The 141,567-nt window shown below is 40.6% G+C and overlaps 2 protein-coding genes across 3 annotated transcripts; one reads left to right on the top strand and one right to left on the bottom strand.

Moving 5' to 3' along the window:
• The first annotated feature begins 44,301 nt into the window (after positions 1–44,301).
• On the top strand, positions 44,302–60,405 carry IDNK (IDNK gluconokinase). Its single transcript, XM_070375419.1, is given in 6 exon segments — positions 44,302–44,419; positions 47,041–47,071; positions 47,452–47,538; positions 56,773–56,816; positions 59,694–59,800; positions 59,803–60,405. Coding segments are annotated over 6 exon segments (555 nt in total). The 5' UTR covers positions 44,302–44,369; the 3' UTR covers positions 60,039–60,405.
• Positions 60,406–78,084: 17,679 nt separating this feature from the next.
• On the bottom strand, positions 78,085–135,248 carry UBQLN1 (ubiquilin 1). Of its 2 annotated transcripts, XM_005903056.2 has the most exons (11): positions 134,776–135,247; positions 101,408–101,559; positions 99,882–99,997; positions 94,089–94,351; positions 93,316–93,474; positions 92,912–93,146; positions 86,239–86,381; positions 83,249–83,332; positions 81,921–82,036; positions 81,503–81,671; positions 78,085–80,083 (listed from the first exon to the last, which is right to left on the bottom strand). In XM_005903056.2, the coding sequence occupies exons 1-11, from the start codon at positions 134,953–134,955 to the stop codon at positions 79,931–79,933; spliced, it is 1,770 nt and encodes a 589-aa protein (XP_005903118.2). In that variant the 5' UTR covers positions 134,956–135,247; the 3' UTR covers positions 78,085–79,930. The 2 variants fall into 2 exon arrangements, with proteins under 2 accessions (XP_005903118.2, XP_005903119.2); XM_005903057.2 differs by lacking the exon at positions 83,249–83,332 and having other exon boundaries at positions 134,776–135,248.
• Between the last annotated feature and the right edge of the window lie 6,319 nt (positions 135,249–141,567).

The raw sequence follows: 141,567 nt of genomic DNA, 5'->3' as shown, positions 1-141,567 counted from the left end.
GATACCCATGTTTCTCATTAAAAAATTGAACATATTGTATTTAGAAGTTTAATACTCATTTAATATTTACTATCTTCCCTAATGTTTTTATATTTTATCTATCTTGTTATAAGTATATACTGAATTTTTCCACCAAGTCCCACATAGATGGCCTCTAATTCCTTCCAGTTCATCCCGGTGTACTATACAAATTCTATGACTACCAAAAAATGAAAAAGGTATGGCAGAGATTGCTGTATTTCAACCAAAATATACTCTTCTCCCCTTAACTCATTGGGTGTAGGTTGAATTATTGTTCTCAATTATTCATATACTCCCTGTATTAGAATTACACATCTATACCTTTGCTATTTGAGCTGGCAGCATCTCCCAACAGAGTAGGTGGAATATTTTCCCTACACTATTGATGTTGAGTTTGGTCATGTGACTTGCTTCAATAAATGGAATGTGAGTAAAAGTGACCATGTGGCATTTTGCACTGAGTCTTCAGAGGCATCAAGCATTCCTATGCACTCATGTGCCCTTCTCTTATGAGAAGAATATGTCCCAAAGAGACACTGCACTTTCTGACTGGGTATCAGAACAAACATATGTGAAACAGGCCTGAACCCAACCCACAGCCTGAAACCATGCCCAGCCAACCTGTAGCCTTAATCAAAGCCTTCCCACCCAGCTCAGCTTAGGTCAGCTGAACAGTAACCAATGAGCAAATTTGTGAGAATGAGAATAAATACTTGTGGTTTAAAGCCACCAGGTTTCGGAAGGGTTTGTTACACAGCATTATTGCTATGAATGTTATCTAACATATGTACTAATAGTTCTGTTGCTGGACACGTGGCTGCCTCATTATGTTACATGTACCTTGCAGTTAAGTACAGGCATGTGACAAACTTCTTACCAAAAAAATTGTAAGCAGAAGTGTTAGATATCACTTTCAGATCTGGGCAAGACCATGAATGTGCTTCCTCTTCTCTTTTCCCAATGGCAAGGACTCAGATATGGAAGCCACTCAGCTTTGAGAATCCATATGATGAAAATTCCCTAAGCAATAATGGGACAATGACCTGGAAATATTCTGGGTCCCTAGATGACCACCAACCTAGACTGCTCCCCATGGAACTATTAGATGGAAGAAGAGTAAGTTCCACAGTCTTTAAACCACAGTTTATTAAGCATTTTTGTTACAGCCACTGTTTTACCCTTATTAATGAAGTTGGGAGACACTGCCTTCTCTGGGAAGTTCTGAGGTGTTACTCCTAAAAGATTTAGCCCCAATTCTGTTTCTCTATCCCACATCTCCCACCCCAATGATTTTATGAGCTACCCTAATAAAAGAATATAATAATAATATGCAAACGCTGCCGTGCTGTGCTCAGTTGCTCAATAATCATGTCCAACTCTCTGCAGCCCCATGGACTATAGCCCACCAGGCTTTTCTGCCCATGGAATTTTCCAGGCAAGAATACTGGAGTGGGGTGCCATTTCCTACTACAGGAGATCTTCCTGGCTCAGGGATCAAACCTGTGTCTCTTGTGTCTTCTGCACTAGCAGGTGGATTCTTTACCACTAGCAGTAGCTGAGCAGCCCATATATTTTAGAAATAATATTATATTAAAGGATAATAGTTTCCTTTTATGATCACTTATGGGGCTTTCCTGGTGGCTCAGATGGTAAACAATCTGCCTGCAATGTGGGAGACCTGGGTTTGATCCCTGGGTTGGGAAGATACCTTGGAGGAGGGAATGGCTATGCACTCTACTATTCTGGCCTGGAGAATTCCATGGACAGAGGAGCCTGGCAGACTACAGTCCATGGGATCACAAAGAGTCAAACACAACTGAGTGACTAAGCACACACATTATGACTTATTTTCTGAATAATCAGTGAGCTTCCAAATCTTGCTTGTGGCATAGCAATCTAACAGAAGACTTTAAGAGACAATAGTGTTGTGAGCCTTTCCTGTCCAGTTCATCACGAAGTTTATGGCACTCATCATGGCCAAGCCCCAGTGGAATTTCTTTACATAAGGCCTTCCAGATCACACTGAACCTCCCTTAGTTACTCTCTCCTTCAAGCCTATCTGATCCTTTCAACTCTTCATTCATTCAAAAAACTTTTATGGAGTAGTTAGTATGCACCAGACACCAGGGTACAAAGACAAATAAAAGTTTATCAGTGAGAATTTACTAGGTTATGCTGCAGTAACAAACGACCCTAAAATCTCAATGACTTTAGCCAATTTATTTCTTGCTTACTCTGTAACCATCACATGTCAGCTCCACTCCAGGACCCAGGCTGATAGAACAATCTGGAATATTAGCTAGTTATCATGGCAAAGAGTACAATGAAAGTATATGACAGCTCACATGCTGGATGTTACAGCTTGTGACTCAAAATGATACCTGTATCATTCAATCAGCCAAATAAGTTCCATAGCCAAGCCTGACAGTAACAGAGAGAAGTAGAATAACAATAGTATGTTAAGTATTGGGTTGACCAGAAAGTTCATTTGACATTTTCTATAACACCTTATGGAAAAACCCAAACTTTCAGGCCAACCCAATATAACCCTTGCCACAGAGAACAGAGTGTATTTATGCAAAGAAGAACGCAATCTACCACAAAGAAAAACCCAGGCTGCCCTCTTTTCCTCTGTGCTTCCACTGTTGCTCATATACTCCTCTATCTGTACTCACTATGTGGCATCACAAGTAATCGTGTTACATGTCCATTCCATCTCCAGTATCATAAGCTTTGAGAGACAGGATCAGGTCTTACGCATCATCCCAGGCTATCACACTGCTTGTTACCAGGTAACTATTATTTGTTTGGAGAATAAAGGAATAAAGGTGTGGATGGAGTCAAGTGCTCCCAGTCTAGAGAAGGTGTGAGATATGCAAGTGAACACTATGAATATCTGACTAGATATTTATGAAATACCAAAGGAATCACAGCAACTTCTTCAAGTCTTCTTTGCCCAAAAGATATAAAAGTATTTATAAACTGAGATGAGCGTGGGCATGTAATTAGCATTTATGATGAGTACGTTCAGAGATGCGTCATCCTTTACTACTTGAATTGGTTGTCGATCTCTGAAGGAAGCTGGGGGAGAGAGGAGATGAAATCGTACTATCTGTGGCAAAGGCAGAGAGACAGAAGCTGGTGACAAAGCAGGTCACTGCAGTGACCTCATGGACAGAGGCTGCCCACAAGCAGCTGGGAGGTGCTCAGTCCGGCATCAGCAAGTGTGCTCTGGGGAAACAATTTGAAAGCTTAACAAAACCACATCCCTGGACAGACCACCACCGGGCATTCAAAGCGGTGTTCAAGGTGACTCTGACCAGAAATAAATACAAGATCCTAAGACTCCCTTGCCAGGACACCTGGAACTTGGTTCTTTTCTAGGCTTAGCTGCCTTTTCCACTGCAACTGGCTCCACATGACCTTTAGCCATTTCCAGCTATTGAAACCAATCCCTTAGGGCAAGAATTTGCTGTCGCTGAACCACAGACTCTGTGAAAGAAGGATTTTACCCTTTGGGGGAGGGGGAGGCAAGACATCAATGTAAAACTTGCAGTAATAATAGAATTATAGAATGTCAGGTTGGCAGAAGCTTAGAGACCAAAAGCTTATGCCTTCTCATCTTCCAGCTCTGCGATGGAAGCTCCCTGAGGACAGAGTCATGTCTGCGTGTATATCCAGTGCCCAGCAGAGGGTTTCATCTATGAATGGTGCTCAATAAATGTTTGCTGAACAAGTGAGACATGAACAGTAAATAAATATTATTGCTATTGCTAAGTCACTTCAGTTGTGTCCGACTCTGTGCGACCCCATAGACGGCAGCCCACCAGGCTCCCCCGTCCCTGGCATTCTCCAGGCAAGAACACTGGAGTGGGTAGCCATTTCCTTCTCTACTGCATGAAAGTGAAGAGTGAAAGTGAAGTTGCTCAGTCTTGTCTGACTCTTAGCGACCCCATGGATTGCAGCCTAACAGGGTCCTCCATCCATGGGATTTTCCAAGCAAGAGTACGGGAGTGGGGTGCCATTGTCTTCTCCGAAATAAATATTAACTTTTTTAAAACTTTCAAATGAGAGACTGAAGAGATGTACACATACAACATGGAAACTGAGACTCAAAGAAAGGTAGTATTGTGCCCAAGATTACATGGTGACTTAGAAGCAGAGCTGTGATTAAAATCCAGGCCTTAGAAATGTGGACACAGAGGGGAAGGGGAGGGTGGGATGATTTGAGAGGCAGTATTTACATACATGCACTACCATGTGTAAAGTAGATAGCTAGTGGGAAGCTCTGTACAGCAAGGGAGCTCAGCCCGGTGCTCGGTGATGACCTAGAGGGATGGGATGCGGGAAAAGTGTTGGGAGGAAGGCTCAAGAAGGAGGGATATATGTATACATATAGCTGATTCACATTGTTATACAGCAAAGCTGACACAATATTGTAATGCAATTATACTCCAATAGTAAAACAAAATAATAATAATAAATTCACTGTTAAAAAGACCCAGGCCCTCTACCACCCAACCAGGTCCTTTTCTGGCGTAACGAGGTTGGGTTAACCACTGTCCCACCTGAAGGTCTCCCAAGTTGTCCCCCTGCTCAACCTCTCCACTTTCCAGGAGAGTTTGAGGAACTTTCCCTTCATCTCACCCCCACCTGCTGGGTGTCTAAGACTCCATGCACTTCTCTTGGGTCCAACAGGTGCCCTGAGAGAGGGACAGGGGGCTGTCCTCACAGTGTGAGAGTCCTGCTGCCCAGCCTCTGAGTTAAGTGCTGGTGATCGTGAAAGTAACAGTTCCACAGACCCTGATGAAAGCTGAGTTATCCCAGCCCCTGGCTCAGATGGTGAAGGATGTTCACGCAAGGGTGAGCACTGCCTGGGATCCCGGCTGGTTCCTCGGTGCTCAAACCAAGGCCACAGTGCAGCTCCCGGTGGCCCCTGAGGGAAAATGCCTCCCTCCAGCTCCATTGGCCATCTACCCTCTCAGCAGCTCAACCACCCACCCCAGTGAGTCTAGGTAAGGGCCTCTCCATGGCTTCCCAGCATATTAGCTGTGCCCCAGTCCTCTCCAGGTCACAGAGGGCATGGGTTTTCTAAAGGCAAAGCCAGGAAGGAGGCTTCTTTTCTCTGATTTCTGCTAAAGAGGGAAAAAAGAACAAATGAAGAGGCACGGGGCTCGGGAGACGAGTCCACCTCTCAAACATCATCCTGCTCCAAAGTGTGCGAGGGTCTCCCAAGCACTTTCACTGGCAGCATTTTATGGACTAAGAATATCCAGACAAGTACATATTTTCTGTATACATTCTGACACGTGTATTTAAAAGCAGTCACCTGATGGTATTCCTACTTTCTTGTGCCAACTCAGTGAGTCCACCTCTGATGAAACTTCATCACCAGAAACAGTTCCTTAGTCTTTAACAGCTTCAGAGTCATTGTCATGATATTTAAATATTTAAAGGCTGTTGCCAGTTAGAAAGACATGTTCAGGTCTCTGTCCATCTATCCCTTCAGGAGTCTTGAGGCTGAGTCTGACTGAGTCAGTCCATGAATATCTAGAAGTACAGCACTCACATCAACAGTGGAGACCATAAGCAAAGAGTCATTGATTGACCTACTGAGAACACTAGCAATTCATCTATCTAATGTGTTGTATTTTTTTAACTTACTTTAGTTTTGGCTAACCTGGGTCTTTGCTGACGTGTAGTCTTTTCTCTAGTTGTAGCGAGCAAGGGCTACTCTCTACTTGCACTGCATGAGCTTCTCATTGTGGTGACTTCCCTTGTAATGCGAGTACAGACTTCTGTAGTTTCAGCTTGTGGACTCTAGCACGTGAGCTTAATACTTGTGGTGCATGGATTTAGTTGCTCTGCAGCATGTGAGATCTTAGTTTCCAGATCAGGGATCATAACCCATGTTCCCTGCATTGGCAGGCAGATTCTTAACCACTGGATCACCAAGAAAGTCCTTAACTTTTTTTTTTTTTAATAATCTCCACTGCTGTATAAAACTATGTCCACTTTCTGTCTAAATATTCCTCTTCTATTCTACTCCAAATAAGTAGGAAGAAAGGGAAAGAAGGAAGGAGGAATTTTCTAAATCCCTATTAAGTGCCGGGCTCTGGATGGTCTGGGGAAAGCAACCATTGTCAGGGCCAGGTCTCCACCTCTTCTACTTGCACATCTGCATGACTTCAAAGTCCCCCATCACAACCAGACTGTCTAAAACCTGGCAGCTTGGTACAAAAGCCCAACTGAGAGCAGTAGGTGAAAATAAGGGCTGATTTCCAAGACTAAGTACCAGAAATCTGATATTCCAAGAAAAGTACATCCCTGATCTGCTTTCGTTATCCAAAGCTTCCTGTGGATTGTTCTAGGCTGAACTGGCAGGTATGGGACTGTTTGCAGAGAAAGAAATACACCCATTCTTTGTTCTCAAGAGCCAACACTTCAGGGACTTTGCTGGTGGTCCAGTGGCTCTTAGCCCAGGTTCGATCCCTGGTTAGGGAACTAGACCCTACACGCCACAACTAAGACCTGGTACAGCCAAATAAATATTTTTTTTAAAGAGCCATCATTTCTCAGGTGGTTAGATAATCTGCCTGCAATGTGGGAGACCCAGTTTTGATCCTTGGGTCAGGAAGACCCCCTGGAGGAGGGAATGGCAACCCACTCCAGTATTCTTGCCTGGAAAACTTCTTGGACAGAGGAGCCTGATGGGCTACAGTCCATGAGGTTTCACAGAGTTTGACACAACTGAGCAACTGACACACACACACACACACACACACACCACTTCAGTCATCAGATATCTCTGACTGCTGGCAAAAAAAAAAAAAAACCCACATATATTTCTTAAAGAAACTCCACTTAACTCATCAAAGGGAAAACCCAGGATAACAGCAAAGTTGACTATCAGCTTTTTAACATCAAGTTTCAGATTCAGTTCAGTCGCTCAGTCGTGTCCTACTCTTTGCAACCCCATGAACCACAGCATGCCAGGCCTCCCTGTCCATCACCAACTCCCAGAGTTTACCCAAACTCATGTCCATTGAGTCAGTGATGCCATCCAACTGTCTCATCCTCTGTCATCCCCTTCTCCTCCCACCTTCAAGCTTTCCCAGCATCAGGGTCTTTTCAAATGAGTCAGCTCTTCACATCAGGTGACCAAAGGACTGGAGTTTCAGCTTCAACATCAGTCCTTCCAGTGAACACCCAGGACTGATCTCCTTCAGAATGGACTGGTTGGATCTCCTTGCAGTCCAAGGGACTCTCAAGAGTCTTCTCCAACACCACAGTTCAAAAGCATCAATTCTTCTGTGCTCAGCTTTCTTCACAGTCCAACTCTCACATCCATACATGACCACTGGAAAAACCATAGCCTTGACTAGATGGACCTTTGTTGGCAAAGTAATGTCTCTGCTTTTTAATATGCTGTCTAGGTTGGTCATAACTTTCCTTCCAAGGAGTAAGCATCTTTTAATTTCATGGCTGCAGTCACCATCTGCAGTGATTTTGGAGCCCCCCAAAATATTCAGCCACTGTTTCCACTGTTTCCCCATCTATTTCACATAAAGTGATGGGACCAGATGCTATGATCTTAGTTATCTGAATGTTGAGCTTTAAGCCAATTTTTACACTCTCCTCTTTCACTTTCATTAAGAGGCTCTTTAGTTCTTCTTCACTTTCTGCCATAAGGGTGGTGTCATCAGCATATCTGAGGTTATTGATATTTCTCCCAGAAATCTTGATTCCAGCTTGTGTTTCAACTAGCCCAGAGTTTCTCATGATGTACTCTGCATCTAAGTTAAATAAGCAGGGTGACAATATACAGCCTTGATGTACTCCTTTTCCTATTTGGAACCAGTCTGTTGATCCATGTCCAGTTCTAACTGTTGCTTCCTAACCTGCATACAGAATTCTCAAGAGGCAGGTCAGGTGGTCTGGTATTCCCATCTCTTTCAGAATTTTCCACAGTTTATTGTGGTCCACACAGTCAAAGGCTTTGGCATAGTCAATAAAGCAGAAATAGATGTTTTTCTGGAACTCTCTTGCTTTTTCCATGATCCAGAGGATGTTGGCAATTTGATCTCTGGTTTCTCTGCCTTTTCTAAAACCAGCTTGAGCATCTAGAAGTTCACAGTTCAGATATTGCTTAAGCCTGGCTTGGAGAATTCAAGAGGTACAGCTTTAACATCAAAGTGGAGCAGGCTGGCCAACTTGGGGGCACTGAGCAAAGTTGATAAATAATCCCCTCAAAAACAGAGGCATAAGATGTTGGAAACATGTTCTACGTTAGGCTGAAGGCCTTTGCCCAGTTGGAGCTGGCTGGTCATCAGGTTGTTGATGCTGCAGATATTTAATTTAATTTTCCCCATGTAACCACAGTGTGAATTTGTTCATTGAGACCCCATCTCCCAAGAAGTAGAAGAAGGAGATTTTATCATGTACACAACCATTCCAGGGGCCTTACTTTCTCCCTTATTCTGCTGAAATATTCTGGAGATGGCTGATGCTATTTCTGAAATAGAAGTGAAGAGACCACTGCCCATCACAGTGGCAGCATGCCCAATCCTTTAGGGTTCACTGGGCCTCGCTGTGCCCAGTCATCATGAGCAGATACAAAAGTGCCTAGTGTTAAAGACTTCTATTGATGTCAACATCACTTTGGACTATTGGGAGTACATGCTACAGTTTCACAATAGGACCATGAGGAAGAATGAGAGCTGGAGGAACATGTGACCTAGAGGTGAAGTGTAAGAAAGCTGATTTCAGCATGGGGACGTCCACCCCCAGAACAGGACTCTTCTTCCTCCTCTCCAGCCACAGGGTTCCTGGGTCTAAGACACTGAGTCCCTGCACAGATACTGTCCAGACTCTAGACAAAACTCCAGTTGTCCCCAGTCCATTCCTTTCACATCTGGCTGGTGAATGTCAGGTCAATCTAATACATTAGTGAGTGATATGGATGTGATGGGTGATGACATGTTTGTCATCCTGACAAGTGAAACTAACACACACTTAAACTGAAGTATAAGCCTTGACCTGACTTTCACTAATGATGGGGATTCTAGGCAATATAGCAGGCTAATAGAGAAATCTGGGATCTGGTCTCATTTCACACCAAAGAAACTACCAGTTATTCAGCTGATGCATACAGCCAGTTCTGCATACTCCATTTGAGAGAGGAATAGAGGCTCCTAAGTAGGAGTGCTAAAGCATTATTTATGATAAACAGTCCAACTATTCAAAAAAACGGAAATGGCCATGTATTAATTCTGGAGAATCTAGTACAGCTACTGACATAACAATTATAAGGATTATGCAGAAATACACCTGAGTGTAAACTATGCTATATGAAAAAATCAAAATAGCATATGTGACACAGTACTAGAAAATATAAACAGTCAAGACAATATGCAGTAGGATTATACAACCAGTTTTGTTTTCTTGAAGTTGTCCTATTATCTTTGCACACAAAAAAGGCTAAGAAAAGGGAGGACTTGGTCACAAACATTCTAGCCTGAATGTTCCAGAGACTCTCTGAAGGTAGACTGAGGAGCTGCCAAGTGTTCAGATATGGAACTGTACCAAAAAAACAAGTAGGTAGTTAATGCTATTTTTAAAAAAGACTCATGCCATCTTTTTATCAAGCATGTTTATCTTAGATGGGCTGAGAGACTTCAGTAACACTCAGGGAGCTCTCTCTCCTTTGGTAGGTGATTTTTTGGATAAATAGACTTTCTTCCAAACCACTCTGAAAAGCTTGGACCCCTCCACAGGCATCCACCTGTCCTGGGGGCTGAGGTGAGAGCGTGCTGAGTCATGTCCAGCCCATCTTCAGAAGTCTGCAGCGGTTCCTTCCTCTGTCCGGCCGTGAGACTCAAATCGAAGAAGGAAAACTGCCATTTGATGCTGCTATTTCCATTCCCAATTTTCTCAATTTAGCTCTCAGGTTTTTTGACCTGGTCATCTGAGGGTGAAATCACTTGAGAATTTTCCATGCTAGTTTTTTATTTCAGTTATTTTGTGTTGAGTTGAAAACATTTCAACACAGAAGCTAAAATTCTCTGGAACACTAGTTTCTGAAAACTCCAAAGTTTAAGGGTAAGTACCCACTCCAGTATTCTTACCTGGAGAATTCCATGGACAGAGGAGCTTGGCAGGCTACAGTCCATGGGGTCGCAAAGAGTAGGACATGACTGAGTGACTACACCTTCACTTTCACAGAGTTTCTGGGGTGTTTTTCAAGTTCTCACCAGATTTTTCAGCATGAGTTTCTGTCCAGCAAGTTGGCTAACTCCCTTCTCCTCCACCAACCTCCACTCACTCATGCAGTGTGGGACAAACATTTACTAAATAGCTACTGTTGGTCACTCACTCCTCTAGACGCTGAGACGCTGAGCATACAGCGTAAACAAAACTAGTAAGTGTCTGCTTACCTTATAGTGAAGGGTGGGAAGGATGGTAGGGAATTGCTGAAGCAAAATCCTTGAGTTGGTGAGAGAGGGTAGAATAAGTGCCAACAAAGAGCTGACCTTAAAGAGGAACGTGTTCGCTTCATTCATAATAACAGGAGAAGTAAAGCATATTGGCACATATGGAGACAGCTAAAAGAGATGGTAGTTGCATCTTGTAAGTTCTCTTCTGATTGCCTCTTGTATCTCTATGAAACAGAAAGGTCATCAGCTCACACAGTGGTTGGGGGAGACCATGTTAGAGGTTGAAAATAAAAGAATGAAATAATTTAGGAGAATAGGACTGTGAAAAGATTCAAAAAATATGGAATTATTGCTGTGCAGCCTCAAGGGGTTAAGCGATCAGGAACTGACAGTGAGACTGTCCAGTGAGGTTGTGGGTTTTTTTCCTCCAGTTACATTCAGAAGTGCCGGAGCAGGCATGGCGTAAGAGAAGAGTTGGATTTGAGTGGTATGTGATTTTGCAAGGAAGGACAATACAGCAAGGGAAGAGCAGATTTGCCTTGCTGGCTGTGATAAAAGCCATTTCTGTTTTGCCTTATGAAATATTCAGTATAAATACTTTCTAAATGTATCTTTCCCATTATTGAAGCAATGATAATAGCAACCTGGAAGACTGTGAACATCATGAAAACATGGTTATGACATATTGTTATTGGGGAGAAGAGTAGTACACAAAATTGAGTCTGTTCTGGGATTACACTTAAATTAAAATGATATGGACAAAATCTAAGTCCAGGGAAAAGTAAAATTGTTTGATTCACTTAAAGGCAGGATTTGGAGGGAATTTCTTACTTTTCTTTTATCTGATGTTCTATTCAGGTCATTAAACATTTATTGAGTGTTGGACACTGTGCTAGGCTCCAAGAATACAAAAAAAAAAAAGAAGAAGGATGCGAAAAAGAAGGAAGAAGGGAAGGAGGAATTATAATAGTCTTTTACTTAGGAAGCAGAGAGGCTAAGAATGATACCGATATAATAAAGTCATTATACTAAAACTATGTGGCAAATAGGATGTCAGTCTCTTTAACAGACAACATTAGTTAATATTCTCTTAGTTGTAGAATATTACAAACAAGTACAATACAGTAGTTGTTGCTATCTACTAAAATTGACTAAACCGAAAAGGACGATCTGATTGAAGGACTGGACCAGAGAACCGAAGGACAATAGACAGCAGGACCCTGGGAGTAAGCTGGAGGAAGAGACCTGAACACAGCACAACTCATCCGTCTGTCTGTCATCTATATTCTGCTTTGCCTTCATTCCTCAAGAAATTTTGGCCAAGTTGGGACCATATGGACACCTCTGAATCAATCAAAAGCAGCCAAAGGGTTGTGTTATATTTTCCAAACATCCTGTTGGGAGTCCCACCACTGTAAGCATGTGGATGAAAGGAAGAGACCATTCTCAAAATTAGCAGGGCTGTTATCTCAGTAGATATCAGCCCTTGCCTTTTCTACCTAACACATACACTCTTCTAATGCACATAAAATTCCAAAAATGACCTTACCTAACACACAACTATCATCTCCCCAATGGCAAAGTCACACCCAGCTACTGCACTGAGAGGAGATTTCCCAGAGTCACTGTTCTTCATTCAAGATCTTTAGGTAATATCTATTATTTCTTTAGTAAATTCCCAACCTGGCCCAGATATGTTTCTTCCTGATTTTGCAACTAGTAGAAAAATGATCAATGTAACCAACCCCTACCCAATACATAATGGTGCAGGAAAAATAAGGTAACTACACAGATCTTCAAAAGTATACAATGGCCAATTAGCACATGAAAAAATGCCCAACATCACTAATCATTAGGCAAATGTAAATCAAAATCACAACTGTATATCATTTCACACTCACTAGGATGCTTATCGGAGAAGGCAATGGCACCCCACTGCAGTACGCTTGCCTGGAGAATCCCATGGACAGAGGGGCCTGGTGGGCTGCAGTCCATGGGGTCACTAAGAGTCGGACACGACTGAGCGACTTCACTTTCATTTTTCACTTTCATGCATTGGAGAAGGAAATGGCAACCCGCTCCAGTGTTCTTGCCTGGAGAATCCCAAGGACGGTGGAGCCTAGTGGGCTGCCGTCTATAGGGTCGCACAGAGTCAGACACGACTGAAGCAACTTAGCAGCAGCAGCAGGATGCTTATAATCAGACAGACAGATAACACGAAGTATTGACAAGGATGTAAATGAAACTCCCATACACTGTTAATGGGAATGTAAAATGATACAGCCACTTTGGGAAACAGTTTGGCAGGTTAAACACAGAGTTACCAAATGATGAAAGAGATTAATCAGAAGATTAGAAATATAAAGTAGAGAGTTACAAAATGATTCAGCAATTCCACTTTTAGATGTATATCCAACAGGGACTTCCCTGGTGGTCCAGTGCTTAAGACTCTGTGCTTCCAAAGCAAGGGGGCAAGGGTCTGATCCCTGGTTTGGGAACTAATATCCCACATGCTACACAGCATGGGCAGAAACGTAAAAGAAATTTTTTTAAAGGATGTATATCCAACAGGAATAAAGACATATGTCCACACAAAATCTGCACAAAAAAGTTCATAGAAACATTATTCAAAATGCTTCCCAAAAGTGGGACTAACCCTAAAGTTCATCAACTAATTATTGGATAAATAAAATATCATACAGTGAATGTATTCATACAATGAATACAAATAATTTGCATTTGAAAATAAAAACAAAGTCCTATATGTTATAATATGTAATATAAATCTTGAAAATATTATACTAAATGAAAAAAATGACAAAAGACAACATACTTAATGAATATTTTATATGTAATGCCCAGAATGGGTTAGAGAATGCAGGGGCATTCTCTCCCCAAGAGAAATGGGGAAAACTGCTAATGAGTCCAGGGTTTTAATTGGGGGTGACAAAAAAATGTTCCAATGATGATGCTCATACAACTCTGCAAATACACTGAACTGTATGCTTTTAACTGTATGCTATCTGAATTATATCTCAGTAAGGTCATTATAAAAAGAATTATCTAAATCAAGTCTTTTTATTGAAATGTAGAGATTTGACATTCTGCATACTTTATGAAATGATCACCACAATAAATCCAGTGTTCAAATCTTGAGACAAGACCCATATCAGAAGATGTTGAAACTGGAAGCATTCCAGGTTTAGTGAAAAGACAGCCAGTGGATCTTTAAGAAAACTTCTAAAATGATACAAATGAACTTATTTACAGAACAGAAATAGACTCAGACATAGAAAATGAATTTATGGTTACAAAAGGGGAAAGCAGGGGAGACAGATAAATTAGGAGCTTGGGATTAACATATATACACTACTACATATAAAATAGACAAACAAGGACCTTCTGTATAAACACAGGGAACCATACTCAATATCTTAACCTATAATGGAAAATAATCTGAAAAAGAATATATATAACTGAATACATAACTGAATCACTTTGCTTTACCCTTGAAACTAACACAACATTGTAAATCAACTATAATTCAATAAAAAAAAAATTTTTAAAGAAAACTTCCAATCTTAAATTTAGCTAAAGTGATATCACAGAGTTTATTTTCTCTTAAAATCGCCTAATTAGGGAAATTAGTATTTGGATATTGCTATAAAGAGTAGTATTTTCATTTTAAAATTTTAAGATAGAAAAATGTTACCTCCTTTTACACTGGAACATCCCCAATATCAGCAACTTCCACATATAACAGTGTGCTCTGATTACAATATCGGATTCTACAGTGGACTCCCTTAACCTAAACAAAGGAAACCATAACGAAAGTTACTCACATGTCCTTGATTATAAGCTTAATGTGAATTAAGTAGTAGAATGAAATATTGGTGAGATGCTATATTTTCAATTCCCCAGAATTGGTAGTATTTGGAAATGTTCCGAACATTAACTTCAGTAACAGTGAGTCAGCTCTCAAACTTAAGTTCCTTTTGTGACTTAGAATTAAGATCAAGTGCAATTAGTGACACAACTGAGCGACTTCACTTTCACTTTTCACTTTCATGCATTGGAGAAAGAAATGGCAACCCACTCCAGTGTTCTTGCCTGGAGAATCCCAGGGATGGGGGAGCCTGGTGGGATGCCGTCTATGGGGTTGCACAGAGTCGGACACGACTGAAGCGACTTAGCAGCAGCAGCAGCAATTAGTGAAGGAGCTGAGGAAACTTCTCAAACAGACCCAGAAATCAATCTCTAATAACAGGAGAAACTGCAATTGAGGTAGGTAAGCCCGTAGTCATTTTGCCCACAAAAGTTTTGAATGTGGAATATATCTCACTCATAAGAAAGCAACGTGTTTTTAAAACTGAAATTACTCCAGTAAATATTAAGTCCTTTTCAGGTAATATTAGAATTCTTCCTGACCTTTGACTTATTTCCAGAACCAACAGTAATTAACAGCAATTATTTTCATCTGAAATAATCCTGTGACATTCAAATTTCCTCTATTTTTGAGAATTCATTTCAATGAAATCATTTTATTTTTACTGCCTTTTCTGCACACAGACTTTTACCTGTAAAAATTTACTTTGCTCAGATTATTCTCCTCAAAAAAAAAAAAAAAAAGATGGCTAAAGTCCACTTTGGAAAACTTCAGCCCTAAGAACTTAATCACCCTGCTCACACCTGATTCTCCTAAACACAAAACCAGCTAGGTTCCATCCCTGTCACCAGAGGGAGTAGTAGAGCAATGCTAGCAGCAATCTTAAAATGCAAAAGCTTGTTTTCCCCAATTTTCCCACAGTACTGGACATATTTCTGCTATATTTTGGCCAGAAGGAAAGCACATTTTTATCATTTTTCTCAAGGAATAACTTAAATTGTGTCACTGAATCCACTGGACATGCTGTGGCCACCCTACCAGATTTCCTTTGACCAGAGTTCACAAAGAACTCCAATTTCATTGTTGGTGTGAATGTTAACATTTGTGCAGCCACTATGGACTGCAAGGAGATCCAACCAGTCCATCCTAAAGGAAATCAGTCCTGACTATTCATTGGAAGGACTGATGCTGAAGCTGAAACTCCAATACTTTGGCCACCTGAAGCGAAGAGCTGACTCATTTGAAAAGACCCTGATGCTGGGAAAGATTGAAGGCAGGAGGAAAAGGGGACAACAGAGGATAAGATGGCTGGATGGCATCACTGACTCAATGGACATGAGTTTGAGTAAATTCTGGGAGTTGGAGATGGACAAGGGCACCTGGCGTGCTGCAGTACATGGGGTCGCAAAGAGTCGGACACAACTGAACAACTGAACTGAACTACAGAACACAGCAGGAAGGCTACTCAAAAAAATTAAAAATAGGTCTACCATACAATCCAGCAATTTCACTTCTGGGTATTTATCCAAAGAAATGAAAACATTAATTCAAAAAGACTTATGCACCTCTATGCTTACTGAAGCATTTTTTACATTAGCCAAGATATGGAAGCAACCTGAATGTCCCTCAGTAGATAAAGATACATAAAGATGTGGTGCATACATACAATGGAATATTATTCAGCCTTTTATGACCACATGGGTGACTTTGAAAGCTCCTTGCTAAGTGAAATAAGACAGAGAAAACCTAGTATCATATGATTTAACTTTTATGTGAAATCTGAAAAACAAAACAAATAAATGTAACAAAACAGAATCAAACTCATAGAGAATAAACTGGTGGTTGCCAGAGGGAAGAAAGGCGGGTGAAATAAGCGAAAAGGACCGAGAGGTACAAACTTCCAGTATAAAAACAAGTCGCAGGGATGTAATATTTCAGCCCAAAATATAGTCAACAATATTGCAATTACTCTGCATGGGGACAAATGTTGACTGATTATGGTGACCACTTCGCAATGTATAAAAATACTGAATCACTCTGGTGTACATCTGAGACTAATATGTTTTACTTCAATAAAACAAAAAACAGCTCCAATTTAAACTGTGCCCTGCAGTGTGAAACCTGGAAGGCAGGGAACTCAGAGGGGCTCAGACAGAGGCTGTTTACCGGTGCTTACAGAAGCATTTCAATATCTTAGTAGTAATATTAGTACAGCCCTATAGTCGGAAACCAGCCAGGTGTATGTCCTGAATATGTGCTCAAAGACAGGTCCAAAAGGAAACACCTTATCATTGGATGACTTGGGAAAGAAAAGAGAGACTTCTAGAGACTTTCATTTTATGCTCTACACAAGTCCATACCACTTAAATTTTTTACAGTGAACATATTTCACTTTGGGAAATTTTTTTTAATCAAGCAAAAACAGCAAAGATTTGCTGCTCTCCCTGAGCTTCTAGAAGAGCATTAGGATCCCAGTAAATTACTAACTTGACATTGTTGTATAAGACAGATCCAACACAGCGATTTCTCCACACAGTGGTCCTGTTAACATGTAAACAGAAGGAAGGAAAGTTTGGGGCCAGCTCTTGACTCAGATAGTAAAGAATCTGCCTGCAATGCGGGAGTCCAAGTTCAATCCCCTGGGTTGGGAAGATCCCCTGGAGAAGGGGATGGCTACCCACTCCAGTATTCTTGCCTGGAGAATTCTATGGACAGAGGAACCTGGCAGGCTACAGCCCAGGGGGTCGCAAACAGCTGGACATGACTGAGAGACTAACACGTAAACACACACACACACACACACACACGTACCCAATCCCAGTAACTTCAAATAGCAAAGTCTTTAAAAAGACACTTGAAAATCCGCATCCTGGCACCTCTTCCTCCCTTACCCTCTGACAGAGGGAAGAAGAAAGCTGATGGAGAGAATCCCCAAAGTTAGGTGACGCTTGGACTATTCCTTGGTCACCCTTGAATGCCTGAATGGCTGGAGACAACAGGGCAGCTGATCCCTGGATCAGCAGTATCACCTGAAAACCTGCTATGAATGGAAATTCTCAGACCCCACACCAGCCAAATCAGTAAATCTGGGATGGGGGCCCAACAATCTGCATTTTGACATGCCCTCCAGGGGAATCTGATGCAGAAAAGTCAGAATCTCTGCCTTAGGGTATCTGTTTTCCCCTAAGGGGGGCCATTGCTGGAGGTCACTTGAACAGAGGAGCTGCCTGTGGAAGGCATGGGACTCTTTACAAGAGGAAATGAGCTTCCTCCTTGAAACCTTGGGGGAAAGAGTATATTCAGACTGCTGTTTGTGCGTGTATTCCATAATATGTATAATAGAGGAGACTTTGAAGCTTCTCACATTATTACTATTAGTTCAGTTCAGTCACTCAGTTGTGTCCAATTCTTTGCGACCGCATGGACTGCATCACACCAGGCCTCCCTGTCCATCACCAACTCCCGGAGTTTACTCAAACTCATGTCCATTGAGTTGGTGATGCCATCCAACCATCTCACCTTCTCCTCCCACCTTCAATCTTTCCCAGCATCAGGGTCTTTTCAAATGAGTCAGCTCTTAGCATCAGGTGACCAAAGTATTGGAGTTTCAGCTTCAACATCAGTCCTACCAATGAATAGTCAGGACTGATTTCCTTCAGGAAATCATTACTTACTACAATGGAAAATACAGATTTGTTTTCTAACCAGAGAAAAACATGGACAGAGAAGGGCAAGTTGAGAGGGAAAGTTAGATCCGAGATGACTTAAGACACAACTTTCCTTTCTGAAGAAACACATCCTACCTACACAGGGTTCATCCAGGTCTGTAATTCTCCCACAGCTCCCTGCCTCTTGGGCATGACAGCCTCCATGGTTGTCAGCTGACACTTCAGTGGCAATAAGATCAGCCCCTGAGAGCAAGAGTGAGGGGGTTGAGCTCTTGCAAGGGAAGGTGAGAGATGAGATAACAGAAATACCCTAGTGCTGTTCTTCCTAACACTAACTGGGATGGAGGAAAGAGGCTAGAAAGTTACCATTTCTCGAAACCAGTGTCTTGGTAGATTTCAAGCGAGTTTCACTTTGCTTTCAGAATTATGCCATAACTCTTCCAATTTCTCTCAAAAGGCAACAGAAGGAATGGCCAGTGGTTCTCCCAGAATACAAGCTTAGGACTCTGCCGTTTATTGGCTGTGCAACTTCAGGAAATTACTTAACCTTTCTGTATTTCAGTTTTCTGGTCCTGAAATAATGTGATACAAGTACAAGTAAGATCCCTGGCAGGTAGTGTTAGCTGTTACCATTATATCAGAACTTCTATTATTGAACTGAATTAAATAAATGAAGACTTCACAGTCAGACACTGAAAAACAAGGGCTTCCTGGGAACAAGAATAAAGCATTTGGGATTCTTGTGTTTGTCCCAGGTTTCTTAAACTAGAACAACAATAAAATCCCTGGAAAGGTTTACTTTTTCATTTGGAGGATGGGCAGCACTCTTACCCACAGATAAAGAAGGGATGCGAGTGAATCAGAAATCCACAAGGCAGCCAGGGGTCAGACTCACTCTATACAAAATGGAGACATCACCCAGCCAGGAGGAGCAGGGTGGTTCCTTGAATACAGCAACACAAGCAGCCCAGGAGGAAGGCCTGAGCGCCGAGAGAACCCAACGAGAGACAGAGGTCTTACCGAACCAGGTGTTTCCCCAGCTTGCAGCAAGGCAGATGCTGAGACGCCAAGGTCTGCAGCAGAGAAAGGGTTTATTATTCCAAGGCAGCCAAGCAACAGACAGGAGACCAAATCTCAAATCCACTTCCCAGAAGGCCAGGGGCTCAGGATACTTACCGGATAAAGCTGAGTCCTAGCGAGCATTGGGGAAAGGTGATTGGAAATAAGACAAAGGTGAGATAATCGTGGCAAGAGCCACTAAGCTGCAAGCTTCCTCACCTGACACATGTTTAGAAAACAATGTATTAGCACGTTCTGAGGGTTGAGTTTTGGGCCCTATGACATCACAAGTACACTCAGGCACATGCCCCGTTGGTGCATCGTGGATCCCAACCAGTCTTAACCAGCTCAAGCTCAAATTGAACACAGCTGACTCCAAGTTCGTGACTAACAACTTAGGCAAACACCTTATTATTTAGGCCAGGTGACAGTTGGAGGACATACAAGTTTTTGCAAAACAATTAAAGCGAGCTTAGTCAGGGAAGGCAGATTACAGTCCTTATTTATTAAGCAAGATATAGTTTAATAAATCTAACTTATGACTACCCTTGCTTTCAGACATGGTCTTTAAAAAAATACTAAATAAAACACAGTGAAAGTGAAAGTCGCTCAGTCATATCCAACTCTTCACAACCCTATGGACTATACAGTCCATGGAATTCTCTAGGCCAGAATACTGAAGTGGATAGCCAGTCCCTTCTCCAGGGGATCTTCCCAACCCAGGGATCGAACCCAGGTCTCCTGTATTACAGGCAGATTCTTTACCCACTGAGCCACCAAGGCTCAGTACAACACATATACAGAACACAGTTACAACTGTATATATAACTGGCATCCTTTAAGTTGAGATCCTTTAAAGTTGGGTGTGGCTATGTGTCTAAGTTTTGATGTTTTGATGTAAGCAGAAGCGAGTTTACACTCTTCTCTCTTCTTCCTCTCTGTGGCCTGGAATGTAGACATGATGGTTGGAGCTCTGAGCAGCCATCTTCAGCCATGAGGTGACCATGAGTCTGGAAGCCTGTGCTAACAGAGAGATAGACAAGAGCTTGAGTTCTCTACAATTTTGTGAAACTGCCGTCTAGACTTGAACTGCTTACTTCTAGATTTCTTTTACATGAGAGAAAAATAAATTTTCAATTTAGTTAATCCTCTTTTATTTTTTTTGCTTTTCTGATACATGCAGACAAATATAATCCCAAATGGTACAGAAATTTGACATATAAGTTTTCCCGTAAGATTTTTTAGGCTTGTGAATGTACAACATAATTAGGGAAATTAGGTATTTGATGCTGGTTCATGAAGAAAGGAATAGTGAGTATCCCAAATGGTAACTGAGAGATAAAGAAGGAACCATCATAATAATAGAAGAATAATTTCATTTTTTGAAAAATGCAAATGCCCAGGTATTGTTTTTTTTCTCCAGAGTTCCAGATATATGTCCAATGAGCACTGATGTTTAGAAACAACGGGACTATATGATGATCTTTTACTTCTATCTAGTTTGTTTCACATTTTCTATTTCATATTCAGTGTTTCCATTTCATTTAGTTTATGTTTTCCAATTTCTCTATCTTTTCTTTTTTTTAAATGATGTTTCTCAAGCCTTTATCAAGTGTAGTAGGAAAGTTTTTGTATACATATATATAAATAATATGTATAATATATATGTATTTTAGAAAACATGAATTTTTGCCTAACTAAAAAATTTATGACATTTTAATTCTACTTGTTTGACTTAGTATGAATAACATGCTAGATTTCTAATTAAAAATAGATATGCAACAAGCAATAAAGGTTTATTGTATAGCACAGGGAACTATAGATATTATAATATCTTGTAATAGCCTATAATGGAAAATCATTTCAAAAATAATATATGTGTATATGTATATACAACTGAATCACCTGCTGTGCACCTGAAACACTTTAAGTCAACTATACTTAAATAAAATATATACATTAAAAAATTAAATAAAAATAAAAGAACAATTCAATAAGAAGATTTTTTTTTTAATCTTAAATTTGTATGCAGTTAATACCATAGTTCCAAATTATATAAGCAAAAACTAACAGAACACTGGGAAAGAAAAACAAATTCACAATCAAATTGGGAGATATTAACAATTTTTCTTAGCTGATAGATAGAACAAGCAAAGAAATTAAAAAGTGGTAATAATGCTGAAGGTTTAAACAATGCAACTCTCTCCTGGGTATGTACCGAAGGAATGAGTTCTTGCGTCTACCAAAAGTGTAAGAATATTCACAGCAGCTTTATTTATAATAGCCAAAAAACTGGAAGCAACCTACATGGTTATCAATAGCAGAATGGATGAATAAATTGTGTTATGTTAATCAACAGAATATGGCCCAGCAACAAAAAGAAATGGATGGCCAATACAGTTTGTTCATCAATGACATAGATGTGATTTTGAATAAAAGAAATCATTTACAGAGTCTATATTCTAGTACTGTTCAAATACTGTTCTAGCATACATCCATATACATGGAGCTCAAAGATGGATGAAAGTGATCTACGATGATACAGGTAAGAAGGGCATTTAACCCTTGAAGGTCATGAGCTGGGAGCAGAGCAGAGGGAGCTTCCTGGGATGCTGGAATATTCCATATCTCCATCGGGGATGTGAGTACATGGATATATGTATGTGTAAAATTTTATCACATTTATCTGTATTTATTGTATATAAATTATACTTCAATAAATGAATTGAACAGGCATTATTTTGGAATTTAATGCCAATTACTTATTTCACATCTTCCCAGGTATCTGGCAGGCTTCCCTAGTGGCTCAGTGGTAAAGAATCCGCCTACAATGCAGACGTTTAACTTTCTCTATGCCTTGACATGAAAAGGCTTGGCTATTCTGCTCTAGGTAACAAGAAGCCAGTTAGGCTGTTTGGGTGGAGAGTGAGTGTATTGGGATCAGTGGTGGAGATCTCTGGCACTGGAATGGGTAAGGATTTTGCTGAGGGAGTGTGGTGTCAACTTAACTGGGTCACAAGATGCCCACAGAGCTGCATAAACACATTTCTGGGTGTGTCTGTGAGGGAAAACATGTGAATCAGTGGACTCAGTAAAGCAGATGGCCTTCCTCAAAGTGGGTAGTCATCATTCAACCCACTGAGAATCCAAATAGAACAGAAAGGCAAAATTCTTGAATTCTGAGAATTGAATTATCTCCCTCTCTTTCTCTGACTGAATGGGCTGAGATAACTGTCTTCTCCTGCTACTACCTGATGTGAAGGGATGTGTTAAGAAGGAGGCTTATTAAAACTACTACTAAATTGTTTTTAATGGGGGCTTTGGGCTTCCCCGGTGGCTCAGTGGTGAAGAATCTGTCTGCCAATCAGACAGACTTAGGTTCAATCCCTGGGTCAGGAAGATCTGCCGGAGAAGAAAATGGCAACTCACTCCAGTATTCTTGCCTGGGAAATTCCAGGGACAGAGGAGCCTGGTGGGTCACAGTCCATGGAGTCGCAAAAAACAGTTGGACATGACTTAGTGAATAAACAATACAAAAATAGGGGCTTCCCTGGTGGCTCAGACACTAAAGATTTCACCTGCAATGCGGGAGACCTGGGTTTGATCCCTGGGTTGGGAAGATCCCCTGGAGGACAGCAGGGCAACCCACTCCAGTTATTCTTGTCTGAATAATTCCCGTGGACAGAGGATACTGATGGGCTACAGTTTATGAAGTCCCAAAGAGTCAGGCATGACTGAGCAACTAAGCACAGCACACACTGATGGTTCAGTGGTAAAGAAACCACCTGCCAATGCAGGAGACATGGGTTTGATCCCTGGTCCAGGAAGATTCTACATGCTGTGGAACAATGAAGTCCATGCACCATAACTACGGAGCCTGTGATCTAAAGCCCGGGAGCCAAAACTACTGAAGCCCGCAAGCCCTAGAGTCTGTGCTCTGCAACAAGAGAAACCAAGGCAATGAGAAGCCCGCACAACGCAACTAGAGAGTAACCCCTGCTTGCCGCAACTACAGAAAAATAAAGGCCCTTGCAGCAACAAAGACCCAGCACAGCCAAAAGCAAAAATAAATAATTCTTCAATATATATATGTATATAAAATTGTCTGTAATGCAGGAATAGAGGGTGTCATTTACTTCTATTTCAGTGTTTCTCAGCGTCCCCTGTGTAAGGAAAACCTCTCTCAGGCTGCAGCGACAGGAAGGGCCATAATCTTTTGAGAAACTGGTTTGGTTTCACCATATGATGAATGTCCATTTTCCCCACCTTGTCCTGGCTGCTAAGGAGCTTGCAGTACAACAGCAAGAGAGGTCCTCTGCAATGTACCTGGGCACTCATTCTACTCCTGGCTTCACCTTCTCTTCGTTTTGCTTCCCTTTACTCCACTTTCTCAACTATTTCATTTTGTGTTCTTATACATGTCCTTGGAAGCTGCCACAACTCCTATTTCAGGATATAGGTGGGGCATAAATAAATAAGAGAGGACATGGACAAGTCCACTAAGATGGAGAAAGAGTGCGAGAAAGGCTTGAATAGACATTACCCCAAAGATGATATACAATAGCCAGCAGGAATATAAAAGGATGATTAACTTCACTAACTGTACAGAAAATGCAAATCAAATCTGCAATGATATTTCACCTCATGCTGATTAGGATGGCAGATAGGCAGGCAGGAAGAAGGAAAAAGGAGGGAAAAAAAAGAAAAAGAAATGTCAGCAAAGATGAGAAGAAAAATGAACATATTACACTATTGGTGAGATTGAAAGATGGTGCAATTGCTATGGAAAACATTATGGAGGTTCCTCAGAAAGTTAAAACTAGAACTACCAAGTGACGCAGCAATTTTACTTCTGGGTATATATCCCAAAGAACTGAAAGCTGGGTTCTGAAGAGATATTTGCAGACCCACGTTCACAGCAACACTATTCACTATTGCCAAGAGGTAGAAGCAACCCAAATGTCCATCAACAAATGAATAAACAAAATGCGGTATATACATACAGTAGAACATTCAGCTCAGTTCAGTCGCTCAGTCGTGTCCGACTTTGCAACCCCATGAATCGCAGCACACCAGGCCTCCCTGTCCATCACCAACTCCCGGAGTTCACTCAGACTCACGTCCATCGAGTCAGTGATGCCATCCAGCCATCTCATCCTCTGTCGTCCCCTTCTCCTCCTGCCCCCAATCCCTCCCAGCATCAGAGTCTTTTCCAATGAGTCAACTCTTCGCAAGAGGTGGCCAAAGTACTGGAGTTTCAGCTTTAGCATCATTTCTTCCAAAGAACACCCAGGGCTGATCTCCTCTAGAATGGACTGGTTGGATCTCCTTGCAGTCCAAGGGACTCTCAAGAGTCTTCTCCAACACCACAGTTCAAAAGCATCAATTCTTCAGCGCTCAGCCAGAACATTATGCAATCCTAAAAAATAGAGTTTTGAAAAAAAAAATAGAGTTTTGATGCATGCTACAACATGGAAGAACCTTGAGGACATTATGGTAAGTAAACTACACACGTCACAAAAGTCAAATACAGTATGGCTTCACTTAAATGAGGCATCTGAAGTAGTTAAATTCATAGAGACAGAAAGTTGAATGATGGCTCCTGGGGGAGCAGTGAGAGTGAAGTGCAAGTGTTAGTCACTCAGTGGTGTTCGACTCTTTGCGACCTCCTGGACTGTAGCCAGGCAGGCTCCCCTGTCCATGCAATGAGTGGTGAGTTGTTGTTTAATGGTATAGAGTTTCAGTTTTACAAGATGAAAAGTTCTTGAGATTGGTTGCACAACAATAAAGGGTTATGATGGTAAATTTTATTTTATGTGTATTTTACCACATTTTTAAAATGTAAAGGCAAGAAAGAGAAGCTTTTTCTCCTTTCCCAGTTTTGTTCAGTATGCTTCCCAATCTCAAATAGAAAGAAGCTGATAGTTTCTTTTTTTTTTTTGTCTGTCTTTTATTTTTTATTTTTTTAAATTTTATTTTATTTTTAAACTACAATATTGTATTAGTTTTGCCAAATATCGAAATGAATCCATCACAGGTATACCTGTGTTCCCCATCCTGAACCCTCCTCCCTCCTCCCTCCCCATACCCTCCCTCTGGGTGGTCCCAGTGCACCAGCCCCAAGCATCCAGTATCGTGCATCGAACCTGGACTGGCGACTCGTTTCATACATGATATTATACATGTTTCAATGCCATTCTCCCAAATCTCCCCATCCTCTCCCTCTCCCACAGAGTCCATAAGACTGATCTATACATCAGTGTCTCTTTTGCTGTCTCGTACACAGGGTTATTGTTACCATCTTTCTAAATTCCATATATATGCGTTGGTATACTGTATTGGTGTTTTTCTTTCTGGCTTACTTCACTCTATATAATAGGTTCCAGTTTCATCCATCTCATTAGAACTGATTCAAATGTATTCTTTTTAATGGCTGAGTAATACTCCATTGTGTATATGTACCACAGCTTTCTTATCCATTCATCTGCTGATGGACATCTAGGTTGCTTCCATGTCCTGGCTATTATAAACAGTGCTGTGTAGTTTTATCTGGACTCTGTCAGATTACATCCCTGCCATTTAGGAGAGAGAGGAGGTATTTCCACCCAACCAGTGAGGGTAAGAAGAAATTCAATGCCCTGGCTTGGATATCAGTAAATATTCAGGACCTGAACAAAGAAGCCTTTCACTTTCATGACCATTTTTCTAAGGTTTCCTTTTCCCTGGGTAAGACTGCCAAAAATTTAACTGTTTTCCTTGAATATATAATCAGAACCATGTTTACAATATGAGACATGATTCTTCTCCTTCTTCTCTCTCAACATCTACCCCCTTGTTCTTATATGCTTATGACAATGTACCTCCCACACACCACTAAAGAAGCAAAAAATTTTAAGTCAACTGCTGCACATTGAGGATCCAAGTTATTTAACATACAGTGTAATTAAAGCAGGCTAATGGTGTAAGCAGAATATAGGTTAGTGAGTCAACACTTTTCTAGTTCATCTGAGGCTGAGCAGGCTTTTCAGATGATTCATGGTTCACTTGCTCTGATTCAGTCTTGGTTGCTTTGCTAATCCTTTCACTCCAACCTGAAGGCACGTTCAAGGGAGGTTCCCATTCCACGGTGTGTTAAAGTTTTGGTGAGGTTGAAACATGGTAAGCTTGGTTCAGGTGTCTGGTTTTAACATCATATGATAAAAGTCAAAGATAACTCAAGAAATAAAACCAAGCAACAATATATAAAATAAAGTGAGTTTTCTGTGAATTTAAAGTGAAAAACTGTTCACTCCACCTGATACTTCACCCACACTCAAGTAAGAGCTGAGTTAAATTTAGATGGTAGTCACACCTGCTCTGGGACCTTGAGAAAATCTTCATCTAATTTCTTTCCACCCATAAATGATCATTAATAATATGTACTTCTGACTCAAGACACCCAACACTGTTTCAGTGAAAGATGATGAACTAGAGGCTACAAGAAGCACTGAAAGTGTCGTGTCGTGTTTTGGACCAATGAGCTGGGAAAAGCCTTATTACCCAGGTTTAAGATGATGGCAGTCTTAAGAGGTCTTCCAGTTTATGCCCTTGGAGGGGACAGATTCCATTCCATTAATAGGGGTCTGTGCTCCTTCAAATATTGTCCATATACATAGGTGGTCCCCAAAGTTCTATCAAGTCTTTTTTTGACAGTCTGGCCATTTAAGAGGAATATGTGATCAAATCATTTTGTTTTCACAGATTTCAAAAATTTGAAATGTAATATTAAATCACAATTTTTACACACATCCTATTATATTCTTGATAGCCATTATTTTTTTAAAGTTGTATACATACTTTAAAGATTTTGTTTTTTATTAATAATTAATCTCAGTGTATTTTCACCTCATTAGAATGTTATTCTTTTTTGAGATTTATTTTATTTTACTTTTGGCTGTGCTGGGTCTTCTTTGCTACACATGGGCTTTCTCTGGTTGCAGCAAGGTAGGGCTACTCTTCGCTGTAGCACACAGGCTTCTCATTGCAGTAGCTTCCCTTGTTGCAGAGCACAGGCTCCAGGTGCAAGGGCTTCAGTAGTTGTGGCTCACGGGTTCTAGGGTGCAGACTTGGTAGTTGTGGCCCACGGGTTAGTTGCTCCATGGCATGTGGGAGCTTCCTGGACTGGGGATCAAACCATTGTCCTCTGCATTGCAAGGCAGATTCTTAGCCACTGAGCCACCAGAGAAGCCCAAGCATGTTATTTTTGATACAGTATATTAATATCTAACATAGTAGCTAAGTTCAGCCGTTCAGTAGTGTCCGACTCTTTGCAACCCCATGGACTGCAGCACATCAGGCTTCCCTGTCCATTGCCAACTCCTGGAGTTTACTCAAACTCATGTCTATCACATTGGTGATGCCATCCAACCATCTCATCGTCTATCGTCACCTTCTCTTCCCATCGTCAGCCTTTCCCAGCATCAGGGTCTTTTCAAATGAGTCAGTTCTTTGCATCAGGTGGACAAAGTATTGCAGTTTCAGCTTCAACATCAGTCCTTCCAATGAATATTCAGGATTGATTTCCTTTAGGATGGACTGGTTGGATCTCCTTGCAGTCCAAGGAACTCTCAAGAGTCTTCTCCAACACCACAGTTCAAAAGCATCAATTCTTCGGCGCTCAGCTTGCTTTTATAGTCCAACTCTCACATCCATACCTGACTACTGGAAAAAAAATAGCTTTGACTAGACAGACTTTTGTTAGCAAAGTAATGTCTCTGCTTTTTAATATGTTGTCTAGGTTGGTCATAACTTTTCTTCCAAGGAGCAAGTGTCTTTAAATTTCATGGCTGCAGTCACCATCTTCAGTGATTTTGGAGCCCAATAAAATAAAATCTGTCACTGTTTCCACTGTTTCCCCCTCTATTTGTCATGAAGTGATGGGACTGGATGCAATGATCTTAGTTTTCTGAATGCTGAGTTTTAACTTTTTCACTCTCCTCTTTCGCTTTCATCAAGAGGCTCTTTAGTTATTCTTCACTTTCTGCCATAAGGGTGGTGTCATCTGCATATCTGAGGTTATTGATAATTTCTCCCGGCAATCTTGATTCCAGCTTGTGCTTCATCCAGCCCAGGGTTTCTCATGATGTACTCTGCATAAAAGTTAAATAAGCAGGGTGACAATATACAGCCTTGACATACTCCTTTCTGTATTTGGAACCAGTCTGTTGTTCCATGTCCAGTTCTAACTGTTGCTTCCTGACCTGCATACAGATTTCTCAAGAGGCAGGTCTGGTGGTCTGGTATTCCCATCTCTTTCAGAATTTTCCACAGTTTATTGTGGTCCACACAGTCAAAGACTTTGGTATAGTCAATAAAGCAGAAGTAGATATTTTTCCTGAACTCTCCTGCTTTTTTGATGATCCAACAGATGTTGGCAATTTGATTTCTGGTTCCTTTGCCTTTTCTAAAACCAGCTTGAACATCTGGAAGTTCATGGTTCACATATTGCTGAAGCCTGGCTTGGAGAATTTTGAGCATTACTTTACTAGCGTGTGGGATGAGTGCAATTGTGCGGTAGTCTGAGCATTCTTTGGCATTGCCTTTCTTTGGGATTGGAATGAAAACGGACCTTTTCCAGTCCTGTGGCCACTGCTGAGTTTTCCAAATTTGCTGGTATATTGAGTGCAGCACTTTCACAGCATCATCTTTCAGGATTTGAAAAGCTCAACTGGAATTCCATCACCTACACTAGCTTGTTCGTAGTGACGCTTCCTAAGGCCCACTTGACTTTGCATTCCAGGATGTCTGGCTCGAGGTTGGTGATCACACCATTGTGATTTTCTGGGTCATGAAGATCTTTTTTGTATAGTTCTTCTATAGTAGCTAAGATAGGAGTAAAATTGAACAATTTTATTCTAAATTGCTATCAACTAATAAAGCCACCAATATTTTCATAGAATTTTACGATTTACAAATGCTTTCAGCTTCATTTAAATAACACTGTAAGATGGAACAAGTACACTTCCATTATCTGTAAGCCTACTAATTTAAGTGGTGTGCCCAAAGCTGATCCACTAATGGTAGTTCCATTAATTTTGAAATATAATGCAAGAGAAAGTACCATTCTTTTTACAAAGATGAATTATTTAGAGAATTTGTTTTGTTTTTCTTTCAAATCACACTGTATTGAGGACAAGGGACTAATTTCATTTGAAATGCCTTCAAATTTTTTTTTCATTATACTGTTTATGAACTATGTCAGGCACAGCACTTATCAAAAACAAGGATTATTTTATGACACAAATAACTCAGTGTAAGGATAAGTTTTATTAATTCAACTGGCCTGCTTAATAGTCCTCAAGTAAATTATCTTATCTATTCCTTTAGGGCCAACATTTCTCGAGTTATAATGAAAAAACAAGGGTATCAGGATATCTTAAGAATAATGACAATTGTGCAAACAACTGATGTGGAGTCTGGCTCTCTCCCAATAGTTCATGATCCTTCATTTGCTGAAGAATAAAAACAGAGCATGTTGCTGGACATATTTTTACACCATATGCATATTCTTGTAGCAGAACATGAAGATGACTTTCTAAGGCTGAATGAAGCCAGACTGGGGTAGGAATCCTTCTCTATGGCAACATATGTGTGACATGCTGGTTGGTTTAGCATCTGAATGCACTCACCAAGGAGCCCCGCCATCATTTCTGTACAATCCAGCACCAATGCTGACAGTACTTGCTGTCATCCTGATGACTTATCGTTGTGAATTTGCTTCTCTAAGTTCATAGAAGTCAAGTCTAAGGAAATAAACCAATGAAGTATTTAACTTAACTTGTAACTTAAGCTTTATCAAGTCAGAGAGAGAAGCGTCAGTGAAGGATATCAAACAATGTCAGTCTTCCTATCAACAGGAAAACATTATAGTTTTTATCATTAATTTTTAAAGATTTGGCTTTATTTTAATATTTAAAGATGTATGACAAGTATATTTTTAATGAACTGAAATTTTTTGGTCCATCTATGTCTTGAATACCCATTAGAGTTCCTACAGACAGAAAAAAATCAAAATTATGACACAGGAGTTGGCAAACTATGTTTACGAGGAACACTCACTTTTCTACGAGATGGACCAATTAAAATCATACAGTGACAATTCACATCTTACCAATACGCATAATTAAAGGAAATGTATGGATAGAATGCTCTCAAGATTGTTTTTCTCTCATATGTTTTCTTACATTTTTGATACATGCCAACTTTCTCTATAAATGAGCATCATCAGTAAATGATTAAAACAATAAACTGAGGAGACTTCCTGCTGGTCCAGTGCTTAAGATTCCATGCCTCCAATGCAGGGGTTGACCCCTGGTTGGGGAACTCAGATCCCACCTGCCATGGGGTGACTAAGCCCATGCACTGCAACTAGAGAAACCCCCACACTCTAGAGCCCACAGAACCAAACAACAACAACAAAACCCCAATAAACTGATAACAATAAATCCTGCTGAATCTTTTAACCGTATATTTTTTCTGATAGGCATGAAACCTTTTTTCTGCTGGTAAAATGATTTCTAGTAAACATGACAGAAATAACCATCTACATGTTTCAGGGGATTATATGAAAAGGGCTATGACTTCGAGTTTCACTTTTTAAAAATTCAGAAATTATATTAAATAAACCCTTTAACTACTCCAACTATTGTAAATAAGACAATAAAAGACAACTAGGAAAAAAATTATAAACAAATACAAAAGAGGCTTTACCAACACAAGAAAGATGAACAACCAATAGAAAATGGAGAAGGGTCATGAATAGGCATTGCTCATAAAAGGAGCTACAAATACACAGGTCTCTTCAAGTCTCCAGGAACTCCTGGGACAGGAAACAGTGGCCAGCACAGAGGATTATATATAGCTCACTGGAATCTTCACGGCTTGTGGTAAATCTGCTGAACCCATTTAATAATTTTTCACTCTGAATCCATGCCCACCGAGTAATCTTCTGATTAATAATTTGTTTTCTCAGGTTTTTTGGAACCTGAATGGGATGAGATGAATTGTAAATCACCAACGCATAAATTAGCTCATACATCAGTCTCATATTAAAAAAAAAAAAAAACCTGTAGGAGGACTGGAGAGATGTTGTTTAAGGGTACAAACTTGCAACTGGTAGATATAAATACAGGATATCTAGTGCACCAGTCCATCCTAAAGGAAATCAGTCCTGAATAATCATTGGAAGGACTGATGCTGAAGCTGAAACTCCAATACTTTGGCCACCTGATTCGAAGATCTGACTCATTTGAAAAGACCCTGAGGCTGGGAAAGATTGAGGGCAGGAGGAGAAGGGGACGACAGAGGATAAGATGGCTGGATGGCATCACCGACTCAATGGACATGAGTTTGAGTAAACTCCGGGAGTTGGTGATGGACAGGAAAGCCTGGCATGCTGCAGTTTATGGGGTTGCAAAGAGTCAGACAAGACTGAGTGACTGAACTGGTACAGACCAAGATACTGGATTATAAACTTCAAAGTTGCTAAGAGGCTAGATTTTAATTTTTCCTACAACCACAAAAAAGAAGTAATAAGTATGTGATGTGATAGAGGTGTCAGCTAACACCATGGTCATAATCATATTGTAATATATAAACACATACCTTAAGCTTAAAAAACGTTATATGTCCATTATATCTCAATTCAAAATTTAAAAGGAAATTAACATTTTGAAACAGAAATTTATAGATAACAAAATAAATCTGTTATTTATTGTAAGTCTGCTTCAGAATCACTTCTCCAAGCGCGTAGACGTCAATTTTAGGGAACTGCAAGCGTTAGTTGCTCAGTCATGTCTGACTCTTTGCGATCCCATGGACTATAGTCCACCAGATTCCTCTGTCTATGGGATTCTCCGGGCAAGAATACTGGAGTGGGTTGCCATTTCCTTATCCATTCTGCTAAGTCACTTCAGTCGTGTCCGACTCTGTGTGACCCCAGAGATGGCAGCCCCCAGGCTCCTCCGTCCCTGGGATTCTCCAGGCAAGAACAGTGGAGTGGGTTGCCATTTCCTTCTCCAATGCATGAAAGTGAAAAGTGAAAGTGAAGTCGCTCAGTCATGTCCAACTCTTCGCGACCCCATGGACTGCAGCCTTCCAGGCTCCTCCGTCCATGGGATTTTCCAGGCAAGAGTACTGGAATGGGGTGCCATTGCCTTCTCCATCCTTATCCATTAGAGAATTGCAAAACAGGAATCAAACACTTTATTAGGAACATGTTGATTCCAATGAGGAACAGAAAGAGTATGGGATATGCTCAGAATTTCATACAAGGGCAGAGAAAAATAGGATAAAAGAATGCACTTGAGGGAGGTCAAAGGAGAAATAATAGCATCGCTTTCGGCTTGAAATGTTCTCAGTCCAACTTACCCAATGAACTAGCTCCACTAGGGGTCAGGCTTTACCCTGCCAATGAGGTATCAGAGGTAAGTTTCCTCTTCCCTCTCTCCCATCCCCCTCTTCCTTTCCTCATTCTTCCCTCCTCTCCCAGCTCCTTACTCACCAGGTGTATTTTGACCACTTGCTATTCACCAGGCATAGCAACAGATGTTAAGGATATACACACGACTCCCACAATCCCAGAGAGGGAAGTAGCCTTAAGGCAGACCTTTAACAAAGTAAATACGGAAACAAAATTACAAACCTTGTATTCTTTAACTCAATCCTGGTTAGAAAAGGTAATCATAACAGAAGCTAACTGCCTCAGTCACCTTAGTCAGCAGTTAACTAACAATTCCTAAATCAGCAGTTCTTCAAGTGAGGTCCCCACAAGCTCCTTGGAAGCTTGACAGTGGCGTGCCAAGACTTGGAGTCTTTTCTGATGAGATCAATGCTGATATTACAAAAGTGATTTTTAAATATATGGTGTAATGAAGTGTGTCAACATCTGGGTGATTTGCACCTGTGAATCAATATTTTCCAAGTGACCCATGAATGATATTACAAAATCATTGCATGGGTAAAAGATCCTTTCAAAGTGCAAGAACATGAATAGATTTTAATGTAATAGAGAATAAAAAGTTCATTTGCATGGTTTCAGGTTCCACATTGCAACTAGACTTTAAGAAGCTACCACTTATCAAGTTTTGATATAATTCAAAGAAGAATATGGATAACTCTCTTAAAAGAATTTTAAAATGCCCCACCTGGTATTTCCAACACATGTCCATGTGTGTGTTAGTTGCTCAGTCGTGTCTGACTCTTTGTAACCCCATGGACTGCAGCCTGCCAGGCTCCTCCGTCCATGGGATTCTCCAGGCAAGAATACTGGAGTGGGTTGCCATTCCCTTCTCCAGGGGATCTTCCTGATCCAGAGACTGAACCCAGGTCTCCTGCATTATAGGCAGATTATTTATCATCTGAGCCACTAGGGAAGCCATGTCCATGTGAGGCCAGAATTTCATGTTCCTCAAACAAAAACATATTAATTGGATACAGAAGTAGGTATTAGAATCCTCCAGTATTCTTTTGAGCCAGATATGAGGTTTGCAAAAAATGTAAGGCAATGCCACTCTTCTCTTTAATAATTTTTGTTTTAGAAAATATACCTTTCATAAAATTGGTTATGTTAGCATACAATGGGTTTATTAATTTTTAAACAATATTTTCAAGTGTCCCAATGGTAATTTCTAATACAGTAAATAGCAATGTACATAATCTCTACATACAAAATCACTTTGGAGCCCTCAAAAAATTTTAAGAGTGAAAAAGAGTCCTAAGACCAAAAACTTTCAGAACCACCATCTTAAAAGAATGGTGGGAGGAAGCTGAGGTTTCTTTAGTCTCTGCCAATGAGAAATTAAAGGAAGCCATCTACAGAGTGAAGGAGGCTGTGGGTGGAGGATAATCTGAGCTTTGAGAAGAAGTGAGAAGGTTTGAGATGGTCACTGTGGAAAACCAGAAGGGTGTTAACAATAAACAGGATGCTGCTCTCAGGCTCCTCTGAGGTTTTTCCCATTGGACATCCTTTCTGATGCCAGCACTGGTGTGAGCAGTTGACTACAAAGTTGTTTCCGGATGACCCAGAGTGAAGCCCTCATGAGGTCCTCCTTGTCCAAGAGCCATGCTGAGAGTCAAGCATCAGTGGGTTGAGTGTCCTACTCCATGCCCAGTCTGGAGACCCAGCATGGTTGGATGCCATGCTGCCCACCACCCTCCTTGTCATGCAGATCAGCTCTCATTACAGAGCCTCCTCCTTCACACTCACGTCAACTCAGATAAATGGTGGCCTTGAGAGGGGACTCCCCATCCAGCAGCACTTCAACAGACACAGCCAGACTCTATATTTAGCTTCACCTGGACCCCACGCCAAGTCAGTTCTCCCTGACAACACTATGGCTTCTTCTCCTCGACATGCCCTCTCAGACCTCTCTATGCTCCCAGAATCCTCTCTCTGTAGTTTCTTCTTTTTTTAACTTTTATTTACATTTATTTTTTGTGGAAATTATTTCCAGGCCATAAGTTTGTGTTTCTTCACTTTCACCTGGGATGTAGTTTTCTTCTGTGCAACCTCTTCTTCTAGTTTAGAAACAATGTGCTCTTTCTCAATAAGGATCATCTCAATGCGGCAGGGAGAACTCATGGAAAGGTTGATTTGGCCATGAGCTCTGTTTAAGTCCTGCATGCATCTTAGGGGCTCTGTTCACTTGGATGTGCTCAACAACCACAGAATGTGAGCTAGAATCTGAGGAGTACATGGGAATTAAGAGGAGTTGTGGGGAGAGTGCAATGGGAATTTTCAGAAGCAGCAGTAAGTGCAGAGTCCCAGGAGGATAAGCACTTGCCTGGACACAGAGATATAACGTACACGGTGACAAAGAAGGAGAATAGCCCCAGATGAGGCCAGAGAGTTGGGAAGGACCAAGTGATGAAGGATGTTGTAGGTAATGTAAAGGAGCTTGGATTTCATTCTTAGTATGATGATTCCTCCATTGAAGCGTCATAAGCACAAGAGGGATGGTCTAATTCAAAAAGACCCTCTGGCTACCAGGTACGCAATGGATTTGGGAGTGGGAAGGTGCAGGGTACCTCCGGAGTGGATGTTGGCTGAGCAATAGGAGCCAACTGCAGCAATTCAGGAAGAAACCAGGCAGCTAGGACTAGAGGGCTGGCGTGGAAATGGGCAAAGTCAGGACACGGGAATCTGTGTCTCTGTGTGTAGAAAACAGCAGGGCACTGGAGGCCTGGTGGAAAGAGAAAAGAACATGACCCAGAAGAGTGCTGGGGAACCTCAACATTTACGAACAACGGTCAGACTGTCGTGGGTGGAGCTGGTATAAGGATCATGATTTCCAACAATTCTTGAGCACTTGCCATGTGCCAAACTCCTCTGCCCATTTTTGAATCAGATTATTATATTTTGTTTTGTTTTTGAGTTATATGAGTTCTTCATATATTTTGGGTATTAACCCCTTATCCAATATATGGTTTGCAAAGATTTTCTCCCATTCCACAGGTTGCCATTTCATTTTGTTGATTGTTTCTTTTGGTGTGCAGAAGCATTTTATTTAGTTTATTTAGTTCCACTTATTGATTTTTGCCTTTGTTGCCTGCTGGAGTCCTGATTTCATAACCAAATCCCATATCCTGGCTAACAGCCAGTTATTCTCAAGATCCCCTTGAGAAATCACCCACATGAGCAAGAATTTGGACTGAGACCATTCTGTATGCATGACATATAAAAATGCAACGTTACACCAGTAATGAGTGGCAGACTGCAGAAACACACTTCTCCTGAAGGGCTAAGCACGTTCATTACCTCTGTAACTCTGGCTGTCTGTGTTCAATGTAAAATATTATAACCTTGCACTTGTATAAATATTCCTTATTCTAAATACATTTAATCATGTTTTTGAAAAATAATAAGGTACATACTGTAAAAACAACTTGGTTTAGAACTTTCCATCTCAAATGTGTAATAGGACACTATCAAAACCAAAGTTCTGATACAAATAATGGTGGATCATGTGATGCTATGGTTAAAACTGAACTTTTGGACTCAGGCAAACATTTGTTCAAGTTCTTGCTTCACCATTTATTAACTAGTTCTTTAACCTCACTGTGTCATTTCTCATCTGATAAATCCCTATCTCACAAGATCATTTTGCAAAGTAAAGGAGACAGTGTAGGAAGTGCCATGCTCTGCATCTGACTATGACGAGCACCCCTCTTCTCCCACTCCTCATGTGGCAGGATTTCAGGGGTTGGGCCAATAGCTAGCTCCCCAGTACTGTGTCACACAAGTATAATACTGGCTGAGGCTGGAGAGGGAGCTTAGGAATCATTTACTTTATCATTCCACCCTCCTTGACTTAATAGATGAGAAAATTGAGGCCAAAAGAAGTGATTCCATTTTTATTCTATCTAGTCAATATATTTATTTATTCAAATATTTATTGAGCACTTCCTATGAAAGGCAGTGTGTAAGTTCATTGACATTTGAGCATCCATTGTGAACTCAACAGTGTGCTAGGTGCTGTGAACATGAGGCACATGGAAGGTGAAATATACTTACAGATACACCTTCTCAAGACACCAGTGTCTGAGGAGAAGTGGGAAAGGGTGCAGGAGGACAGACAAAGGCTATGGAAATGGTTATGAACGATCCTCTGAAGTGAAAGAAAGAAGTGAATAATCAACACATAAAGCAAATATTATCACTATCCACTACAAATCCATCCATAATGAATCCATCACAATCAATCACAAACCATCTACAGTTAATCAGCACACCCCGTCTTGCAGAGAACACCACCATGGCAAAGACTCTCTGCCCCAGAGTACTCCCCAGGGCTGCCTGCAGAGTGTGATTCTATTCCCCAACAGGAAAGCAAACATTCATGGCAGAATCGGCTGCTTTCCAGAAACCCTGTGCAGGGTGGAAACCCTTTTGAGGTGCTTTTCTCATCTGTAATTATGAGGAAATGTTATTCTTTTCCTTCCTATTTTCAGTGAACATACTACTTTCAAACCCTCTGCTGTGCTTAGTTGCTCAGTCATGTCCAGTTCTTTGTGATCCTTTGGACTACAGCCCGCCAGGCTCCTCTGTCCATGGGATTTCCCAGGCAAGAATACTTAAGTGGGCTGCCATTTCTTCCTCCAGGGGATCGATACCACATCTCCTGTGTCTCCTGCACTGCAGGCAGATTCTGTACTCGCTGAGCCATCACGGAAGCCCCTGCTAAAGCCAATTTGAACAGCAGACATGACAGTGCAGAGGTGAAAACAATGTGATATATGTGAAAGTGTGTGTGTGGGTAGTGTATTGGGAACTCACTGGCAGAGAGGCCAGAGTGGAAAAGGGCAGAATATTCATTATCCAATATTATAATAATTTTTGTAACAAACAACCACAAAATATCAGCAGCATAAAACATTCAGTGTTCATGATTGGGGGTAGCCCTGGCAATTTCAGCTAAGCCTTTCCACATGTCTGTAGGTTGAGTGGCACTTGGCTGGTTCAGACAAAGTTCAAGTGAGTGACTTGGCTTTAAACTGCAGGTCCAGACAGGTGTGGCTCTTCACAGGGAGTTAGGTTCAGGTCAGTTCTGTGTGTGTCAAGTCTGCAGCTTTAACTCAAAGGACAACAGCTACTGAACACAAACTCTTCTGAAGGTGATGACAGAAGCATGAGAGGACAAGGAGAAAAACACAATGCTACTTAAAGCCTCGGCTCAAAATACGCACACTGTCCCTTCTCCCCATATTCCATCAGTCAGTCAATCAGATGGCCAAGCTCAGATTCAAGGAGCAGAAAGTTATACTCAGCTCTGGGGGAGTAGCTGCCAAGTTACATGGCAAAGGCAATGGGTGTGGGTAGAGCACGGGAAGAACAGGACTAATAAGTCAATATACCCCAGTTCAGTTCAGTTGCTCAGTCATGTCTGACTCCTTGTGACCCCATGGACTGCAGCACACCAGGCCTCCCTGTCCATCACCAACTCCCAGAGTTTACTCAGACTCATGTCCATCACATTGGTGATGCCATCCAACCATCTCATCCTCCGTCATCCCCTTCTCCTCCTGCCTTCAATCTTTCCCAGCATCAGGGTCTTTTCCAATGAGTCAGTTCTTCACATCAGGTGGACAAAGTATTGCAGTTGCAGCTTCAGCATCAGTCCTTCCAATGAATATTCAGGACTGATTTCCTTTACGATGGACTGGTTGGATACCCTTGCAGTCCAAGGGACTCTCAAGAGTCTTTTCCAGCACCACAGTTCAAAAGCACCAATTCTTCGGTGCTCAGCTTTCTTTATAGTCCAACTCTCACACCCATACATGACTATTGGAAAAACCATAGTCTCGACTAGACAGACCTTTGTTGGCAAAGTAATGTCTCTACTTTTTAATATGCTGTCTAGGTTGGTCATAACTTTTCTTCCAAGGAACAAGCGTCTTTTAATATCATGGCTGCAATCACCATCTGCAGTGACTTTGGAGCCCAATAAAATTAAGTCTGTCACTGTTTCCACTGTTTCCCCATCTATTTGCCATGAAGTAATGGGACCAGATGCCATGATTTTAGTTTTCTGAATGTTGAGTTTTAAGCCAACTTTTTCACTCTCCTCTTTGACTTTCATCAAGAGGCTCTTTAGTTCTTCTTCACTTTCTGCCATAAGGGTGGTGTCATCTGTATATCAAGGTTATTGATATTCCTCCCAGCAGTCTTGATTCTAGTTTGTGCTTCATCCAGCCTGGCATTTCACATGATGTACTCTGCATATAAGTTAAATAAGCAGGGTGACAACATACAGCCTTGATATACTCCTTTTCCTATTTGGAACCAATCTGTTGTTCCATGTCCAGTTCTATCTGTTGCTTCCTGACCTGCACACAGATTTCTCAAGAGGCAGGTCAGGTGGTCTGGTATTCCCATCTCTTTAAGAATTTTCCAGAATTTGTTGTGGTCCACATAGTCAAAGGCTTTGGCTCAGACATGCAGAAATAGTAAGTTGCTAAAACAAAACAGAGCACCAAATCAGGGTGATGCTATTTGCTAACACTTAAGACATACAGCTCTAAAAAAATCAGTCAATTTTGCAAGATGGAAAAGTTCTGGAGACCTGTGCATATACTCAGCACTGCTTAACTGCAAACTTCAAAATAGTTAGTATGATAAATTTCACAGTATGTGTTTCATTAGGATTGAATTTTTTTTTTTTTTTTAAAGGGCAAATTAGGGAATTCCCTGGCAGTCCAGTGGTTAAGACTTGGCGCTTAGACTCCCATGGGCCCAGGTTTTGATCCCAGCAAACTAAGATTCCACAAGCCCTTCTTTCTTGTTTTTGTTCTATTTGGGCCCTCAATGGACTGAATGATACCCACTCACACTGGCAAGGACGAACTGCTTTACTCAGTCTATCAAGTAAAATGTTAATCTCTTCTGCAAACACTCCCACAACATACCCAAAATAATATTTACAAGCTATCTGGGCAACTCTTAGTCCAGTCAAGTTGACACATAAAATTAACCATCATACTATCCAACATCTATGTTAAGAAACAGAATACTGCCAGTTCACCAGAAGACGTTTTGTGCCCCTTCTGACTCCCATCATCTTGAATTTTAGGTTAATCATTCTCTTGCTTTTCTGCATAGTTTTCTTATATGTGTGTGTGTGTATATATATATATCTTTAGAATACAAACATACTGCTTAATTTTGTTTTTAAAAAAGAAATGGTACTTACATAGATCTAATTCTTCTAATCAGCATTAGGCACTTCCCGGGTGGTTCAGACAGTAAAGAATCTGCTTGCAATGCGGGAGACCTGGATTCAATCCCTGATTCCGGAAGACCCCCCTGAAGAAGGAAATGGCTACCATTCCAGTATTCTTGCCTGGAGAATTTCATGGACAGAGGAGCCTGATGGACTACAGTTCACGGGGTCGCAAAGAATCAAACACAACTGAGCGACTAACCCTTTATGGCTTTGATATGCCTTTTCATATTATTGGCTGTACAATGTTTCATTACCTGAATATGCAATGATTATTAAGCCATCTCATTGCTGATGGATATTCCGTTTGTTTCTAGTTTGAGGCTATTATGAACACAACTTCTTGTACATTTGTGTACTTATATTCTCAAGTGTTAACCTAGAAATAAAATTGCAGAATTACAGAGTATATACCTATTCAGCTTTATTCTATCATGCCAAACTGTCAAGAGAAGTGATATCAGTTTACATTTCTAGGAAGTTAGGATGAGTGTTCTTAATTTCTCATATCCCATATATACATCATCAGAGTACAAATTTTGTACTTCTTTTATTAAACTTTTTCCTAATTATTTTGTTCTTTTTGATGCTGCTATAAATAGGATTTTTCTTAATTTCTTTTTCAGATTGTTCATTGCCAGTGTATAGAAATATAATTGCTTTTTTATGTTGACCTTGTAGCCTGCAACCTGGCTGAACTCATTTATTAGCTCTAATAGGGTCCTTGTAGATGCCTCAGAATGTTCTGTATAGAACATGATGCCATCTGGAAGTATAACTCTACTTATTTCTTTCTTTAAAAAAAAAAATTTACTTGGCTTCACTGTGTCTTAGTTACGGCACAAGGGATCTTTAACTATGGGATGAGAACTCTTAGTTGGAGCACGCGAACTCTTTGCGAACTCTTAGTTATGGCATCGTGGGATCCAGCTCCCTGACCAAGGACCAAACCTGGGCTCCCTGCATTGGGAGTGTGGCGTCTTAGCCACTGGACCACCAGGAAAGTCCCTACTTATTCCTTCCTAATCTGGGTGCTTTTTTTTTTCTTTCTCTTGTCTAATTACCGTGGCTAGAACCTCCAATAGAATGTTGAATGGAAGCCGTGAGAACAGACGCCCTTCCTTGTTCCTAATCATAGTGAAAACATTCACTCATTTATCATTAAGTAAAATATCTGCTATGGGGCCCAGAGATGCTCTTTGTCAGGCTATTTTGTAGTCCTAGTTTGTTAAGTACTTCTATCATTAAGAGATGTTGAATTTTTCAAATGCTTTTTCTGCATCTAATGAGGTAGCAAAAATCATCTTGCCTTTGTCCAAACTTTGTTCTGGGCCCTTTGAGTGAGCCTTTTTAATTATGAACATGTGAAGCAAGTTTACAACCATTACTTCCAGAAGAAGGTACAACAAGCTACTTTGGGGCTTGGTTAAGACCTGTGATTTGGTATGTAGAGCGCTTCCATGCAATTATTTGAATTCTCAAAATTCAACCAAAATCAAAGACTGTCTGGAAGGGAAGAGGTGCAGATGAAACCTCTTCTTAATGAGACCTGTCAGATGAGAGGCCACTTTAATGGGAAAGCTGCCCTTCCCAGCCATCCTGATAGCTGCTTTGCTTCCCAGGAATTGCTTGTGTGCACTGTGAGAAGATGCTCCCCACTACCCCCACCCCCCCACCCCCTCAGCTAACCTGTGGGGTGCCTACAGCAGCCTCTCCACTGCCGCCACTACTGGTCGAGACTCACAGTGCAGGCTGTCCTCAGTCTGGGGGTGATGGGACCTGGGTCACACATGCAGGAGACAGTGGCTGGCCAAGAGTCTCTTTAGGCTTCCAGGCATCATGTGCCTCAGCTAATATAGCAATTCCTGCAGTAGACAGACAGAACCTAACATCAGACCAACGTTGGGCCTCTGGCTGCTCAACAGCTGAGAAGCCCTGAGACAAGCAGGACCAGTAGGTGGTCCTCTCAGAAGTAAAAAATGTGAAGTTCAGCCCTTAGCATCACCTGGGAGTTCTGATGTCCTGCAGGCAAGTGCAGGAGGATGAATTCACTGAACTCTTGAGAACAACAGTGCTGGATATCTTTTCTTTGCCCATCACTCAGATACACTTTCCAACCCTCTCTTCCCGGCTCTGTGCCTAGGAGACTGGGATGCATGGGCCATAGACTCCCTGACTCTCTGCCTTCCAGTTGGGATTGGCCCATGGGGTTTGGTCACTAGCAGATCAGAGGGCAAGAGAAGGGGAGGGGAGGTCATTGATTCTCCTGATTCCTCCCCTGTTGGGTCAATAGGGGTATCCTTCTCTCTTTCTCAGGCCACATTTCACTTCAGACATGTCCATCCACATAGTATATGCTCTTTCTCCCTCCTCTCCCCTCTGTCTCTCCCCAGCCTAGCCCAATAGACTCCCTTCTATTGCCCCCTCACATCTCCCCTCACTTACTGAGATACCATTGCTTTCATTGACCCCACTTGCATCTCTGAAAAGAGTACGTTTGTTGAACTCTTTTCAAATGACCCAACTTGAATGCGCTGTTTCCCGACACCACCCTGACTAGTACAGAAACTATGAGGTCCGTGGACATGTCTTGGGTTGGATATCCGGGAGAAGAATAGACTTTCTGCTGATCGTTCTGATTTGAACTTTGAGAGAAATGTGAACACTTTTTTTTTCACCTGAGCTGGTAAAGCAGAGCACAAGTCACACCTGTGCTTACACATCTATTCCCCCTACCTGCCAGGGAGCACCTGGAGAATTACAATGTTCACCTTTGGAGTTCTGTGGATGGTAGATGTTCAAAAAATGTTCCTCAAGCACAACTGAACTGTAAGCCCTTACACAAGTCACCTGTCTCTCCAGGTCTCAGGTATTTCATCGGTACAAACTCTATCCAGGAACACTGAAATGTCACCTACTTGGGCTAAGTAAGAAAAATAGTCAGTGCAGAGGTAATCGACATATTGATTAAATGCTTTTATGTCAGCTTCATTGTTTTCAAAGACACAGAGTAGTATGAACTTGGGAAACAAAGGAAGTTGGGCAGAATGTCGTTGGACGTGCTTTTAATCAAACATTTTAAATGGCACATAATTAACACATTGCTTTAAAGCAAAAGGGTCCTTCAAAGAGGGTGCTTCTTCCGCTTAATGGCATCCGGTCCCATCACTTCATGGGAAATAGATGGGGAAACAGTGTCAGACTTTATTTTTCTGGGCTCCAAAATCACTGCAGATGGTGACTGCAGCCATGAAATTAAAAGACGCTTACTCCTTGGAAGGAAAGTTATGACCAACCTAGACAGCATATTCAAAAGCAAAGACATTACTTTGCCAACAAAAGTTCGTCTAGTCAAGGCTATGGTTTTCCAGTGGTCATGTATGGATGTGAGAGTTGGACTGTGAAGAAGGCTGAGCGCCAAAGAATTGATGCTTTTGAACTGTGGTGTTGGAGAAGACTCTTGAGAATCCCTTGGACTGCAAGGAAATCCAACCAGTCCATTCTGAAGGAGATCAGCCCTGGGATTTCTCGGAAGGAATGATGCTAAAGCTGAAACTCCAGTACTTTGGCCACTTCATGCGAAGAGTTGACTCATTGGAAAAGACTGATGCTGGGAGGGATTGGGGGCAGGAGGAGAAGGGGACGACAGAGGATGAGATGGCTGGATGGCATCACTGACTCGATTGACATGAGTCTGAGTGAACTCTGGGAGTTGGTGATGGACAGGGAGGCCTGGCGTGCTGCGATTCATGGTGTCGCAAAGAGTCGGACAAGACTGAGCGACTGATCTGATCTGATCTGATAATAACATGTGCTGCTATGGCCCACTCTATATTTGACATCAAAAGAAATCTGCCTTGTATTGTTGTGACAAAATGCCAGGTTACAAAACACTGTGTACAGCACGATCCTAATTTCCAACAATATTCCTACCTGTTTATCTATACAGGACGGGGGAACTGATGCTTGCTGCCGCGTGGTGTGGTAAAGTGTTATTTATTTTCTGTTTATTACTATTACATTAAAAACTAAACTAAAGCTCTTTCTAAAGCTCATTGGTTGAGGAGAAGCAAAAGGGTCAGGCCTGTAAGGGCGATGGAGAGAGGCTAGGCGAAGAGGACCGCAGATGGAGGGACGCGGGGCCCGCTTCCCTGCCTGCGGCGGGCTCCACTTATGGCACAGAGGAGAGGGGCGCAGGGGGAGGAGCAGGGAAGGGATGGAGGTGGGAGAAGGGAAAGCGGTGGGGCGCCGTGTGCGCCGGTCTCCGCGGCGATGCGGCGGGCGGAGCGCCTGGGGGCGGGGTCTGGTCCAGGGCGTGACTCGCCAGGGAAGGGGCGCGGGGTGGGGCAGGTATCGACGCCGGTGGGGCGGCGCGGAAGTGGGGCCACGCGCATTGGGGCGGGGTCCCGACGGGGGCCCCTCGGTGTCCGGTGTGCGGGCGGGGCGGGGCGGGGCGGGGTCGCGGGCGGCTCCGCCCTCCGCGGCTGGGAAGGCGGGGCGGACGGGCTCCGGAAGGCGGAGGGAAGGAACCGGATTTGGGGCGATGGAGGCGCCCAACGCGGTGCTGGTGATGGGCGTGAGCGGCTCGGGGAAGTAGGTGCTGGGGGCCAGGCTCGGGAGGCGCATTGGGGAGGCGGCGGAGGCCAGACCTGCCGCCGTTTGGGGCCCGTGGCGACTGGAGTTCCCTGGGGAGCCACCTTCCTTTCCCTTTGCCGATTAGGAAACTGAGGCCCAGAGCACCTTGCTCCCTCCCTCTCCCCACTTGCCAACCTGCTCGCTCCGGGAGCTCCTGGCCCGGGGCCACTTCCCAGACTCGGGCTCTGCATCTCTGAATTTAGGCAGCGGCGCCTGCTGGGGTAACGGGTTCTGCTTGGCCCCTGGAGCGGCCCGGGCAGGTTGTTGGGGGCCTCAAGTCAGAACAGCGTGCAGGAGAGCAAGGGACCACAGAGCACGGGCAAGCCTCCTCCCAAGCGCCTAGAGACATTTGTCAGGCTGGACAGCCCTAGCTTCCTCCTTCCTGGCCTTGGACTTTTCTGATCAGAGTTTATAAAGTGAATTTAACTTTCTAACCTACTGTGTTCCCCGCTTCAACTAGAAGTATGGAGTATTAAATATGAAGAATGCTCCAGGTTTGTGAGGAAGAAAGAGCATTCCATACCACAGAGCCCCTGGCCAGCCCAGTCTGGCCAACTTGAGGGGCCGAGGAAGCCTTTCCTGCTTAGTCCAAAGTCTAGCAGTGCCCTTTATCAGAAAAGACAGGCGGCATTCCACCAGAGGCAGCAAAAGACAACTGAAGTTTCACAGCCTCCAAAGGCTTTTCACCCTTCTAGAATGTTCTGAAGCTGGAACTGCCCATGCGGTCCAGTGTATTTCCAAGACTCCTTCTTGCTCCAGGTAGGTAGGTTTAGCTTTACAAAAATTACTGTGGCATTTGGGTGCCAAACCGGTTTGTAATGCTCCGCTCTGACCAGTCTCCTGTGAGGGGAGCATTGTGCTTTATTTCTACTGAGGGTCCTTGGTCCATCTTCAAACATGGACCAGGGACCTTCACCATGTCCCCTGGTTAAGAAGTTTGGTTAGAGTGGTAGAGAATGGTTCTTCAGTTTCCTTCTATCTCCTTTCTGCCCATCTACACCCTAGTCTAGTTAGCTCTTGTTTTAAATTATGACTGGTGGCTGACATGTTCATTCCTGGCTAATCTAACTTGGTCTTAAGTGTGATTTCTGGTGTACACAGCACTGGTTTCTCCAGCCCTGGAGTTTGGCTGGGAAGTTTAATCACCAGCAGGCTGCAACATGTCAGCCTATGCAGCCTCCATTGGCGTGAACATAATGGGAGACGTTCTGGTTCTCTCAGTCCTTAGGTCACTTTAGGGAGGACATCTCAGTGTGTCTTTTTAACACCTTGCTGATACTTTCTTAACAAAAGAGAGAACCCTTGGTAATTGACAGTATAGAATTTCTTCACAATGTTTTGTTTTCATTGTGTGCATCTTTTCAGTTACCTCCTACTTAAGGCAAGTGAGGATGGCTTCCTGTATAAGGGACGGAATGAATTTCCTTCTTTAACACATTTGTTTAATTTTAAAGAGTGAAGCAATTGAATAAAAATAACAGAGAATTGTAAAAGTGGCATGTACAACTTAGGTGAGAAGGCATGATGAACTAGGAGGAGGGTACAATAAAAAAATCCTGAAGGTTGTATGTCAGTGATTGGCATTTGGGTAATACTTCAGAAGTTGAGAGCAAGAGGGGGCTTCCTTTCTAACTCATCACTTGCCAGCCTCCATCCCTACCCCCATTGCACTAGCCATAAACCTCAAGATGGCTGAAACCAGTCTCAGTGGGCTGAGCATTATGTCCTGGGAGCTAGTAGATGCTCATTAAATATTGGCTGAGTGAAATGAGAAAGTGAATGGATAAATGTAGCTCAGTTCCCTTGTTTTGCAGGTGAGAAAACTGAGGTTTAGAGGACAAGGAGGGCGTAGTCATTTAGTGGCAGAATGGAGACTGTGGCCAGATCTCAAGCTCTGGGACCCAGGCCCTCTTCACTGACCTGTAGTTGTTAGGGTCTGAACAGAGAGCATTCAACTCCCATACTTAGTAATGAATGCTGGTAATTCTCTGAGTCCTTTATTTGAAGTGTGTGTCCCTTTTAAGTCCCAATATATTAATGCTTTTATGAGCTCCGTGAACCTTGTATGGGTGCTTAGAGGTTAAATTCCCTGTCAGACCCCTCCTCCAGTATCCTCAGTAGAATTTATCACTTTATTCAGTTGTTGTCCATGTAGTGACTGGACATGACAGTCACTAAGGCATGTCCAACTCCTTGCGACCTTCACTACTTCCTAATTTGCTCAGATTCATGTCCATTCAGTCCTTGATGCTACCCAACCATCTCATCCTGTTCTTTTTCAAAAAATAATTATCTACAAAACAGGGACAAAAAAAAAAAAAAAACTTCAGGAGTTTAATGAGATCTTAGGTATTGCTTTTGGGGGAAAATTTAGTGAAAACTGGATAATTATTTAAATTCCTGGAGAAAACTAAAGCCATGCTCTAGACTCCAGGGTGAGGAGCACATGTCTCAGTTTCAGTATTGTAAGTTGTTGGTGTTTAATACCGGTGGGGCAGCCATGTGCTTCCCACGGCTCCTTGGATGGAAGAGGCAGATGGGGGAAGGGTAGTCACATGGCATCTGTGTCCTCTCCACAGATCCACCGTGGGCGCCCTGCTGGCATCTGAGGTAACCTGTGCTAACACCTCCCAGCTGCAAGTCTCATCTTGTCTCATTGCTTCTGGCCTGCGTGGTTTGTAAAGTCACCTCAGACACCTCCACAAAGCTTGTGAAACCGCCTGGAGCAATTTTGTCTCTTTCCTTGGTCATGGAAAATAATGATGAATGAAAAAAACAGCTGCAGCAACCCAGGGGCGGGATTAGTGAAGCATCCTTACAGACCTCCCTGCTCCTGCACCTGGGTGGAGGAGGGATGGTCTGTGTGGCTGCTGGTGGGAAAGAGGGTGGCCAGGTTGTTTCTACACCTGCTGTTAGTATTAGGAACCCACAGTGCCCATCACATGGGCCGCATGACCTGCTGTGTACCCTCTTTCACTTTGTTCTTAAAGCTAGGATGGAAATTCTACGATGCAGATGACTACCACCCAGAGGAAAATCTCATGAAGATGCAAAAAGGGATACCGCTGAATGACGAGGTAAGGTGCACTGTCTGTTTTTATTTCCAACGCATGTCCCAGCCGAGGATGCAGGTGAAGATGCCTGCACACTTGGGGCAGTAGAGTTCCTGAGTCACGCACTCAAGACAGTGCTCCAGAAGCCAGGTGCACAGCAGGCCTGCCATGTATGTGAGCTGTGGCCCTGAACTCCTGTCTAAACTCTACACTGGCATCAGGATTGATGCCACCATCAGCCCCAGCTCGGCAGGATCTGCCAGAACACTTTGTTGAGGGATTTGAATCTGCAGAGAGTAATTCCTCTGTGGCTTATACGTGTGCAAGTTCACCTTTTCTTCTCAGGACCTACCAGCCTACCCTCTCCAGGCCGTGGTGCCCACCCCAAAGCTAGAGTGATCTTTGCAAACTCAAATGGCCTTCTGGAGGTTTCCCATTATCTCAGCGTCAAGACCAGACACATAAACTCCTACACGTACATGGTCAGGCCAAATTGGCAGTGCCCCACCCCTGTGTCTTTGGGTGCACCCCACCCTCCCACATACCACCCCCACTCGTCTACCCCCGTCTCTACTGGAGCTGTCCTGGCCCTTTTCAGTGGCTCTGCTGCCATGCTCCTCCCCCAGGGCCTCTGTGTCTGCTGTTCCCACTGTGAGGAACGCGCCTCCCCATTCCTCTCAGTTACCTGCTCATGCATCTCGTCTCAGCAGCTGTGCCCCTTCTTCAGGGAACCTCGCCCTGACTTCTAGATAAAACCTCCTCTAATGGACTCTCATGGCAGCATATCCCTTATCATCCATGTCCCAGTTGTAACATGGCATGTGATGGTGTGAGAATTTGATTAATATTTGTCCCTGTAACTAGATTTTACCTCCAAAAGGACAGGCACTGTGGCCATTTCTGTTAACCATTATATATCCCCAGAGCCTGACACACAGTGTGTATCAGAAAATATTTGTGGCAAATTTGTGAATGAAAGAGTAAGTGAAAGAATGGACGGCCTGACATCTCATTCCTTTATGCACCATTGTGAGGGCCTTTTCTAGAGGGTCTTTCTCAAACCAGAGTCACAAACTGTGGATTCATAGAACTAGCTGTCACCCGGGAGAGACTGAGCACAGGGCCTAGGGTGGGTCCACAGAGCAGCTGGCAGCAGGGGCCCCAGGCAGGTCCACATGCCAAGGGTGTCCAAAGGACCGGTATTGAGATGAAACTGGCCAAAGAGCAACACTGGTGTTTGTACCATGAACTCGGCTCCCCCAGGTTGTGCTCCACTTTCTTCTCTTTGTCCTGCCTTGAAGGACTGAAGTCACTAACCCCTATTAGGTCTAATTCTAGAGCACTCTGAGGGTTTCTGTTTGTTTCAGGAAGTGCTCCCCAAGTTTAAACATTGAACCATCAAAATTTAAGTTCACAGCATTTGACTTTAGAAGGTGGGAGGAGAGCAGCCAAAAGGAGATACGGAGTAACAACTTAAACATAACAATGATACTGTACTAGAGATAATAAACATAACGTAGATAACCTGGCCCCACCACTGAGCTTGTGTGACTTTTGGCAAATGGCTTGGTCTCTCTTTGCCTCATTTTCCTCCTGTGAAGTAGGAATGGTGACAAGATCTATTTTATTGGGTCCTTGAGAGGATTAGATAAAATGAAAAGTGTGCACAGAGACATACCTGACGCATTCAGTGAATATCACTTCTTACTGTTGTTGTTAATACCGTATCTATATATGCATACATGTAATACATCATTTCTGTGGAGTGTGTAAAGTGTGACCGTGCTAGGGTTATTTTCTTTTTCCCCTTGCTGAGTACAAAATTAAAGAACAAAGTAAAGCAACCCCAAATGGACAGATTTTTATAATGGCATTTAAGCATCGTTCCTCTTACTCACAAGTGAGCCTTGTTAAGTGAGCAGTATTGATGGGGCTAGGGGCTGAGGAGAATTGAGAAGAGGAATTTATTGTACAGAAGAAAAGGTTATCAATTACTGGAAGAAACATAACGAGTTACTAAATATATTCAGAGGAAGCTATACAAGTTTTCCTGACATTGGATGAAGCAGAGAGGAATGCAGTAAAACAGCAAATGGCTACCATTTTTGATGAGAGCCCAGTGAGTGGGTGTGGGTGAGCGAAGGTGTGGGTCACAGCTGAGCTGGCACCACCACCTCCTCATTGCCCTGGCAACCAGCCCGCAGGCTCCCGTCCCCCAGAGGATACTGTGCTGAGCATCAGGTAGACTGTTAGAGGCAGAGGTAATGGTATGCCTTGGGGGAGATTCTCAGGATGGTTTGGGGAGGTCCATGAGGTCACTGAGAGTCAGACACAACTGAGTAACACATACACACACATTGTACTCAGAAGGCTAAGATTTGAAGACAAAGAACCTGAGCTGAATACACCAAGGGCACCTTAAGGCTATTTCAGTTAAGTGTAAACTCCAGTTCTGGGATTGCACTGCCATACTTCAAGTGTTCAAAAGCCACATGTGGCTGGTGGCTGCTAATCCAGACGGCGCAGGTAGAGAACATTTCTATCAGGGCAGGAAGCTCTGCTGGACAGCGCTGGTGGAGAAAGACATGCCACCCAGGCAGGGATGCATGGTTGACATGATGAGATAATGATTTCCAAGCTGTCCGTCAGTGAGTCTCCCTGATGTGCCAGGTCCATGCTGTTCTGGCAGCCCATGGGGTGACACTTGAGCAGACTTCAACCTCAGAGTCTATTTAAAAGAGAGGTTTTGGACAGTTTTGTTGCTGATTACAAATATAATACTTACCCTGTATAAAACAGTTGACCGATGACTACAAATTCTTTCACAGAATATATCACCCTTGGTTGCATCTTCCAAAAATACCTACTAATTGAATTTTATGTATATACCCATCTTTTGGGGGTATATATTTTGTTTATATGCATTTTTGCCCTCTGTGGGCTTAGGTTCACTTTTGCACCAGATTAAACCGGTCCCTCACCTCCACTGCTCCGCTCCCACTTGCCTTGCCCTCTGTCCACCTCCCCCAGCAATGCTGGGCACACTCCTCTTCCATCTGTTCCTCTGAGCGCCTGCCCTTTAATTGTCATCCCCTTCCAGAAGACACTTTCTCTTTCTAGGTAGGCCAAGGAAGCGTTCTCTGTCCTCATGATGCTCTGATTTAGCCCTCAGTGCTTAAGCCCTGGGCTGGGGGCTCAGGGTCCACTGCACCCCTATCCCTGCATGTAGGGACTGTCGGGAGTGAAGGGACCTAGAATAGCAATCCAGTAAGCTTGGATGCTCATCTGGATTATGTTGTTTCCTCCTCTCTTTCCTCTAAGACTTTCTGTGTTTGACTTCACTAATTATGATATTGTCTGTAGTATTTACACACAGAATGCAGTGAATTTGCTCTAGTATCTCTGTTTGGCCTCGGTTTCTGCCTCTGTGAAGAGGAAATCTCAGTCATCCCCTTTCTTCACAAACATTATGAATACAAAATTTGGATCTCATGTGTCCAAGTTCTCCCTAAGACCTGACAGTAAAGGCCAAACTCCTTAGCAGCTCACTCAGAGTCTTGACTATCTAGTCCTGACAGTTTCTCCTTACCCTCGTCACAAAGCAACTCCCACACCTGGTCGGCAGTGCTAAGCTCCTGCCTCATCCATTTACTGTAGAGTCTTGGCAAAGCATCTTTAATATTTAATACTCCCAGTCTTACCCTGCCCTCTGCTTGGCAGGCCCTGCTTCCATTAAAATCCTCTTTATCCTTGAAGATTTAGTCTTCCTAGGCCCTGATCAAAATTGATCTCTCCCTCTACTCTCCACTTAGAGCCCTTCTTAGTATATCCCTTGGAGCCCTCATCTCTGCCTTACGTGTAGTTTAACTGATAGATACCCATCATCAGGCTGTGACCCCCTTGAGGACAGGAACTACACCATTCATATTATATTCCCAGTGCTCTGTATGGCGCTTTGCACATATTAAATATTCATTATTTGTGGAATTAGAATCTACTGCATACCAAATTCATTTATTAAAGGTCTTTTCCAGATTCAAAGTTGGAAACTGATGCCATTTATTGCAGCTATAAAATCAGCCCAAAAAAATAATGTTTAAAATGACTCCTTTTCCTCTTTAAATCCCAAAGCAGATCAGTGAATTACATGATTCCCCCATTTTGCAGATGAACAAAGGGAGGCACAGAGAAGTAACTTGAGCAAAAGCACAGAGTCAAGGGGATCTAACCTCTAAGACCCTACTTTTTCTACTGTGTTAAAGGCCCTGATACTCCTCACACACCTAGTCTATGAGAAATGAATCAGGGTTGTTTAAATGGAGATGGAAAGGGTGAAAGCGAGGGTGATATAGAGCAGGAGCGAGGCGTGGCCCTCAGACAGCACATCCCTTGGAGGGATCTAGGCCTGGATGGGTACATGAGGCAGGTGACGCCTTGCTTCACACAGACCAGGGGTGAGAATGCTGGTGTCCCGCCTGGGAATTCACGTAGCACCTGGAGCGACTCTGGAAGAACTCTCTCCTTGTGGCCCCCTGTGGGCCTCTAGGGAAGGAACCCAACTGTGTAATAACTGTGACTCAATACTTGGAAACTAAGGTAAAATAAAGTTGAAAGTACTTCATTGCTATCTCCAGCCTTCTCATTGATTCTGTGGCTGGTGGACCCAGACCTTACTGGTGCTGTGAATAAACTGGTCCAACATGCATTCTGATTGGGCAGGTGTCTGAAGGCATCTATTTCTGTTTTATATTTCCATTTATTAGTTTTCATGGTTGAGCTTCTGAGGAATTTATTGTGACTAAGTGAAGCTACATGCACAATTCTCAGCTAAGGCACGTATTTAGACAGCAGGATTCAAAGTTCTGTTTACCTGTACAAAGGGTAGGAAGTTTATTACCCAAATATGTTTGTTTTTTTTTTTAATTCACTTGTTTCATCCTTATTGTGAAATATTTCAGGCATGCAGAAAATATAATGACTAATAAAGTCAATATCCAGCTTAATGCAATAACATGTGTTTCCTAAGCCATAAAATAATACAGAGATTGATCTCTGTACAGAGATTTGGTGCTGATGAGCTGGAGGAAGTGTGCAATCTAGTTAAAATAACAAAACACAAGGTTGCTCCTCTGATAGTGGGAAGAAAAGGTAAGATAGCTAAAGTACTAGGAATTAAACAAATTATCCCCCTTCCTTGGTGCATCCAAAGCCACTATGAACCTTTTACTCGTGCAGAAGTACAGCTCATTTTTTGTTGTGTTTTCATCTGTGAATCAGTCCTAGTGCATCATTATAATTGCTTCTTGAACTCTTTAAGTAGGTACGGGAATACTGAATATGTGAATTAGCATTTGACCATCTGAACCTTCCAACTTGGAGAAGGGCATGGCAAACCCCTCCAGTATTCCTGCCTGGAGAACTCCATGGACAGAGGAGCCTGGCAAGCTATACAGTCCATGGGCTCGCAAACAGTCGGACACGACTGAGCGACCTTCCTACTACCTCTTCCAAACCAAGCATTCCTGCTGAATGGAGATCAGCACTAGTCTAAGGATTTTGTTTCACCTAGAGACATGCACAGTGACAGGGATGCATTGTGGAAACGGCTGCCCGACTACCCAGATGGGACCAGGGTAGTCAGGCTCTGTCTTGCTGGCTCAACCCCTGATACTGTCAACACATTGAACACAGGTTCATGTCTCGTATGAGAACCCCACTAGTCAGGGTCACAAGATTTCTACATAAATGCCAGTTGATTAACTTACAAGAAGAAATTTAACTGCCACGTGGCCCATAACACATCAATCTGATTTCAGAAGCCAAAATGCAGTCAGGTATCTCAGTGAACATGCAATCAAAAGAGTAAGAGAGTTAAAGCTTAGGTTTCTAATGGTGTGAGACCACCCACCCCATCAGAGAGACGTTTGCTAATGAGAACATGATATTTGAAGTCGTAAGGCCAGAACGCCATGGCCTCTGGACAGTACTCTGCTGTCTAATCCTATAGTGTTCCTGCTGGACATTCACGCCCAAGCCTCACGTGCTTCCTCTATGTGTGTGAAAATACATAGTTGGATCATAGTGATGCACTGCTAGCCTGAGGGTCATTGTTTACTTCTTCAGATGAGTTTAAACATCTCTGTCCCTTTCTATTAAGTGTTGATCTTTAAAGCCTTAAAGAAAAAGCTTCTTTCCTTCTTTTCCAAGTGCTTAGAAAGATACCTCACTGTGGCCCCCATATGCTGTAAGAAGACTCCTTAACTTTATAGAAGTTGACATCATTTCTTAAACTTGAAGCCGGACACCTCTATTTACATGTGAAACACACTGAAGTTAGTCCCATTAATGATTAGTATACCACTTTACCAAGTAAGTTGCCTGTGCAGCCCTTCCTGTGGGTTTGAAAGGCACCATATCTTTGTAGGTCTGGGTCCTAGGTACGAAACTGCTCATGCTGACATGTGAGTCTTTAAGGCCCAGTCACCCTGCTCTGCTGCAGCCTTCTGTTGGAGAAGCTGTTTTGGAAGATATAGCCAGGAGGTTTAAAAAAAAAATTTTTAAGGTCTTTGGATAAATGATAGTGTTTTCTTTTTTATCCCTGTTCATGAATGTAGTAGAAAAGCTTAGCTGTTCACAATGAGGATACAGAAGAGAAAGGAATTTAGAAAGTTGGGTGCAAATGGAATCTTAGAAGTTAAACTCAGGGTGATCGTGTGTAGAGTATTGAAAGAAAGGACCCAGGATCGTGTCTGGGTCTCCCTAAGCACACAACAGATCCTTGCAAATGGACGAAGGAAAGAGAAATCCAAATCTGGGCTTGAGTTGGCAGCTTTCCCATGGGCAGTTTTCCGTCATAAAATACTGCACGGCTCAGTAAGTCCAGCTAGTTTTCCCCACTACCTACGGGGGAGCCTGGTGGGCTGCCGTCTGTGGGGTCGCACAGAGTCAGACACGACTGAAGTGACTTAGCAGCAGCAGCAGCATAACCCTTGACAGTCTTCTTCCCTGACCCCCATCATAAGTCTAGAAAATACTGTGTTACGGTGGCAATTTCAGGTTCCATAAGTATAGCTGCTACAACTTTTTTTCTCCTCACAGACTTCTCTAGAACATTTAGTTTTTTAGTATGATGTCAGAAAATCTTGCCAAGAATAAGTCTTAAACATATACACTTTTCCAGGAGCATGTAAGTCTCCCCATAGAGCACAAAATTCTTTATGGTCTGCAAGTTTATTAGAACTGGTAAGCCTCATCATCTTGTTACTTTGTTTAGAAATAACCACACTGGGTCCACTGAGTACTCAGACAAGTGCTAACATAAACAAGGCTTTCCTGAAATACATTTGAGCTATCCTGTGTACACTGTAGTAGCTGTTATAATTTGAGTAATAGTATCTGTGAATTATGTAGTTATTGTTATTTAAGATACCATTCATGTAAGTTTGGTAATAGTTGTCATTTGATCTCTGTCTTCGGCAGATATTATAGTTGTAACATTTGAACTTCTAAGTAGTCTTTGATTGAGTAATGTGTACACAGAAGTAAAGTCTTTAAAGAATTATGTGACTAATAAAACTTCCAGGACTCTTAACCCAATATTAGCACACAGTGCTTTTAAAAAATATTATTTAATATGAAAAGATACATATAATGAAAAAATGTTAACTGTGTATGTGTGTGTAGCATGTGTGCATGGAGTATGTGTGTGCACAAAATCCTTCTCTGCTTCCTGACAAGGGTGGATCCTAGTAACTAGAAGGTCTTTAGTTTGCTGAGCACAGAGCGATGGCCTTGGTGGAATGAAACTTTTTCTCTGTATCTCCACTGGGTGGTTGAAGGAGAGGGCAGCAGCAGGAGAGAAAGAGTATATACTAGCTCACTGGTCTCTTCTTATAAGGGCACTAATCCCATCATGAGGACCTCATTCTCATGACCTCATCTAAACCTGATTACCTCCAAATATTCTTACATGGGGGATATGAATTTTAGGGAAATAAAAACATTCAGTCCATAAAAATAATATATTGTATACAAGCTGTTTCAAAGAAGAGAAAAAAGAAGGAAAGCTGCCCTACTTATTTTTAGGAGGCAGGGATAACCTTGATACCAAAATTTAATATGGACTACACAAGAAAACAAATGCAAGTCAATCTCAATTATACAAATACAAAAATCTAGATAAAATGGTAGTCAAATGTTAAGAGCAAGGACTTTTAAAGATGCATCATGGGGACTTGCCTGGTGGTCCAGTGGATAAGACTCGACGCTCCCAATGCAGGGCTGGGTTCAGTTCTTGTTTGGAGAACCAAGAGCCCACATACCACAACCAAGCCTGCACACCACAAGTTGAGAGCCTGCATGCCACAATGAAGACCCAAAGCAGCCGAAAAAAAAGTCTTAAATAATAAAGACATCATCTTTCTTGAATATGCATCAAAATGATAAAGGATAGGCATTGGGACATATAGAAGACCAGATTGTGAGCTGAAAAATCATTAAAGCTGGGTTATGAGTACAGAGAAGTTTGTTTTGTACCATTTTGTCTCTTTTTGTATATGTTTTAAATTCACATAATAAAAAGTTGGGGTTTTTTTTTGTAATGCATTGTGGCCAATCAGTATTTACCCCAGGGGAACTTCTTTGTGTAACACTCTAGGGTGTCCTATGTAAACTTCTTCTGCCTTCTCTGGAAAAATACAAAATTATCACGATACTTTTATCTGAAAGCAGCTTTGTTTTTAGAGGATTTGAAGAATAGGACCAGGGGGCAGCTGACTTAAGAGTTTCTATGAATAACTCTCTGCATTTGAGATCAGAAGCACCTGAAGAATTATGCAAATACAATTAAAGATCTGTTAAGTGTATCAGAAAATGGCAACCCACTTTGGTATCCTTGCCTGGAGAATCCCCATGGACAGAGGAGCCTGGCAGTCGCAGAGTCAAACACGACTTAGCACACACACACCCAAACATATCAGAACCAAAGAAAGTGTATTTATAAAGTGTATTTATAATGGGGAGATTGAAATGGGGGGGTTACATACTGGCATTTTAGGGTAATTTTTATCATTGTGGAAAGAACCTGACACCTGGACCAGGAACATGATTCTGTGCTGAACTGCCCAGTGACAATTCCTCAGCCTCCTCCTCAAAACCACTGAGATTTCTCTGGACCTTAACATTGATGAACATGATGAACATGTTTCTGTACAAATAAACAATATCTGGAAAAGCCACTTTGGTTTGTTTTAATTTCAGGACAGAATTCCATGGCTCTGCAAATTGCATGACGTTTTACGAAGGTAAGAGAACGTCAGACCCCAGATAAGCCAGTGAGTAAAGGAAACCACTCTTGAAATCATAACTGACTAATGATAAAGGATACCAGAAATGAAACGCACCTCCATCTGGTGACTAACAATGACTTTTAATCAGCCACAGAGTGTTGGGTTCTAGAGTCAGCCTTCTAGACAACTTCATAATTACTAGCTGGGAATTTTACTCAGCAACTTGGCTTCCATAAACCTGTTTATTCTTCTGAAAAATAGGGACATAGTTCCTACTCACAACAGTCCTTACAGATTGTCGTGAGGAATTAGTGAATAAGTGTGGGTAGCACTTAGAATGGTACCTAATATATATGAAGTGAAGTGAAGTCACTCAGTCGTGTCCGACTCTTTGCGACCCCATGGACTGTAGCCTACCACGCTCCTCGGTCCATGGGATTTTCCAGGCAAGAGTACTAGAGTGGGTTGCCATTTCCTTCTCCAGAGGATCTTCCCAACCCAGGGATAGAACCTGGGTCTCCCGCGTTGTAAGCAGATGCTTTACCATCTGAGCCACCAGGGAAGTCTACCTAATATATATAGTAAGTCCTAAATAAAATAATAATGTTGTTATAGCCATATCTTAGCCACCACTTGTATTGCCTCCTACTTCAAGTTCTGACAACCAGGAAGATCTGGGGTCATTTGCAAATCAACAGATAACTCGCTACCAGAACTGAAATCTCAAACTGTCCAGCTCTGTAGCATGCCTCTGAGCAAACGACCCTCTTCTCTCATCTGTGGGTCTGGCCTGTGGGAATCCTGGTTGGGACATGGAAGATAAAGGAGTGGCAGTGAATGAGTTCCAAATCTTGCTTTCTAAGATGAAGTCATGTTTTATAAATCTAAAACCACTTGAGCCATATGACATTATACTTATTAAAAATTCAGTTTACATTTTTTTTAAAACACCACACAGACGTGGCTGGCAGTCCTGTCTTTGTATGGGTTTAGGGTTTTAAGGTTTTTGGGTTTTAGGATTTGAGAACTCCTACCCAACTGGGTCTGTAACATAAATAGACTCGTCAGATCAAAGATTCTGACCTGTGATGGAAGCCAAAGTGAAGAGTCTCAGGAGAGCGGAGATCAGACCTCCAGGCTCAGAACTAACAAGCTCTCACTCATGCCCTTGAGAAGAGCTGGGAGGCTCAAGTACATTGGTTTGTTGCTGATGACACACTCCATCCACTGGGTCTCCAGTCTACGATGGCCATAGATCAAGGCAGACCCCTTCAGAATTCTTAGTTCTCAGTTCTGAACTGAAATCTCTACTAAGTACCCAAGCCAGCATTGACCCTTGACAACTTTATTTAGTTCCTTCCTGGCTCCAAGAAGACAACGGTATACATCAGCTTAGTGGTAGGGGGGCTCATCCTCATGTATGGTCTTGGACCACACTGGTTTTCCCTTCAGTACAGTTCAGTCACTCAGTTGTGTCTGACTCCTTGTGACCCCATGAACTACAGGACGCCAGGCTTCCCTGTCCATCACCAATTCCCAGAGCCTACTCAAACTCCTGTCCATCACATTGGTGATGCCATCCAGCCATCTCATCCTCTGTCGTCCCCTTCTCCCACTGTCAATCTTCCCCAGCATCAGGGTCTTTTCCAATGAGTCAGTTCTTCACATCAGGTGGCCAAAGTATTGGGAGTTTCAGCTTCAGCATCAGTCCTTTCGATGAATATTCAGGACTGATTTCCTTTAGGATGGACTGGTTGGATCTTGCAGTCCAGGTGACTCTCAAGAGTCTTCTCCAACACCACGGTTCAAAAGCATCGGATCTTCCATGCTCAGCTTTCTTAATAGTCCAACTCTCACATCCATACATGACTACTGGAAAAACCATAGCTTTGACTAGACAGACCTTTGTTGGTAAAGTAATGTCTCTGCATTATAATATGCTGTTTAGGTTTTCCCTTATTGGTGCCTTGTCAATCTACCTCTATTTCTGGCTCGGGTTTTTCTCTTAGTTTTCAGCATCTCTGAAAACTACTCACTTTCTGCTCACCTTGAAAACAGAGGGACTGGTGCTCTCTTTTTTCCTGCTTTCTCCGCTCTGCATGGGTAACTTCCCCAGATTCTTCCAGCATACTGCAGAGTAGGAATGGAGAAAATCTGAGGAGAGCCTGAGCCATGCTGTGTGGGGGACACAGGTGCCTGCCAGCAGCCACCCATGTCCACAGGTGCTGGCTCAGTCACATCCTATAGCCAAGGGGCAGAGCTGATACTTACTCAGCACTTCCTGTGTGCTGGGCACCATGATAAACTTCCATACCACAGTTCTGTGGGCAGGTACTCTTGAGTAGCCACATTTAAGAGATGATGAACTGATGGTCCTAAAGTAAATCAGTCCTGAATATTCATTGGAAGGACTGATGCTGAAGTTGAAACTCCAGTACTTTGGCCACCTGATGCGAAGAGCTAACTCACTGGAAAAGACCCTGATGCTGGGAAAGACTGAAGGCAGGAGGAGAAGGGGACGACAGAGGATGAGATGGCTGGATGGCATCACTGACTCAATGGACATGAGTTTGAGTAAACTCCAGGAGTTGGTGATAGACAGGAAGGCCTGGCGTGCTGCAGTCCATAGGGTCACAAAGAGTTGGACACAACTGAGTGAGTGAACTGAACTGAACTGATGCTCAGAGAGGTAAACACATCACCCAAGAGGGCTCACTAGTGGAAGGTCTTTACCTCAAAACCAAGACTGCCTGATACTTGGCCACCATTTGTAACACCTTCCACTGTCAGAGAAGTGGGACTGAAGGCCTCAGCCTAGGCTTGACACCAATTATTTTAAATGTCTTCACTCTTTGGGATCTCCCCAGGTTTGTTTTTTTTTTTTTTTAACAGAGATGTAGCCTCTGGACAGCATGTAGTTCTAGCCTGTTCAGCTCTGAAGAAGGTATACAGAGACATCTTAATACAAGGAAAAGATGATGCACCTCTGAAGTGTGATGACTCGGGAAGGAAGAAAAGCCAGTTGAGGTGAAGCTCCTTGTGGTCCATCTGACTGGGTCATTTGACATCATCTCTGGACGCTTACTCAGAAGAAAAGATCATTTTATGCCCCCTGAGTTACTGCAGTCCCAATTCGATACTCTGGAGACCCCATCAGCTCCAGAAAGCTTTATCCAAATCAATGTGGACAAAAATCTTTCAGAGATAATTGCTACAATTATGGAAACTCTAAAATGAAATGAGAATCATTTGTATCAATGGTCCAGACCCATCAGGTGTAACTCTTGTCTCCCATCCCAAACCATGTTCTCTCCAGATTCTTCTTAAGGTGAATAAACCACAGTGTGTTGAGATATTGTTCAGGTGGATTTTGGGTAATCTGGGAGACTTATCATCATGCTGTAGCACATTCAGAGAAATGGAGTGGAAACTTTGAAAGTGAAGCTTCACTGAAGTTTAAATTCATGTAACCCAATCAAATGATCAGAGGAAATTCTATAATCAAAGCTGTAAACCCTGACCTTATTTAGAACATTCTTGATCATGCTTTTACTTGGACAAATAAATGAAACTTGGCTATCCTTGGCACCCTCTGGAGACTGGTCTCAGGAGTAGAGAAGCATACAGAATTGACCACTCACCACACACCTGTGGTTCCGTTACACCACACACCTCTTCATCCTCTCTTTGGGCCATTTCAAAGTAAATAAAAAGCACATACAGTTCATGGATTAAAAAAAAAATTGCAAAGGTGGAATTTGAGTGAATGAAGTGCAGGACTGTCTGCCCCCAGTCCCTACTCCACTTTACAGACTCTTGTGAGACCAGGCTAGTATTAACCTGCCCCCTTCCTGCTATAAAAGCTGTGGCTGGTGGACACTAGGCAGGTGAGGGAGGAACACCAGAGCTGCTGTGGCCAAAACCTGACAGGAAAACGTTCCAGCAGGCGGCGTTACGCCAGTGGCAGCCAGGTCAGGCGAGGCGATGGGGGGCTTAGAGGTGCTCATGTGTTGCTGGCATGCAGCTTACCAGGCGCCAGTGGGGAAAGTTGGAATGTGGCCAGCCTGGGCTGGGTTTGAGCACTTCCCTGACAGGGCTCCAGGAAGAAGCATCCTTATCCCTCTATCTAATCAGGGCCACAAGAACCAGCTGCTTTTCAGGCCTTGGTTGATTCTGGCCAGAAAGTAAGTTTTGGAACCAATTCCGTTTTCTTTCACAAGAATATGCAATTTTTTGTCTCAGGAACCACAAACAAAATATATGCGTATGGTGCCAGTGGAATAAAAGGGCCCTTCTTGGACGAATCTTGCCTAAGAAAATGTAGAGCCATGGATTTTCCTGACAGACTATTTGGGGCACCTCTTGCCTGGCTTCAGTTCACATCAGCATTCATACTCAGGGTCTAGGCCCTTAAACTGTTCAGTCAATATGCTCTGGCTGGACGAGAGTCACCCCCAGCTGGAGAGAAAGGACTCGGTCAGTTCAGTGTACTCAGTGAGTACTGTGAGGAGCACTCTGGAGGGCTTGAGCACCTGCAACACAAAGCCCTGGCTCTCAGGGAGCCCAGGTTGGGGTGCACAGATAGGGCATCTCATATCCTCTAGTACCAGCTAGAGTTCTCAGTGAAGGCAGTTCTTCACAAGAAAGAACTGATTTTCAAATATCCTCCTGGATCTTCTTGCGCACATGCTAAGTCACTTCAGTCGTGTCCAACTCTGTAACCCGCCAGGCTCCTCTGTCCATGGGATTCTCCAGGCAAGAATACTGGAGTGCATTGCTATGCCCTCCTCCAGGAAATCGTCTCAACCCAGGGATTGAACCCATGTCTCTTTCGTCTCCATTGGCAGGCAGATTCTTTACCGCTAGCACCACCTGGGGAGGCCAAACCTTCACAGAGATCAAATGAAAAAGGCTAAGGCTGTTTAAAGAAGCACTGAACCTAACTCTGCTTTATACATAAGTAAGAGCAGTTTTGTTCTTTGCAGTTTTAATACACACTGAAATTTCCAAGAATGCAATAAAGGGACATGTGTATCCTATTTTATTTTTAACCTTACTAAGAATGATTTATCTTTTCAGAAAATGAGTGAATTTCTGTCAGACACAACAACCTACATCCAGCTGCCTTTTTAATTCTTCATTCTCAGTGATCTGATGGGCAAAGCATCAAACTAACTCTATTGTGTTCATCTAGTGTAGCCATGTCCAAGCATCATATTACTGAATCCCATCAGTTTACTACATATTACTTTCCTTTTTTCCTCCTTTTCAGAGGAGTTAATTTCACTTCAAGATGGTAAAGGGGGCATTAGAAAATAGTTTTGTTTTTCTAAAAAAGGAGTCTGGTAGGGCTGAGAATCAGGGCTCCAATCTTGCCAAGAATGGTCACAAGGAGGCTGTGGTGTGAACCAGTACTGCCCTCTGGTGGCCCTCAGGAACATAGCAAGCTCAAACAACTCGCCCACCCCTGAGCTGCTCCCCACCTGGCCCTGACCACACCCCTGCCCAGCCACTAAGACCTGGGAAGAAGGGACAGGCAAAAAACGTTTGCAGTGGTGCAAAAACAGGTGTCAAATATTTCCTCAATCTTGCAATGCCACTTACCATCTCCTCTGGTAGGACTCTCTCCACTCTCCACCACTGGAATCAGTTCAGGTTAAACATTTTTCTCTTCTAAACAGGGTGGCTGCCTGCCTCATAAGCTTGTGGAACTGATATATAGCACATGCAGAGTGCTGAGATAAAAACCCAACACGCTAACGGCTCAACAAACGTTAGCTCTTATAATACTTGTCATCCACGGGTATCTGAGGCCAGGGGTTGAAAACTCCCATTCCTCTGCTTTCGTGAATGCGTGGCAACTTATGAACCCCTTCTGAGTCTTAAGTCTTTGCGCTCTGATAGTCTTCCTTCTTAATTCCTGCCAGAGTCTCCTTCTACCTTCCCAAGCCTTGGTCAGGTCAAATCAGGCAACATCTGGGATTATATCCTTAAGTCCAGGATAACGGGGTGACCTGCAGTACAGCAAGCGGGCTCAGGAACTGGGATGCTGAAAAGGCTGGGTTCTGGTTTCTGCCACAGACTCACTGGGTCACCTACAGGGTGTCACCAGGTGCCTTCAGAGGTTCAGTACTCACATTCTGCGCTTCACTGGAGATTACCTGATGAGCAAACTTTTCAGTGGATGGGAGTGCAAGAAGGAAGAAATTAAAACAGCCTGACTTCAAAGATACCATCGCCCAGAGATTTGAATTATCTGAAACTAATAGGTAAGTTTATTCTCCCTTTGTGCATGAGTACATACTAAGTCAGTCGTGTACGACTCATTGTGACCCTAGAGACTGCAGCCCACCAGGCTCCTCCGTCCATGGGATTCTCCAGGCAAGAATACTGGAGTGGGGTGCCATGCCCTTTCCCCGACCCAGGGATAGAACCCAGGTCTCTTCTGTCTCCTGCACTGGCAGGTGGGTTCTTCACCACTAGTGCCACTTGGGAAGCCCTCATTCTTTCATTGAAGAGCAAATCTGTATATTTACAATTATTGAGATTGGAATGTTGACTGTTATGGGCATTATAAATGCCTAACAATTACCAAGGAAGTATAATTTGATTAGACATCCAGCCCACAGGTTCCGTTGGGCTCAACGTAGGGGATTGTTTCAACTCCTACACAATCTCGTGTGAAATGTAGCCTGTTGCTGATTTCCTTCCAGATAATCAAATTCCTCCAGTGTTTTCCCCTCATGCGACGTATTTTACATGCTGTAGAAATTACATTTCACTTTGTGAAGGTTGAGAAGTCAGGGGCCATCACTCAGGACCCCAGACCTAATACTGAGTAACACATACCTTAACCAAGGATCCAGTCAGCTGGTGCTAGGGGAAAGGTACCAAAATCATGACAGTCCCCACCAGGACTTGCATATTTGAATGCCTAGAGAACCTAACAAAAACAGTAACAGTGGGATGAGGGAGACAACGGGGAGTGGAGAACTGTGACAAAATGGAAAATGCGTGCTTTATCTAAAATGGGCAGCCACAACCCATTGCCAGGTGATGAGGAACACACCTGCATTAAACAAGCTGGGTGTTTTGCTCAGTGCATAAAGAACACACACCTTCAGAACCACGAGGGCATATCTCTGTAAGCTGTTACAAGGACTTATGATTTGGGCAAATTAGGTGACTGGGCAGAAGGTTCAAGGAAACAGGGCTCTCTCTAAATGAATACTGTGAGCAAGTGTGGGTTGAGCGGCTATCTCAGTAAGTTGACTGGCTATCTCGAAAAGGTGAGAGGCATGACATGAGGCTAAAACTATTATTATGTGGCATGTGGAATGTCAGTTCCAAGCAGGGATAGAAAAGCACCCCTTGCACTGAAAGTGCAGTCTTAAGCACTGGACCACCAGGGAAGTCCCGAAAGCTGTTCTTAAAGGAGTATATTAGCCAGGACAGGGAGATAGGTATTTTCCCTGACTTAACTCGAACCCTTGGCAGTAAAAGCACAGAGTTCTAACCACTGAATTGCCAGGGAATTCAATATTTGGTCATCTTCATGTTTTCCTCTGGGTTCAGAAACGATTACAGAATTGTCTCGTTCAGGAACAATCACAGAATTTCTTGACCATGGTCGTAGAGCCGTATTGTAGGTGTTCTGTGAAACCGTCTACTTTCAGCAGGACAGAGGCCTCCCTTTTAGTGCTGACTAGGCCAGATCTTGGATGACAGGCACGGCTTTTCCTTCATCAGAGATTCTTGCCATTAAGGTTTTTTAGGCCTAGATTTGAAATAGTTGAGAGAACATACCATTCACCTTTACAGCAATAAGCGAAAAACTCAGAGGGTATAATTTGAACTTCCCTTCTCAAAAAAATGAGAATTTGGTAGGTTTTCAACCTTAAGTAAGGGCCACAGTGTGATAGTTGATTATACCCTGAGGACAGAGGGTTGAATGACAGGAAGCTAGAGGATTAATCTCTCAGGACATGTATCTTCCCCTATTGTAACTAGGACTCTAGAAGTGAGGGTAAGGGGAAAGATCTTGAGAAGTTCTAACATCCCACCTAGCAAGCATGTTGTCCAAGGCCTCTGTGAAAATGTTTGTCCCTTATTCAGCATGTATCAGTATTTCATTCCTTTTTATTGATAAATATTGGCAGTACTCACTGTACAGATCTACCACATTTATCCATTCGTTCACAGATAATTTAGGTTAAAAGTTAACTCCATGGTTTAACCTTTTAAGAAACTGCTGAACTCTTTTCCAAGTAGTAGCTGCACCATTTTACATTCCCACCAGCAATCCTAGTCAACAACTGTTATTCTGTCTTTGTGATTACAGCCATCCTAATGGAATATGAAGTGGCATCTCATTAAGGTTTTGATTTGCATTTTCCTCTTTTCATTGGGCTTCCCTGGTGGCTCAATGGTAAAGAATCCACCTGCCAATTGAAGATGCAGATTTGATCCCTAAGTTGGGAAGATCCCTGGAAAAGGAAATGGCAACCCACTCCAGTATTTTTGCTTGGAAAATCCCATCAACAGAGGAACCTGGCAGGTTATAGTCCTTGGGAGCGCAGAGTCAGACATAACTTAGCAACTGAACAACAATCTTTTCCTGTGTTTATTGCCCATTTGCTTATCTTCTTTGGAGAAACGTCTATTTTAATCCTTTGTCCATTTTTAATTGTCTTTTTATTGTTGAGTTATAAGAGTTCTTTCTATAACTTGAAGACTTACCAGATATACAATTTGCAAATATTTCCACCCATTCTGTGGGTTGTCTTTTTCACGTGATCAGCTTTTAAGCATAAAAATTTTTAAGTCTGATTAAGTCCAACTTATTTTCCATTGGTTGCTTGTACAAGGTCACAAAGATTCACACTATGTTTTCTTCTAGGTTCTAAGAGTTTTAGTTTTAGCTTACTTTTAGGTCTAAGATCCATTCAGAGTTCTTCAATCAGAATATGCAGTGTAATAATATCCCAGGTGATTTGTATGCACAATGAAGTTGAGAAGCACTGCTTTAAATTCTAATAAATTCCTACTTCCTTTAAATCAGTGGTTCTAACCCTGGCCCTACAGTCACTTTAGCTTAAGTCTGAGTGGGTTCAAGATGGCAGAGAAGGATGTCCACTCATCTCCTCCTGCTAGAACACCAAAATTGCAACTAGGTGTTCAACAACCATCGACAGGAGAACACTGGAACCCACCCCCCAAAAAATACCCTAAAGACAAAGACAAAGCCATGAAGAGATGGTAGGAGAGAAGCAATCGTAATAAAACCAAATCCCATACGTGCCGGGTGGGCAACCCACCAACTAGAGAACAATGATACCAAAGAAGCTCTCCCACTGTTACGAAGGTTCTGAGCCCCATGTCAGGCTTCTCAGCCTGGGGATCCAACAAAGGGACTGAGACTCCCCAGGAAATCTGACTTTAAAGGCCAATGGGATCTGATTACAGGATTTCCACAGGACTGGGGGAAACAGTCTCCATTCTTGGAGGTGTACACAAACAAAATATTGTCTGCACCAAGACCCAGGGGACAGGAGCAGTGACCCACAGGAGACTGAACCAGACGTACTTGTGACTGTTGAACGGTCTCTTGTGGAGGCATGGGTCAGCAGTGGCTAGTGGTGGGGACGGGCACACTGGGAGCATCAGTCCTGGACCACTAACCCCTACCATAGAGCCCACAGATCCCAGGGCTTGGTCACCTCAGGCTAAACAACTAACATGGAAAGAGCACAACCCTACCCACCATAGATAATTAGATTAAAGCTTTACTGAGCATGGCTCTACCCACCAGAGCAAGACCCAGTTTTTCCCACCACCAGTCCCCACCATCAAGAAGCTTACACAAGCCTCTTAGCCTCCTCCATCAGAGGGCAGACAGAAGAAGCAAGAAGAACCACAATCCCACAGCAGCTAGAACAAAAACCACATTACAGAAAGTTAATTAGGATGAAAAAGCAGAAAAGTTATGTCTCAAATGAAGGAACAAGATAAAACCCCAGAAAAACTATATGAAGTAGAGATAGGCAACCTTCCAGGAAAAGAATTCAGAATAATGATAGTGAAGATGATCCAGGATATTGGGAAAACAATGACGAAGATTCAAGAAATGTTTAACAAAGACATACAAGAACTAAAGGACAGAGATGAGTAATACACTAGAAGGAATCAACAGCAGAATAACTGAGATAGAAGCATGGGTAAATGACCTGGAGGACACAATGGTGGAAATCATGGCTGCAAAACAAAGAAATGAAGACAGCCTAAGAGACCTCTGGGTCAACATTAAACACAACAACATTTGAATTCAGTTCAGTTCAGTCGCTCAGTCGTGTCCGACTCTTTGCGACCCCATGAATCGCAGCATGCCAGGCCTCCCTGTCCATCACCAACTCCCGGAGTTCACTCAGACTCATGTCCATCGAGTCAGTGATGCCATCCAGCCATCTCATCCTCTGTCGTCCCCTTCTCCTCCTGCCCACAATCCCTCCCAGCATCAGAGTCTTTTCCAATGAGTCAACTCTTTGCATGAGGTGGCCAAAGTACTGGAGTTTCAGCTTTAGCATCATTCCTTCCAAAGAAATCCCAGGGCTGATCTCCTTCAGAATGGACTGGTTGGATCTCCTTGCAGTCCAAGGGACTCTCAAGAGTCTTCTCCAACACCACAGTTCAAAAGCATCAATTCTTCGGCGCTCAGCTTTCTTCACAGTCCAACTCTCACATCCATACATGACCACTGGAAAAACCATAGCCTTGACTAGACAGACCTTTGCTGGCAAAGTAACGTCTCTGCTTTTGAATATGCTATCTAGGTTGGTCATAACTTTCCTTCCAAGGAGTAAGCGTCTTTTAATTTCATGGCTGCAGTCACCATCTGCAGTGATTTTGGAGCCCCCAAAAATAAAGTCTGACACTGTTTCCACTGTTTCCCCATCTATTTCCCATGAAGTGATGGGACCAGATGCCATGATCTTCGTTTTCTGAATGTTGAGCTTTAAGCCAACTTTTCACTCTCCACTTTCTCTTTCATCAAGAGGCTTTTTTAGTTCCTCTTCACTTTCTGCCATAAGAGTGGTGTCATCTGCATATCTGAGGTTATTGATATTTCTCCCGGCAATCTTGATTCCAGCTTGTGTTTCTTCCAGTCCAGCGTTTCTCATGATGTACTCTACATATAAGTTAAATAAGCAGGGTGACAATATACAGCCTTGACATACTCCTTTTCCTATTTGGAACGAGTCTATTGTTCCATGTCCAGTTCTAACATTTGTATTACAGGGGCCCAATAAGGAGAAGAGAGAAAGGACCTAAGAAAATATTTGAAGAGAATAGCTGAAAACTTCCCTAACATGGGAAAGGAAATAGTCAACCAAGTCCAGGAAACACAGAGAGTCCCAGGCAGGATAAACCCAAAGAGGAACACACCAAGACATATACTAATCAAACTGACAAAAACTAAAGACAAAGATAAAATATTAAAAACAACAGGGGAAAAACGACAAAATACAAGGCAACTCCCGTAAGGTTATCAGCTGATTTCTCAACAGAAACTCTACAAGCCAGAAGGGAATGGCATTATATATTTAAAGTGATGAAAGGGAAGAACCTACAACCGAGAATACTCTACCCATTAACACTCTCGTTCAGATTTGACAGAGAACTCAAAAGCTTTACAGACAAGCAAAAGTTAACAGAATTCAGTACCACCAAACCAGCTTTACAACAAATGCTAAAGGAACTTCTTTAAGCAGGAAACACAAGAGAAAGAAAAAAACCTACACAAAATAAACCCAAAATGATTAAGAAAATGGTAATAGGATCATACATATTGATAAGGTAATTACCTTAAGTGTAAATGGATTAAATGCAAGAACCAAGATAGACTGGCTGGGTGGATGAAAACATGTACATGTATGCACTTCCACTTACCACATCACTCTACTTAGCCCCTCAAAATATATAATTATTTTATAGTTAGGTTAATCATGTTTCCATTATGGCTTGCAAAAGTAATGATCTTTTATTTTTTGTCTAGCTATTGATTGTAAACACTGATAAACATCTTCTACTATTGTCATTTTTGCTTAATACAAAAATTGTATCATGATTGAAGTGAAGTCACTCAGTCATGTCTGACTCTGCGACCCCATGGACCGTAGCCTACAAGGCTCCTGTCTGTGGAATTTTCCAGGCAAGAGTACTGGAGTGGGTTGCCATTTCCCTCTCCAGGGGATCTTCCCAACCCAGGGATCGAACCTGGGTCACCCACATTGCAGGCAGACGCTTTACCGTCTGAGCCACCAGGGAAGCCCATATCATGATTAGTCAACAGAAAATAGAACTGTCACTAAGGTCAGTTCAGTTCAGTTGCTCAGTCGTGTCCGACTCTTCGTGACCCCATGGACCAGAGCACACCAGGCCTCCCTGTCCATCACCAATTCCCGGAGCTTACTCAAACTCATCTCCACTGAGTCAGTGATGCCATCCAACCATCTCATCCTCTGTCGACCCCTTTTCCTCCTGCCTTCAATCTTTCCCAGCATCAGGGTCCTTTCAAATGAGTCAGCTCTTTGCTTCAGGTGGCCAAAGTATTGGAGTTTCAGCTTCAACATCAGTCCTTCCAATGAACACTCAGGACTGATCTCCTTTAGGATGGACTGGTTGGATCTCCTTGCAGTCCAAGGGACTCTCAATGATCACTAAAACTACCATTTAATAGAAAAACTATAATCATTTCTTAAAATCCAGATACATATCAGAATTATCTTGGAATTTTTTGAAAAATACAAATGACCAGGTACAGCTGTTGTTCTCCAAAGCTCCAGATGTATTTTTAATGAACAGCCATGTTTAAAAACTGGACTGTGTGATGATCTTTTACCTAGTTTGTTTCATATTCAGTGTTCCCATTTCATTTAGTTTGTTTTCCAATTTCTCCATCTTTTGATGTTTTTTCTCAAGCCTTTACCAAGCACAGTAGAAAAGCTTTTGTATACATGTGTGTATATACAGTATGTATAATATATATATTCTATAAAATTTATCAATTTTTGCCTATTTAGTCAAATTTAAAAAACTTGACATTTTGATTCCACTTGTTTGACTTAGTATGAATAGAATGCTAGATCCTAATTCATATTCACTCAGAAATCTGATATATACTTTCATGTATTTTGGCATCTAGTATTACTGCCAAAGTCTAGAAAGTATTATCTCAGTATTTTAATTTAAAAAAATTTAAATGAGGCTTAAAACTTCTAATCCAGTTGTGAGAATATAAAGAAATTATTGTTGTTTAAAAAAAAGGAAATTAATGTGACACTATAAGTACAGATTTTCTTCAAATCTCACAAAGTTTTATGCTACTGTCATTTGTTTTCATACATTATTCAAGACTCCAATTTGTATTTAATTGAGCAGTTTCAGCTGCATGCAACAAAGTATGGTAAATTCTCTTCATTTTTATTCTATTACAAATATTTTCTAATTTTCCTTGTAATGGCTTCTTAGATATACTCATTTAAAAGTGGACATTTAATTTCCAAGTACATGAGCTTTTTTAAGGTATCCTTGATATTAATTTCTCATTTAAATGCTTTCTTCTCTGCAACCACCCTCTGTTTTTTGTCTTCTAAATTTACTGAAACTTTTGATGGCTAAGCCTAAGATCTCTCTTGTTAAATGTGACACTGCACTGAAAATATGGGGTTATTTTCAAGTATCTTTTTTTTGGGGGGGAGGGCAGGACAGTAATTTTAATCTTTTTTTTTAAATTCTATTGAAGGATAACAGCTTTATAGAATTTTGTTGTTTTCTGTCAAACCTCAACATGAATCAGCCATAGGTATACATATATCCCCTGTCAACTATCTTTTGATATTGATCTCTAACATAATTTCACAGTAATATGAGAACAGACTCTCTATGATTTCAACAGTCTTCTTAGCTGACTGATGTGAAGCCAAGGTTGAGAATTACCACCTCCTCTTCGAAGATTAACATGTTCTACAGCCCCTTAATTATCTCCTAAATTTGTTGAGGATTTCCACAAAGCTATCCCCTCCACATGCCTCACAGTCTAATCAATGTTTCAAGTCTTTGTCACTTGAAAAAGAATCCTTAACAAAAACACATGTGCTCTGTCATTCAGTTGTATCCAACTCTTTGGACTGTAGCCCACCAGGGGGCAGTGAGGGTGGGAAAAGGGGATATTCCCCATCCAGGGATCGAACCAGTGTCTCCTGCATTGCAGGCAGATTCTTCACGTGCTAGCAGGGAACCCTATCACAAACATACTTTCTACTACAGATTTCACCCACATGCCATCTCCAGGCTGCTTTGCACCCACTGCCTGCTTAATATTTTATGCTAGGCTTACAATAGTGCCACATTATGGCTGGGATCAGTGCTCAGAGTTTGTACACAAGACTGTAAGTTTAGTGCCTGAATATGAAACATATCACACTTTGATCCAGAAACTAGAAGATGGGAGGTCATATTGGGTAGTACTGGAAACAGAAATGACAAGAGGAAAATGAAGAACTTGAAGACTCTTTTGGGAAAAACAAGACTGGCCAAGAGCATGGTCTACAACCAGCTACATTTTAATACCTATCATGTTCTCTTTGAGGCATACTTCTCTTTTTCTTAAAAGAGAGGGACAGAAATGGGGGAAAAAAGAAAAAACCCAACTCCTGTCTACTCTTTGCAAATCCAGAACAATGGGACCAATTCAAATGGATCAATGAATGACCTGTACATAATAGCTAAATCCATAAAACGGAAGAAAATACAGAGGAAAACCTCCATGACCTTGGATTGGGAATGAATTCTTATATATGGCACCAAAATCAGGAGCAACAAAGGAAAAACTTGACTTTAAAAATTTAAAACTTTTGTACAAAGGGCATTATCGAGAAGTGAAAAGACAATCTGTAACTGAAAGGGTTTAATATCCAGAATATATTTTAAAAACTCCCACAACTCAACAACAAATATTTTCAAAAGGCAAAGGACTTGAAAAGACCTTTCTCTGAAGAAGATGTACAAACAGCCAATAAAGCACAAGAAAAGATGCTTATCATCATTAACTCATTAGGGAGATACAAACCAAACCACAATGAGATAACCATCCAACACTCAGCAGAATGGCTGAAGTCTGAAACAAAACCAAGAAAAACAGAAAATGGTTAAGTGTTGCCAAGGAGGTAGAGAAAACTGGAAAACACACCTTGCTGATGGGAATGTAAAATAGTACAGCTGCTGTGGAAAATAGGAAGTTCCTCAAAAAAGTTAAAAACTATCATATGACCCAACAATTCCACTCTAGGTAGACATCCAAATGAATTAAAAACAGACTCAATACTTACTAGTGTTATAACAGCATTATTCATAATATCTAAGTGATGTGTCCATCAACAGATGAATGAATAAATGTGGTATGGCCATAAAATAGAGTATTATTCAGCCATGAAAGGGAATGAAGCACTGACACATGCTATAACATGAATGAACCTTGAAAATGTGATAAGAAACCTGACATAAAAGACCACATAAAGGCACACCTCGTTTTACTGTAACTTTATTGTCCTTTGAAAATATTTTTTTTTTTAAACAAAATGAAAATTTGTGGCAACTCTGTCCAGCAAGCCTTCCAGTGCCATTTTTCCAACAGCATTTGTTCATGTCTTTGTGTCACATTTTGGTAGTTCTTAAAATGTTTCAATTGTTCTCAGTTATTACTGTATTTGTTATGGTGATCTGTGATCAGTGGTCTTTGTAACTGCAGATGTGGTGGAAATGGCAAGAGAACTAGAAGTGAAGCCTGAAGATGTGGCCAAATGTCTGCTATCTCCCAATAAAACTTTAATGAATACGTAGTTGCTTTCGATGGAGGAACAAAGAAAATGATTTTTTGAAATGAGATCTATGTAGTAGTCCTGGTGAAGAAACCGAGAAGACTGTTGAAATGACAACAAAGTGTTCAGTATAGCATATATTAGTTGGTAAAGCTGTGGCAGGATTTGAGAGGACTGATTCCAATTTTGAAAGAAGTTCAACTGTGAAAGGAAGTTCATCACTTGTGAAAGGGAAGAGTCAATGCGGCAAACCTCATTGCTGTCTTGTTTTAAGAAACTTCCACAGCCACCCCAAAACCTTCAGCAGCCACCACCCTAACCAATCAGCAGCCCCAACATCGAGACAAGACCCTCCACCAGAAAAACGATTATGACTCACTGAAGGCACAGATAGCATTTTTAGCAATATTTTAATTAAGGTATATACATCGTTTTTTAGACATTAACACTAGTGTGCATTTAATAGACTATAGTGTGAGCATGACTTTTATATGCACTGGAAAGACAAACACTGTGTGTGACTCACTTTATTGTGTTATTGGCTCTATGAAGGCGGTCTGGAACTGAACCCATGCTATCTCTGAGGTATTGCCTGTATTACATAATTACATTTCTATGAAACATCCAAAATAGGTAAATGCATAGAAGACAGAAAACAGACAAGTGGTTGCCAGGGGCTGGGCTAAGGGGGGAATAATGAGTGATTTCTTAATGGCTTTGGGGTTTCCTCTTGGGGTGATGAAGTTTTGGATGATTGTGATGGTTGCACAACACTGTGAATGTACTTAAATACCACTGAACTATAGATTTTTAAATGGTTACAACAGTAAAATTTGTTTTATATATATATATATATTTTTTTTTAAAGCAAAAATGAAAACCGCAGGCATTCCCCACAAGAGCTTTCCCACTAACCTTATTACCATTTGCTAAGACAGCCAATTACAATGCATGCTTCCTTTGGGAAGACTGTTTCCCAAAGAACAGGGGCTCAGTCAAGTGTATCCTGTTCCTTCTACAATATTCAGTAAGCAGTCAAGTCACCACTTCTCCTTTGGAAAAGAGTGAATACTAAGGAACAAAAATGTGCTCCTCCAACATTTTCCCCCTTCTGGCATGATGGTGTACTGCGGATTAAGATGATCACAAATTCTGTGACATTCTCCTCATCAAACAGTTTGGGGCCTATGAGCCTTAAATCTGGGCAAGTTAAGCTCAACCAGTAGAATACAAGAGAAATGACACTGGGCCAGTTTGGGGGATGGGGGTGCACACCTTTAAAAACTGACAGCTTTCATTTTTCCTTGAAATACATGCCCTTGAAACCTATCCACCATTTGTGAGGAAGCACAAGTAGCTCTTGTAGAAAGGCCCAGGTGGAGATGAACTGAGACCCCCCCCAACTGCACTCCCAGATGAAAGTACATAGTAATTAAGATAGCTAAGGGAATAAGCTCTCTTGAAAGTAAATTCTTCAGACCCAGTCAATTTGCTCCAGCAGTATTCACCAATCCTTGCCAAAGTGCTCAATCATGAATAAAATTAATGACTGATTTTTGTTCTAAGCCCCTGTGCTGTGGGATAGTTTGTTATGAAGCATTAAATAACCACAACACACTGGAAATTTCCTTCCCGCTCTAGAAATTAGGTGCGGAGAATGGGTCTGAATAGCTTTAAAAAAAAAAAAAATTAGTTTGAATATACAGCTACTATATATCTCATGAAAGAATTAGCCCCCACATTCAGCTTTGGCCTTCTGAGGGAAAATATACCAGGAACTCCCATAAATGCCTAGTTCATAGAGTGGTAAGCAAGACAGATTGGACTGTGGCTCTGGGACAGGTTAAGGAGTTGAGGCACAAATGTTAACACCTTATAAACTGGAATTACAAACTGAGATGAGAATGTGTTCATTACTACCTCAGCTCTGGAAAAAATCTCCACCTTATTATATTCAGTCTCACCAGCACAAAGGTGTTGTAAAGAGATGTTTTTCCTCCATTTCCAAAAGGGTTGACCGTAAATAGCAGTTCAGATGGGCTGGGAAGGGACCACTCCTACTGACAAGGAAAGGCTGCTAGCTACCTAGCTGAGGAAAATGATGGTTTGAAAGACAGAGAAATCCTCTCCCTCGCACTGTAGCCCATACAACAAATGTGTCTGTGTGCTTATCTAGATCTATAGTCAAATTTATTCCAGGGATCAAAGGTGATGGTTAACTTTTTCTTTATAGTTTTTGGTAGAAAACAAGTACTCCATATTCTCCCCCAAAATAGAGTCCCCTTACACATACACACACAACTTCCCATCTTAACAGAACACAAAAGGCAAACCTCCTCTACACTGCCACCACCTCCCTCACCACAGCTGCTGCTGCTAAGTCGCTTCCGTCGTGTCCAACCCTGTGCGATCCTATAGACGGCAGCCCACCAGGCTCCCCCGTCCCTGGGATTCTCTAGGCAAGAATACTGGAGTGGGTTGCCATTTCCTTCTCCAGTGCATGAGAGTAAAAAGTCAAAGTGAAGTCGCTCAGTCGTGTCCGACTCTTAGCGACCCCAGCTGCTGTTCCCCATTTCTCTGGATTCTCTTTACTTCAAAATTCTGTGTATCCTGATATTTTCCAGGTTCATTCTAATCAGAATTTTACCCTAATCACACTTTAAAACTCCTATTATAGACATAGAGGTCCTTCCCTTTACTAAATCCATAGGTTAATAGTCAATCCAAGATGAGTACTTAAAGGCAACAGCATTCAACACACTTCTTTACCATCTTTCTACTTGTGAAAAAATTTTCCACAAGCTTTCAGCCTACCTGCCTGTCCATGTCCTTTGCTGGTTTACTCTCATCTCTCTAAGCTGAAGTTAACAGCAAACCAGGACTCAAATCTCCCCAAAGTGTGTTTATCAACATGCTCTAAAATTCATCTAGTGAGGATTTCTCAACCTTGGCACTATTCACATTTTGAAACCAGATATCTTTGCTGTGGGAGGCTGCTCTGTGCATCAGACAACATTCAGTGGCATCCTTAACCTCTACTCATTACATGCCAACAGTAGCCTTAACTATGATGTCAAAAAGGTCTCTCTAGACATTGTCAAAAGCCCCCCTTTGTAGTTTCTGGTTGAGAACCAGAGACCTCATCCTTGGCTTTAAATACTATCTATATACACTGGCGGCTGTATAACTTGTCTGTAGCCTGAACCTCTCCTCATGCTGCCTTCTCATTATCTCTAATTATATATCTAATCAAGTCCATCTCACTTAACACATCAAAACTAGACTTCTGACATACACCCCAACCCATATGCACCCTGCTCACTTTGCTTGGCATCTCTCTTGTTCTCAACTCTCACACTTTTATTCATCAGTAAAACCTACTGGCTCTGCCTTCAAAACATACCCCAATTTCTTACTAGAATTTGACTACAATTTCTTACTACCGTCACTGCTACCAGTCCAACCCAAGCTGGTATTAACTCTGAAATCCTAACAGTCTCTCTGCTTCCACCCTGGTTCAATGGTTCTTACTTACCGGGGAACTTGTTAGAAATGAAAATTCTCCTCCAAGCCCAGGACTAGCAAATCAGAAACTCTAAGGGTGGGACACAAAAATTTTAGGGCATTAAGCTCTGCACATCAAACACCTGCACCACTTACCTGTCCCCATCTCTCCCATCAATCCCTATACCACTTTCTCCCTAGCTCACCTTGACCGTCACACTGAACTGCCTGGGTTCTAGATACACACTCAGAACATTCACATTACATCACATTTTCATTAGCTGCCTCTCTTCCTGAAAAGCTGTTCACCCTCCCAGATATTCTTCAAGTCTCTAGTTACATGTCACCTTTTCAGTGAGGCCTTTTCTGACTACCCTATATAAAATAAAATACGTTCTTCCTTAACTAGTCTCCTTAATCTTAGTTTTTCACCAAAGCACTTATCACTACCTAACAGGCCATATATGTGTTTTGTTTACTGTTTCCCTACATTCCACTATGTAAACCCCATATGGACAGAACTTTATTTACTCCTATGCTTTGAGCAACTAGAAAAGAACCTGTTACTCAACAGATGTTCAATAAATGTTCACCTTCTGAAGCAAAATGGCTGCATATGGTTGACTAGAGGAAAGACACAAAAAAGTTGAGGAGAACCACTTCATGTTACTTAAGTAACTGCCAAGAAGATTTCAAGAGCAGAAAAACAAACAAACAAAAATCCTCCAAAGTGTAAGTGAATGAGAGAAGCAGAATGCAGCAGTTAACACTGCAGAGTATATCAACTGGTTAGCCAAGTTTAGGAAACCTACAAAACTGACCCCAGAGGCACAGTACCCTTTATATAAGCCAAAGAAGACAGATGAAATTCCAAAGGAGAGAATATCATGTGCAATACTACAGAAGCAGACATTTGCCAAGTATAATTTTCCCCAAGTGTGTTTTCACTGGATCTACTGAGAACAGTTAAGTGAAAAGGACAGTAGAGAATAGGACAAAGCTGTATTATAAAGGTTTCCTTAATGCAGGACTTATTGACTTAATCAACATGTTTAATGTTAAGAGAGGAAGCAGATATGCACGTATTTCTCTGCCTTAACAACATAAACTTGTTTTGCACAAGGACACACATGTGCTCCAGGTTCTTTTATCACTAATGTTAGTAGCATTTTTATCGGTCCTATTTTGTTGTAATTTGTCTACTAAATTAACATGGTAATAATGTTTCTCAAACAAAAAACTCCTTTCATGACTACATTGAGGCCAAGTCTGAAACACTAATTCTGAATACACAGAGGCCAGTTGTCATTTATCTCATTTGCTAAAATTTGTGTAGGATCACAAGTATTCCACTTGGGAAATAAAATCCTGAAATGTTATTTTCACCACTCAACCCAATATGAGAACAATTTAAGTCTACAGTATTTTAGGAGGGTTTTTTCGTTTAAGGCTTTGGAGAATTTTAAGTATCTTAAACTCCTTAAAAGATATTCAAATCTAAGATGAACATATCAGAAACAAACAGCAACAAAAAATCACACCAGGGCGACAACTAAAAGGTTCTTTAGAATCACCTAGGTGGGTGATTCTAAAGAATCAGGCCTCACACAGGCCTCACCACCACTTTCAGTCATGATGCCCTGACTCCAGATAATAGTCAAGAACCAAAAAGAGCAAGCAAAAGCCCAAGTTACCTGATGTCCCAGTTGGTTCTCTTTCTAACACACAATATAGTATATACACACAGAATTTAACTGAGGAAACAAAAAAATTAATGAAAAATAATCTCAAGTGTAGGAAAATCTGGGGGTCAATCAATTCCAGTAGTCTTTAAAAGACATGATTACTCAAAGTAAATTGAAGACATCTTTTTCTTTCTACAAAAAAGGCAAGACAAACAAGTGTAAAAGCTAGAGATTTATTGTTATTTTGTGATTAATAAATTGTCAAACTGGTTATGACACTACCCCACACTGTATACCACCAATTGCTAGTACAAAAGTTTTAAAACCATACTGAGGCATAAGGCAGAGAGAGCAGAGACACACAAATATCATCCTTAACAAGTTCCTCTTAGTCATGCCTCCATCTTAATTAACCTTTGTACCTGTTTTATTCCAGGGGACAGTGTCAAAACAGTGCACGAAATGGTGGGCAACCTGCCTCTTCACCTTTTTAATAGCAAGCAACTTACAGAAGTAATGGAATTCAACTTATATTTCCCTTGATTTTACTGGTCTGAATTAATTTTAGTTACTTTAACATTTTAATTTCCCTTAACTGTACATGAGAGAATATAATGACCTAAGAGAATACTGAACCAGAGTCAGCCAAATATATTACTGACCCCAAAGTTAGGTTTTAATTGGTCCTAAAGGAATGTACCACCCCAATAGTTTGAGAGTTAGGCAAACAGAATTTCCTTGGGGAGGGAAGAAAAAAGCTGTAGAACAGCCAAATGTACTCAACATTGTTAAAACGGCTCTTTGTTTTCACCCCTGAATGATACTTCTTTACTACACTATATGCACAGAAATCCTAACAGAATCTTGGTTGCCAGTATTATTTAGGCTGGCCCAATCCAGGACAGAACCCCACCCCACCCCCAAAATTCCCCTTCTCTCAGGCTCTGAAAAGCACAATATTTAACTATTTCTTAATAGAACTACCAAAACACTTCAGAAACAAGTGGCTCACAAATCATTTTAAATTCGTGTATTGCCTGTGCATGAGAAAACTGATAAATCCCGAAGATAGTTCTATTTTTATATGGCGATTAAAAATAACTGAAACATCAAGACACTTTCAGTGAAAGCAACATTTCAATTACAAATTGTAATGCCTGTTAAACTACCTATGGGAGAAGCTGAAAGTCCTAGGCAAATGCACTTTGGGGTTATACTACAGTGCTCCTTCAGTCTGCACAAAGATTAAGGTAATTTACAGTCAATCTGTGAATGCTGAGACAGTGTTACATCATCTTGTCTGTACAATTAATACGTCCTTAAAGAGACAACCAGAATCAGTTTTTCTACTGTATTTTCAACAAGCCTCACTAACCAGTACTTTTGCTGAGATGTTCATCAAAGATGCTGTAAGATTCTACACAATTAAGAAATACTCTGCTTTGAAGTATTTCCTTATCTTTATTTTTTCCATTACAGATATTTTGCTCAGATGATCTACTGTAGTATGTTTCTAGAGATGCTGTCCCAAATGTGCATACATACATTGTATACAAATAAAGCAAAAACTGTCAGTAGTATAAATCTTACAGCATTTTTGTTTGCAAAAATACATGCCAAAGTCACGATAAGCAATGTTGTATCACAAATTATAAAGCGCAAATGATTTGCTTCTTTTTAATGCTTTTATTCTACATAAATTACTACCAGAGACTAATGTTTAAAAAGCAAATAAACTGGACAGATGCAGGACAAAAATCTGTTCACCCAACTATAAAAGGCGATATGTTTTTTAAAAATTACAATAAATGCAGAAGTGTTTGACGCATGCAGTAGCCTTAAATGAAAAAGCATTGATTCCCACTGTTCCAGGAAAACAAAAAACAAACAAACACAGTGAAACCCACACATCTTACTGCACTCCACCTTAAAATGTATCATATATTGGGTTCGTTTATAACAGCACAGAATTCCAAGAGTCAAAATGAAATAAAGCGGGTATTTTAAAGATTTAAGAGCCGTTATCAAAAATAAATTACATTTTTTTCAAGATACAGAAATGCTGCTATGATGGCTGAGAGCCCAGTAACCTTTCAATAGCCGCATTGATATCCCCTCCTGTGGCTATTAGCGCTTGCAAGTTTGCTTCACGGTTCAAAAATCCCATTGCACTGAGCTGTTCCAGTTGCTGCTGAAATCTAACTTCTGGATTCTGTAGCTGTTAAACAAAAACAAACAAACCAAAGCTCTAAGGAAAATCAGTCCATGTCACACCTAATCTTTTAAAATTTTAATTGCTTTTTAATATTTGCTAATCTATTAAGCGATATAAAAGCACTGGCCTCTCTTGAAACATATTCAACATATTTAAAAGTCCAATTAGTACTTTATTTACAGAGGGAGCCCAGCCTGGTGCTCTGTTACAACTTAGGTGAGAGGCAGGCTCAAGAGGGAGGGGATATACATATAATTATCACTGATTCGTATTGTTGTACAACAGAAACCAACACAACATTGTAAAGCAATTATCATCCAATTAAAAAATTCAAGAAACTAAAAATATATAAATAATGGAAAAATAAAATACTTTTATTATTAAAAAATAATTTTAAAAAAAGTTTTGGAGCTATTGACCAATTGGGTAATTGTAAAGGCCAGTGTCCTCATATACAAAATTCTAAAGTTCTAATCTAATGAGGCTTAGAATGTCTTTAATTTCAGTATCAGCCAGTAAAGTCTTCAGAAAAAAGTTCCAGTTTCAGATGTACATATTATACTCCTCATTTTTTCAGCTGCATCTCCCTTTCAGAAATAATGTACTACAGAAATACATAAATGATCACTCAATTCTGGGCAACATGATAATGGTGAAGTCTACAGATTGTTCAACTTAGATAACAATTCTGCCCAATACCTGAAATTGCTTTTTCCTACTAATTCAAAGAACATTTACTGAGCCAGCAAGTCATGCTAGTTATCAGGAATACAAATCCTCGTGTAAGATAAAACTCTGACCTGTTTATTGTATTGAATAAGGCTTAAAATAAAAAACTATGCTGTATTTTCACCATGTAGTAGTTTGAGCACAATCTACTCTAACAGGTTTGAATTTGCAATCATCTGTAAAAATGGCATATTCTTAGTAAATAAATGATTCTAGATGCAAGAACATTAGGAGTTCACATTTTTTAGCCGTATTTGTGAGGTGTATATATGTAACACAAGTTACCATAGGAAGCAGTAGCAGGTGGGGTGAAATACTTACAACTTTTAAGCCAAAATACAAGGAGCAGATAGAATACAGTTGTTTGGGAGGTATTTGGAATAATCAGTTTCTATTCCTCCCTGACAAACTTTTATAAAATATAATCTATTTCAGTTTTCTAACACAGACTCCAAAAAAGAATGCATTTTAAAAAGCAATTTCCAAAATTACAGCAGAGCAGTTCTTCCCTAAAACTATAACATTTCCTTTAATGTCTAATATAGTAGCAAAGTTAACAATTATAATGCCTATTTTTTAGAATCAATATAATTAAGAACAAACTTTTCATTACAAGCTAAGCCCCCAAAGATGACCACTTTCTTTACTTTTTTGAAATTTCTACCATTAAGAAGAGCAGAAAAGAATCATTACCTGAGGATTCACTCCAGCAAGAGCCTGCAGCATTTGCTGGATAAACTGCTGGTGTCCAGGTTCGGTGGTTCCTACTGTGGGACTTGGGTTTTCGCTAGATGTAGAAGTAGAGCCATTGGTTCCTGAAGAGCCTCCAGTACTTCCTAATGCCCCCAGGCCAGGAGTAAACCTAGAGAAAGCACCAACTGTTAGTAAATCTAAACTCCTAAAAATAAGAGGCCAGACCAGGCTGGCTAATGGCAAATCAGTTATATTTCAATATAATGTTAGCTAAGTTATTTTCTTAAAAGAAGCATTTTTACTTTGAAAACTCTCTTACAAACAATCTCAACCCAAGAAAAGAATGGCCATTAAATCTGAAATTCTCAGAGAAAAGTAACCACTGTGCACTTGCACAATCTTTCCCAAATAAGCCTACCCTGGGATGAGGCCGGGGGCTTCAGTTGCTAAGGTCTGTAAACCCTGCTGAATCTGTAATAAGGCCTGCATTGCTCTAGGGTTTGACATAGCCGATAACGTATCAGGATTCTGCATCTAAGGAAGAAAGAATACCAGTGGTTACGAGGCAATTAAAATTAGTGAAGGTAAAATGAAAATGTTTTGCTATGCTTCTTGAGAAAATCTAAAACCTTACTCCTAGACACTGGTAATCCGTAATTTCTTCCCCAATATAAACACAAGCACCTCCCCTTTGACAGCAATCTCATGTGCGAATCATCACTTGACCTCCTCCCAAGTCCATTGTGAAAACCATTTTTCATAATGAAACACAATCAGGAGCTCCTCTGGAAGCCATAGTTGTTCCTTGTTTTCCAACAGATAAAAAGCGTTGTTTCTAAGAGACGATCTCCAAATGCACAATTTATATCACATGGCAATATGGTGAAAGCCACATATTCCTCCTTGACTAAGTGTTAATCTGTTGCTGATGGAACAATTTTACCAATCAGATATACTCTAAGACAATAGTTCCAAAGTTGAAGTTAACACATGTGTTGGTTCAGCTGCCCTACTTCCAAATATACACCACCTGACTAACCAAAAAAGATAGGTCTACATCATTACAATAAACCAAAGACACTGACTAACCTTAGATAATGGTTTATAGGTCAGAGAATCATTTGGATAATATTTAAAAGCCCTCCCTAGAACTACCAGTTTCAAAACACCAAGACTGACTCCTCTTTTCTTTTTAAATAGTAACATACCATGGCAATCTCAAGTACTTTTTAATTAAAATAACTTCCTTATATGACAAGACTGACAATTTTAATCTTGCTAATTCCAAGTTTGAGGAATGAGATCTACCCCCTGGAAAACAGGCATTCTATTAATTTGAAGGAATTAAAACATTACGAAGAAACCAAACACGTTAAGGGTAGCTCTCTTCCTGTTACTCGAGATTAGTTAAACCATAAAGTAAAACATGACACAATGAAGCACTTCAAAGTTAGTAAAGTGAAAGAAAATGGTTTATGATATTAACAAAGCATTCAAAATCCTAAAAATCCTCAAAAGCAAAAACCAAATGGTCCTTTCCTCAGAATTTATATTCTTAAAAATAGAAGCAAAAGGTCAGCAGTGAAATGGGGCTCAGTTAAAAATCAAGCTGAATTCTCTGCAAATTGACAGCAGACTCTATTCTACATTTTGCTATCAGCCAGAGAAAAAGCAAGGAAAATGTTTACCATCAAACTTTTTCAAGCAAATCATTACCGAAGACAGCTAGCATCTTTTCTTACTCACTTGTTGAAGGAAAGTTGGGAGCTGTTGTCTCATTTGTTCTTGAAGCTGAGGATTTCCAGCAAATAGGGGATTATTCAGCATCATCTATGGGGCAAGTGTTCAAACAATTTTAACTGGAAATATCTGAAACAAGTAATGTACCTTGTTTAATAGTCTATCTTCCCCCCCAGTGCCTAACCTGGCACTTAACAGGGAGGAAGGTAGAACATGAATAAAAAAGGGAAGATATTGTCCACAAAAGGGATCTCCAGAAAAAACAAAAATGAGGCATCTTCTCTCTCAATGAGAATGGTGATTATGATAATATCATGCGATATCCTAAAAAATAAAAGCAATCGTTTTCTTAGGCTTTTCCTTGAGTAAAGGTGAATATTTGCCCTACGAACAAAAAATGGGAGTAACTGGAATTCATGAGATACATTTTCTGCTACACTCACAGAATAAACCTAAGCATCAATACATGGAACTATACATGGCTTGCACAGACACCTCAACACCCAAGTGGCAAGCACAGAGAAAATCCAGATCTAAAACAACTGTATCTACCTGCCTACTGCAAAAGAGCTAATATTAGGTCCAGAAAAATAACACCGCAGAACAGCAACCAACTTGCCAGAGAAATGGAGCTGCCAGGTGAAAATCAGCCTAGGACTAGAACCGATAGATCTCTGGGGATAAAGTATTAAAATGCTTTAATAAGACCTAAACAATGTAAATCATTTGAGAACACCAAAATTAGCCTCTAGATTTCACCTCACTACCACCAGAGATGAAAAAAATGGCATGCCTAACCTTCAAATGGGTGAGTTAAAAAGTCAGAGTCAGGGCCAATATTAATGTGTTGTATACCCAAAAATAAGATTACAATACACAATAGCATAACCAGAAACTAATAAATTCTCATAGCTTCAAAAAAGACAAATTTTGTATCAGTTTCCCCAAACAGAGTGAAAAGTCAGCTAACAATGATTTACTGATAGCTTATTTACCAGTCCACATCCAAAGTCTGGTGGGGGAGCGGTGTGGAGGATGATCCCTGCCCTCAAGTATTAATAATTAACTACATGTGAGAGTAATTATATATTAATTGCTAAAAGTAGAGAGAATTCTTCCCTCGTTCCCTCAGTTTATCAACTGTTGCAAAGTAGATTCAGTTAATTTAAACAAAATAAGATAGGAAGAAGTCAGACAAGTTTTATGAATATAAGGCATTTATTTTGAAGTGACCAGTAAGTTCACAGTAAATAAAGTAAAATCTACTTGAGACCAACAAACCTGCTTCTTTAATGGCTCCAGTCAATAAAGTTACCACATTTATCTTTTAGGATTCATGTTATTTGAAAAAGCGTGTCAACTTAAGCTGATTCATACTTTTTCAGAAAATTGTTATCACATTTGATTAAGATTCTTCTCCTAACTTACCTGACTGTATAAACAGTTTTTACAATCAGACTTTTTTGAATACCTAAAAACGAAAATCAGAATAGAGAAACTACAAACTTTAATACACTGGTAACCAACATTGTAAATGTTTCTAACAATTATCTATCAATATTGTAAAAGCCAATTCACATCTAGCTTACTTTTGTTTCAACCTTTTGCTTTTAAAGTAAAAAAAGCAACATACAAAAGTGCTCAAGTCACTTTACAAATGTAAAATTGTTAGTTTAAATGGCTGGGAATGTGCTTGTTAGAGTCAAAATTTTAAAGCAAGATGCACATTTAATGATTATTAAATAGGCAAATATGTATTTAAAACCATACAAACAGGATCACTGATACTTATTTCCACATTTATTTTAAAGTGCTATCATCACAGTAAGCTTAAGCATTTAATACTAATAACTCAATTTTATAATGAATAAAACAGTATTTCATAAAGTATACCTACATATATAAAAGTATATAAAAATTTACCTAAAAAATCTTTATTTCCAATTTTACAAATTTTGAGAGAAAAGAAGTTATTACTGAGGGTTGTTAACTCAAACATATCTGCTATATACTTGAATCAACATGGTTCCAGATTTTAGAAATGTAAAAACTAGCTCATATGATATAATGAAGAAAGTGATTTAACTTTAAGAGCTTTTAAAATTTTGGAAATGGAGAGAGATTACAGGAAACTATTTTAAATTCCCAACATTCCACAGAAACCATGTTTAATAAACAGCAAATATAAATTATAGACAATCAAGGTTTAGTTCATATTCTCTAACGTTTTTCAAGCCCAATGGTTCTTAACTTATGGGTACATCAGAATCACTTAGGGAACTTGGGGGAAAAAAATCCAATACAGTTATATCAAACTGTCTGAGAATGAGGCTAAAAAACATTTTTTTTAATCTTAAAATTTCCGAAGTTATCCTAAACATTCAGCTAGGGTTGAGATTCACTTATTTTTTTAGTTATGGTCTCTTCTGAAACAAGTTAGAAAATAATTACTTGATGAAGGACCAGTGTACTAACTTTGGATGGAGATCTATAGTGGAAAGAATGAGAATACTGTTCCACAAATCTCTCTGCCCATACTGAACAATTTCAGGCTATTTTATAACTGCCATTTTGAACATGACTAATACTCAGAATCTGTGTGATCTAATAAATAAGTCTTTCAAATGTATTAACACTTCTTAATCACTTTCAAGATTTACATTACACTAAAGAGTACTATTTCTGAAGCGCTATTTTGAAGAATAGGCTTCAAAAGGGAGAGCAATCAGAAACTTTTCTATTCATCTCCTACATGAACATATGTAGATATAAAGTAAACCTGAACTTCTTTCTAGCCAGTGGACAGAGGAAATGAAGCTGTTTTAATTATATCAGGAAGTATTAATTGACTGTAAAGAAACAAACTGTCCAAAAAATTGGGAGATGCAATTTGCTTCTCTAGTGTATTAAGGCAGCACACACAAAACAAATGTGCCAAAATCACAATGATTTGGTTAGGCCATTTTGATACACAGTGCTCACAATTATAAACTCACCTGTGCAGCAAGGTCAGGGTTCTGGCTTAGTGACTGCATCATGCTTCTCATGTAGGGGGCAGACAACATGTTTTGCATAAGTTGTGGGTTTTCAGTTATTTGCTGCAACAAGCTCTGCATTCCTGGTGTATTGAACATACTGGCTGGAAGTTTTTTTAAAAAGAAGACATTTTATCAAGGGAAAGATAAATAAACAAAAGAAAGTTTTAAAACACAGTAATTTTGCAATTTTAGACAAACATACCTATTAGTTATCAGCTGAACTAAAGAATTTTTGAAACTAAGATCACTAAAACTACATACTCAAAGTATACCAGTTAAGGAGGGTTTACTGACTTTAAAGATTCTAGTTGCATTTACATGAAAATCACATCTTATGGAAAGGCTAGCTTCTAAAAAATCAATTTAAGGCAAAATTTACTACTGAAAAATCTCATTAAGTGAAAATGTCTGAGCCAACTTTTCCTCCAGAATCGCTTAACTAGAATCATATTCAGCACTCAGTATATTCCCACCTAAAATAGAAGGAAGCCTTCTCACCCAGGCCTCTATGACATTGTCACTGAATCCTGGCACTCAATGAATTCAACCCCAAATTAAGGGGCCTTCTTCATACTTCAGTTTCCCCATCTGCAAAATGTAGATACTTGCTACTGTTATTTTTTTTTTGTAGAGAGCTATAGCTAAATGTACGTGAATTCAATATTCTCTGGAAATTAATCTGTTCAACATATATCCACATTTTCACACTTGCCAACTAAATATACTCAAACTCAAATACATTCTCCAACTTTTTCACTCCCCTTGTTCTTATTCCATTCAGTGCAGTTTAACAGGCTCAAAGCATTTGACTCTTCCCACTTAACCTTCTAGTTTATTTTAATTCTGCAGTTTTTCTGTAGTAATTTTTGTTTTTCCTATTCTCTCACATTATTTCAATTTACATTACTCCCCCACCCCCGCCACATTCCAGAGACTAAGGATATTCTAAGACAGCGGACAAACCTAGTCTGCAGGGCAAATACGGCACGTAACCTGTTTTTGTACAGCCCATGAGCTAAAAATGGTTTTTACACTTTTAAATGGTTAAAAAATTTTTTTGTGTGTGAAATGTGAAAACTATATGAGGTTCAAACTTCAAGTTCCATAAATAACATTTTATTGGGACACAGTCATGCTCCCTTATTTATTATCTATAGCAGACAAAAAGTCTGGACAGAGGCACCATGTGGCACTGTCATACTCTACACAGCTGTTGGATGAACCACAAATCAGTGACTCCGTTATACCTTATGCCCCAGGAATTACTGTAGCAAAAAAAAAAAAAAAAAAAAAATTCATACACAAAAATTTTTTTTGTGAAACGTGAAAACTGTATGAAATTCAAACTTCAAGTTTCATTATACTCTACACAGCTGTTGGGTGAACCACAAATCAGTAACTCAGTCATACCTTACGCCTCCATGAATCACTGTAGCATACTGCTATTTCTCTTCTCATTACCAGTGCATACTATTTATGTCAGAACAAGAAGAAAAGGGGGAGAACTGGGACTATGCGTGCCTGCTTTTAAGGCACAGTAGAAGATGAACTATTTTATCAAATGAGGTGGCAAAACGATATTACTATGCAATAATACTAAAATAATAAAATACACTTCAACATTGTTAGACAAAGCACTACCACAGCAAAGCAAGTCAGAAAAATACAATTACTGGGGTTTCCCTGGTGATCCAATGGTTAAGAGTCCCCTTACAATGCAGGGGACACTCGTTTGATCCTTGATCTTGGAAGACCCCACATGCTGCAGAGCAACTAAGCCCCTGCACCACAACTGCTGAGCCCACATGCCACAACTACTGAAGATCACATACCCTAAAGCCCACACTCTGCAACGAGAGGCCACCGCACCACAACTAGAGAATAGCCCCCACTTGTCCCAACTAGAGGAAGCCTGAGTGCAGCAACAAAGACCCAGCACAGCCAAAAGTAACTAAGTTAAAAAATAAAATACAATTATCTCATCATAGCCAAATTTCTTCACAAAAATAAAAAATGAAAATAAAGCTGCAACCAAAGTTAGGTTCCTAAATGGTTTACTTGTTAGCCAAGCAAAGAAAGGAGCATATTAGTTATGATTAATTAGTATGGTTATTTAAATCTTGACTGTAGCACCCAGGGAAATGTGTGCTGGGAAAATAAACTTGTTTGAGGCTACTCGCCTTTCAAGGAGAACAATTTCTCAAAAGTGAGGGACACTGAGCTGTTAACTGATAATTTAAAAACACGAATTATTTTGAGTAGTATTCCTTGGTTCCTAACAAATAGATAAATGTTACTGATACTGCTCAGTTCTTTTGTGAGGCAACAATGTCAAGATGGAAGTAACTAAAATTAGCTTCTATAAATAGTCTGCATTAAATAACAACAAGCAAAACTATTTTCAAAGTTAAGAGAACATTCATTTGGTACAACCTGAAGTAGAATCTGCTAAGATGTGCTACATCTCATGATAATAAAAACACATGTAAAGAATTAAAAGGATTAGTTGGACAAAGACATACTGCTTATAAAAATATAAGGTATTTAGACGATAGCTGATCCACTGATTCATCAGCAGGTACTCTGGAAAATATTTTGAACTGTAACATTACTTAACTGATAAAAGTTATCAATAATAAATTTCATTTCACTCTTGTGAACTTAGCTATAGTCAATTTCATGAACTTTTGTCAGAAATATCCTGACTTGCCCAAGCACAGGACAGTTTGATGGCTTAAGAGCAGTAGTTTTCTTTGTTTTTAAAAAGATACCATTTTATTGCAATTTTTTTTTTAAGCTCAGAGCTAAGACTGAAATTCTTCTGAACCACATAATCACCATTATCAAACACTAAATGACTTTGGAAATTATCTTTTGCTAGAACCTGGTAATGTTTCTCAATGAATTCCCTAAATTAGAAGACAAAACAACATTTACATGTCAAACCCATACTGTGAAGTGCATTCTGAAAAGTGAAACTGTTTGAATCACAAACAATGTCAAGCTGCTTTATACATTCTTGTGCTGTCAAGTTACAACAACCAACAAGATCTCTTTACATAGATTTGCAGTAAACATAGTTTTGAGCTTATACTGTTGTTCCAGCAGCATTTTTTTGGACCTTAGTGCAAGTACGAAGAAATATCCATACTTTAAAATTCATTTCACTGTTTAACTGAGGCACTATGACCTAATCTTCAACTGGAATTGATTAATCTGCAATGACATGTTAAAAAACCAAGAAGACTCTAACAGAATCCTACAAATGCTTTCCAACTAATGAATATGCTATAGTCATATTTTTGGAATCAACACATAATTGAAATGAAAAAAAGTAAAATCTCATTACTTATCAGTATTAATAGATGAACATTTACAAATGATTTGCAACTGATGAGAGGAAACACTGTGAATTAAGCAAAATGTTATCCCTAAAAAGAATTTCCTTCCTATCATTAGGGAATGTGTAAAACAATATAATCCATCACCGATTCAATGGACCTGAGTTTGAGCAAACCCCAGAAGTTGGTGAAGGACAGGGAAGCTTGGTGTGCTGCAGTCCATGGGGTTTCAAAGAGTCAGACGTGACTGGGTGACTAAACAACAAAAATAGTATTATACCCAATTATTATATTTTTGATTCCATCAATAAAAGAACTTGTGGAGACTGGTCTTCTAATATAATATTCTTTTTTTTTTTTTTTTTGGCCATGCCACATGACTTGTTTTCTGACCAGGGATTAAACTCATACCCTATGCAGTGAAAGCAAGGAGCTGTCATCACTGGGATCACCAGGGAATTCCCTTCCCTTCTATAAAATAGTCTTGATTTTGTTCTTTTGGCTCTTGGCCTGCAAAGCCTAAAGTATTATTATCCCTTTGCAAGAAAAATTTGCTGACCCTTGCAAACAATTTCCTCAGTTTCCAGAGTGAGTGCTTACAGGGCAAAAGAAGAGTAAAGAATTTCACCTTTCGGGTATATGTGTGCTTAACTTCAAACAGTTGAGTAAAGGTCCTAATAGTATAAAAATATGCTAACAATGTTAGGCCATCACAGTACAATCATTATTCTGTTTCTTGTTTTGCTTTGATGGAAATATTAACATGAAATCTTAAATAGCGTATCAAGCCATTAAATAAAAAAGCTGAGTAAAAAGTTACAAGACCATTTTGTTTGTAAGACAAATTTGTTACTATAGACACCATGCTACAATTAAAAATAACTTGTCTATCAGCTGGGAATCCTTATTAAACCTTTGTCTCTGCTCTTAGACCTCTAAAATGTGAATGAAGCATCTCTCTCAAAAGTTTATCAGTAAAAATCAAATAAGCATTTGATAAAATCAGAATAGGATAGTATTTTCCTTGTTTTAAACATGGTTTATTTGGATTTTTAGACTTAACTTTGGATGTTTAGACATGACCTGTATGCAGGTCAAGAAGCAACAGTTAGAACTGGACAAAGGAGTACATTAAGGCTGTATACTGTTACCCTGCTTATTCAACTTATATGCAGAGTATATTACGCAAAATGCCAGGCTGGATGAAGCACAAGCTGGAATCAAGATTGCTGGGAGGAATATCAATAATCTCAGACACACAGATGACACCACCCTATGGCAGAAAACAAAGAAGAACTAAAAAGCCTCTTGATGAAAGTGAAAGAGGAGAGTGAAAAAGTTGGCTTAAAACTCAACATTCAGAAAACTAAGATCATGGCATCTGGTCCCAACACTTCATGGCAAATAGATGGGGAAACAATGGAAATAGTGACAGACTCTATTTTGGGGGGCTCCAAAATCACTGCAGAAGGTGACTGCAGCCATGAAATTAAAAGACACTTGATACTTGGAAGAAAAGCTATGACCAACCTAGACAGCATGTTAAAAAGCAGAGACACTACTTTGCCAACAAAGGTCCATCTAGTCAAAGCTATGGTTTTTCCAGCAGTCATGTACGGATATGAGAGCTGGCCTATAAAAAAAAAGCTGAGTGTCAAAGAACTGATGCTTTTGAACTGTGGTGTTGGAGAAGACTCTTGAGTGCCTTGGACTGCAAGGAGATCCATCCAGTCAATCCTAAAGGAAATCAGCCCTGAATATTCATTGGAAAAACTGATGCCGAAGCTAAAACTCCAATATTTTGGGCACCTGATGCGTAGAACTGACTCACTGGAAAAGACCCTGATGCTGGGAAAGATTGAAGGCAGGAGAAGGGGACAACAGAGGATGAGATGGCTGGATGGCATCACCGACTTGATGGACATGAGTTTGAGCAGGCTTCAGGAACTGGTGATGGACAGGGAAGCCTGGTGTGCTGCAGTCCATGGGGTCACAAAGAGTCAGACACAACTGAGTGACTGAACTGAGACTTATCACAGCAATTATTCTGCAATACAAGTACTGTATCATTTCACTTTACACCTGACACCTGAAGCTAATATAATGTTTTATGTCAATAATACCTCAATTTTAAAAAATGGCATTAATTAAATTTTTACAAAACTACTTTGTATTCTAGGGCTACCTAGTGGGTCAGTTGGTAAAGAATCTGTCTACAATGCAGGGGACCCAGGTTTGATCCCTGGATCAGGAAGATCCCCTGGAGGAAGAAATGGCAACCCACTCCAGTATTCCTGCCTGGAGAATTCCATGAACAGAAGAGTCAAGCAAGTTACAGTTGATGGGATCACAAACAGTCACACACGACTGTGTGACTTTCACTTTCACTTTATATTTTATCAAAAAACCTCATTATACTCACTGTATTCTATAGAAGAATATATACTTCTGTGACCATTCTGATTATTGCCTCTCAGTAAAGAATTTTTTAAAATTCCTTATACAGAATCTCATCTTTCCAGTTTCACTGCCAAAACACAGTTATCTTTTAAAATATACCCAATCACTCTCACCTGAGGGAAGCGGCCTCATGCTTTCATTTCTTCTCATTTAAATGCTAAGCATTAAGACTAAAATAATCATTCTAGCTACTGATTTTGGACCTAATGCTTAGCATGTAAATATCTGAATAACTGAAAAGGATAGCCACTTATTGAATCTAGTCTACAAAAAAATGACTCAAAGTAAATTCCTAACCTGCTCACACATCAGAATCTCTAGCATCTTTACACACACATATCTTAAACTCCACTGTGGCAGATTCTGATCCACAGGTCTGAGGTTAAGACTTAGAAAGCTGACTTTTAAAACAAAGCCAGCAGGTGCTCTGATGCAGCTAAGTTGAGCCCTGGTGTCAGGAGTGGATACCCACTGAGTCCTATAAAAGAACACAAAACTGGACTAAAGCCAAGGAAAATGTGCCCACTGATTGAGTTACAGCTAACTGTGCTGCCCCTACAGTTCACTTTCCCTAAGCTGCTGAAAGGAGAAGACAATCCACTTCTCCCAAGCCATCTTATGAGAAGACAAAACCACAAAACTGCCTCTGGAAATCTTTGGTAACCTCTTGAACTACAATGCACACAATACTAATCATTACATATTTAAAGCATCCTTAAGGGAAAAAAAAAAGCATCTTACAACATGAAAAGGTAGTTCATAAAAGCTGTTCCTCGAATACACACAAAAGCACACAGGATAACAAGAGGCATCAGTTGTTACGAGCATACCTCCTACTCCAGGTCCCAAATTTGGCGCAGCAGAACTCTGCCCAGCAGTACCACCAGCAGCACTACCACTAGTGCCCCCCACTGAGCTGGTGGTGCCACTGGAAGCTGATGAACTCTGAGAAGCCTGTGGAGCCCACGGATTGGGTAATGGATCTCTATTTTCTGTACGGGAAGGCTGACTACCTTCACCTGACGATGTATTGCTCACTAACGAAGCAAACGGATTACCACCAAACTGTAATAAAAGACAAAAAATCATAAAGAATAAGTTTTGTCTTAAATAACAGATACAGAAATCTTTGTTAATGAAAACTGCATTTTTGTATACAAAAACAACACTCAATCATAAATGTATTTGTGTTAAAACAGGAGCCTTGCCCTGAAGCACAGAGCAGTGGCATTACCTGTTCTTGTGCAGCACTCAACATGGGTTCCTGAATATCTGTGTACATGCGCCGTAAAGCATTGTATCCCCCTGGGATGCTTTCCAGGTTGCTCAAGGCTCGGTCCTGGTTTCTCATCATTTCCTGCATCATTGCTGGATTCCTAGCAAGTTCCAATGTCTAAGAAAAAGATTTCCAGAGGGAGGAAAAAGATGCTGAGATTAACTGTCAGAGCTAATTTTCTAAGTTTTCTAATTAGAAATTAGCAATCTTCAATACTTAAATCAGAGAAGTACTGTGAATTGGGGAGAATGGATATATGTATATGTATGGCTGAGTCCTTTTGCTGTTCACCTAAAACCATCACAACACTGTAAATTGACTATACTCCAAAACAAAATGTTTTTGGTGTTAAAAAAAAATAATAATATTAAAAAAAAAGAAATAAAATTATTGTGAATAGTTCCTGCTGAAAATCACCTCAAAAAGCAAGCTAACATTCAAATAACATCAAGAGAGAAACACTGTGCTCTGCAGGAATGTCCATCTCTTGAACTGGACTCGTTGTTCCTTAGATCTGCAAAACAACTATTTATAAAAAAAAAAAAAAAAAAACCTTTAAAATACAGCACAAAATTCAAAGTTCAGATAGTTCGAATTAGCGCTGTTATATTTTCCTGAACAAGGATTAGGGTTTATTTTTTTTAGCTTATGTATTTGGCAAGCTCTTTAAATACAGAAAATAGGAAAAAATAAGTATATAATTTCTTAACTAAATGAAACTATTCACATACTTGTCTCATAATATCTGGATTATTTAGCATATGACTAATTTCTGGATTTCTCTGTATCAACTGTTGCATTTGTGGATTGGCCATAATTAACTGCCTCATCAGGTCAGGATTTGAAAGCATGCTCTGGACAAAGGGATTCTCCATGATCTGGACCATCATTTCAGGATTGGACATAAGTTGCCGCTGCATCTGGCTCTGTAGTTCAGAGAAGTTGGTAGTATTCAAACCCAAGCTACTCAGACCTGCAAGTCCTCCAAGGCCACCTAAGAAGATAAAGGGAAAAAACACAAATGAAATTTTATCATTAATATGACTGTACTAAAATATGAAAATGAAGCAAAAATATTAACTGAATCAATAGCCTATTAACAGAAAACCATTCAGCTTAAAGCAAAAATAGATTTCCTATTACTTTTGTAAGTACATGTTTAATTTCTATAATTGAGACTAGTAATAACTGTGTTCACTATGATATTTAAATAATAAAACCAAATAAACATGTATTTCCTATGCACAGTATAATACAAAAACATTATTTGGTTGTTTGTTGCACCTGGTTCCAGACACAAAGCTCTTAAAACCCTCAGAATTTCCTGACAGAAGGGAATGTCTTTTGTTATCTGTAACAAGTCCCTTTAGATCATACCTCATTTATGTTAATGATATTATTTAGGATGGGGCCCCCAGATAGCCTCAGAATGTGGTGGTCGCTAGAAAGATCATGGGATTTTTTTGAGAGTTGGAACGTTCAGCCCATTCACCAACTTCCAGGGCTAGAAGAGGATCTAGAGATGGAATTCTGTGAAACTCTTGTGCAATGAGATTCACAAACTTCTGGGTTGGTGAACAAATTTACATTGTATGAGGTGACATGTTACAGAAGCTCTGTACTCTCCCCCAACACCCATACCTTGCCCTACGCTTCTCTCCCTCTTCCACTTACCTATTTCTGAGGTCTATCCTTTATAAAAAACTGGTAAATTTAAGTGCAGTGTTTTCCTGAATTCAGTGAGTCATCTGAGTAAATCATCAAACCAGATAAGGGGCTGTGGGAACCCCCAATTTACTGCCTGTCAGTCAGAAGTACAGGTAGCCTGAGACTGGACTGGTATCTGAAGTAGGGGCAGTCACAGGGGACCAAGTCCTTTAACCTGCAGGATCTAACACTAACTCCAGGGATTAGTGTCAGAATCGAACTACTGGATACCCACCCAGGCAGTGCTGGAGACCTGGCTGGTATCAGAAAGAAAAAAAATCCCAGAATATGCCCACTAAAATAAAAAATGAAAAATATACAGTAGACGATACTTCTAATAATCTCTTTCCAGAAGACTAGTGACTAGTTTAACAAGTAGAATTCACTGCTGACTGGCTGGAACAGAGCTGCTGCCCATCATGGAAACAGATGTTTCTCTGAAGGAATTAAATCATGGAGAAACCTAACAGACACAGGAGGGTGACTGTTTATTGTAAAACTTTGTATATAACCAAACAAATGCATTCATTTCTCACTTACTGAGTACTGTGCTATATGTTGGGAATAAGGTGACAAGAAAGACAAGCATACCCTCAGAACTCAATCTGGTAGGAAAGACAAAATAAATGCACAATAAATATTGCAACAGAGACTATCACAGAATATCATGATAATATATTAACAGTACCTTAATATATTCATAGATAATATATTAAAAGCAAAATGGCTACTTTTCCGCAAAATGGCTACTTTTCCACAAAACGCCATTTAATGAATTTGGAAAATGAATAAGTTTGCAAGAAGTAGGGAGAGCTAGGAGGATGATTTAATACTAGGCACAACAGACATTATCTACAAAAGCACAGATATAAATTTGAGAACTGATGCATTCTCAAACCACAAAAAATTCAGTATGACCAAAAGAGCAGACAACAGTGCTCACCAAACATCTCATGTGCAGTCTTCTTTTCTTTCGGCAGTTGGACAAACTGCCATGTGACTAGTTAAGGCCAAAAGACTGTAAGAAATGGTATGTGTCACTTCTGGCCCAAGTTTAGAATATAAGGTTCAGCTTAAAACACTTTAGCTCTATCTTCTGCCATATTCCAAATGGTGCAGCTACAAGATAGTATAATTCCATTAGTTTGAGTCCCTGAGGACTATGTAGATGGAGGCCTCACTGACCAGTGAAACACACGAAGCATGAGCAAACTATTACATTTAGAATGGATAAACAAGGTCCTAATGTACAGCAGAGGAAACTAATTAAACATCTTGTGGAAAATCATAATGCCAAAGGATTTTCTGAAAATGTATGTATGTGTATAACTGAGTCACTTTGCGGTACAGCAGATTGACACACTGTAAAATCAACTATACTTCAGTAAAAAAAGAAGTCATGAAAAAAAGGCAACCCACTCCAGTATATTTTTGCCTGGAGAATCCCCATGGACAAAGGATTCTGGAGGGCTACAGTCCATGGGGTCAAAAAGAGTCGGATATGACTGAGCAACTAAGCAGACACATTACCACAGGATAGCCTATCCTAACCAGTGTACTTGTGCAGAATGTTAAATGAAAATGGAGAGGCTACATCACAAAATCTTGATATATTTCAAATGCAAGACAGTCATTTAAGATATTTTTAATAACAGTGTGGAAATCACATAGAGTAATAAACATTTTAAAAGTTGAGGAGCTACATCAAGGAGTAGCAACAGAATAGAATCATTACACGGGGTGGGAGAGAAAAGATTTTATGGACCAAGAGACTTGGCTGGAGAGAGGTAGTCTGAGATAAGATGATGAATTTATTTATTTGTTAAAAAGCCTCTTGATGAAAGTGAAAGTGGAGAGTGAAAAAGTTGACTTAAAGCTCAACATTCAGAAAACGAAGATCATGGCATCTGGTCCCATCACTTCATGGGAAATAGATGGGGAAACAGTGGAAACAGTGTCAGACTTTGTTTTTCTGGGCTCCAAAATCACTACAGATGGTGACTGCAGTCATGAAATTAAAAGACGCTTACTCCTTGGAAGGAAAGTTATGACCAACCTAGATAGCATATTCAAAAGCAGAGACGTTACTCTGCCAACAAAGGTTCGTCTAGTCAAGGCTATGGTTTTTCCTGTGGTCATGTATGGATGTGAGAGTTGTGGACTGTGAAGAAGGCTGAGCGCCGAAGAATTGATGCTTTTGAACTGTGGTGTTGGAGAAGACTCTTGAGAGTCCCTTGGACTGCAAGGAGATCCAACCAGTCCATTCTGAAGGAGATCAGCCCTGGGATTTCTTTGGAAGGAATGATGCTAAAGCTGAAACTCCAGTACTTTGGCCACCTCATGCAAAGAGTTGACTCCTTGGAGAAGACTCTGATGCTGGGAGGGATTGGGGGCAAGAGGAGAAGGGGACGACAGAGGGTGAGATGGCTGGATGGCATCACTGACTTGATGGACGTGAGTCTCAGTGAACTCCAGGAGTTGGTAATGGACAGGGAGGCCTGGTGTGCTGCAATTCATGGGGTCGCAAAGAGTCAGACACGACTGAGCGACTGATCTGATCTTGCTTTCTAAGAAGGAACATACAGGCTAAAGTACTTAAGAGTAACATCAGGTAGTATCAAAGAAAGCTGAATACAAGGCATGGAGTTCAGAATTGATGTGGGTTTAGGTAAAGATTCGAGAGTCAACAATTTACAGTTAGGATAACATCACTGGGGAAAACAGAATAAAAGAACAGAAGAAAGAGAAGGCAGAACTTGGCGGAACAATACTTATAAAAAGAACAGGAAGAAGAGACCTACAAATGAAAGAGAAAAAAATTGGTCAGAAAATTAACCAGGGAAAAAGCATATCAGGAATTAAAGAAAAAAAATTTCAAGGAAAGACTGGTAAGCATTAGAAGACAGCAATTTAGAGTTTAAAACACTTTCTTTCAATCTAAGTGTCTAAAAATCTAAAAAAGTGTCCATTAAATTTGGCAAGCTAAGAAGTCAATGGTGACTTTATCAAGGGAACTGATGGGGGCAAGAAACAGAGCAAAACAAACAAGTGAAAGAGAAATACAGACAGAAAACAGAATATATCTTTTCGAAAAATAGCTGAGAAAGAAAAAGAAAGGTGGTAGTGGGATTCTGTTGCTTTTAAACACGCTGCAGATGCTGCTGCTAATTCACTTCAGTTATGTCCAACTCTGTGTGACCCCAGAGACGGCAGCCCACCAGGCTTCCCCCATCCCTGAGATTCTCCAGGCAAGAACACTGGAGTGGGTTGCCATTTCCTTCTCCAGTGCATGAAAGTGAAAAGTGAAAGTGAAGTCGCTCAGTCGTGTCTGACTCTTTGCGACCCCATGGACTGCAGCCTACCAGGCTTCTCCGTCCATGGGATTTTCCAGGCAAGAATACTGGAGTGGGGTGCCACTGCCTTCTTCGTTTAAACATGGGACAGATCTTAATGAAAACACACAGCAAAAAAAAAAAGCCAAATATACAGGGTAAACAGAAGAACTAATGGAGAAAAGTAACTATGATAGGAGGGGATGGGAATGAAATAAGCAGCAAAGGGACAAATTAATTAAAAGTTTCTGTGGGCTTTAATTTCTTTGCCTATAAAATGAGAGAAGAGGGACTTCCCTAGTGGTCCAGTGGTTAAAACTCCATGCTTCCAATGCAGGGGCCCCAGGTTCACTCCCTGGTCAGGCAACTAGATCCCACATGACCCAACTAACAGTTAACAGCAAAATGTGAATAATGACATGATAAGTTGTGTAATGAATCCTTTTGTTCCAACCTTGTGTATATTATAAACTCACATGTATTACTGTAAAATTTTTAACAATGCATCGTGAAATTCTGAGTGAAGAATTAATAGGTGAATTTTATGCAGATACTTTCTCTGAATGTCTAAGTGATATATATGCTACCGTCTCAGAAGATGACAGTTCTTTAGAATACAGTTCTGATTCAGATGATGTGAGTATTAGACCAACAAAAAGAAAACTGTAGTGACTGATTCTGATACAGAAAGTGAAAATAAAACTCACGGTGCTGGAAGACTTCACAGGTGTGTCAGGTGTTAACTACTCAATGCAATAAACTGCAAAGTATTAGTAAAATAACAGAACTAATTTTTGGCTACCCAAAATAAAAATTGCTGGTCACAGGTGTTAGTTTCTGCCAAAAGTTCCCCAGTCAATAATGAATTAAAATGTCATTTCATTGTATTATACTTGTCATACAACTTAGGAATGGAAAGAAGCACTAAGCCATTTATCTATCTAGTTCAACTTCTGTTAGCTTCAGATCACTCTATTCCCCAACTAAACCTTACTAAGAACCTCAGTGTAAAAACTAATATAAGAAAAGTAGTTTGGCTGATGCAGAAGATCCTTAACTACCGGGCTTGCATCAGGCCTTTCTGTGTGAGTTTAGAACAGTTAGAAAATCACTAATGCAATCTGATCCTTTCATTTTACAAAGGAGAAAATCGTGTTCAAGGGGTTAGCTTATGATCAACAACTAGCTAATCTTTTCCAGAGTCAATTATGTGGTGGTCAAATCAGGTACACATACAGTACATCTCTTTCATTAAAAAGAAATGTGCCACTTACTGATCACTTATTATATATAAATGTAACCTAAGCAAGCACATCTGTATCCCCAAATATCCCCTTAATAATTACAATTACAGAAATAAGCTAGAGAAGTTTTTGTCATTGCTAAAATGACTTAATGTTTAACTGTCATCTTATTTAAAACTATCCTGGGAAAAAGGAAATTTGTTTATTTTTATCCTTATGAAAAATGACTAAAGATACTTACCTAAACCAAAAGGGCTGCTAGTGGCAGAACCAGATGTGGAGTTACTACTAGGAGCTGATGATGTGGTAGCACTGGTTCCACTGGCATTTGTTTGTTGAGCTGAATGATCCTGAGGCCTAGGAAAAATAATTTACACCATAATATAAACATTGGAGCAAATTATTTTCAAAAGGAGCTGTAAAATTCCAACAGGTACAAATAAAGATTTTAAACCAACTCAAATTATCGTAAAGTATATATGCTGAGAAAATTAAGCACAAGGAACATGCATATAAACAAATATAGTAAAATCCCATGAAATCCAAACAATACTTCAATTGCCCCTCAAGTACTGCTGCTGCTGCTGCTGCTAAGTCACTTCAGTCGTGTCCGACTCTGTGTGACCCCATAGACGGCAGCCCACCAGGCTCCGCCGTCCCTGGGATTCTCCAGGCAACAACACTGGAGTGGGTTGCCATTTCCTTCTCCAATGCATGAAAGTAAAAAGTGAAAGTGAAGTCGCTCAGTTGTGTCCAACTCCTAGCGACCCCATGGACTGCAGCCTACCAGGCTCCTCCCATGGGATTCTCCAGGCAAGAGTACTGGAGTGGGTTGCCATTGCCTTCTTCACCTCAAGTACACTTGTCGTAAATATTTCATAAAAAGCATTCATAAACGTAAAAAATGTCATAAACATTTCAATCATATTGATTGTGTAAGAGAGGGAGACAGATCACCTCACAGAAAAGAATTAATGACTGATGACAATCACAAAGCCTGACTGTATAAGCAATTTTTAATCTATCTCCTAAGTTCTTAAGGACTGGGGAGCAGTTTTACTCAGAACTAAAAATGCTGAAAGTAAAAAAAGAGACTTGACCAAAGAAGACTGCAAAATCAATACAAATAATAACTCATTATTACTTAATATCAAGCAAAAATAAGGAGAGGTTATTAGAAAACCTTTCCGTCTGACACCAGTTAAGAGTTCTGAATCTCACTTAATCTGAATGATGATAAAATGCCATATCCAAGTAAGAATATGTCTAAGGAAGCTCTAAGGAGCTCTTTCACTAAGTAGAAAATAATTCTAAATGAAAAGAAAATATACCAATTTAATGGGTGATATTTTTTTCTTATTGGTACACAAAAGTATCTCTTAAGAACTGAATAGTGCCTTAGATTTAATGAAATATGGTTACTAATTTGTGGTTTGCAAAGAAGATGAATCACACCTCTAATCTCTGCCCAAAATTCTGAGACCAAAAAACACAGCTCAGAACATTAATTTGGTTGTTCTGTAATTCAAGTAATATAATAATAATGATGATGAACATGCTAAAATATCAAATGTGTAAGTATCAGCATTACCGAATCATACTGGCTTTTTAAAAAACATCTGGTTATCAACAGCAGCAAATAAATGAATTTTAATCTATTTACACATTAATGACAGCAAATCATTTAAAGCCAAGACTGATTATTTTTAAAAGGGAATTATAAACATTTATTCATGGTTTACAGCTAAAATGTTTCTAAAAACTTACCTGTTTTGTGTTTTGATGACAAGGTGAACAGTAAGTCCATCGTGAATTCCATGCTGACTCAAAGTATCTTGATCTTTTAAAATTTTTCCCGCAAATATCAACACAAGTTGGTCAGTATGTGATTTGAAGCGTTTAGAGATTTCTTCCTTGAACTAAGTAAGAATAAAATAAATATGTATTACAGATGTTTACATAGCATTATCTAGTCTAGTTTCTAGAAGAAGTACTTCAAAAAGCCCCCAATTACTGATACTACAATAACTCAAACAGTATGAAGACATATCCTTTCTGTGTCCGTATCTTGATCTTAGTGGGAAATGAGTATTACCATTTCACTCATGTCTAATGCAAACGTTTTATTACAGATGCATATATCCTATATTCAAAGCCTAATAATCCACTTTTGTCATAACTTTATTCAATTTTACATCAATGGTACTAAATGTTGTTCAAGCTACACATAGCTCTTATCAAGTTTACAATATTCCTTTCCTCAGATTTCGATGTCAAATTCTGCTCCTTTCTACTTCAATATAGAGAAAGCCAACCTCTTATTATTGACTTAGACAAAGTTTTCGTAAAAAGAAGCCAAGAAAGGCTTCCCGGGGAGGAGAATAAAATGCAGAAACATACAACAGAAGAGTGTGTCATACTACTGGACTACCCAAAAAGTTCATTTGAGTTTTTCCATAATATCTTGCAGAAAAGCCAGAACAAACTTTCTGGCCAAACCAAGATAAGAAAAGTTTACTTATTCTATGCTAGATAAGTTTCTCACACTTTCACCAAAATCACCTATATACTTAGGTTTTACTCCACTGTTGAAGTCAGAAAATCTCAGGGTGGGTAAAGAAATTCAAAGAACCCCATCATACCACAATGCCCTACACAAATGCATCTCAATAGACAATAACATTATCATCAAGGCAACGTTTTGGAAATATAAGGGGTATTTCTGGTTGTCACAATAAGTGGAAAGACACATTAAATAATATCTAACATTTTCTTCCAGGGGTAGGAGGGGAGATGTAGAGGAATATAAACATAAAGCAAGATATATCATACGTCAATCATTGTCAGAGGTGAACCAAAATTCATCACATTCTATCTTTGTGTATAAATGAAATTTTCCATAACCAAGTTACAACACTCAATCTAACTTTTATTTAAAAATCATAAATATAAAGTGAAATTATACTGCAGTAAATATTTCAGACCTGTACCATGTGAACTTTCCTTCCTTTGAAAATATATGATATATAACCCTTTTATATTGAATGGTTTGCCATGTAAACGAACAGAGATCATTCTGTCGTTTTTGAGATTGCATCCAAGTACTGCATTTCGGACTCTTCGTTTCCAAGGCAAACCATTCAATATCACAGTAATCCAAGTCTATGCCCCAACCAGTAACGCTGAAGAAGCTGAAGTTGAACGGTTCTATGAATACCTACAAGACCTTTTAGAACTAACATTCAAAAAAGATGTCTTTTTCATTATAGGGGACTGGAATGCAAAAGTAGGAAGTCAAGAAACACCTGGAGTTACAGGCAAATTTGGCCTTGGAATACGGAATGAAGCAGGGCAAAGACTAATAGAGTTTTGCCAAGAAAACGCACTGGTCCTAACAAACGCCCTCTTCCAACAACACAAGAGAAGACTCTATACATGGACATCACCAGATGGTCAACACTGAAATAGGATGGATTATATTCTTTGCAGCCAAAGATGGAGAAGCTCTATACAGTCATCAAAAACAAGACCAGGAGCTGACTGTGGCTCAGATCATGAACTCCTTATTGCCAAATTCAGACTTAAATTGAAGAAAGTAGGGAAAACCACTAGATCATTCAGGTATGACCTAAATCAAATCCCTTATGATTATACAGTGGAAGTGAGAAATAGATTTAAGGGACTACATCTGATAGACAGAGTGCCTGATGAAGTATGGAATGAGGTTCGTGACACTATACAGCAGACAGGGATCAAGACCATCCCCGTGGAAAAGAAATGCAAAAAAGCAAAATGGCTGTCTGGGGAGGCCTTACAAATAGCTGTGAAAAGAAGAGAAGCGAAAAGCAAAGGAGAAAAGGAAAGATATAAACATCTGAATGCAGAGTTCCAAAGAATAGCAAGAAAAGACAAGAAAGCCTTCTTCAGCGATCAATGCAAAGAAACACAGGAAAACAACAGAATGGGAAAGACTAGAGATCTCTTCAAGAAAATCAGAGATACCACAGGAACACTTCATGCAAAGATGGACTCGATAAAGGACAGAAATGGTATGGACCTAACAGAAGCAGAAGATATTAAGAAGAGGTGGCAAAAATACACAGAAGGACTGTACAAAAAAGATCTTCATGACCCAGATAATCACGATGGTGTGATCACTGACCTAGAGCCAGACATCCAGGAATGTGAAGTCAAGTGGGCCTTAGAAAGCATCACTACAAACAAAGCTAGTGGAGGTGATAGAACTCCAGTTGAGCTATTCCAAATCCTGAAAGATGATGCTGTGAAAGTGCTGCACTCAACACGACAGCAAATTTGGAAAACTCAGCAGCGGAAACAGGACTGGAAAAGGTCAGTTTTCATTCCAATCCCCAAGAAAGGCAATGTCAAAGAATGCTCAAACTACCACACAATTGCACTCATCTCACATGCTAATAAAGTAATGCTCAAAATTCTCCAAGCCAGGCTTTAGCAATATGTGAACCATGAACTTCTTGATGTTCAAGCTGGTTTTAGAAAAGGCAGAGGAACCAGAGATCAAATTGCCAACATCTGCTGGATCATGGAAAAAGCAAGAGAGTTCCAGAAAAACATCTATTTCTACTTTATTGACTATGCCAAAGGCTTTGACTGTATGGATCACAATGAACTGTGGAAAATTCTGAAAGAGATGGGAATACCATACCACCTGACCTGCCTCTTGAGAAATTTGTATGCAGGTCAGGAAGCAACAGTTAGAAATGGACATGGAACAACAGACTGGTTCCAAATAGGAAAAGGAGTACGTCAAGGCTGTATACTGTCACCCTGTTTATTTAACTTACATGCAGAGTACATCATGAGAAACGCTGGACTGGAAGAAACACAAGCTGGAATCAAGCTTGCCAGGAAAAATATCAATAACCTCAGATATGCAGATGACACCACCTTTATCGCAGAAAGTGAAGAGGAACTAAAAAGCCTCTTGATGAAAGTGAAAGTGGAGAGTGAAAAAGTTGGCTTAAAGCTCAAAATTTAGAAAACGAAGATCATGGCATCCGGTCTCATCACTTCATGGGAAATAGATGGGGAAACAGTGTCAGACTTTATTTTTCTGGGCTCCAAAATCACTGCAGATGGCGACTGCAGTCATGAAATTAAAAGATGCTTACTCCTTGGAAGGAAAGTTATGACCAACCTAGATAGCATATTCAAGAGCAGAGACATTAACTTTGCCAACAAAGGTTCGTCTAGTCAAGGCTATGGTTTTTCCAGTGGTCATGTTATAGATGTGAAAGTTGGACTGTGAAGAAGGCTGAGTGCCGAAGAATTGATGCTTTTGAACTGTGGTGTTGGAGAAGACTCTTGAGAGTCCCTTGGACTGCAAGGAGATCCAACCAGTCCATTCTGAAGGAGATGAGCCCTGGGATTTCTTTGGAAGGAACGATGCTAAAGCTGAAACTCTAGTACTTTGGCCACCTCATGCAGAGTTGACTCATTGGAAAAGACTCTGATGCTGGGAGGGATTGGGGGCAGGAGGAGAAGGGGACGACAGAGGATGAGATGGCTGGATGGCATCACTGACTTGATGGACGTGAGTCTGAGTGAACTCCAGGAGTTGGTGATGGACAGGGAGGCCTGGCGTGCTGCGATTCATGGGGTGGCAAAGAGTCGGACACGACTGAGCGACTGATCTGATCTGATCTGAACCCTTTTATATAAGATAAGCAATTTTAAAATAGGAAAATCTTTGCTAAAGCACCAGTAGCACAATATTTTATATAAAAAGATTAAGTCCAATCATGAATTAACCATTCTCATATTATTAAGCATTTCATTTCTCTCTTTGGCAGCTGTTAGAAATAATAAGGTAATATGCATAGCACATAATTTTACAAGAATCGAATGAGAATGTATGTAAAATTCAAGCATCAGGTACATAAGGTAGTTTAATAAACAGTAGCTACTACAAGGCCAGCTCTTTAAACCTCAGTAACTGAAGATGACTTTTAATCCTATTTCAGATACAGAAACAGACGGGGGTTCAATATGCTCCTCTCACAGTGACAGCTAATCAACTGTCAGGTTAAGCTTGAAATTGGAGCCCCTGGTGGCAGAAATGGTAAAGAGTCTGCCTGCAGTGCAGAGACTCGGGTTCGATCCCTGTGTTGGGAAGATCCCCTGGAGAAGGAAATGGCAACCCACTGCAGTATTCTTGCCTGGAGAATCCCATGGATGGAGAAGCCTAGCAGGCTACAGTCCATGGGGTCGGAAAGAGTCAGACACGACTGAGCAACTTCACTTTCACTTTTCTTTTTCAAGCTTGAAAACTAGGTCTGACTTTAAGAACCAATCATCGCCAGTCCAGGTTCGATGCACGATACTGGATGCTTTGGGCTGGTGCACTGGGACGACCCAGAGGGATGGTATGGGGAGGGAGGAGGGAGGAGGGTTCAGGATGGGGAACACATGTATATCTGTGGCGGATTCATTTCGATATATGGCAAAACCAATACAATATTGTAAAGTTAAAAAATAAGATGAATTAAAAAAAAAGCAAAGGAGAAAAGGAAAGATATACCCATTTGAATGCAGAGTTCCAAAGAATAGCAAGGAGAGATAAGAAAGCCTTCCTCAGCAATCAATGCAAAGTAATAGAGGAAAACAACAGAATGGGAAAGACTAGAGATCTCTTCAAGAAAATTAGAGATACCAAGGGAACATTTCATGCAAAGATGGGCTCAATAAAGGACAGAAATGGTAGGGACCTAACAGATGCAGAAGATATTAAAAAGAGGTGGCAAGAATACACAGAACTGTACAAAAAAGATCTTCACGACCCAGATGATCACAATGGTGTGATCACTCACCTAGAGCCAGACACCCTGGAATGTGAAGTCAAGTAGGCCTTAGGAATCATCACTATGAACAAAGCTAGTGGAGGTGATGGAATTCCAGTTATTTCAAACCCTGAAAGATGATGCTATGAAAGTGCTGCACTCAATATGCCAGCAAATTTGGAAAACTCAGCAGTGGAAACAGGACTGGAAAAGGTCAGTTTTCATTCAAATCCCAAAGAAAGGCAATGTCAAAGAATGCTCAAACTACTGCACAATTGCATTCATCTCACACACTAGTAAAGTGATGCTTAAAATTCTCCAAGCCAGGCTTCAGCAATACGAGAACTGTGAACTTCCAGATCTTCAAGCTGGTTTTAGAAAAAGTAGAGGAACCAGAGATCAAATTGCCAACATCCACTGGATCATGGAAAAAGCAAGAGAGTTCCAGAAAAACATCTATTTCTGCTTTACTGACTATGCCAAAGCCTTTGACTGTGTGGATCACAATAAACTGGAAAATTCTGAAAGAGATGGGAATACCAGACCACCTGACCTGCCTCTTGAGAAATCTGTATGCAGGTCAGGAAGCAACAGTTAGAACTGGACATGGAACAACAGACTGGTTCCAAATAGGAAAAGGAGTACGTCAAGGCTGTATATTGTCACCCTGCTTATTTAACTTAGATGCAGAGTACATCATGAGAAACGCTGGGCTGGAGGAAGCACAAGCTGGAATCAATATTGCTGGGAGAAATATCAATAACCTCAGATATGCAGATGACACCACCCTTATGGCAGGAAGTAAAGAAAAACTAAAGAGCCTCTTGATGAAAGTGAAAGAGGAGAGTGTAAAAGTTGGTGTAAAGCTCAACATTCAGAAAACTAATTTCATGGCATCCAGTAACATCACTTCATGGCAAATAGACGGGGAAACAGTGGCTGACTTTATTTTTCTGGGCTCCAAAATCACTGCAGATGGTGACTGCAGCCATAAAATTAAAAGGCATTTACTCCTTGGAAGGAAAGTTATGAGCAACCTAGACAGCATATTAAAAAGCAGAGATATTACTTTGCCAACAAAGGTCCATCTAGTCAAGCCTATGGTTTTTCCAGCAGTCATATATGGATGTGAGAGTTGGACTATAAAGAAAGCTGAGCGCAGAGGAATTGATGCTTTTGAACTGTGGTGTTGGAGAAGACTCTTGAGAGTCCCTTGAACTACAAGGAGATCCAACCAGTCCATCCTAAAGGAAGGACTGATGTTGAAGCTGAAACTCCAATACTTTGGCCACCTCATGTGAAGAGCTGACTCATTTGAAAAGATCCTGATGCTGGGAAAGACTGAAGGCAGGAGGAGAAGGGGACGACAGAGGATGAGATGGTTGGATGGCATCACCGACTCAATGGACATGGGTTTGGGTGGACTCCAGGAGTTGGTGATAGGGAGGCCTAGCATACTGTGGTTCATGGGGTTGCAAAAAGTCAGACACAACTGGGCGACTGAACTCAGATTAACTATACTCTGTGCTAAGTCACTTCAGTCACCCATTTCTGATGTACAATGGCTTTTTAGTATATTCACAGATTTCATCCAACCATCACCATGGTCAATTGTGAAATTTTCATGTTCTCAAAAAGAAACCAGTACCTTTTAGTTATGACCTTCTTATCCCCCCATCACTCCAAACCATAACAAACCACTAATTGGGGAGTTCCCTGGCGGTCCAGTGGTTAGCACTTGGCAATTTCACTTAACACGTTTGAAAGGTGCATGCATGTTGTGGTATGTATCACTACTTTATCCCTTTTTATGGCCAAACATTCTAATGTATGAATATACAACATTTTGTTTATCCATCAATTGATGGGCACTTGGGCTGTTTCCACCTTTGGGCTATTATGAATAATGTTGCTATAAACTGAATGGGGAAGATCCCCTGGAGAAAGAAAACAGCAATCCACTCCAACATTCTTGCCTGGGAAATCTCATGGACAGAGGAGGCTGGCAGGCTATAGCCCACGGGGTCCTGCAAGAGTCAGACATGACGCAGCGACTAAACAACAACAAGCGTTTTATGTACAAGGTTTTCTGTGGACATGTGATTGCATTTCTCTTGGGTATATACTCAGATGCAGAATTAAATTACTGTTAATTCTTAATCACTTGAGGAAGCACCAGAGCGTTATCCTAAGTATTTAATGGCTATTACTATTGTACAATCCTACCAGCGGTGTATAAGGTTCTAATCTCTCCACACTGTCACCAATATTTATTACCTGTTTTTAATAGCCACCCTAGTAGATGTCCTGTAGTTTTTATTTGCATTCCCCTGACAACTAATGACATTGAGCATCTTTTCATGTGCTTATATTTGTATTTTTGGACAACTTTATTCACATCCTTTGCCCATTTTTTAATTGGGTTATTTGCCTTCCTATTACTGAGCTATAAAAATTATTCATATATTCTAGATATGTCTCTTAATCAGAGTATGATCTGGAAGAAGCAACTTTTTAAGGCACACACTCATAAAATACAAGAAATTGAGACTTTTTGGTTTTAACTAGAACAAAGTTTTGATCCTAAACATCCAATGGACCCAGGAGAACTGAATCCTCAACTGGCAATACAGAAAACCAAGCTAATACAATCCCCATAATCTATCTCCACAATCTACAGAATTCCTAGAAGACTCAATATGGTACCACTAGGGGCTGAGAACAGGGTATAAGGTGACAGATGCTGAAGGACTAAAATAGGGGATTTGAAAGTCAAAGCAGACACATCTTCACTGCATGCTAAGCAAGCAATCGTCCCTCCCCAAACCCAACAAAAAGAAGGATTTTTTTTCTCTGGAAGGACAACAGGGTCTCTAGACTAAAGAACATACTACACACCGAGAACAGGAGTACAACACTAAAACAAGAAGATTAAGTCAACAGAGACATACTAGATGCTTAGCCTCTCCCCATTCCCCTCACAGCTATCAAACGGAATACTGGCGTCTGGACTTTCAACATCCAAGCATAAAAATAATAATATACAATGTCTCCAAGGAAAATTCTACTAGGCTAAAACAAAAGAACTTAGAGATAAGGACTTAAGGGTTTTCACTAGATAGCTATCCAAGGCAGTGGTTCCTGAAGTGAGTGGAGGCCTCTATCTGCCCTGGGGAGCATCTGGCAATATTTGAGGACATTTTTGGTTGTCACAACATGGGTTAAGGGCGACTAGTGGGTAGAGATGGAAGATGCTAAATAACCTACAACACACAGCTCAGCCTCAACAACAAAGGATTTTAAAACCCCAAATGTCAACAATAACGAGGTTGAGAAACTGTTCTAGAGCTGTACTTCTCCAAGTGCTGTCCCCCAGATGAGCAACTTTCACCATTACCAGGTTAATTTGATAGAAATGCAAATTCTCAGGACCCAGTCAAATCTGAAACTCTGGGGATGAGGTCCCAGCAAGCTATGTTTTTTTTTTTTTTAATCGATGGTTTAACAAGCTTCCCAGGTAATCAGATGGTTCTGATGGACAGTGCTCTAGGTCTAATAAATTTCCCCCAAATTTGTAGGCGATTAATGAATGAGGTTCGTGACATTGTACAGGAGACAGGGATCAAGACCATCCCCATGGAAAAGAAATGCAAAAAAGCAAAATGGCTGTCTGGGGAGGCCTTACAAATAGCTGTGAAAAGAAGAGAAGCGAAAAGCAAAGGAGAAAAGGAAAGACATAAGCATGTGAATGCAGAGTTCCAAAGAATAGCAAGGAGAGATAAGAAAGCCTTCTTCAGCAATCAATGCAAAGAAATAGAGGAAAACAACAGAATGGGAAAGACTAGAGATCTCTTCAAGAAAATTAGAGATACCACAGGAACACTTCATGCAAAGATGGGCTCGATAAAGGACAGAAATGGTATGGACCTAACAGAAGCAGAAGATATTAAGAAGAGGTGGCAAAAATACACAGAAGAACTGTACAAAAAAGATCTTCATGACCCAGATAATCACGATGGTGTGATCACTGACCTAGAGCCAGACATCCTGGAATGTGAAGTCAAGTGGGCCTTAGAAAGCATCACTACGAACAAAGCTAGTGGAGGTGATGGAATTCCAGTGGAGCTCTTTCGAATCCTGAAAGATGATGCTGTGAAAGTGCTGCACTCAACATGACAGCAAATTTGGAAAACTCAGCAGTGGAAACAGGACTGGAAAAGGTCAGTTTTCATTCCAATCCCAAAGAAAGGCAATGCCAAAGAATGCTCAAACTACCACACAATTGCACTCATCTCACACGCTAGTAGAGTAATGTTCAAAATTCTCCAAGGGAGGCTTCTGCAATACGTGAACCGTGAACTTCCTGATGTTCAAGCTGGTTTTAGAAAAGGCAGAGGAACCAGAGATCAAATTGCCAGTATCCGCTGGATCATGGAAAAAGCAAGAGAGTTCCAGAAAAACATCTATTTCTGCTTTACTGACTATGCCAAGCCTTTGATTGTGTGGATCACAATAAACTGTGGGAAATTCTGAAAGAGATGGGAATACAAGACCACCTGACCTGCCTCTTGAGAAATATGTATGCAGGTCAGGAAGCAACAGTTACAGACTGGTTCCAAATAGGAAAAGGAGTACATCAAGGCTATATATTGTCACCCTGTTTATTTAACTTATATGCAGAGTACATCATGAGAAACGCTGGGCTGGAAGAAGCACAAGCTGGAATCAAGATTGCCGGGAGAAATATCAATAACCTCAGATATGCAGATGACACCACCCTTATGGCAGAAAGTGAAGAGGAACTAAAAAGCCTCTTGATGAAAGTGAAAGTGGAGAGTGAAAAAGTTGGCTTAAAGCTCAACATTCAGAAAACGAAGATCATGGCATCCAGTCCCACCACTTCATGGGAAATAGATGGGGAAACAGTGGAAACAGTGTCAGACTTTATTTTTTGGGGCTCCAAAATCACTGCAGATGGTGACTGCAGCCATGAAATTAAAAGACGCTTACTCCTTGGAAGGAAAGTTATGACCAACCTAGGTAGCATATTCAAAAGCAGAGACATTACTTTGCCAACAAAGGTCTGTCTAGTCAAGGCTATGGTTTTTCCAGTGGTCATGTATGGATGTGAGAGTTGGACTGTGAAGAAAGCTGAGTGCTGAAGAATTGATGCTTTTGAACTGTGGTGTTGGAGAAGACTCTTGAGAGTCCCTTGGACTGCAAGGAGATCCAACCAGTCCATCCTCAAGGAGATCAGTCCTGGGTGTTCATTGGAAGGACTGATATTGAAGCTGAAACTCCAATACTTTGGCCACTTCATGCAAAGAGTTGACTCTTTGGAAAAGACTCTGATGCTGGAGAGGGATTGGGGGCAGGAGGAGAAGGGGGACGACAGAGGATGAGATGGCTGGATGGCATCACTGACTCGATGGACATGAGTCTGAGTGAACTCTGGGAGTTGGTGATGGACAGGGAGGCCTGGCGTGCTGTGATTCATGGGGTCGCAAAGAGTCGGACACGACTGAGCAACTGAACTGAATTGAATGAACATAGTAAGTGACATTAAAAGGAAACAGTCACTAAAATCAGCAACACAAAAGGTGTTCTTAACAAATAACTTACTAACAGGAAAAAAGCAGAGGAACCTATAGATGAAAATGAAACTTTTAAGTAAACATGGGACACTCGACCAAGATAAAATCATAAACTGGGTCTTAAAACAAACCTTGGAAATGTTAATAACTGTAAGTTTGAAACCATGTAAGTATATTCTCTGACACTAATGGAGTAACAGTAGAAATACCTGTTAGAAATATCTCTCTCGGTAACAGAGAGATACCTGAAACATTTCCACATTAAACAAAACACTTCCAAATAAGTCATGGGTCAAAAAGAAAGTCTTGAAGAACAATTAAATATTTTCAACTGAACAAAAATGAAGCTACAATGTCAAAATTTGTAAGATGCAGCTACAGCAATACCTAGAAAAATTTATAGCGTTAAAGACATAAATTTAAGAAAGGTCACACATCAGCAGCCTCAAGTTTCAACCTTTAGAAAACAGAAAAACAACAAATGCTATGCTATGCTATGCTAAGTCACTTCAGTCGTGTCCAACTCTGTGTTACCCCATAGACGGCAGCCCACCAGGCTTCCCCGTCCCTGGGATTCTCCAGGCAAGAACACTGGAGTGGGTTGCCATTTCCTTCTCCAATGCATGAAAGTGAAAAGTGAAAGTGAAGTCGCTCAGTTGTGTCCAACTCTTAGCAACCCCATGGACTGCAGCCTATCAGGCTCCTCCGTCCATGGGATTTTCCAGGCAAGAGTACTGGAGTGGGGTGCCATGCCTTCTCCGAACAAGAAATGAACCCCCCCCCAAAAAAGAGAAGAAATCAAAAACAGAAAAATAAGAAAAACATCTCTCAAAATATCAATAAAATTGATTAGAATCTAGATACAACGGCCAAAAAAAAGCCAGAAGATATAAATTAGCAATATCAGGAACAAGAAAAGGAAATGACTACAGACCTCACAATTAAAAGGATAATAAGGAAAATTCCTTATTCCTTATTGTTGTTGTTTAGCTACTAAATCGTGTCCAACTCTTTTGCGATCCCATGAACCATTTCCTTCTCCAACGGATCTTCCCGATCCAGGGATGAAACCCAAGTCTCCTGCACAGGCAGGCAGATTCTTTATGACTGAGCCACCAGAAAAGCTCAAAAAAAACTCTGCACGCAAGGTGTTTGATAACTTGGATGAAATGGACCAATATCTTGAAAGATTCAAGCTACCAGAACTCACATCCTCTCTTGTGAAAATAGAAAAGGAAACGCTTTCAATTAATTTCATGAGGGCAATATTACCCTGATACCAAAACTAGAAAAGAAAAACCACAGACCAATATCCCTCATGAACACAGACAGAAATGCTCCATAAAATACCACCAAGTTAAATCCAGCAATACAGAACAAGAATAATTCTTAATGACCAAGTGAGGTTTACCCTAGAAATTTCAACATTTGAAAAACCAATAATTTACCATATTGACAAAAGGAAAAGAAAATCCACACCATCTCATCAATCAATAACAAAAAAGCATTAGAAAGCATTCATTTCTAAGAAAATTTCCAGGAAATCAGGAATAAAAGGAAACTACTTAGGACCTGATAAAGTACATCTACAAAGTATCTACTGTTTGGAGTAATAATGGTGACCAACTGAATATTTTCCAAGACCAGTAACAAAGCAAGGATGTCTGCTCTCCAAATAATAACTGACTCCACTTATACAAGATACCTAGAACAGACAAATTACCTAGAACAGACAAGATACCTAGTCAGAAAATTAACTGCTAGATGCCAGGGGCCGGGAAGCATGGAGGGGCAATGGGGAGTTAGAGCTTAATGGAGACAGAGTTTCAGTTTAGGAAGGTGAAAAATTGGGGAGATGGATGATGGTGACAGTTGTCCAACAATGTGAATGTACTTACTGCCACTGTACTGTACCATTAAACATGGTTAAAACGCTATGTTTTACATCATGTGACTTTTACCACAATAAAAACAAACTTTAAAGGAAAAAAGGGGGGGATATCTGCTCTCTATTCATTCTATTCAACATCATATTGAAAACTCCTGCCAATGCAACAAGGCAGGAAAAACAAATGCATAATTAGTACAAAAGAGGAAAAAATAGGAAACTTATCAGTTCCTTGCAACATATGAGCTTTATTTGCATCTCACTTGAAACACAAATCTTTTGCTCTAGAATGGGAAAAGCCAGACTGGGAGAAAACACTTAGAAATGATCATCTTATAAAGTACTGTTATTTAAAGTAATTCTCTGGTGATCCAGTGGTTGAGAGTCTGCCTGTCAATGCAGGGTTCACAGGTTTGATCCCTGATCTGGGAGGATGCCAAGGGGCACATGCCAAGGGGCAGCTGGGCTCGTGTGCCACAACTACTGAGACCACGCTCTAGAGCCTGTGGGCCGCAACTACCGAGGCCGGGCACCACAACGACTGAAGCCCGTGCACCTACAGCCTGTTCTCCACAACAAGAGAAGCCACGGCCAGAAGCCTGCGCACCACAACCAACAAGTGGCCCAAGCTCAACTCAACCAGAGAAAGCCATGCGCAGCAACAGGGGCCCAGTGCAGACAAAAATACATCAGTAAAGGTGAAAAAAAAAAACACAATTTAAAAAACAGGCAAAAATTTTAACAGATATCTCACCAAAGAAGATACACAGATGGCAAAGAAGCATATTTGTATCATAGGCCATTAGGAAATTGCCAATTAAAACAAGAAAGACAGTGCTATATAACTATTAGGATGGCCAAACTAAAACAGAAACATCATCAAATACTGGCAAGGAAATGAAACAGGAACTCTCATTCATTGCTGATGGGAATACAAAATGGTATAGCCACTTTGGAAGAGTTTAGCAATTTCTTACAAAACTAAACTTAAGTCTTACCATTTGGTCCAGCAAAGACCCTCTCCCTGGTATTTACCCAAAGGAGTTGAGAACTTTTGGACAAACAAAACCTGCTCACAGGTGTATATGACAGCTTTATTCATTAATGTCAAAGCTTGGAAGCAACCAAGAAATTGTTCCACAGGTGAATAAATAAACCACAGTACACCCAGACAAAGGGATATTATTTAGCAATAGAAAGAAATAAGCTATAAAACCATCCAAAGAACCATGGATGAACCTTAAATGCAGCTACATACCGTATAATTCCAACTAGACTATATTCTGGGAAGGACAAAACTATGGAGATGGTAAATGGATCAGTGGTTGCCAGGAGTTAGGGTATAGGCAGAGCATATACACTATATACACTTGTCAAAACACCAAGGGTGAGTCTTAAACTATGAATTTTGAATGATAAGGATGTGTCAATGTAGGTCCATCAATTATAACAAATGTACCATCCCAGGGTGGGATGTTGATGGGGAGATTTAAGTGGGGGCGAGGGGGGGGAGGGGAAGGAGTATGGGAACTTTCTATTTCCTGCTCAAGTTGCTATAAACCTAAAACTGCTCTAAAGTCTTTTTTTAAAAAGGCAAAAATATATAGTAAATTCATGCTATCAATACACTTAAATACTTAAATATCCGGGGGGCCGGATAGCTGGAATAATACAAAACAAAAGAGAAAAAAGCAACATAGGAGAGACAGGAAAAACAGAAATCAATGGTAAAATGGGAAATGTAAAGCAAATGTATCAATAATTACATAACAGACTACCTGTTACAAAGACAAAATTGCCAGACTGTATCTAAAAACCCAATTTCATGTTGCTTAAAAAAAGATACACATAAATTACTAAGGGAAGGAAAAAAAAAAGAATGGGTGAAGATAGACTACACGAAAACTAACCAAACAAAGTTAGTGAGGCTACTCGACAATTTTAAAAAAATTTATAAAGTTTTAAATTTAAATTTGACAATTGAAGTGTATCTGATTTACAATGTTGTGTTAATTACTGCTGTTCAGCAAAGAGACTCAATTATACATATTGTGTGTAAATATATAAATATATACACATTCTTTTTCAAATGCTTTTCTATTACAATCTATCACAGGATACTGAATAGTTCCCAGAACAAAGCAAACTTTAATACAATACAAAAGCAACTAGGACATTCCAACATTACAAAATGTTCAATTCACAAGAAAACTTTACATGTACATGTATATCATAATACAGCTTCAAAATACATAAAGCAAAAATAAAATAGAACTACAGAGAAAAACAGACTAATCCAAAAGTACAGTAACATATTTTATAGCACATTTACCTCAGTAACTGATAGAATAAAACAGGCAAAAAAAAAAAAAAATTTGAACTTAATTAACTGATGACTCAACTGGCATGTATAAAACACTGTATCCAACAACCACAGAATAAGTGTTCTTTTCTAGTACATGTACAAACTTACATACTGGGCTACTGGCCTCCCTGGTGGCTCAGAGGTAAAGAATCCTCTGCCAATACAGGAGACATAGCTTCAATCCCTGGGTCAGAAAGATTCCCTGGAGAAGGAAATGGCCACTTACTCCAGTATTCTTGCCTGGGAAATCCTATGGACAGAGGAACCTGGCAGGCTACAATTCTTGGGGTCACAAAAAAAGAGTAGGACACAAAATGGCAACCCACTCCAGGACTCTTGCCTGGAAAATTCCATAGCCTGAGGAGACTGGTAGGTTACCATCCATGGGGTCGCAAAGAGCCGGACATGACTGAGCAATTTCACTTTCACTTTTCAGCAACTAAACAACAATAATACTGGGCCATAAAGCATGTCAACATATTTCAAGAAGTTTCAATCTTTTAAAGCATGCACTCCACACACAAAGTAAACAGAACCATTCAATTGTTGTTATTTAGTCACTAAGTCACTTCCAACTCTTTTGCGACCCCAAGGACTGCCACCCACCAGGGTTCTCTGCCCATGGGATCTTCCAAGCAAGAATACTGGAGTGGGCTGCCATACCCTTCTCCAGGGGAAGAAACAGACTGAATCCATATCTCCTGTTCGGCAGGCAGATTCTATACCACTGAGCCACATAGTAAGCCCTACCATGCAATTAAACAGCATCAAAAAGGTAAATCAGTAAAATACTAGTTCAACTGGAAAAGATTTCCCAGACAGGACACAAAAAAATTTAGCCATAAAAAAGCCACAATAAATTAAACTATCATTAACAGAGTAAAATGTTAAGCAACAGAGTGAAAATATCTACAATACCAAAAACCAACAGAGACCTTGAAACCCAGCTTTTATACAGAAAGCCTGCCGACCAGTAAAATACAACCCAACTGAAAACTAGCCAATAGACTGAAATAAGAACTTCACAAAAATGAAATCTAAATGGCCAATAAACAAAGGAAGGGGACTAATCCTAAAATAATAATCGGGTAACTTTAAAACCTCTGACATGGGACTTCCCTGGTGGTCCAGCGGTTAAGAATCTGTCTTCCAACGCAGGGGATTCGGGTTCAATCCCTGGTTGGGGAACTAAAATCCCACATGCCACAGGGCAACCAAGCCTGCACAATGCAAATACAGAAGCCTGTGCGCTGCAATCAGTGAACATGCACACTCTGTAAAGTCCATGATTCACAACAAGAGAAGTCCCACACACCACAATGAAGACCCAGTGCAGCACAATGTAAAAACTAAAAAAGTAAAAATACTGTAATAGAGTCAGGCACACAGCAGAGGGATTCAGCCACACACACACATGTATCCATTCTCCCCCAAACTTCCATCCCCATTAATCAACTATACCCCAATACAAAATGGCTGTAAAAAATAAGTAAAAAACAAAGTAAAACTAGTGACATACCCAGTGAATAGTCCAATATAAAAACTGTTACAGGGCTTCCCTGTTGACTTAGTGGTAAAGAATCCACCTACCAATGCAGAAGACATGGGTTCAATCCCTGGTCCAAAAAGATCTCACATGCTGTGGAGCAACTCAGCCTGTGTGCCACAAATACTGAGCCTGTGCTCTAGAGCCCAGGAACTGCCAACTACTGAAGCCTGCACACGCTAAGGCCCACGAGTCACAACTACTAAGCCTATATGGCTCCACTATTGAAGCCAACACAATGAGAAGCCCACACATCATAACTAGAGACAAGCCCCCACTGGCTGCAACTAGAGAAAAAAGCCTGCACAGCAACAAAGACTCAGCACAACCAAAAATAAACAATTACTTAAATAAAAATCTACTGAACAGCACAGGGAACTCCACTCAATACTCTGTAATGACCTATATGGACTGAAAAAACTAAAAAAAGAGTAGAGAGATATATATGTATATATGTATGTATAGCTCATTCACTTTGCTGTACACCTGAAACTAACACAACATTGTAAATCAACTATACTTCAATAAAAACCTTAAAAATAAAGTTTGTCTAAAAATTCTAGTTTTAGGCAGCTATGAGACACAGAAATCACAACACCGATGATCACCCAAGAATAAGAGAAAGTCATCCATGAGCATAATTAAGCAGACAGTTAAGACCTGGTATCCAAAACAGCCACAACCTCAAAAGCTTCTATCATAGTGTGGTAGTGAATGCTTTAGTTGAGCCCTTAGTAATATTTAAGGGCTAGAATCCTACTAACCATGAATTGTCAATGTTGGGAAGGATAGTTTGGCTCTCTGAACATACTAGGGGCTTCTCTGATATCCTAGATGCAAAGGGGTAAGATCTTAGTGGCACACAATTCAAAATGCACTTATACTCATCATTATTTTACTAAGCAGCTACATCATGCCTCGAACCACATCCCCACATCATCTCATTCAATATTCACAAAAATCTCAAGTCCTTACAGACTCAAAGAAATCACTTTCTCCTAAAGAATTACAGCATTGTTGAAAATTAACATCACTGATACTAGAATCCTCTAGCTTCATGAAACTCTTGGTTCTGAGGGGCACCTAAGGCAATTCAAAATAAGAATTATAGCACTTCATGTTGAAGATCGGAAAGCATTATGACAGAGATAGGGTACAAAGAGAAACTGTGTAATGTGACTACCTGTTATAATCCAATTCTTATAAAGATAAATTTTAAATTTCAAATAACTGATGTCAAACAATTTAGGTAATTAGAACTACTCCCAAACAGACTAACACTGGTTTACTCTGAGTAAATTATTCAAAGCTTGGAACAAACTTTACGAAAACAAAGGATAACAGTAACTCTCAGCTGCCTGCCACTCCACTGAAAACACAAATGAGTAAATCTTAATTTTAATTATACCAAATCAGATATGCTCTAGTTTCCCAAATAAGCTGTATTTTAGAAAAATTTAATCCAAATATGATGTTATATTTTTACAGAAGAGCCAAAAATCCTGCGTCTACTTCATACATCTTTAAACTTCTATTCTGTACTCTATAAAAGGTAGAGGAAATAGTTTACAGTGGCTTCAAATTTTCCAATTCGATCTCTAACATTTGAACTTATCTGTTTTATCTATTATACTTTTATTGAACACAAGAAAAAAAATCAGAAACCAAGTGGTAGTGACTTAGAGGAAAAAAATTAGCCTTTTTTTTGTTTTAGAATAATGCAATCCTGTATTTATTGACATGGAATGCTCAAAATTTTGCATTAAGTGAAAAATTCAACTTTAAATCAAGAGCATCAAGTTGGATTTTTTAATTTATTTTTTAATTGGAAGAAAATTGCCTTACTATGTTGTGTTTTCTGCAGTACAACAGCGAAAATCAGTCATAATTACACACTGGCTTCCCAGATGGCTCTAGTGGTAAAGAACCCACCTGCCAGTGTAGGAGACATAAGAGATGCAGATTCGAATCCTAAGTCAGGAAAATCCCCTGGAGGAGAGCACAGCAACCCACTCCAGTAGTCTTTTCCTTGGAGAATCCCATGGACAGAGGAGCCTGGCAGGCTATGGTCCACAGGGTTGCACAGAGTCAAATGCAACAGAAGCAACTTAGCACATGCGTGCATGCGTATCCCCTCCTTCATAAGCCTCCCCCCCACCCCACCCTACCGTTCTACATCATCACAGAGTGCCAGGCTGGGCTCCTTGTGTTAAACAGCAACTTCCCATTAGCTACCAGACTTCCCTGTAGCTCAGACGGTAAAGAATCTGTCTGCAATGCAGGAGAGCTAGCTTCAATCCCTGGGTCAGGAAGATCCCCTGAAGAAGGAAATGGCAACCCACTCCAGTGTTCCTGCCTGGAGAATCCCACGGACACAGCAGCCTGGGCGGCTATAGTCCATGGAGTCGCAAAAAGTCGGACAAGACTAACACACACACACACTTCCATTAGCTATCTATTTGACACATGATAGTGTATATATATCAATGCTACTTTCTCCATTCTTCCCACCCTCTCCTTCCTCTGCTATGCTCACAAGCCCCCCATTCTCTACATCTATGTCTCCCTCCTTTCCCTGCAAATAGGTTCCTCAGTACTATTTTCCTAAATTCCATATATATGCATTAATATACGATATTTTTCTTTGACAATTTCACTCTGTAAGGTGTTCATCCACCTCATTACCACTGACTCAAATTTGTTTCTTTTTATGACTGAGTAATATTCCATTGTAGGTATGTACCACAATTTTTATCCATTCATCTGTCTATGGACATCTAAGTTGTATCCATGTCCTGGCTATTGTAAATATTGTTGCAATGAACATTGGGGTACATGTGTCTTATACAACTGTGGTTTTCTCAGGGTGTATGCCCAGTAGCAGGATTGCTGGGTCATATGGGAGATCTATTCCAGGTTTTTAAAGGAATCTCCACATTGTTCTCCGTAATGGCTGTATCAGTTTACATTCCCATCAACAGTACATCCTCTCCAGCATTTACTGTTTGTAGATTTTATGATGATGGCCATTCTGATTGGTGCAAGGTGATGCCTCATAGTAGTTTTGATTTGCACTTCTCTAGTAATTAGCAATGTGGAGCATCTTTTCATGTGTTTATTGGCCATCTGTATGTCTTCTTTAAAGAAATGTCCATTTAGGTGTCCTGCCCATTTTTTGACTGGGCTGTTTTTCTGATATTGAGCTGTATGAGCTGCTTAAATATCTTTGGACACGAATCCTTTGATTAGCATTCTTAAAAATTCTCAAAGCAGCTTTAGACAGGAGGCAGCCCAGACAATCTTCTTCTGTAGAAACATAAAATTTATTACAACAAATTATATAAAATGCTTCCATATACCTAGGGAAGAATCCTAACCAAAAAGGATTTTCATAATTTCCTTTAGTTATTTCTGTACTACCTTGATAGATATGCTTATTTTTGTCCTTCAGCTCATGTGGCCACCACCAGTTCAAAACGAAAATACATACTGGAATAAGTTTCTAAGGATACATATTTCTTATAAATGTAAGTTTCCTACTCTGGTCTTGCTCTTGACAACCTACAGAAATTTCCAACAGGCTAGAAAGGTTGAAAAGTGAAAACTACTATACACACTCTCAAGAATCTCAAGAATCAAAATTTCAACATACTTCAAAGTAAGTTATTTAATGATCTGAAATCAACTCAGCCATCTACAAAACATTCAGTAGCCTTCTCATTTTCTCAACATCATCCGAAGTAAGGTGTTTCACATCAGTGGATTATCCAGCTGATGTTCACGCCTGTGTGAAAATCAAAACAGCTTTCCATTCTACCAAATACAATTTAACTTTCTGACAATACTGAGTTAGTTACTGGTACAGTATCAGCTGCTGTCCTACAATATAGAAATACCGTTCCAGACTCTCAAACTGTCTTATATTTGCTTTTTATCTTCCAGTACATTCTTATCTTTACAGATATTTTAAGTCACAGTTCCTTTGAGAGTCTCTACTTTTTAATCAGTTTTTTATTCAGTACTGCTTATATGTCTCAAAAAAAAAAAAAAAAAAACGTAAAAAATACATTAAAGGTTACTCAAACCTCAGGCATTATTCTCCAAATGCCTGAGGTTTGACTAACCTTAAAGTACCCTCATTAAAAAACAGTGCATAAATCTTACATTAAGATGTTGGTCAGGCATAAGATAAACTACAGAAACATAAGCAGCTATATGAGAAAGGGGCACCTTCTTATAAATCTGAACAGTTGAAAATGTTACAGTGCATTATCAATGGAAACTCTTAAAAACTGTATGTTTAAATACATACAGTTTACAAATAACTACAAATTAAATGTTTCACTTTCACATACTAGCAAACTAAGCTTTCTTCTACTACAAAAAATTAAGACTCAATTTCCTGGCAAACAAAAAGATCAAGAGGAAAGAAGCCAATTCAAGTGAAGTATATAAACTCTGAGTTAGGTACTTTTACATATTGTCTCATGAAATCCTTCAAATAATCTAGTAAAGGAAGGAAAGTCAGTCGTGTCCGACTCTTTGTGACCCGATGGACTGTAGCCTACCAGGCTCTTCCCTCCATGGGATTCTCCAGGCAAGAATTACTGGAGTGGGTTGCCATTTCCTTCTCCATAATCTAGTAAAGCAGGTATTTAATCACATGTTAAGAATGTGGCCAGTGAGGCTCAGAGGCGTAAAGCCGTATTCCAAGGTTAACGCTTTCTCCAAAATGCAGACCACAATATTCGTAATGACAACACCCTTTCCCCTTCTTCAAAAATATTAATATTATGCATTAGGCTGGTGCAAAAATAATTGTGGCTTTGCATCAAACTTTGCCATTTGATTCTGGAATACATTCTTAAATGTGGTTATGTTATACATCACTTAAATGTGCATTTCTTGCTTTGTTTTTTGCTAGTGACATTACCTGCTGTGTACTTTATTTTAGACTATGGAAATGCCGTTTTAGACAAAAAGCAAATCCGAGCAATTTTATGAGTTCAAAATGAATTGCAAAGCAGCAGAGACGACTCGAAAGAACAATGCATTTGGACCAGGAACTGCTAACGAATGTACAGTGCAGTGGTGGTTCAAGAAGATGAGAGCCTTGAAGATGAGGAGTGGAGTGGCCAGCCATCAGCTGGTCTCAGTTGACTACAACCAATTGAAAGCAATCATCAAAGCTGGTCCTCTTAACAACTACATGAGAAACTGTCAAAGAACTCAACTTCAACCATTCTATGGTCTTGGGCATTTGAAGCAAATTGGAAAGGTGAAAAATCTCAGTAAGTGGGTGCTTCATGAGCTGACTGTAAATCAAAAAAATCGTCGTTATGAAGAGTCATCATCTTTTATTGTATGCAGCAATGAAGAGGAATTTCTCAATCAGATTGTGACATGTGACAAAAAGTGGATTTTATACAATAACCAGCAATGACCAGCTCAGAGCTTGGACTGAGAAGAAGCTCCAAAGCACTTTCAAAGCCAAACTTGCATCAAAACAAGGTCATGCTCACTGTTTGATGGTCTGCTGCTGGTCTGATCCACTAGTTTTCTGAATCCCAGCGAAACCATTACATCTGAGAAGTATGTATGCTCAGCAAATTAATGAGATGCACTGAAAACTGCAATGCCTGCAACCAGCACTGATCAACAGAAAGGACCCAATTCTTCTCCACGACAATGCCTGACAGCCCACTGCACAATCAATGCTTCAAAAGTTGAACAAATTGGGCTATGAAGTTTTGCTTCACTAGCCATGTTTCTCTGACCTCTTGCTAACTGACTACCACTTCAAGTATCAACAATTTTTTGCGGGCAAAATGCTTCCACAACCAACAGGAGGCAGAAAATGCTTTTCAAAAGTTCATCAAATCCTAAAGCACAGATTTTTTACACTACAGGTAAAAACAAACTTACTTCTCGTTGGCAAAAATGTGTTGACTGTAATGTTTCCAATTTTGATTAATAAAGATATGTTTGAACCTAGTTATAATGATTTAAAATTAATGGTCCAAAACCACAATTGCATTTGCACCAATCTAATAAATACAAATAATCAATAAATAACAGTGGAATGAGTTGGCTCTTCATATGCCAACATAGAAAGACTGTGAGGATACAAATAAAGAGTAAGGTAAGAGTGTGGGGAATGATCCATCTGCTTAACAGGAGTAAGGAGAAAATTACATATGGGTAAATATATGAATATTTTTCTGAACAGAATTAGATAGATACACACTTAAGAGTGGATTTCCCTTTTTAAAAAAAGTTTTTGAGTTTTGCATTAGGGTATAGCCAATTAACAATTTTGTGACTGTTTCAGATGAACATCGAAGGGACTCAGCCATACACATTAACATGTTTTATTTCATACTTTTCTCATTTGAAATTTCCTAAACAGAATGCATGATGTATTTCATTTTCCTTGTAGTCTGTATTTTTAAAACTAATAAAGCCATACTCTTTATAAAAACTAGAGAGTGTCTTAAAGGCTATAAAAAAAAAAATCTAACAAAAGACCTCATACCAGTCTAGAAATCTACACATTAGCTGCTTAATCAATAAATCAAGCAGTCTATGTAGTTATATCTACTGGAGATCAAACTCACTCAGAACAGCATAAATTTACCTAGAACAAACCAGAGTTCCTATCTTCTGGTGATGAAAAGTATTTGCAAAATAGATGCACATATATATATTGTTTATACCTATAATAAATGGAATCTGATATGCTAACTCTACTGAGTTTTGCATCAAGTAGATTTGGAGATAGCAACATTAGTCTTTTAAAAAACCTCCCAATTCTAATTTTAATGGGATTTTCTTTTTTTGACAGTGGAAGTTGCTCAGATAGAGAAACAACTAAAATAATGCCATTGGGACTTCCTCGGTGATACAATGGCAAAGAATCCACTTGCCAATGCAGGGAATGTGTTCGAGTCCTGATCCGGGAAGATTCCACATGCTGTGAAGCATCTAAGCCCGTGTGTCACAACTAGAGCCCAAATGCTGCAACTACTGAAGCCCGTAAGCCTCAAACCCGTGCTCCACAAGAAAAGCCGCCACAATGAGAAGCCCTGCACACCACAGCTGGAGAGAAGCCCCCGCTCTCTGCAACTAGAGAAAGCCCAAGTGCACCACTGAAGACCAAGCACAGCCGAAAAATAAGATAAATATTTTTTAAAATAAATAATGCTATTGGACACTTGATTAAAGTAAGACTAAACGTCACATTTTTCTAAGCAAATCACACTGTTAAAATATTCCCAACTAAGCACAAAACACTGCAAAAAAAACACTTTAACACACTATTTGCTCATTCACTCTATAAATATTTGCATTACTCAATGTGTGCCAAGTACAATACTAGGCAGGTACCATGGGATTAAGAGGTAAGCAAAACAGCCCCTATCTTTGTAAATTCTTACAGTATGGGAAGGGAAGGATAAAGTCCATTTAATCACAAAATGGTATCAGAGATTATAGTCACTGATCTAATTTAGAGTGGCAAGTCCAAGCAAACTTCAATGAACTAATATTTAAATAAACCTAAAGGCTGAAAAGCCAACCAGAGAAAAGTCAAGGCGCCTTGAAGGTGTGGACTCCAGAGTCAGTCACTGGATTTCAATCTAGGCTCACTATATACCAAGTGTATACATTTAACCACTTCTCTAACCTGAGTCTTCGTTTCTTCATTTTTAAATAACAGGTAACAATAGTACTTTCATCATAAAGTTGTGAAACTTTAAAAAGTATTAATGCAATATGCCTTAGTATAATAAGCCTGTAGTAAGTATTATGTTACTGTCATTAGCAGCATTGGCAAAAGCTCAAAAGGACAAAGAGCTAGTGATAGTTGGAGGAAAAGACTTAAAAACAGCTGAAACGCAGTGAATGCCCGGGGACAGGTGAGCAGGAAACAAAGCATGAAGACCTTATTAGCTATGCTATCTAATTCTGAAGTCTCTAACTAAAAGTGGCTACTGAACACTTGACAGGTGGCTAGTTTTAAGATATGCTGTGCGTGTAAAATACACACCAGATCTTGAACACCTAGTATGAAAAAGAAAAGTATCTTAATTTTTAAACTATCAGTTACATGTTGAAATGATACTTAAGATACACTAGGTTAAAAAATATATATTACAATTACAAACCCAGAGACAGAAACAACCCAAGTGACACTGACAGCTGAATGGATAGACAAAATGGGATATATACACATCATAGTACACACATACAATGGAGTATCTTTCAGCCTTAAAGAAGGAAATTCTGTCACATGCTGAAACATGGATGAAACTTAAGGACACTATGCTAAGTGAAATAAGGTAGTCACAAAAGGACCAATATTATGATTCCACTCTTATGAGAAACCTAAGTAGTCAAATTCATAGAGACAAAAGGCAGAATGGTACTTGCCAGAGGCTGGCAGGATGGGATAATGGGGAACTATTGTTTATAGGTACAGGGTTTCGGTTTAAGATGAAAAGAATTCTAGAGATGGATGGTGGTGATGGTTGCACAGCAATATGAATGTATTTAAGGTCACTGAACTAATTGTACACTCAAAAATGGTTAGGATGGTAAATTTTATGTTCTAAGTATTCTAATAAAAATTAATTTTTTAAGTGGCTATGAGAAAAATTATATATGCAGCTTGCATTATATCTCTACCAGTCACACTGCTAAACTTATGTCATGGCAAAATTTTCAAATAAGAAAGGTTTTGAGGAACCATGTGACAAAATCTGGATCTAGTGAGACCTAATGGCCTATAGCAGGAGTCAGCAAATTTCCGGTAAAGGGATAGACAGTAAATATTTTCAGCTCTATGGGCTGTTCTGAAAGTACAGATAATATAGAGGTGAATGGGCATGGTGAATTTGGCTCACTCTAGTTGGCTGACACCTGCCTTAAGACATTCACTGTAAGCAACAGCTCCTACCAGCTCAGTCTTAATTTTCAGGAATCGTATAAACCAGTTCTATAGTCAGAGCCTAAAATCTTCCATAGGGAGAGGTATTTACTACCATGGAAATCAGCAAACACTACAAATTAGTGCTGTTTTCCCCCAAAGAACTAGCTGATAAACATCTACTAGCACACCACTTAGCTTAGGTAAAGAATTAACTTCTCGTCTATGCATTTAAAAGCATACTGGCTGGAAAAACAGTCATTCAAAATTTTCTTCTTTTTGTCGGCAAACAGTCCAACACAACTGAGTGACTGAACTGAACTGATTCAAGTCTTTCTGGGTTCTGTGGTTGAGATGAAGCGTCTCAGTTAAGAAAGGTTGTTCTAAAAAAAAAGAAAAGCTCTTCTAGAAAAATTGTTTCAGTAACTAGAAGCAAGAATGAACATCCTGTGGCAGTCAAGAGTGTTGAGCTGAAGGGAGAGCAGTTTCAAATGAAGCCATGAGAGGAGGGCAGAAAACAATGAGACTATGTATAGCCAGCTGTCCAAATTCATGAACTCAGAGGGAGACTTTGGGCCTTGAGCATTTGCAGATTTTGGTATCCACAGTGGGTCCTGGAACCAATCCCTGGTGACACCGATGGACAACTGTACTGCACTCAGTAAACACTAAGTAACTGGTGGTGGTGGTGGCGGTTCAGTCACTAAGTCATGTCTGACTCTTGCAACCCCGTGGACTGTAGCCCGCCAAGGTCCTCTGTTCATGGGATTTTCCAGGCAAGAATACTAGAGTGGGTTGCCATTTCCCTTCCAGCATATCTTCCCGACTCAGGGATCAAACTCATGTCTCCCACTTTCTGGCAGATTCTTTACAGCTGAGCCACCAGGGAAGCACATCTTCCCAAACCAGGGACTGAACCCAGGTCTCCCTCATTGCAGGTGGATTCTTTACCAGACTGAGCCACCAGGGAAGCCCAAGAACACTGGAGTGGGCAGCATGTCCTTTCTCCAAGGGATCTTCCCAACCCCGGAATCGAACCAGGGTTTCCAGCCTCACAGGCAGATTCCTTACCAGTTGAGATACCAGGGAAGTCCTAAGTAATTGGTACTGATTATTAATTACCCATTATCATGCATATGGCCTAGATTCAGTTATAAACAAATATTTACTTAGCCCATACAATGTGCTAGGCTTTGGTAACACTACTGGGAACAACCACAGATCTTCTCTAGCACACACACACACACACACACACACACACACACACACACACAAATTAATCAAATAATCACATGAATACAGGCTTTAAGTTGTAATAAACTATGACCCAAACCAGGATACTGTGAGAAAGTACAATGGGGAATCTCAACCTACTCTGGAAAATTAAGGATACTTCTTTGAGAAAGTAACCTTTGCACTGAGTGGGAATAGCCAGAGTGAGAGGCATTCTGGGTATGAGAAAGTAACCTTTGCACTGAGTGGGAACAGCCAAAGAGTGAGAGGCATTCTGGGTAGCAAGAACAAACTGCACAAAACTCCTCAGGCAGGGGGAAAAAAAAAGTGATTAACAGACCAAGGAACTAAAAAGTCAATAAGGCAAAAGCCAAGTGACCAAGGAGGAAAGATGGCATCGGACTGGAGAGGCAGGAAAGAACCTTATCACACAAGGCCTCATGGCCCCATTAAGTCAAGTCCAAGATCAATGGGGAGCTGTTAGTTTATGTAGAGAGTAACATGATCTGATTAATATTTTTCAGAGACTGCTCTAGGACTTAATGGGGGTGCAGGGAGGGAACTGACCAGTAGGCTACCATAGTTTCTACGTGAGAAATAATGGCAACTTAGTGAAGTCAATCCTCAATCTTGAAACTATCTATGTAATCTATTAAATACTCCATTGCAGCAATTTTTGGCCTCAGGACACCACTATTACAAATTTGAAACCCCACAGAGCTTTTGAAACTCCATGGAGCTTTTAAGTAGGTTAAAGCTACTGATATACTATAAATTAAAACTAAAAAATCTTTAAAAATATAAATTCACAATGATAAACTCATTACATTAATAGAAGAATTTTCTTTTTTTTTTTAACCAAAAGTAACTATTTTCCTAGTGTGAAGAATAACTGTTTTAAATTTTTGTAAATAACTTCAATCTCATATTGGAAGACAATTGAATTTTTACATCTGTCTTGGTATCCCACATCTTACAGATTCTGAAAAAATATGTTGTTTGTTTCTGAGAAAATTAGAGTGAAAAAAACATCTTGGAAAATTATGAAAGCAGTGTTGAGCTTATGATCCTCCTAGAAGGGCTATGGGGACCCCCAGACCATATTAAGAACTGCTGCTTGCGTAATAGAAAGTCAAGTAATCACAACAAAACGCTTCATAGCAGGAAAGCTAAAAGACAGACAGTAACAAGTATTACACACAATGGAAAGTAACTGGAATCCTCTTGTATTATTGGCAGGAAAAAAAACTGGTACAACCACTTCGAAAAATAGTTTGGCAGTCCCAAGAGCAGGTCAATAGACAGCTATCATGTGACCCAATAATTCAACTCAAAAGGCATATGCTCAAGAATATGTCCACAAAAAACTTGTGTTAAGTATTCACCTTGGCCTTACAATAGTCAAAAAGTAGAGACACTCTAAATGTCCATCAATTGAGGAATGAATCAACTGGAGAAATAAAATGTGGGGTACGCTGGAATATTATTCAGCAGTAAAATACATGCTACAACACAGATGAACCTTGGAAACATTGTGCTTCTTAAGAAACCAGGCACAAGTTTTCAAAATCTGGTGTCTATTTTACCCCTTCAGCACATTTCAAATCAGTCCAACCACATTTTAAGGGCTCAACAGTCAGACACAGCTTGAGGCACACCTATGGACCGAAGTTCTAGATCTACACTATAAAGTCTTTGTTTTAAATGAAGTTTGTGATAATGACCCTGAGTCAGTGTAATTTCCCCTATCAAGGAAAAGTTCAATTCTATTCAGTACAGTATGTACATTATATGTAAGTATGTTAATAACATGTACATTATATTAATATTTTTCTAAAAGATTCAAGTGATGCAGATAGTTCCCAAAACTAGAATACACTGCCTGATTACTTCAGATGACTGTATTTCAAAATCTTAAGACTATAGTCTAGAGAACTATAAAAATCCCAAAGCAACCTAGTTAGTAGCTAGTATATAGAAGTTCCGTCTTTTCTCTGCACTAATTTTAACTACAACATTCTCCTGGACTTCGTCTTGCTTACTGACACTTAGAAATCCTCAAACTGTTTCCAATAGCAAATAATGAATAAGAGAAAACATAATCTCATACACAGGGATTTTGCCATTACACATTTAAAAAAATCTATTTACTTATATCATGAAAACCCTTACTAATGAAACCACCTTGGAAAGACACAGTAAAAGTTTATATTCCAACCACCTTTATGTAGAAATGTAAACATTACCCCATTGAGCACTCAACGAAAAAATAAATTTCACATTAATTTCAGAAAGTATAAGCTTTATCATCAACCTTGAATGAGTTAAAATTGAATACAAACTGTATTAAAGTATCCTGTTTCTCCCTGTTACAAACAGAAATAGAGGGAAAAATAAGAAACTTAATAACCACCTTACAACTTGTTTATACCTTATCCAAGAAATTTAATATAATTTCATCCAATCAATTAGAACACACTCATATACATACTCCAGAATACTAGAGTGGGTAGCCTTTCCCTTCTCCAGCGGATCTTCCAGACCCAGGAATTGAACCAGGGTCTCCTGCAATGCAGGCGGGTTCTTTACCAACTGAACTATCACAGAAGCCCTGATACTATTTCGGCACAGTGTAGTAAAAGAATTTACATTACACAGAAAACAGATTTTTAAATTGTAGAAAATGGGATGTGTCTAATAGAAAGCCTAAGCCTTCAATATTATTTTCTGTAGGTCTTCTGCTTATCCTTTTTATCTCTAAGATTACATAAGAACTTTCAGGACCAAATACTTCCCAATTTTTTACAAAACATTTTCAGTGAAATCTCAACGTCATTAAGCTTGTTTTATTGACGAATTTTAATCTGTAGTAAACAGTTTAAATCTGTGAAACCCTCAGAGAAAAACTTAAAATTATAGATGACAGAACTTCTCTTGTGCTTTAAGTAGAATTTTTCAAACCATGTGAAAACTACTTTTCTTATTCTTGTACATTTTTGCAAATGTACTTCCCCCTAACAGAGCCCACAGGTAGTTCTATTTGTCTTCAGGTTCTTGACGCAATGAATGATAAGCTTAAATTTTTATCACATTTTCTACTTTAAAAGAAAGTATTTTTCAAAATAAAAATTCAACTACCATGAGAAAACACTGCTGCAGAAAGACTTTATCTGTTTAAGTTTTACTTTGGTTACAGAGGAGTAAAACTAAAACTTCCACAGAATTTGAAATTCTAATTTCACCATCAAAAAAGTTAAAAAATCCTCACAGATAATAGTATAATAAACTGATCTAAATGAATTTTTCTATTTACAAAATATTGACTTTCTTTCTAATCTTTTACAGTAAAATGCTTAAGCATGGCTGCTTTAAGCAGCCAGAATAATGGAGACCTGAACCTGAAATCCTAGAAAGAACTATGGTCTTCAAAAGTTAACATGGCTACACACTCATTAGAATAACAAAATAAAAAAGAATGATATTATCAAATGTTTGTAGGAATGTGGAGCAACAGGAATTCCCATGCACTGTCAGTGGGACTGTAAAGTACAAGCACTTTAAAAAAATACAACAGTTCCTTATGAAAACTAAACATTCAGCTTCCCTGTTACACACACTCATTTCACTTCTAAGCATTAACAAGACAGATAAAAGCATTCATCCAACAAAAAGAGTTGTACAGAAGTGTTCAGAGCAACTCACTGGAAAGAGTCCAGGTGACTTTCAATATGAAAATGGATAAATTATGGTGGTATATTCACACAATGGAAGACAAAAAGCAATAAAAAGAAAGAACTACTGTGATATATAATCAGTTCAGTTCAGTTGCTCAGTCGTGTCCGACTCTTTGTGACCCCATGAACCGCAGCACGTCAGGCCTCCCTGTCCATCACCATCTCCCGGAGTTCACTCAAACTCACATCCATCAAGTCGGTGATGCCATCCAGCCATCTCATCCTCTGTCATCCCCTTCTCCTCCTGCCCCCAATCCTTCCCAGTATCAGAGTCTTTTCCAATGACTCAACTCTTCGCATGAAGTGGCCAAAGTACTGGAGTTTCAGCTTCAGCATCAGTCCTTCCAATGAACACCCAGGGCTAATCTTCAGAATGGACTGGTTGGATCTCCTTGCAGTCCAAGGGACTCTCAAGAGTCTTCTCCAACACCACAGTTCAAAAGCATCAATTCTTCGGCGCTCAGCTTTCTTCACAGTCCAACTCTCACATCCATACATGACCACTGGAAAAACCACAGCCTTGACTAGATGGACCTTTGTTGGCAAAGTAATGTCTCTGCTTTTCAATATGCTATCTGGGTTGATCATAACTTTTCTTCCAAGGAGTAACATATTAGTCTCAAAACCCTAAGCTGAATGAAAAAGCCTTACCCAACAGAGTGTATCCTGTATACCATTTATGTGAAACTCTATATTTAACTTATATGCAGAGTACATCATGAGAAACCCTGGGCTGGAAGAAGCACAAGCTGGAATCAAGACTGCCAGGACAAGTATCAATAAGCTCAGATATGCAGATGACACCACCCTTATGGCAGAAAGTGAAGAGGAACTAAAAAGCCTCTTGATGAAAGTGAAAGAGGAGAGTGAAAAGGTTGGCTTAAAGTTCAACATTCAGAAAACTAAGATCATGGCATCTAGTCCCATCACTTCATGGGAAATAGATGGAGAAACAGTGGAAACAGTGTCAGATTTTATTTTTTGGGGGCTCCAAAATCACTGCAGATGGTGACTGCAGCCATGAAATTAAAAGACGCTTACTCCTTGGAAGGACTCAACTGAACTGAACTACAATAAGCAAAACTAGTCCATACAGAAAAACAGTGGTTCAATCGGGAGAGTGACTGAACTCACTAGGAAAGGGCAAGAGGGAACTTTCCAGTTAATTATAAAGCTCTACAATTCCAGAAGACTTCAGATTACACAGGTGTATTTGTGTAAACTCGTGGAATGGCAACTGGCTGCATTTCACTGCAAGTCAAATTTACCTTCAAAAATTTTAAGTTGAAAACCTGAACTCAAGGGTTCAGTTCAGTGGCTGAGTTGTATCCGACTCTTTGCGATCCCATGGACTGCAGCACGCCAGGCTTCCCTGTCCATCACCAACTCCCAGACCTTATTCAAACACGTCCATTGAGTCGGTGATGCCATGCAATCATCTCATCCTCTGTCGTCCCCTTCTCCTCCCGTCCTCAATCTTTCCCAGCATGAGGGTCTTTTCAAATGAGTCAGTTCTTCGCATCAGGTGGCCAAAGTATTGGAGTTTCAGCTTCAGCCTCAGTCCTTCCAATGAATATTGAGGACTGATTTCCTTTAGGATAGACTGGTTGGATCTCCTTGCTGTCCGAGGGACTCTCAAGAGTCTTCTCCAACACTACAGTTCAAAAGCTTAACATGTACTAATACTTGTAACTTGCTTTGAATTGCATCCAAAAAATAAAATTGACCAATAAATGATTGTGTGATAAAGCATAAAGCAAGATGCTAACTGTAGGTGATGGACACGTGAGAGTTCACTGCACAATTATTCCAACTTTCCTGTACGCTGGAAAATACTTTAAAAATTAAGGGAAAATTTTATAGGAAAATTGAGAGACCAAAAAAATAGGGATTCAAAAGGTGGTCAAAGTTTCTCACGATGCTACACATTCTTACTACTTGACAGAATACACCACCTTTCATAATCATTTAAACAAATACCGCAATTATTTATTGTTCCTTAAGGGAAACTTACAGGTACGTTTCATTTTTGCTTCCTCATAAACTGTTCACACTGTCTTGATATCTGCTAACCAACTGTCTGAGATCAATTCAGTAATTACGGAAATATTCTGAGACGTATATTTAACAAAAACTAAAAGCATTTAAGTTCCTCAAGATCATTAATTAACTGCAATAACTGTATTCCTGAACAGATTTTAAGCGGTAAATTACTTTTAAATTTCCTCCATTAACTCCAGGTTCGTGCTCTTTCATCTGACTGCAATTGCTAACATGTGAATAACGTTGCTATTCCTCTAAAATCAAACAAAAACCTCCCCAACGACTGGCATCTAAAGAATGACAAATACACTTAAAAAAAAAAAAAAACACAGAACCAGCAAGTCGTCAATGAAAGTCATCCACCTTTCTCCTTAAGCCTAGTTCTATGAAGATTCGGCTGAAAGCAATTTCTACGTCATAGCTCATTTTTTCCTTTAAAGACTGGAAGGTGGGAAAGATTTCATCGGTCAAAACGCAGAACTAAATGCACACGTGCTCTTCACCCCAAAAATCTACTTTAACCCCCAGGCAGGTAAAACAATGAGCACCCCCTCTTTTTTTTTTCCTCCAAGAGACAAAACCGCAGACCGGGCTGAGCCAAACCCTCGCCCAGCCTCCACCCCGCCCAAGCCAGGCGGCGGGTCTCTTTCCTTTGTGCGGAGTCAGAGGGAGGCGGCTGGAGGCGGGGAACTAGGGGAGGAGGCTGGGGTCGGCGGACGCCGGAGCAAGAGGAAGGCGCAGAGGAGAGCGGCATCGGCGCGTCCCATAAACAGGCCAAGAGGCCCCGCCACAAACCTCTGCGGTGTCCCCAGCAGCAAACCCACAAACCTGGGTGTGATCTAATTTGGGATCAGACCCAGGAGAAAGGCCGAGGGCACCTCCGGAGACGACCCCTTCCTCCCAAGCCCTTGCAAAACCGTCTCCTCCTGCCGCTGGCGGAGGTCCTGCCGCCATCCCCGCCCCGCCCCGCGCCTAGCGCGGCCCTCACCTGCTGGACGGAGCTGTTCTCGGGCACTGCGAACTCCTCCTTCTCCTTCGGGGTCTTCACGGTGACTTTCATGATCTTGGGTTCCGTGGAGGCGGTGGCGGCAGGGGCGCCGGCACCTTCGGCCGCGGCGGCGTTGTCCTGGGAACTCGGAGGGCCGCCGCTTTCACTATTCTCGGCCATGGCGGCGGCGGTGACTCAGGCGCAAAGGAGGGAGCGGGTGAGCGAGCGGGAGCCAGGCAACGCCAGAGCCGGCCTGGCCTGGCCGGGCAGCGGAGAATGTGGGGCGCGCTACCTCAGTGACAACTGGCTCAGGGCCGCCCTGGTGGGCGAGGAGCCGCGGAGCTTGGCGTGGGCTCCGGCGCAGGCCCTGGTCGGGCGCTCAGCAGCCGCTGTGTGTTCAGACGGCGATGAGTCGCAGCGACATCCGCAGCAGCCACCGCCACCGCCGCTTCCTCCTCCCCGCCCCTCCCCCTACGCCGCTCTGCCCGCGCCGCGCGGGGCACGCCGGGTAAGGCGGCTGGCGACGTCGCCGAGTCATGCCTAGCCGGCGCGATTTGGTTCTCTGAGTGCTTTTCTTTCCGTCTCCCGCTCCACCGCTCAAAGCGTAGGCGCGTCCAGAATGAAGGACTGAAAACAAAGTGGGGTGGAAGAGGTCAGTTCATTCCTTCTTACCCCTTTCAGCAAAAAATAAATTTGGGGGTTCTGGGCGCACGAGGATGACGTCACGGCTAGCGAAATTACTGGAAAGGGAGCTAGACCACCGGGCACTGCGGCCGGAAATGCGCCTGCGCGATGGTAGGCCAGGTAGTTCTCCCCCACTCTCTCACCTCACTGGCGGTTACGGTCCGCATGCCCTAGGAACCTGAGCTTGCTTCACGGTGTACCCCACTGGGAGGAGGGTCCAGAACAAATGCCCGCGAGGGTTTTTTGTAGTTGATAGTTAAATGTGCTTAAATTTTGCGTACTTTAAAAATTTTAAACGCTTGCTTTTACTACACGGTGCGCTAGAATTGACAGACAAGTTAATGGACGAAAAAAAATCATCATAAAGAAAGGAAAATGGAATACGCCCCTGTAGCCACCCTGCTGTACTCCGAGCAGTCAGTGCTCCGGGGCCAGAGCCTCCCACCCTGGTCAGCCAGGTTTGGTCAGGTGATCAGGCCTCCTATGTTGGCAGTGGTGCGCTAGCCCACCTGTGAATTCTCTGTGAATACTGTCCCGTAAGATGTTTGGGGCAGAAACATAGTATCCAAGGCGTGCCCTCCCAGCTGGGACAACACAGTGTAGCTGAAGTGTTCATTTATATTCTATCAAATTAACTTACTGCTCTGTTTCAGACTTTAGATGACAAAAAAGGTTCAAAAATTATTTTCAGTGTAATACATGTGTAAATAAGAAACAGGAAGTTAATTTTCCCCTAGAGAATATTAAATTTGAAATGACCTCATCACTTGCCTTTAAAGATGACTTGCAAGGAATGTACAACACTGGACATAAACTTAATAAACCAGTATTGCGCAAATGTAAACTTTGACACCACACCGTGACCCACATGTGCAAAGGTACACTTTGTATTTCTGTTCTTAAACCGTCCCACTCTGTTCTAGCTCTTTTAAGTACTCTTGCATGAAGTCCACTTAGCAGAGCCACTCTGAAATCTGGGTCTAAAGTTCTGAACGTGTAAATTGCTATAGCGACGTCATTTCTTATCAAAGAAGTTTCTGGCAGCATTTTTCAACAACATGAAGAAATTACACAGAGCTTTCTGCTAAAGAATGGCTGTTTACATACGTTTAGATGTGAAGTAATCATCACTCCTCAAGGTAGAAAGTTCCACCGTTGGAAAACGTTTATATCTAACTCTGCACTTATGAAATTGCTCTGTGATTATCTCTGTCTTACATTAATTCCTAAAAAGTTTTGATGTCTTTGCACGATTTATGAGGTAATACAATTTATCTGTAAACATATACAGTATAATAATTCATTATGGACATTTTTAGAAACAGCCCTACCCTGAAAGAAACCTTTGAGGCATGGGTTTAGATCAGGGATTAGCAAACTTTCAGAGACTAGATCCTAGGTATGTTGGGCTTTGTGGGCCATGCATTCTCTGTCTCAAATACTCAGCTCTGCCCTCATATCACGAAGCAACTATAGACAATACATAAAAGAATAAGCCTGATTGTGTCCTGGTAAAACTACTTACAAAAAAACCCAATTTGGCCCAGGAGGTCTAAATGTCTATTTGAGGCATTTTCTTTTTAATATCTTTTGTTTATTAATAGTCTAGAAAAAAATAAAAAGAGCGTACTTCATTCATTCTATAAACATTGATTGAGTACATTAATGTTGAAGATCCAGAGGAATAAGATTCAGTCTCTGCCCTCAAAAAACTTAGAAGCAAGTTGGATGAGGGGTAAAAAATGGAAGGAGGAGGAGATATGCAGTGCCATGCCATGTGTTAAAAACCAACTCTTCAGAAAATAAGCTTTGATACTTTTTTTTTAGCATTTCCCAATCCCCCTTGATGTAAATACTTGCAAAATGGCCAATCTCAAGCTACCAACTTGAGGTCCTTGCTCACAAAATTCCTGACATTTCATCATTAAGTTTTCATAAGTGAAATATGAGCCAGGTGTAAGTGGATAGATCCCATTTTTTAAGTCTCAATATTCAAAATTCAACTATAATAATAAGAGGTGATTGTTCACATGGTAGAAGAATTCTTCCTTGACAAAATGAGTCAATGGATTCAATCAGTCAACAAGAATTTATTGAGCAGACTTTAATCCTGTGTCCAGGAACTTACACAGTAACACAAGATGGTACATATGTCCAAAAGTGGTATAAATAACAGCCATTGATCATGCTTCCATTGTCTCAAAAATGAAGCCCAAGCTCCTTAACTAGGTACAAGGCCTTCCACAACTTAACTCCTCGTCTCTCAAGCTTCACTCCCATTACTCTATAGAAAGGATCTGCTGCAAACAAGTTTATTCTCATCTCTAGAAATACTTGTACATTGTATTTTTCTCACCTAGGATCACTCCTTCAAGTCAATACACTCCCCCACGTGCCCATTATTACTGCTGCTTCCCTAACAGAAAACACCCAAGCAGAATCATTTTTTTCTCTGACCTCCACCATAATTATTTGTACACGTCACCTGACAATTCATCACTTGTAACATACCTTCTATTATCTAAAGCTATTTCTCCTGTTACCAGTCCAGATCACACCCTCATTAATTCTGGCCTAGGTTGCAACAATAACCTCCTCCAGATTCCCTTGTTTCCAGGTTGAAGTCACCATCCTCAAAACTATTTATTATTGGTGCCATATGTTATCCCTGTAGAACTAAATTTTGATTATGACACCCAGATAATTGTCATTAGCTCTCCACAGAGTTTCAAAGTAATATCTCATTCCTATCTTAACCCTAAATCAAGTGAGTCCATTAAGCATTCCAAGCTTGTTTTGTGCTTTCCTGCCTCTAGGCTTCAACACAACATTTTCACTGCAAATTGAAATTCTTATCTCTCATTTTGACTTCATTGTTTTACCCATCTTTCAAGACTTCCCTGAATTGAAACTTTGCCTAACAGTTTTTCCCTGATAATGTTTTTTTGATCAGACATATTCTCTAAATACTCTATATTCCCGTATGACTTTATTACCTTTCTGGTGTCACTTACCCATTTGGTCTTGTGTTATACTTAGTTGTGTGCACATTTATTAGACAAGGTCCTTGAAAACAGGGTCAAGTCTCAATTGTCATATGTACCATGCAATGCTTAAGCTAATTTCTTGGCATGATAGCATTTTCTGCTAAAGTTAATGAATTATTGAACTGTCCCTTTTACCACTAGAGAAGAAATTCATTTAAATCAGTAAATCAGAGGGGGCTCCATTTAGGACCCCAAGGGATCCTGGAGATGGCTGTCCCTCACCAGACATCCCGGAACCCCCTCCAACACATTTGAGGCCAGGCACTACTAGCCAGCTCCCTGGACTCCTGTCCCATGGCCTCCTGGCTGGACTCTCCTTTGCAGTGGGGTCCTCCTTGGGTCTCTTGCCCCTACTACTTCTGCTGCTGCTTCCATTGCTGGCGGCCCAGGGTGGGGGCGGCCTGCAGGCAGCCCTGCTGGCCCTTGAGGTGGGGCTGGTGGGCCTGGGGGCCTCCTACCTACTTCTTTGTACAGCTCTGCACCTGCCCCCCAGTCTGTTCCTACTCCTGGCCCAGGGCACTGCACTGGGGGCTGTCCTCAGTCTGAGCTGGCGCCGAGGCCTCCTGGGCGTCCCTCTGGGCCTTGGGGCTGCCTGGCTCCTCGCCTGGCCAGGCCTGGCTCTACCTCTGGCAGCTCTGGCAGCAGGGGGCAAATGGGTGCGACAGCAGGGCCCCCACATGCGCCGGGGCATCTCTCGACTCTGGTTGCGGGCTCTGCTGCGCCTATCACCCATGGTCTTCCGGGCCCTGCAGGGCTGGGGAGCCGTGGGGGACCGGGGCCTGTTTGCACTGTACCCCAAGACCAACAAGGATGGTTTCCGTAGCTGTATTCCTGTCCCTGGGCCCCGACGAGGTAATCCTCGCACTGCCCGACACCCACTAGCCCTTTTGGCCAGGTTTTGGGCCCTGTGCAAAGGCTGGAACTGGCGCCTGGCCCGGGCCAGCCAAAGTTTAGCCACCTGCCTGCCCCCCTGGGCTGTCCACACACTGGCTAGTTGGGGCCTGCTTTGGGGTGAGCGGCCCAGCCGTATCCCCCGGCTGCTTCCACGCAGCCAGCGCCAGCTGGGCCCTCCTGCCTCCCACCAGCCACCGCCAGGGATGCTCGCTGGGCGGAGATCCCGAGCCTGCCAGTCCCCGGCCCTGCCTCCCTGGAGGTGACCAATTCCAGCTCCTCCCAAGCCCGAATCCAGAGCATTGAGCACTTTATCTCCCACTACTCAGTGAAGTTTCTTCATTCCCTGCCCTCTCCTCCCATTCACCCCACACCCCACACCTCACCCCCCAGCCCTTCAGCCTCGAGACAGGCAGCCTCCTCTGCCATGGAGTCTGGGGAGGATACTTTGTGTTCTCCTGATGCTCCTCCCCACCCTAAGTTATTGCTGTTCTCCTGCTGTGTGTGTGCTCATCCTCACCCTCATCGGCTCAGGCCTGGGGCCAGGGGTGGCAATGGGTGGAAAGAGTCATTTTTTTTTTTTTCTCTTTGATTTTGTTTTTCTGTCTCCCTTCCAACCTGTCCCCTTTCCCCCACCAAAAAAAAAAGAAAAAGACAAATAAAATATCTGAGCGGAACTGTAAAATAAATAAATCAATAAATCATATTTTATACTCCTTTGTCTCCTGCAAGGTTTATGTCGCAGTGATAGATATCGATACATACATACAATACTTAACTTGAACCTGATTTGCTTTGCAATAGTTTCAGAGGAAGGAAATATTATTTCACCTCCTGCTTGGTGCAGGGGAAGGAAGGAAAGTCAGAGAAGGATTTTAAAGTGAAGTGAAAGGAATTTGAGTTGCATGTAAAGGAATGGATGTGATTTGGTTAAGTGTGTTGAAAGGGGCAACTTCATGAGAAAGAGGCAGTGGTGAGAAATAGAAACTCTGCTAGGGCACTGATCTAAAACTGTGGTCCACAGCCTAGGAACAGTCCATTAGTATCTCTAGGGCTACTTCCAAATCAAAGGGAAAAGGGTGAAATGTTCAATAAGTTTCTGAGCCTTAACCCTGGAGAAGTGTTAATGGTGAGGAGGGTTGTTTACTAATTTGTCAACTAAAACTCTAGACCACTGGGTAGGATTTACAAATAGACCTACGGCCACTACACACTTTGAATACAAGCTGCTCAGTTGGTTCCCACAGCTGTGCCAACCAGCAGTGGCACTAGAGAAGGAGTTATAGCAAGCCTCTCTGAAGAAAACACCTGTGGTTCTTATTTTGTTCCAGTCTCATCTTTTTTTTTTTTTTACTTTTTATTTTGAAATAATTATAGACTCACATGGAAGCAGCAAAAATAGTACTCCAAAGAGTCCTGTGTACCCTTCACCTAATTTCTCTCTATGGTGACATCTTAAATTTTTGCTGCACAATATTTAACTAGGAAATTGACATGTTAACTGGGCTATAAGCCTTATTCAGTTTTTACCATATTTTTAAATCTTCATTGATTTGTGCATGTGTGTATATCTGTCCAATTTTATCCTGTGTATAAATTCATGTAACCATAGCTAGATGCCAAGGTACAGAACTATTCCATCATCAGTCTCACCATTTTTTGTCATTCCTATACAGCAGGGGTTCTCAATCTTGACGCTACTGACATTTGAAACCACAGCATTCTTTGTTTAAAGCAATGGGGAGGTGCTGTGCATTATAGGATTTTTAGCAACATCCCTGACCTCTGCTTAGTAGATGCAGGCAGTACAAAGAACAACCAGGAGAAATACTGGTGGTGGTTTAGTAGCTAAGTCGTGTCCAACTCTTGTGACCCCATAGACTGTAGCCCGCCAGTTTCCTCTGTCCTTGGGATTTCCTAGGCAAGAACACTGGAGTGGGTTCTTCTCCAGGGGAACTTCCCAACTCAGGGCTTGAACCTGAGTCTCCTGCATTGTAGGTGGATTCTTTACCATCTGAACCACCAGAGAAGCTGACCTCTACTCAGTAGATGCAGGTAGTACTACCACCCCACCACTGTTAGGACCATCACAACTGTTTCTCAAAATTGCCAAATGTCCCTTGGGAAACAAGCTATACAGACAGCTGATGGGGTCATCCCTACCGCCTAC

The sequence above is a fragment of the Bos mutus genome, chromosome 8 (genome assembly GCF_027580195.1).
Source record: "Bos mutus isolate GX-2022 chromosome 8, NWIPB_WYAK_1.1, whole genome shotgun sequence".
Classification (NCBI taxonomy): Eukaryota; Metazoa; Chordata; class Mammalia; order Artiodactyla; family Bovidae; genus Bos; species Bos mutus.
The sequence above is the reverse complement of the archived record's forward strand: the minus strand, read 5'-3'. Positions and strand labels throughout refer to the sequence as shown.

Excerpts from the sequence above, each read along its gene's own strand:
- UBQLN1 (XM_005903056.2), bottom strand. The coding sequence starts at position 134,955 with ATGGCCGAGAATAGTGAAAGCGGCGGCCCTCCGAGTTCCCAGGACAAC. Across the intron at positions 93,147-93,315 it reads TGAGTGCTGCACAAGAACAG|TTTGGTGGTAATCCGTTTGC; the intron begins GTAATGCCACTG and ends CTTTTATTACAG. Across the intron at positions 86,382-92,911 it reads TTTGGGACCTGGAGTAGGAG|CCAGTATGTTCAATACACCA; the intron begins GTATGCTCGTAA and ends AAAAACTTCCAG.